Source organism: Haliotis rubra, unplaced genomic scaffold, assembly GCF_003918875.1.
Source record: "Haliotis rubra isolate DU_JTF1 unplaced genomic scaffold, ASM391887v1 Scf118, whole genome shotgun sequence".
In the NCBI taxonomy this organism is placed as follows: domain Eukaryota; kingdom Metazoa; phylum Mollusca; class Gastropoda; order Lepetellida; family Haliotidae; genus Haliotis; species Haliotis rubra.
In genome coordinates this window covers 1,574,932-1,719,110 of record NW_025765092.1, presented here as the reverse complement: position 1 = coordinate 1,719,110, position 144,179 = coordinate 1,574,932, and the positions used below count along the sequence as shown (strand labels likewise).

Genomic DNA, 144,179 nt, shown 5'->3' with positions numbered 1-144,179 from the left:
TTCAACAAAACATATAGTTATATTAAGCCATATATATCAACAAAACAAGGAAATTCAACAAAACATATAGTTATATTAAGCCATATATAAGGAAATTCAACAAAACATATAGTTATATTAAGCCATATATAAGGAAATTCAACAAAACATATAGTTATATTAAGCCATATATAAGGAAATTCAACAAAACATATAGTTATATTAAGCCATATATAAGGAAATTCAACAAAACATATAGTTATATTAAGCCATATATAAGGAAATTCAACAAAACATAAAACTATGAAATCAATTACTTCAAGGCTCAGCATTGCACAAAGCAATTTGTAGAATGTTTCAAATCAGCTATACGAACAAAGTAAGAGTGTTTATGTTTAAGTCCAAGACGAAACTGTATCTCAACTTTGTTGATCAATGTAAGGGTACGCCCTTTATGCTGGCATATCATCCGGGCAAACCGAAACATGAGTCTCATTAACCAGTTCAGACAATGACCTACTGTTCAGGCGATCCGAATTTTTTCGTGTGAAAGTGAAAAGAGACACTACCATCAACTATAGTTACACTAAATTCCAATTCCTTGTTTCATAAGAAAATGGTATTTACAAATTAATTTTAAGTTTAAAGTTTAAAAAAAATCGTATTTCTATAGCTTATGTCGAGGTTTAACTAAGATGTCACGGACTGCCCCTGTTTGAAGAGGTCGTATACTGATTCACAATTCATCTGGCTCACTGGTTGCACCTATTTTGTGTTCTTTGCGCTTATTAAGTGTATTTTTGTAACGTACAATGTGATTGATATAATATCAAGTCCGCACCAGACCGCCAAACTTTTCTAGCGGCCGAGCCTCGTTTTGAGATTGCCACGATTTCCAGATTTCCGTTTGTCAGAGCACGCTGTACGACAGAGCACGCTGCACGACGTGTTTGCAAGGATTAGAAGGAGCATAGTGTTGCAATATACAAGTGATTATATGTATCAAATAATACTGATTAAAATTTACATATCCAGTTGAATGAGTTGGTCTCAAAATTCTGGACTGGTTATTGTACTAAGTTGCGCAATAGGACGGAACCCAGTCAGCAGGAAACGAGACTGTTGTGTGATCAATGTTTTGACTTGAGTGGTGGGAGAAAACCAATAACAAAAGCAACAAAAGCAGGGGAATTACTCTAGATCCGCGTGCCTTTAAATGGCCGTAGGAATTTCAAGAAAGAAAATAACCATGACTTTCTTTTGCTTGTCTTGAGAATAAAAAACTCGAAAAATACATTGAATGAACTAGTTGATCATGTGTTATGCTTCCAAGATAGTATGCGTGGAATACTTCACCTTTTCACGTTAAATATACGTTTCTGTGTCAAACGAAATGTTATGTAATTTCCTGTGATTTCAGATGAAATTTCTGCAGGCTCTTTGTGGATAGGCGCCACGGACATCGTGAATGAGAACCAATGGGTTTGGATGACGAGCGGTAGGCGGGTTGGCTACCGGAACTGGAAGAGGGAAGAACCGGAAGCCATGATGAAAGTTCATGGTCATTGCCTCGCTGTCACTCCCAAGCCGAAGTTCATCTGGGATGAGATACCATGCAAACAGGAACTGCACTTTATTTGTGAAATGAAGTAGGTTTAATTTATATATTAATTATTCCATTTTTAGATATAACCAAATGTATTAAATCAATTAAATATTAATTAAACGAACCCGTCAAGATGCGTGTTGTACGAGGCGACCAGTGGCAGGCTCGCTGACTTGGTTGACATGTCATCGTATCCCAATGACAATCGCGTAGATCTGATGATCTGATGGTCAATCACCGGATAGACTGGTCCAAACTCGATAATTTGTAGACCCCTTCATAATCCAGGAATATTATGCAACGTTAACAAGGAACAAACTAAAATTAAACATAACTTGTAATTGTACTTTAATTAGCCATTAATTAAATCCATACTGTTCGTTTCATAAAATTTTCCACTGACACAGACGTGAACATATTCAGTATATTCAAGTCTTGAAGAATAATTCCAAATAAGGAATGCTTTTTTCGTTATAATTTCCAAAAAAAACCACTTAAAGTAAGCAAAATAAGAATCATCTGGTATGAGAATTGAACTGAATCCTTGCATGATGTCCAATGCTATTTTTGTTTCAGTATGGACTAAGATACGAGCATGGTCACACACATCTTCTTGGCTCAACCATATCAGTTAATATACGGGTCGTACATCTGCTGCGATATTTTATTGGAAGGATTTGCTTATTTTGCGTTCATGTCCAATTATGTTCCGTACATCAACCGAATTACTCTGTACTTGTGGAGATGGAAAGTTTAAAGAATAATAAAATTGTGAGTAAACATGAAATCACCTGTTTCATTTTCGTGTATTTCTTGTCGATGATGTCAGTGAGTTTGTTGGGTTTGTGGTCGCTTTGAACAGCGAGTCGTAGTTCCAGATTTCTGGACAGGTAAGCTTAAACTCTCTCCTTTTCTCTCTCTACTTCAAGTCCGACAGGATGGGTTCTGTTCACAGGAAACCTATCGCAGGGCATACAGCACGTTTTCCGATTTCTGACGTCAGCCACTACGGTGTTGTCATGTCTATCACACTCGGTTACATACTTCAATGTATGGACTGTACGAACGTCATAACATTTAGATGCTTGATTGGCATTTTAGAAAATGCTATTTGATGAACATGGAGATTTTTTCTGGGTTACATCTTCTTTTATTCTTTTATTCTTGAGTTCTGGCCCCATCATCAGGTAAAAACTGAACAGTAACTGTTAACTCTGCCCGTGACGTCACAATGCTTATGACGTCACAATGCTATGACGACGCAATGCATGTGGATGCCAATAGAAACAGTTAACAAATGCATGGTACATAAAACAATAACAATACCCTACCCTTGGCACTGTTCCCATGTATAAACCATGTATAAACCATATTTTCTATGTATGCACTGCTATTACTTTACATTCTATACGGGGCGGTGGGGTAGCCTAGTGGTTAAAGCGTTGGCTCGTCACGCCGAGGATCCGGGTTCGATTCCCCACATGGGCACAATGTGTTAAGCCCATTTCTGGTGTCCCCCCGCCGTGATATTGCTGGAATATTGCTAAAAGCGGCGTAAAACTAAACTCAGTCAGTCAGTTACATTCTATACATTTATAAATAAGTCTCTGTACATTTCTAAATCAATCAACAATTTTGTATAATTAAGTATCGACATTTTATGTATTCATTATAACATGTATTCTATTAGCCATGTTAGCTGTATCTATTGACATCCACGTGTATTGCGTCGTCATAGCATTGTGACGTCACGGGCAGAGTTAACAGTTACTGTTCAGTTTTACCTGATGATGGGTCCAGAACAAGCCCTGAAATAGATGCTCGATTGGCATTTTAGAAGATGATATTTGATGAACATAGAGATTTTTTCTGGGTTACATCTTCTTTTTATTCTTTTATTTTAAAACTTTGCTACATGCAAATGGTAAGGGGGTGCAATCACGCTATCTCCAACCCTAAAGGCTGTGTGTATAAATTGAAATGTGACTGTGGTGACATCTACATTGGTGAGACAGGCAGACCAGTAGCTACACGTGTGAAAGAACACAAAACTTCAGTGGACAAATCAGATCTGAAATCTACAGTTTCCGAACACATTATGAATAATCCCGATCATGAAATTGACTGGGAAACTGAAGTCCTCGCAAAAAACATCAGTGACTGGCGGAAACGCAAGTTGATTGAAGCTATCTTCATCAAACGCACAAAACCAGCAATAAACATGGGATCAAGGGTGTCTACCTCCCAAATGCATGGTACATAAAACAATAAGACAATACCCTACCCTCGTCACTGTTCCCATGTATAAAGCATAATTTCTATGTATACACTGCTACTACTTTACATTCTATACATTTATAAATACGTCTCTGTACATTTCTAAATCAATCAACAATTTTGTATAAGTATCTGAACAGTTCTAAATTGATCCATTAATTTTGCAGTAAACGACATCTTATATATTCATAATAACATGTATTCGATTAGCCATGTCATCTGTATCTATTGACCACCACATGTATTGCGTCGTCATAGCATTGTGACGTCATAAGCATTGTGACGTCACGGCCAGAGTTAACAGTTACTGTTCAGTTTTACCTGATGATGGGGCCAGAACAAGCCCTGAAACGTTGTACTCGAGAATAAAAAGATGTAACCCAGAAAAAATCTCTATGTTAAGCCCTGAAATGTTGTACTCAAGAATAAAAGAAGATGTAACCCAGAAAAAATCTCTATATTCGTCATAACATTTGAAACTTGCGTCACATATGTGCTCGATTTAACAACTAGGCTACCCCACCGCCCCTCGGCGGCATGAGGGTTCAACATAGGGCGACAGGTAACATATGTTTGTAGTGTCCCTTTCACTATACATGAACCTTGCATGCCCCATGGTCCTTGTTGAATCCTGTCATTCACGCGGCCATCATCAGACTATCAGGTTGCCATGCTACACACGTCGCATGCCCTCTCCCCATAGAAGCTTTACAGAGGAATAGCGAGTGGGTTTAGTTTTACGCCGCTTTTAGCAATATTCAAGCAATATCAAAGCGAGGTACACCAGAAATGGGCTTATCACAATGCACCCATGTGAGGAAACGAACCCGGGTCTTCGGCGTGACGAGTGAACGCTTTAACCACGAGTCTACCCCCACCGCACTGCTGTGGAAGGACAGCCTGAAGTGATACAGGTATTTGGGGGGTTACACTGAAGGTCCGGGTTCAGCTCCCACCCTCACTCACTCACTCACTCACCGGACTCACTCCCTTATGGGGTTGTTACCGTGGTGAAACAGCACTGATATCCGAAACATTCGAACCCTTGATACTAATTTTAATACACTGGTCAATGGTCATTTGTCCTTGATGGCTCCTAAATGCCACGGTCAGCAATATTCAAACTATTAGATGCTGCAGATAACCGAGTTTGAGCAAGGGAGCCACTGCTTTTGTGAGCAAAGCGCCACATTTTTGGGCACGATTACACATATAAACTCTTATCACTTTGCCTACACTAGGTACCTTATTTTAGGTACCTGACAGAATCTCTTACATTAAATTGTTACACCTGCTGAGTTTCCTGTCATTCTAAACGAACACTCCTCGGCGAGGCGACTTGCAGCGCCATGGGTGACTGTGCCACCTACTCCAGACAAAAGCAGGAAAGTGTAGACCTATTTGAATGTGTTAAGATTTAATATAAATACATCCACATTTCCACACCTGAACCATCTACAAGTGGAATAGCTCACAACCTTGTTTTTGTCCTTATCACAACCACACTTTTAACGTTCAAAGTAATTTAGGGCAGTGTTTTGCTCACAGAACATATTTGCGCTACAGCTTTTTCCAATGTTTCGTAGTGCATTTCACTAGAATTCAAATGTATATTCTTTCTGAACTGCGTCAAAAACACCTCAAATAGATTACGGTTTAGAATGTTTCTTTTGGTTACTTTTTCAAACATCGGTTCCAGATTGTAACTTTTGAAAAGAAAAACATATTTTCGTAACTCAAAAAAGGCCTTTTCTCATTCAAATAAAAGCACATCTTGTGTTCTTGCGGCAAGTGGTGTCAGACAGGATCCTAAGCTATTTCCAAAATCTAAGATACCTACTTCTGACTTTCAAATCTTATTTATTTCTTTGGCTCTCTCTGGGTTTGTACAACGTCATTATAGTCAACGATCAAAACAAACTTACGGGTCCTTGGTATATGCTTAAACGTTGTTTCATAAAACACCCTTCCAAAGCTTTACGGGGACAGGGTTGTGTGAATTCTGATTCAGAGCATCAACTCCAAGAGAGAAAAAACCTTGAGATGTCGGGATCCAAGGGCAGCAGTTCCACTCGGGTCCTGAAACCAACGCACAGTTGCAAATTCCCTTCTCAGAAAAGTCACTGAAAACGCTCTGTTCAGACTTATTTGTGTGATTTGTAACGTATATTTATTTTGATTTTCATATGAACCCAGTTTTTATTAGTTTTGTCGTGAGAGCGTGACACGGGTAATGAAAGCGTGAGTCTCAAGCCAATGCCGTGAGATTTGGCAGGTATGCTGGTTTAATGTTTCCGAATATTCCAGGTTTGCCTGAACAGTGATGACAGCTGGAGTTTCAGCGAAGCTCTATGAGTGATGGAATGATATGAGAGGTACACAAATGAAGCATTAGTTCGCCAAGGACTCAGTCACGCAAGGCTTCTGTTGTGATATGAGCATTAACCAGTTCATTAAACGACTTCTTCAGAAATAAGACACTATTTTGGGACAAGGTCGTTCATAATTCCGAGTCGCTGAGGACAAGGGAACGGTATTAACATGCATGTGTTGACAAGCATGTACACCGTTACATTTCACTGCTATATATGTGATCAAATCTAGAATTATCTGGTTCACGAGAAGCAAGCTGGTTACTGAAAAAGCGCAGTTGTGACTATAATCAATAAAGAGGTTTGGTTATTCCACTTTTAGAGGGGGTGGGTGGGTTTGGACGGGGTGTGGGGTGTCAATAAACCTGGTTAACCATAGCTGTACAAGGGTAGCATTCTTAAAGACGTCTAAGTGAGTGAGTGAGTGGGTTTAGTTTTCACCACACTCAGCAATATTCTAGCTATATGGCGGCTGTATGTAAATATTGGAGTCAGCGATCCTGACCACCGATCCCATTAGTCGCCTCTTCCGACAAACATGGGTTGCTGAAAACCAATTCTTAACGGGAATTGGGTCTTTTACATGGACCCTTTTCTTTTCAGGGGTCTTTTACATGCAACCTTTAAATATGATTCTAATGTTGATTTTTACACTGGTTAAAAAGTAACACTTTTTTATGTGAAAATGTCCATAAGGTGAATCAAATTTATAAGCTAACATATGACATTGTTATCGACAGGATGCCTCATCAGCTACTGACGCAGGTCGTCACGATATGGCTGAGATATAGCCGATGTGACGTTAAATATTAACTCACTCACTCATTCACTGACGCAGGTGTTAAGTGTCAATCACTTCATACTTCATTCCTCTGCATGCTGTCGTCTCCTGCTATCATCAAATGGTATTGTTTCCATAAAAGATATTCATTCAGTTTCTTTTCTAGAAATTCTTGCATTTTGAAGGTTCATAAGTTTGTTAAACGCTGCTGTTAAACGCAGGTAGAATGGAAAAACCTCAAACTTGAGGTTTTACAACTTTGAGGTCTTACCTTTTGAACCACAAACTCAGGGGAATGTTTTAACAATAACATCCTAACATCCCTTAGATAGTATGGGATAAAGGATCAATGACAAACAATTCACCATATCATCTGTCAAGCTAAAACAAAACACAATAAAAGTGCTGGTTCTTAAAATTTTATTGAAATATAAAAATAAAATTAACTATAAGGGTTTTGATGAAATGACATGAAAGTATATGGTAAAATCATCAGTTTTGTATCCTGTGAAAATCAACCATCACTGTGAGTATGGTTGACTAAGAACTAACATGATGACCATGTTCCACAGCATATGTTCAACAAACCCATGCTTCAGTCTGCAAGTAGGTTTAACATGTAGCAAATACAATTTATATTATACAGTGAGTGAGTTAGTGAGTTTACTTTTACGCTCTTGTTAGCAATATTACAGCAATATCATAGAAGTGGACACCAGAAATGGGCTTCACACATAGTGTAGCAGATACCAAAGGTTATCTGTCCTAAAAACAATCAAGACAATCTACCGGGACTGGAAGGAAGCATTCTGAAGTTTCACTATGTAGAGTTTCTGGAATATTTATGTGTTTATATCATTTAAGATCAGTGGATACACCATAAGTGAACAACAGTATCAGTTGGGTGAGATGAACCTGCCAGAAACATGATATCAATCTGAGGAGTGAGTGAGTGAGCTCAGTTTTACGCCGCTTGTAACAATATTCCAGCAATATCACAGCAGGGGACACCAGAAATGGGCTTCACACATTGTACCCATGTGGGGAACCGAACCCGGGTCTTCGGTGTGATGAGCGAACGCTTTAACCACTAGGCTACCCCTCCGCCCCTCAATCTGAGGATGTTGTCAAGGTCAGTGATCACAGTAGTTATTGTCATCTAAAAGTCATGGTATCCAATTGACGGTGGTGTGTTACTTTATACAAGAAAAACAATTGTAAAATCAATCAAGTGACACAAATTTCATAAAATCAAATGATACATAAGGATCTAAATTTCTAAACTCTGAAATATTTCCTTGAGACCTGGTTCTTATGTAGAGATAGGAAAGGCAGGTACTCTGACACTCATCCCCCCCTACAACACACATAAGCATACTTATTACATGTCTAAGGGACAATTTGGTAGCAATGATAGCTGTGATGATTGTTGTTCCCATGGTTACTGCAGTCAGAGTTCTATGATTTGTGAAACTTTGTGTAGCTGATAACAGTACGTCTTTCTAAATAGTGTTAAGAGTGAGTGAGTGAGTTTAGTTTTACGCCGCACTCAGCTATATGGCAGCGGTCTGTAAATAATCAAGTCTGGACCAGACAATCCAGTGATCAAATAGTGTTAAGAAATGCAGTGTAGTCCCTGATTCAAGACTTAAAATTTGAGAAGGCTATGAAAACTTTCTGCACACCTTGTTATACAACAACCATCACAATACATGGGGAAAGGATGAACTGATTTTCATATTTTATGATCCTTTCTAAAAGACATGTTCCATCACCATGATGACTGCAATCAGTTTATACAGGACGCAGCAAAGAGATACGGGTTACAACTTTGTGAAATACCAGCACATCCTGAAAGTAGGTAAGGGACACAACTGTCTACACAGTTTCTGTCCACTTAGTCCCTGGGGCCACCCTTAGCCTAAAAGCAAATTTTGTTATCATAAGTACACACTGGCAGATAGATAAAAAACACCCACCCACCATACATGATCACTATCAACCCACATAATGAAAAAGAAGGTATCAAACTAACAACCAGGGGATCCAGGTAGAGGCAAAGGGAGACAATTTTACTTGTTCCATTCTCTCAGTCTATGAGAGCACCCCAAAGAGAATAAAGGATTGGTGATGAAGTTCACAAGACATTCATCTGGTTAAAAATAATTGTGTTGCATAACTTTTTACCATCAGTATAGTCTATAGAGCACCCCAAAGAGATAAAGGATTGGTGAGAAGCATTCATCCATAACACCATCAGTATAATAGGCACCACAGAGCACCCCACACCATATCAGCACATATGATAAAAAAGGTCACAAGTCGTGGCTCCTTGATTGTAAAATGAACAAATAAAAACAAACATATAAAATATCACTTCACCCAAGGACATATACATCCTGGCTTTTTATAGGTGGGTATTTTCTGAGTACCAGATTCTTCATAGAATAAACATCACAGACATACTGCTGCTAATCATTCGGGAACCATGGTTGTTGAAGAATTTGTCATGCAGCCAAAAAAGCCCTTTTGGGCTCAATTTATTCATTTGTCATTTGTTTAGGGAGGGAAATAGCCCCAGAGGGACCAAAATTAATTCTGGGACACAGCCAAAACTGGGTGAGGTTAAAAATGGGTATAAGCCCAACTGACCGACTCTACAGACTGACAATACTGTGTTCTCAAGATTGTGCCCAGACAACATTGGCTCCACAAATGGCGCCACAAAGCCATCTTAGCACCATGAGTTTTGTTAACAGAGCTGTTTTATAATGATCTTAGTGCTAATGTTATCATTATGCCCATACCCTAAAACAATATAGATATAGCTGTAGCTGTGCAATTACTTGTGGATGGGGCCCTGGACAGTACCACAATTGATTTTGACGCTAAGATTATCGTAAGTCCCATACTTTAACAAACAACTGCAATAGTTGTAGCACTAACATGACCTGGTGGAATGGGGGCCGGTGCTGTACTACGACTGATTTTACCATTAAAGTTATCATTAAATCCATACTTTAACATACAATAGCAATAATAATTACTATGATCTCATTGTGGAACTGTTCCTAAAAGTTGTTAAAACAGGGACGTTTCCGTCCTTATTAGTGGAGTAGCTCCCGACTGGTGTTCAACAAGACACCTGAGATTTACAGTTATAGTCCCATGGCCGTTCTGTTAAATATTTTCATCTTTGCACTCAGCAAAGACTCAGGCAACATGGTAACAGCAGTAATTTTGTCCCAACAGCAGCAGTTGAAAATGCCCAATAAATTATCAAACAATTCAAAACCAATCACAATCAAATCCTGCCCTGAAATATCTTGATTTCTATCCCATGTTAGGAAGTGCTGGAGAGGTTGAGGTTGGTTTGGTTGGTCACGTCCAGAGCTGGTTTGAGCCGGGGATAGACAGCCAGTGTCCGCTTGAAGTTGGACACATTGTCCACAACAATAGGCTGGATTAAGAAAAGCATTGGAAAAGTCAACAAATTAATGTAGTTTACATAATATTGATTAACTGACAACTATATGTTAGAACTATTTCAAACATTTCATATATGAATGTTGTTTTTACTAAGATAATAAACATTTTATTATGCACTGAATGTTTGCAAATGTTAAAACTTTCAAAATTCTCTGATTAAAAATTTGTTTTTTAACATTATTAACATTTATTATAATATATATTAGGAAAATAGCATCAGGTCAAAGTGTACCCATCCTTATGTTATATTTTGCAGCATCTTGACATATTGACCAAGAATATTCAATAAATGAAAACAATTTGGCCTGCATAGCTTGACTCGTTCCTGTAATTCCCTTTTACAATGAACACAACTTGTTTGTTTGCATGACAAGAGAGGGAGAAATGTTGAGTGAATGGGCTGTGAGATCAGAACTTGCAGTTAACTATTGTACACTGGCATATCACAGCATAGCTATATTGTGTACCAAATATGGTTCATGGTAAAGAAACCAGTGGTTGCACAATAAAATGGCCGCCATCATGATCAACATACATGGTAACATTAGACTAACAACTACAGTTAGAATCAGGGTGACCTTTTAACATGTAAATTAGCATTGCACTACTGATAGTCTGAAGACCTGATATGTTTTCAAGAATGATATTTTGTACAAAAACTACGGAGTGAGAGAATGTTGTTTAATGGCACTATTCCAGCTACTTCACACAGTACTGTAAGTACTGTAGTGAGTGAGTGAGTACGGTTTTATGCCGCTTTTAGCAATATTCCAGCAATATCACGTTGGGGGACACCAGAAATGGGCTTCACACATTGTACCCAAGTTAAATTGAACCAGGGTGTCCCACGTGACGAGCGAACGCTTTAACCACTAGGCTACCCCACTGCCCCCTATAAGTTCTGTAGTGGGACCAGGAAAATATATGGTTTGTAATCATTCAGCCCACTTTTCTTCTGCTCTCACGAGAACCACAGTATCTAGGGACGTAACCTAGCCGAGAATACCACAAGGTAATAGATTACAGGACACAGATTGCAAGAATGCAGTACACTTGTTTACCTGGTGGCTCGGAGAGTTGCTCTCTACCTCCATGTCCTGGACACAGTCTGTGGAGTCCTGCTCTGCTGTGGATATCACGTGTACGGACAACTTCCTCCTGTGTGGGGCAGCGTGGGCTATATGTTCCTGTAACACCAGTGTGTAACTCAGGGTGAGGACGATATAGCAATGTAAGCACTTCAAGATACAAACATAATCACACATGTTAGTCAGCCAGTATGTGAATGAGTGAGTGATTGGGGTTTGAAGCCACTTTGAGGTGAGGTGAGGTGAAATTGGGTTTAACGTCGTGCTTGAGAATATATTTCGCTCATATGACGTTGTGCATGCATGTGTGTGTGTATGTGTGGCTGTTTGTACTAGCCCAGACTGAAGCTGGTTTTATAGTGCTAGCCCACTGAGATACCATGCCGCAGTGAAGCATGAATACCCCACTCAGACACATTATACTGACTCCGAGCCGACCAATCCTTGTTGTACCCACTAATACCGAGCGCCAGGCAGGGACCAACAAGTACCATATTTTAACGCTCTTTTGGTATGACGCGGTCTGGGGGATCGAACCAAAGCCACTTTGACTGACTGACTGAGTGAGTTGAGTTTTCAAAGCGCTTTTAGCAATATTCCAGCAATATGAATAAGGGGGACACCAGAAATAGGCTTCACACATTGTGCCCATGTGGGGAATCGAAAATGGTCTTCAGCGTGAGAGCCAACGCTTTAACCTCTAGGCTACCCAGGTCCAGCCCAAAGCCACTTTGAACCAGTGATAAGGTTGTACTCACCTGCTCTTGAGTGAGTGAGTGTGAGTGATTGAGTGAATAAGGCTTTAAGCCACTTTTAGCAATATTGCAGCTATGTCACAGCGGGGAACATCAGAAATGGGCTTCACATTGTACAAACACTTTAACAGAAATATCCTTGTCTTAGGATAAAGCCAGAAATGAAAATGTGTACAAGTATTAAGTATTAATTATAGGAGATTACATGTTTAAGACAGTGCAAGTTGAAAATTTCATTATACTGACTGACTGACTTTTATTTTATTCCAGCAAATCAGCAGGGGCAAGTAGAAAAAACATTTACCCATGTGATTCGAAGATGGTAGAGGTTCATTAGGCTACCCCCACGCCCAGCAGATGGTAGACGTTCTGGTATGAGACATTTCATGTTGTTCGAGTTTGATTTGCTTGTAACTCCTGTGCCAAATGACCCAACTCACCTTGAAGAATGCATGAAGGTCACTCCTTGTGAGGGTTTTCAGATGAGTCACCTCAATATTATCTGAAACCATGCACAGAAAATTAAAATATCTCTGGAACAAAAAGATATGAATGAAGACTGGGCAAAGTGACAGATGTTTGATTCCATCAGAACTTGGTTGAAGGATCAGTAAAGTCAAAAGAAAACACCTTTATCTTAGTAGACTGCAGATAATCAAATTTCTACCTGGCAAACCAGTGGTCGAGAGCATGAACAACAATACATATCATCAGGGCACAGAGTTATCTCTCATAACAAGTGTGGCTGGCTGATTGGTTGGCTGGTTTGTTGTTTAACTCCGCACTCAGCAATATTCCAGCTATATGGCGGCGGTCTGTAAATAATCAAGTCTGGACCAAACAATCCAGTGATCAACATCATCAGCATCGATCTACGTAGTTGGGATACGATGACATGTGTCAACCCAGTCAGTGAGCCTGACCACCCAATTCCGTTAGTCGCCTCTTACGACAGGCATGGGTTACTGAAGACCAATTCTAACCCGGATCTTCACGGGTCATAACAAGAGTGGCACCATCACAGGGAAACAAGCAGTATCAACATGGGGAGAAAGACAGGGGTACTTGGGATTCACTCTGCCCAGAATCACTATGGAAATTAAGTATGTTTTTTTTTCAGGGAACTTATTTTGTTTTACAAACCCCAGAGGATATATTTATTGAAACAATCACCTCCATTCCAATTCCATCCTCATCTCCATCAGTCATACTTATCAAATTGTCAGCTCTTGATATAAACAGACTTGAGAGTTCCCTTATAGAATTATGTTACCTTAAACATTCACACAAACATAATAATAATAATAATAATAATAATAATAAGTCACATGACTATATCCCACTGGGTACCCATTTTTTCTGCTGGATGAACAGAGGCACTTTTGAACAAACCCACTTGCCTAAGGTGAGATGTATCACATGTGCTTCTTTGTGTGATACATGTGGTCTCACCTTAGGTACTTTACAAGCATGTGTCTAACACATTAACTGACTCATTTTGGCTGCCTAGCAACAGATTCACCTTCAGAATGTATTTCAAGGCGAAAAGAAAATATGTGAAAACATGTTTATCTTCGTGAAAAAATATGTTTTTCATTTTCATATTTCATTGTTTTTCATAAACTGCCTGCCATCTCCCACAGTGTCGGCCCAGGATGCAGAAAACCTGCGTATTTGATGCACAAATTATCTCAAATACTCAGTGAATTTAGAAGGTTGCATCATTGTTGACGAAATGCTATTGGACCCTTAGTTAAGTTTGAGTACATATTGTAATTTGCTGTTGTTTAAAACTACTTAGTTAATTGTTTGCCAGTTAACTTCTCAGTGCAGATTAAATACCTGACCTGTCTGACCTTGTTTTTTGTCGCTATTAAACAATCACAGTTAATTTCTTGATGAAAGTTCCAAACTGAAGTTGACTCCCTAAAACATGTCCATGACTCCCTCTCATGGTGACTCCTAAATATTTAGGCCAAGGGCAAACACTGCACCCACCCTTTTCTTTACTATCAAACACCTTTACTTTTTGCACATGCCCTTCACAGGGTGTTACATTCTTTGGGGAATCCAAACATGATAACCATTGCCTCGTTCAGCCTCTTCGTACAGCATTGGATTACATTTATAGCAAAGGTACAGGAGAACATCAACCATTGCATTAACTGGGCTCTGATTAATGCTCTTGATTCTTGTGCTGTCGGATAATGAATAGTTTCATCCAAACAGCTCTAATTTGCAACAATGTACAATGGGATGATGCATAAATAAGTTGGCTCAAAAATATTTTGCTAAAACTCTTCTCTTTTTCTGTTTCAGTTATCTTTTGGTACTGATTGGTTAATAAATTAATAAACAATAAAATGTCTGAAAGGGAATTATTTACATTGGGAAAGACCTATTTTATTTCTTGTTTTACTGATTTTTGTCCCCAAAAAACCTAAAGGCAGGAGGAATTTTTTTTTTAATAATCACCAGTGAAATACTCCTGATTTCGAGAGTACTTCACTTATATCACATTTACATTAGGATTTTATTTTTAGAGAGGGGAAATTTAATTTTTATTTTTTTCCTTATTCTTGAAAAAATACGAACGGCGGAGCCATAAAACAAGAAATACAATTGGTCTGGCCTTATTGATGTGTACAAAAATATCAAAATATTTGTACAGAATCCTAAAACATGTGAATTTCTTTGTGATGTGGCAGTGTTATTCATTTGCAACAGTGTTCAAAAAGTATAACACTGTACAGTGGGGGTTTTGTTTGGAGTGCAGTTGTGCCTTATATTTAGACTCACTCTATATTTACAGTTCTGGAAGCTGTGTGTAAACTTGTAGCATATGACTTCAGCTACAGTATAGATGGTTTGACAGTATGTTGAATTGTGAAGAAGTTTTGATACACAATGTTACTTCATGAACTAATCTATAATATTTGCAGCAGGTTTTCTGCATTCAAACATTAAATATAACTTGATGTATATCATCAAAATAAATACTTATATCAACAAACATTAGTATATGCAATGTAAATGCAATGATTTGATGGTGGATACAAACATTCTCTCTGTGTGAGACATCCTAATGCTACCATCCATGGACTTTTTACACTTAAAGATATCTCTGTTGGCATAACTGTACCCGTGAAGATCCGGGTTAGAATTGATCTTCAGATGCTTGTCGTAAAGAGGTGACTAAGCGGGATTGTTTGGTTACTTGACACATGTCACAACTCGTTGATCGATGCTGATTTTGACATTTGTCTTCACACATAGTATTTTGACATTTGTTTTTGAAAAGCAAGACACACATAGTATTTTGACATTTGTTTTCACACAAAGTTATATTTTGACATTTGTCTTCACACATGGTATTTTGACATTTTGTGAGATTAGGTCCAAAGATCATGTCTAACCTCTGTCAAAGCTGTATACTTGATCTTCAATCTCACTGAGGTAGTCAGAGTTTTGAGATCTCATCCTTTTCGGTTTCTCCAGCCTCCGGGTTGAAAGAGCTGTTACATGATTCTTGAAGTCCTCCTCACTCATGTCTTGAATGTAACTCTGAAACAATGAGAGATCTCATAAATCATGCACTAAATATTTCACTTTCTCCTGTGTCCGTGTGTGTGTGTGTGTGTGTGTGTGTGTGTGTGTGTGTGTGTGTGTGTGTGTGTGTGTGTGTGTGTGCGTGTGTGTGTGTGTCCGTCCGTCGCGTGTGCGTCGCATCAGCGTCGCGTCGCATCGTGTCGCGTCGCGTAAAAGTGCGTCGCGTCGCGTGTGCGTCGCACGTCGCGTCGCGTCGCGTGCGTGCGCGTCGCGTAGGCGTCGCGTCTATGCGCGTTGTATAATCTTACTCTCAGCAATATTCCAGCTATATGACAGTGGGCCTTTATATTTCAGTCTGAATTAGACAATCCAGTGATTTATGATATTAGGAGGTTACAGATTGTATAGTTACAATACCAGATATTCAAGGTCTTACAGATTGTATGATTACAACACCAGGGATAAAGGTCTTTTAGAATTTCCATTTAAGATTCATTCACTACTTCACACATGTTTTTATTTGTAATTGCAGAATAGATTTTACTTTCTTTTATCCTGGGAATGAAGGATGGATCTTAATAGCATATCTTACATGGATGAGATGATTAAAGGATCTTAATAGCATATCTTACATGGATGAGATGATTAAAGGATCTTTATATCATATCTTACATGGATGAGATGACTAAAGGATCTTAATAGCATATCTTACATGGATGAGATGATTAAAGGATCTTTATAGCATATCTTACATGGATGAGATGGTTAAAGGATCTTTAGAGCATATCTTACATGGATGAGATGATTAAAGGATCTTTATAGCATATCTTACATGAATGATATCTTACAATAGGATCTTTATGAGATGAGATGATTAAAGGATCTTTATAGCATATCTTACATGGATGAGATGATTAAAGGATCTTAATAGCATATCTTACATGGATGAGATGATTAAAGGATCTTACATGGATGAGATGATTAGCATATCTTACATGGATGAGATGATTAAAGGATCTTAATAGCATATCTTACATGGATGAGATGATTAAAGGATCTTTATAGCATATCTTACATGGATGAGATGGTTAAAGGATCTTTATAGCATATCTTACATGGATGAGATGATTAAAGGATCTTTATCTTAGCATATCTTTAGCATATCTTACATGGATGAGATGAGAAAGGATCTTTATAGCATATCTTACATGGAAAAGGATGAGATGATTTATAGCATATCTTACATGGATGAGATGATTAAAGGATCTTAATAGCATATCTTACATGGATGAGATGATTAAAGGATCTTTATAGCATATCTTACATGGATGAGATGATTAAAGGATCTTTATAGCATATCTTACATGGATGATGGATGAGATGATTAAAGGATCTTTATAGCATATCTTACATGGATGAGATGATTAAAGGATCTTTATAGCATATCTTACATGGATGAGATGATTAAAGGATCTTTATAGCATATCTTACATGGATGAGATGATTAAAGGATCTTTATAGCATATCTTACATGGATGAGATGGTTAAAGGATCTTTATAGCATATCTTACATGGATGAGATGGTTAAAGGATCTTAAGAGCATATCTTACATCCATGGAATGAAGGAAGGCTTCGATCCTACTTTCAACAAACTGGGTGGACTTGTCAGACTGTACAAGAACCCTCAGCCCCTGAGCTCCATAGCAACGCCGGACCCGAGTCCACACTATGTACCCTGCAAAGTGAGTGAGTGAATCATCAGCAGTACTTAAGAAATAACAGAAATCTGAACTGAAAAAAAAGAATTAAATATTGTTTCTATATACCATGAGGAGATATTAAGGTGTCTTAACCAGACTCTGTTGTTATCAGTGAGTGAGTGAGTGAGTTGAGTTTACGCCGTTTTAAGCAATATTCAGCAATATCACGGTGGGGACACCAGAATGGGCTTCACACATTGTACCCATGTGGGGAATTGAACCTGGGCCTTCGGCGTGACAAGTGAATGCTTTAACCACTAGGCCACACCCGCCCCTCTGTTGTTACGAAGGTATATGACATGCTGTTGAGACATTCTGTCACAATGATAAAATATGTTCACTAACTGAATGAAGAACAGCTTTACCACATTACATATCAAATAAAGGTCACTTAGTGGGTCATCAATAGTGAACAAAAAGGTTAAGAGTCAGTTATCTATATAGTCTGCCGTGATCAGTCATGGTGGATAAGCTCTACCTAACTGTTCCTTGGTACGGAGTGTGTCAAATGCTGGTTCTCCGATGATTTGTTTCAGTAGTTCCAGCAGGATGTTAGACCGTGTGTCCTGCATCCCTATCTGGTAGTACACACACACACAGCAGCTCTTGTGGACAGAGTTGGTCATCTGGTACAGGTGGTACGAGTCTGAAGTAAACATGGCAAATAGGGCTTCAACGATTCGGTTTGATTCATCGAAAATCGAATCTGACACGTTAGGTTCAATTTTCGATAACCATTATCAGTATTTTGATTCGATATTTGAACACCTATTTAAATTATTTCCACACAGCCAGAACATAATTTTGACTCCAACTTGAGCAGTTTCGAGCGCTGAAATAAGGCGAAACTAGATTGGTTGACACCGGGGTAATTATCCAGTGAAAATTATTGTTAGTAGACATCGCCAAGTTGACGATTAAATTCAGGCTAAAAAAGTCCCCTCAGAGAGTTAAATGAAATCGGATGTTTTTACTTGTATGTAGAATCGAATCGAAAATGATCAAATCGAGGGTTCAATATCAAAAATCGAATCTAATCGAGGTCTGGGTGAATCGTTGCAACCCTAGTGGCAAATAGATTGAAATTGCAGGTATGAGTGGGATAGTGTTGTTCATGGCTTCATACAACATTAATACATCTCACTGTTGAAACCATTTGTAGAATCAAGTCCAGTGTCAGAGTGAAATATTCGCAGAGTATCAGTCACAGAGCAAAAGAGGCAAAGAGCCACTGAGTCACAGCCACTAAAGTACAAAGAGTCAAATAGTCACAGACAAGGAGTCACAGGGCAAAACATTCAAGGGTCACTGGGTCACAGAGCCACAGAGTCACCGACCTTCAATCAAAGAGTCAAAGCTTAACAGTTACAAAGTCACAAGCAAAGGGTCGCAGGTCCAAAGAGTCAAGTGTCAAGAGGTCAAGTCAAAGAGTAGTTGGAGCCATAGAGCCAAGTGTCAAGAGGTCAAGTCAAAGAGTAGTTGGAGCCATAGAGCCAAAGAGTCACGAATTACAGAGTCACAGACACAGAGTGACAGAGTTAATAATAATAATAATAATAATTGATTTATAGAGCGCATATTACCAAAAAATATTGCTCAATGGCGCTATAAAGAGAAAAGATTGTAGACAATGTCTATGGAAAAGAGAGTTTGTAAAGATGAGTTTTGAGGGCAGTTTTGAAAGCGTCAGCAGATTCTATTTCTTTTAGGGCGAGTGGTAGAATGTTCCAGAGATAGGGGGCTGCAGCAGAGAACGCTCTTGATCCCATGGCTGTTTTGACGTGAGGCTGTGTAAGCAGTAGGGAGGTTGACAAGCGGAGCAATCGGCTTGGAACATGGAGATGAATGAGGCTTTTAAGATATTGAGAAAACATGTTTTCATAGATGCAGCTGTGTGTAAGAAGAAGTTTGTATTGAATTCTGCTTGATACAGGAAGCCAGTGAAGAGTTTGGAGGATAAGTTACAATCAAAGAGTTACATAGTCCTAGTCACAAAGCTCCAATCAAACAATCAGACAACCAAAGAACCACAGAGTCACAGAATTACAAAGAGTCAGAGTCACAGACAAAGGGTCACAGTTCCCAAAAATTCACACTCTTTGCACTCAATTGCAGAGTTACCGAGTTACAAAGCTACAGTCCCAGAATCACAGAGTTAGAGCGTCTGCTACACACATACTGACCTGAGGGCAGCTGCATCTCCCTGAAGTGTACATGTTGACTCAGCAACAGAGGCTGTGTGTCTGCCTTCTCCTTCAGCAGCCTCTCCACCACCGCCACCGTCTCCAGGGCTCCCTACATGCACAAGCCTTTAACTATATTGTATGTCAGGACTGACTTCACTTTTGGAAGTTGGTATGCTAATGTTTGATGACTTCAGTTCTAGCCAGTTGCACTTGTCCAGTTTTGTACAAAACAATCTTTATTATCAATCAATTCCTGACTGTTTTTCCTAGATTAAATACACACCTGTTTAGTGACATTTCCATAGATTAGACCCTCTATATACAGGCGGGATAGCAACTGACGGATGTAGGCCTCCAACCTCACTGTGGTCACATCTGAAAGAGATCCATGTTGGAAAAGATCTTCAGCAACCCATGCTTGTCGTAAGAGGCAACTAATGTTATCGGGAGGTCAGATTCACTAAAGCGGTTGGCCTCTAAGACTTGACCACTTGACCTGTGAAGATGCAGGTTAGAATTGGTCTTCAACAACCCATGCTTGTCGTAAGAGGCGACTAACATGATCGTGTGGTCAGGCTCGCTGACTTGGTTGACCAACATGTCATTGTATCCCAATTGCATAGATCGACAGCTCATGCTGTGGATCACTGGATTTTCTGGTCCAGACTTAATTATTTACAAACAACAAACAAACACATCTCACTCACTCTCACAAACTCATCTCCAGCATCACAAGTGGCATCAACACTCTCACTCACTCACTCACTCACTCACACTCACTCACTCACTCACTCACTCACTCACACACTCACTCACTCATTCACTCACCTTGCAAGAACAGGAGTGACTCCTCCTTCGTCCAGAACACACTGGCCAATAGCTGCGACACGGTGTAGGTGGCATGCTGGTTGGGCTGGTCCGCCATGAAGTTCCGGTACGACCTCTCTAGCTGAAAACAGTTCAGTTCTGGAGTGGAGTGAATAATTCCACCTGACAGTGTTCTACTGTGTTAGTGAGGGGCCCTACAAATACCTTTCTACCAGTCATACTAGAAATGTACCCCTGGGGGTGGGGGTTTAGCCCCGTGGTTAAAGCCTTCTCACAAACCAGAGGTACAATGCATGAAGCCCATTCTAGTGTCACAACTGTATTGCAAAAAGTGGTGTAAAACCATATTCACTCGCCCACTTTGACTAATCTGCAAGCTGGCTTTGCTTCAGTAATCAGCTGAGTGAACTACATATGGTGACAATACTTTCTGGGTATGAATACACTTTGTATCCAGGGCCTAGATTTTCAAAGCTCTCTTAGTGCTAAGATAGTCGTAAGTGCCATTCATTAACATTAACTTACAACTATCTTAGCGCTAAGAGAGCTTCGGAAATCTAGGCTCAAGACTCTACAATACATTGGGTCAGTGTGCAGTGTAGTAGTGATATGTATCTATTTTCCCAGGAAACATGCAAAATATACAAATCTGTGAAGTAGTATTGCTGCCAGTATGCCAATGGCAGCATAAATAAAAATAAATGGTAAGAAATGATTTCCCCCCTCACAAATGCTGGACATTAGGAACTTCATCAACAGACACAGAAAACCCAGACCGTCTGCTCCTTTTCAAGTTTTCAAGGCAGGTTTTCAATGTATGATTTCTCTCCCATCAGTCAGTGAGTATCTACAAGTATCAACATCGACAAGGACAAGGCAGACTTTTGACCTACTTTTTCCTTCTTGATGTTGAACCTGACAGGGTCGACAGTAAAGCTGGTCATCTTCTCTACGATCTTCTCCAGGAGGATGTCCTGCTTGTCACTGTAGCCACTGATGGAGATCTGGAGGAGAGAGGGGAGGTGTAAGAGATATACAGAAGGCACTCATGAGGGGCAGAGATTAAGTGTGTCAGACTTTCAAGTTGGTTGTTCTTTATATTTCTAAGTATCATTTGAAGAAAAAGCTGGAAAAAGTCAACCGTGCAGAAAGTCTTTCCTAAATAAGGTGTTACAATGTTATCATAAACAACAGATGACATCACACTGATATTGTCTCATCAATGAAGTAACACAAAGTGATATTTGATATTCAGATGTGAGAATTGCTGAAGAGCACATGTGCAATTATGAGAAAAATTCTATCCTCAAACATTGAAAGCCTGGCCAGGTGCAACTGTATATAAACTATAGTTACTATGGCTACAGTACTTACATCAAAGCCATCCCTGGAGCTTCTGAAGGAGTATGCGAGTCCTGCTAGCTCAGTGAAGAAGGTGTACTACACTCACAGTTACCACGGTTACAGTACTTACATCAAAGCCATCCCTGGAGCTACTGAAGGAGTATGAGAGTCCTGCCGGCTCAGTGGAGTAGGTGTACTACAGTTACCATGGTTACAGTACTTACATCAAAGCCATCCCTGGAGCTACTGAAGGAGTATGAGAGTCCTGCCAGCTCAGTGGAGTAGGTATACTACAGTTACCATGGTTACAGTACTTACATCAAAGCCATCCCTGGAGCTACTGAAGGAATATGAGAGTCCTGTCGGCTCAGTGGAGTAGGTATACTACAGTTACCATGGTTACAGTACTTACATCAAAGCCATCCCTGGAGCTACTGAAGGAGTATGAGAGTCCTGCCAGCTCAGCGGAGTAGGTGTACTACAGTTACCATGGTTACAGTACTTACATCAAAGCCATCCCTGGAGCTACTGAAGGAGTATGAGAGTCCTGCCAGCTCAGCGGAGTAGGTATACTACAGTTACCATGGTTACAGTACTTACATCAAAGCCATCCCTGGAGCTACTGAAGGAGTAGGAGAGTCCTGCCAGCTCAGTGGAGTAGGTACTACAGGTACCATACTACAGTTACCATGGTTACAGTACTTACATCAAAGCCATCCCTGGAGCTACTGAAGGAGTAGGAGAGTCCTGCCAGCTCAGTGGAGTAGGTGTACTACAGTTACCATGGTTACAGTACTTACATCAAAGCCATCCCTGGAGCTACTGAAGGAGTAGGAGAGTCCTGCCAGCTCAGCGGAGTAGGTGTACTACAGTTACCATGGTTACAGTACTTACATCAAAGCCATCCCTGGAGCTACTGAAGGAGTAGGAGAGTCCTGCCAGCTCAGTGGAGTAGGTGTACTACAGTTACCATGGTTACAGTACTTACATCAAAGCCATCCCTGGAGCTACTGAAGGAGTATGAGAGTCCTGCCAGCTCAGCGGAGTAGGTGTACTACAGTTACCATGGTTACAGTACTTACATCCCTGGAGCTAAGAGTATGAGGAGAGTCCTCCCTGGAGCTACAGTGACCATGGTTAGCAGTACTTACATCAAAGCCATCCCTGCTACTGAAGGAGTGAGGAGAGTCCTGCCAGCTCAGCGGAGTAGGTGTACTACAGTTACCATGGTTACAGTACTTACATCAAAGCCATCCCTGGAGCTACTGAAGGAGTAGGAGAGTCCTGCCAGCTCAGCGGAGTAGGTGTACTACAGTTACCATGGTTACAGTACTTACATCAAAGCCATCCCTGGAGCTACTGAAGGAGTAGGAGAGTCCTGCCAGCTCAGCGGAGTAGGTGTACTACAGTTACCATGGTTACAGTACTTACATCAAAGCCATCCCTGGAGCTACTGAAGGAGTAGGAGAGTCCTGCCAGCTCAGCGGAGTAGGTGTACTACAGTTACCATGGTTACAGTACTTACATCAAAGCCATCCCTGGAGCTACTGAAGGAGTATGAGAGTCCTGCCAGCTCAGCGGAGTAGGTGTACTACAGTTACCATGGTTACAGTACTTACATCAAAGCCATCCCTGGAGCTACTGAAGGAGTAGGAGAGTCCTGCCAGCTCAGCGGAGTAGGTGTACTACAGTTACCATGGTTACAGTACTTACATCAAAGCCATCCCTGGAGCTACTGAAGGAGTAGGAGAGTCCTGCCAGCTCAGCGGAGTAGGTGTACTCGGTCAGGGCATCGTTCATCAGGGACACGAACAGTGACAGCATACACACACATCCAGGATCAGAGTAGGCCGCTGGACTGGGACAAAAACATGACAGCTGAAGGCAATGTCACAGAGGTCTTCATTGAGGGTGGGGGAGGTGGGGTAGTCTAGTGGTTAAAGCGTTCGCTCGTCACACCAAAGACCCAGGTTCGATTCCCCACATGGGTACAATGTGTGAAGCCCATTTCTGGTGTCCCTCACCATGATATTGCTGGAATATTGCTAAAAGGGCATTAAAATATACTCACTCACTCACTCGCTGAGGGTCACTGTAAAGCTTCCTGTCTTAAAGTATCAAATGACAGGAACATGAGACATGGAAGTTTTTGCACATAATTCATTACTACCATTAGAGAGAGGATTTGGGTTTAATGTTGGTTTGAACATAATTTCTGTAACATAATATAGGAGGAATATCCAATGAGCATTGGTCTACACAATCAACATATCATGACATGCATGGACCAGGTCAGTGGGAATGATCACCCAATTCTGTTTCCCGCCTCATTCCTGTAGACCAATTCTAGCCTGGACCTACCTATAAAACTGCAGAGAAATGTAGGACTTTGGAAGCAGAAACTTGTTGTCTTGTTTAAACCACAATCTTGTCAGGCTGTCATTCTGAAAATGGCAAAACATATTCCACATATCCCCTGGAAATTACCAGACTGCATGTAGACATACATACATACATACTAACATTTGTATAGCGTCAATATCCAGCTCAGCTGCTCAAAAGAACTTTGTTTTTTCCCTCGATCACTGGATGTCAATCTCAACGGCATGTCGTATTATCAATCTCAACTCCCTGGGAAGCATACAACCTTCCTTAACTGAAGAAATTTATTGTAAACATGTGTTTGTCACTTGTCAGTTTCTATCCTAAACATCACTGTACAATTAACTTAATTTTTGTACATTTGCTAGAAAAGAAACTAAGTCACTGTTTTTCAAACACCATTTTTAACCCTAGATAAACCCTATTTTGAGGACCAAAAAATAGCAGTCTGAAGAAAGGGGTCGGCTTATCTATGGAATACACTTTTGTCCAACTTTTTCAGGGGTAAGAAAAAACATTGTATCGCTTTGTGTGAACAAACAAGAGAAGGTACTTTTGGCCACAACCAATTTACTGTTTGTTCACTGGGGCCTCAGTATATTGTTTGAATTAATACAATTGGGGGGGGAGTATAAATTTTCATTCAAGAACAGATTGTAAAACCTTCTTGAACTAATCTGGAAGACAAAGCCCAAAGCTTTTTATCATATTGTCTGAGTAGAAGGAATCACAGTGTCAGCAGTGAACAAATCATGTTTCTTTAACTGTTACATCCAAATTTAATTTTTCATTTCCAATCACATATTAAAATTTCAGTTTACAAGGAAAATGCATGCTACTTACCTTTATCATAACAGGAAACTGAGTCACCTGTAGCAATGAAACAATAATAATAATAATCATAACAATCGTAACAAGACTAACAAAGCTAAGTGGTAATCCAGTAGGGATGGCATTAATTGTGAGTGTTATTTTATGCCGCACACAGCAATATCCCAGCTGCATCACAATGCTAGGTAAACCTTGACTTAATGAACCAGTGATTGATATTGAGAGCAACAATTAATGCCATTGCACATGTGGTACCTGGACTTCCTATCAAACAAATCACAAATGACCATCTGATCCATTTGGCTGCCTTCTAGCATAGGTTTCTAGGGAACCTGTTCAAACCTGGAATCCCCAGAGGCGGATACAGCTTTTTGAGAAAGGGGGAATGCTCACTATTGAGAAAAGGGGGTGCACACTTCATTTTCACCCAAGTTTCAATGGTCATTTAATAAACTTTCAGGACAAAAGGGGGGTCCGCACCTCTGCACCCCCTCCTGGATCCGCCTATGAATCCCCACTTTTATTCAGACACCGTCCATGTCAATCTGTGTGTATTTCATTTCCGTTAATGTGGAAACCCTGAGTCCTCAGTGACATGCTAGTTTTGCTCCCTATTTTTCAAAATCCTGGACCCCCCACCCTGATGCTCATAATTATCATACTCACACGACATTCATAATCAGAAAATAAACATGTTCAACATTAAGTTCAAAGTACATGATAAATATAGCTTCTTTAATTCAGAAAATAAGTCAAACAGACCTCCTGCCTTGGAACCAAGTCAAGATTTTCTGGAATGAACTCATTAACGTCTGGTAAATGCAGGTTGTCATGGAGACCAGAGTCATTCCAGTGCTGAAATAAAAAAACAATTTTGTCAGCAGCTTCATATTATTGCTGAATATTCAAAACAGCATCCTCAAGTCACTAAATGAAGTTGATTGATTGATATATGGCGGCGAGTCTGGATCAGACAATCCAGTGATCAACAGCATGAGCATATATCTACACAAATTGGATATGATGACATGTGTCAAACAAGTCAGCGAGCCTGACCACCCGATCCCGTTAGTCACCTCTTACAAAAAGCATGGTTTACTGAAGACCAATTCTAACCCGGATCTTCATGGGTCAAGTGGCCAAGTGTTAGAGGCTTACCGCTTTAGCAAAATCTACACGAATACATATAGTGCTTGCCAAATCAGTGAGTGAAATTGACATACACAAGTCTTAGACTAATAAAATACTGGAAGGCCTAGTGACATTTAATTGTGGGTTACACATTTAATATTCATAGATCGCAACACTGAATCACAATATTATGGCAGATAAAAGCTAAAACCACATTTACCTGATGCTGATAAGCAAACAATTCTGGAATTATTAACAATTTTCAGCATAAATAAATAACTTGGACAGTTCCCGATCATGACATTTACCTTCAGCTGGGTTTGAGAGTAGGGCTCCACCTTGTACGGGTTCCATACCACCTCTCTGACAAATTCGTGTCTCCCTCGTGACTTCTTGGCCACTACCATCACACTGAAGCCAAATCGAGGGAGTGAAATAGTGAAACATTGTAGAACACTGTACAATGATAGTCGACATATTGGGAAAATCCCTGCAGAAAATGAACATTTATAGTGGACCATTTTGGTTACCATTTCACAAGAAATTTTTCTGCATCAGTGAATGACCAAGTGAGTATGGAATTACACTATTTTAGCAATATCCCAGCAATATCATGGCAACAAAGACCAGAAATGTGTTTCACACATTGTACCTGTATGGGGAACCAAACTTAGAACTTTCAAGAGAGACATTTCAAGATGGACAACAGATTATGTTATATTTGGGCATACCCTCAGAGTCAGGCACCTAATCGCCATCCCTGATGGGACTCAACCCAACAAAAGTGACTTGTAAAGATGAACTTTGACTGAAAATGTAATGACTGAATTTACATTTTAACTTCTGTCCATCTTGAAACGCCTTTAACAATATTCCAGCAGTTTCAAAATATTAAGGACAGGGGACACCAGAAATGGGCTTTGAATCACACATTGTACCGGCCCATGTCAATCTGTGTGTAATTGAACCGGATGGTCTTCTAGAATCTGTACTTGACAAAGAAAGGGAGCCAATGCTTTAACCACTAGGCTACCCAGAAGTTAACTGCCCCAGTCAAAGCGAAGACTTAAACTCAGATTCACATATGGAAATACTGGACGTGCCGGAAGCACATGATATATAATTCTGATGCGGCTGGAAGAAAAAACACTGTTGCAGTTATACCCCTACTATGATGTGGCTGGGGTGAATGGAGTGTTGCAGCTATGACATGCTGTGAGCTGGGAAAGCCCAAAGTGATGGATGTTGGACTTTGGTGGAACCTCTACCTCATGTTCTCTGGGGTCAGTTTGTTCAGGAGCATCTGGATGAGATCAGGCCGAACTCTGACAGGAGGTAAGGTCCAGACAAGGCCTCTTCGATTGTATATATCTGTAGAGGTTGTTAATGTAGATTCATCACACCTGACCATTAACAGCATCAGTATGATCATTATCGACACTTCAGAGATTTGTACATACACCATGTTTCTCCATTCCTTCTGAATCCAGCCAGCCAGCCAGCCTCTATCCATCCATCGATCCATCCACCCACCCATCTATCCATCATCCATCCATCCACAGGCGCGTAGCAAGCCAATTTGTTTGTGTAAGCCCGATATGTTGCAAGCTTTATATTTAGATAGTATTGAGGGCTTGTCCAACCTCTTTAGCAAAAAATCATGTGTAAGCCCGAGCTTATAATGGTAGTTACGCCCCTGATCCATCAATCCATCCATTACACCCACCCACCCATCCATCCATCCATCCATCCATCCATCCATCTGACCATCCACCATCCATCCATCCATCTGACCATCCATCCATCCACCATCCATCCATCCATCCATCCATCTGACCATCCATCATCCATCCATCCAAACCCACACACAGACTCACACATAACAGCTGTATATACTCCCAAGTGAAGGAGGAAAGTGGTGCATACAAGACTGTGAAGTATTAAACATGTAGCTGGTGAGAATGACAATTAACCTAACTTTAGACTGACAAAAATACAGCTACTCCATGGCAGTGGGAAGTGTCATCAGGCGTAGAGGAGACAATATTTGTTTTACCAGGTACAAGTATCCAGTAATTACCAGATTTGAACGGAAAAGGTATCTGCAAAACACATGGCACCAGTTTTTTCATCAGGGTGCAATAGTTTTCTGTCAGCAATGAAAAAAGACGAAAAAACCTAGTGACTTTGAAAACATATCACTGATAAGAAACATTTCTGTCCATGTTCTACGATTAACACCTACAACTTACATGGTTGTCCCGAGCTAGAGATGTCGCATAACTGTTTGGAGTCTCCTTGTCCTTGAACTGGAATCGTAGGCTCTTCAGTTTCTGTAACCATGGTAACACAGGAGAAAACATCATATGTAAAGAGTTCGAGTATGTATGAAACTAATGTACATAATGTCAATCAACAAATCACGGAGTACATTGCTCTCCTGATAAAGTTTGATATTATTATAGAATATCCTGCTTGGAAAAAACAGGGTTTGTTTCATCTATTAACATTCATATATACTGAGGGAAACAAATAAGGGAACACCACTGCATCACAATGTTTCTTAATGTATTTTCCAATTTTAACCCAAAGTGCACTACCAGGTTTGTGAAGAAACCTGGAAACTTAAAAAGGAACCCTCGTAGACTCATGTGTTACCTTATAGTGAGTGAGTGAGTATGGTTTTACGCCGCTTTTAGCAATATTCCAGCAATATCACGGCAGGGGACACCAGAAATGGGCTTCACACATTGTACCCATGTGGGGAATCGAACCTGGGCCTTCAGCGTGAGGAGCGGACACTTTAACAATTAGGCTACCCCACCACCCCTGTGTTACCGTATAGGTGAGTATATTTTAGTCCTAACATAAAAGCATGAACAAAAGAGTGTTTGTGTCATCTATTAACATTCACCACAACACTTCAACACTTCAAATTATTTTCAGATATTCACACACAGTGCAAAACAAAGCATGGGGAGAAACCTGGAAAAGAACAGAGGAACACTTGTATGTTTATTTTGCTCAGAATATTTTAGCCAAAACAGCTGACATGGCAGACAACCATTCAATGTGTAAAATTGTTTTCATGTGGGGAATCAAACCCAAACCTGCTACGTAACAAGCCAGTGAACTACTTCAAGTCTTAAAGCACAAGGGGTGGTGGGGTAGCCTAGTTGTAACAGCGTTCGCTTGTCACGCTGAGGACCCAGGTTCGATTCTCCACAAGGTACAATGTCTGAAGCCCATTTCTGGTATCCCCTGCCATGATATTGCTGGAATGTTGCTATAAGTGGCGTAAAACCATATTCACTCACTTACTCACTTAAAGCACAACAGCTTACGGAAAGCAGAACAACTTGAATGGATGAAGTGTGTAAAGATGAAAGCTGGCGTATGATCCAACACTATCAGTGAGTTCACAATTCCATGTACTGTTCATACTACTCCCAGTGTCTCAAGACTAGTTCCAGATCTCTGGACCTATTGTTGGTACTCCCTACGCTCCCGACTGACCTTGCACTCATCGTGTATCCACGGGTGTACTCCCTCCTTCTGCAGCAGGTGTATGTACTGATACACAAGGGTCACTATGTCCTCCGTGTGCTCTGTGGAGATACACGTCATATCTCAAGATCACATTAGTCTCACCTTCCCCTTTATCACTTACTTCATCCCTAAATCTCCTTATTGTCTTCAGTCATTCTTCATTCCATCCCTTTACTCCTCACTACCTCCCTGACCACCTCCGTGGTGTAGTGGTTAGAGCGTCCGCCCGAAGAGCGGAAGGTCGCGGGTTCGTTTCCTGACCGTGTCATACCAAAAGACATTAAAATATGGTACTTGTTGGTCCCTGCCTGGCGCTCGGCATTAATGGGTACAACAAGGACTGGTTGGCTCGGAGTCAGTATAATGTGTCTGAGTGGGGTATTCATGCTTCACTGCGGCATGGTATCTCAGTGGGCTAGCACTATAAAACCAGCTTAAGTCTGGGCTAGTACAAGCAGCTGCACATACACATACACACGCATGCACGTCGTCATATGAGCAAAATATTCTCAAGCACGACGTTAAACCCAATTTCACCTCACCTCACCACTTCCCATTTTCCTTCCCTGGCTACCTCTCTCCTCCCTTCATCCTTCCCTCTCATGTCCTTCATTCCTTTCTTCATCACCTACTCTTTTCCCTTCATCTCTCACTTCCTTCATCCATCCTTGCCCCCTTTGAGGTCATTCCTCTCTTCACACATCACCCTTCATCACTGTCTCACCCCCTCCTCTTCATTGCCTCTGTCTCATGTCCATCTCCCTACTGACTTCTATTCATACTTCAGTCCCCCTTAATCCTGAAATCTTTCTTTCATTCCTTAATTTATTCTTTATTTCTTTACTATCACTCCTCCCTTCTTCTTCTTCTTCCCCATGGACCTCTCTTCCTCTCTTAATTCATTCTTCACTCAAAATGCACACACAAGATATACACACAGTAAGCGTACCTAGGCCATCTTCTGTGAGATCCACTTTGACGTAGAAGAATGCAAATCCTTTGGCGCCATTCTTCCTGCCAGCTGTCAGGGAATTACTCCAACCTAGAAAACAATCCCAAACACTGTCATTTCAATGCCTTTAATAACTTACGTAATTTCCTGTGTGTAATATTTCAGAAGTTGCTGATCAACAACAAGCCAAAACATAAAGATGTAAAGTAACAAAAAAGTTCATTGTTCAAAGGATAGGTCAAGATCACAGTGACATGTGCTTTAAACTTGCAGCCATGTTGGGTAACACAATTGTCATAGATGGTCACTTGATTTTCATGTTGTGTCATAGGACTTCTCATGTCAGATGATTATTATGTTGTCATATAATTTTTATGCTGTGTCACAGGACTATCATGGTATATCACAAGCCTGACTGATAGACAATAAAACCACAGACAAACTGTCCCAGTTACATCCATGGCCAATGAATTATTTCTTAGGAATGTTCTAACCTTCCAACTTGAGCTGAGACAGGAGACTGCCTGGCCCCTCATGTCCAAGCAGGTGGCTCAGGTAACTGGCAGGCTGAAAATGATTCATTACCAGAGTTTCATAACAGTGAGTGCATGTTGGTTACTACCAAAGAGAATAGAATAAACAAGTCTGACCCAAACAAATTAGTGGTTAATATAATGAGTCCACACCATTAGGGTTCAAGGACAAGCAAAGGGTAATGGAGGTGAGGTGAGGTGAAATTGGGTTAACGATGTGCTTGAGAATATTTCGCTCATATGACGACGTGCATGCGTGTGTATGTGTAGGTGCAGCTGCTTGTACTAGCCCAGACTTAAGCTGGTTTTATAGTGCTAGCCCACTGAGATACCATACCGCAGTGAAGCACGAATACCCCACTCAGACACATTATACTGACTCCGAGCCGACCAGTCCTTGTTGTACCCATTAATGCCGAGCGCCAGGCAGGGACCAACAAGTACCATATTTTAACGTCTTTTGGTATGACGCGGTCGGGGATCGAACCTGCGACCTTCCGCACTCCGGGCGGACGCTCTAACCACTACACCACAGAGGCAGTCTCCACACCATTAGGGTTCAAGGGCAAGCAAAGGGTAATCGAAAGGTTATGTACTGGTCAGTAATACTCTAGTGTATTTGAATAATAATTAGCATAGTGACAGTATCAACAAAATACTACTAGCAGAGACAAGGTTACTGATGGCAAGTACAAGACTTACAAGACTTCTGAACATTATGTTCAGCTGGATATTTGCACTGTATATTCGAAACAATCCTGTATTTCTATGGCATAAAATCTCTTCATATTGAACCCCACATAACAAAACCTGTGAATTTACCTTGGAGTGGTAGTACTGGGTGACGTCCGGTATCGGCCAGGTGACGGTCAGGGAGCGGACATCCTTCACTGGCACCACACAGATCTTCTTCTGTACACAACAGAAGATGACATGGGCATAAATATCTCAGGGTAGAGTGACTGAGTGAGTATGGTTTTATGCCGCTTTTAGCAATATTCCAGCAATATCACAGCGGGACACAAGAAATGGGCTTCACACATTGTACCAATGTGGAGAATCAAACCAGATTATACCAGATTATACCCGGTCTTCAGCCCAGTTTAACCCGGGTATAGTCTCTGGGACAGGGGTATACTCTGTTACCGGGCTACCCTATCGCACCTCACAGGGTAGAAGTTTACTGTACAACACAGGGCTGTGTTTTATTCGTGTTTCTGTTTGCTAAAGCACAATTCCAAGTTTCTTTGAGTGGCATTTTTGAAGTTGGGAAGTACAAAATTGACACACTTTATGGATAACAACTTCGTAATTTCATGAGTGTGATGTATTGACACAGAGTCTTGAACCGTTGTCAAGAAGTATCATAAAGAAATGGCACTAGTTTGTCTTGCAGATTATATGGTACAACTATTTGGCCACACCTTCTGTTAATGTTAAAGGTGTTGCCTTATTGAAACCATAGGTGACTGCACATGTTACTGTGTCCATCATCAGCTTTAGACTCATGGTCATGGACTTTCTAGTGACTTGCATCAATCAGGTCAGGCTGTTTAATGTTGCCCTCAGCAGTATTCCAGCTACTGTATATGAACGAGGTCTGTAAATCTCTCAATCTACGCTAAAAAATCCAGTGATTGACATCATGAGCATCGATCTATGCAACTGGGATACTGTGACATGCATTAACCAAGTCTGGCCCTGATTTCATGACTAAAACAAACTTAAGATTTTTTACTCAAATGGAGTGGGTATTAAACTGAGTTTGACAATTTGAAACAGCTGAATTCTTAACTCAACTGCATTTTATAAATAAAAAAGCCCAAACAACTTAAGTAATCTATCCACCAAACTCAATTGTTTACTATGTTTGAGCTTAATATCAATTTCAGATCATTCTCTAAGCAGCTTATCTACTCTGACATGCATCAAAATGCATTTTCTCAAATTTGAGTAAAAACTTTAACTTAAGTCAAAACTCAGACTTGTTTGTTTCGAGAAATCGGGGCCAGGACCCTGACCAGCAGATCCTATGACTAACCTCTTGCATCAAGCATGGGTTGCGGAAGACTAGTTCTACCTATTAAACTGCAGAGAAATGCGGGATTTCTGTCATAAATAAGTAGGTACTGTTTAAAGAATGTGAATCACATGCATAGGATCTCAGTGTGATTTTAGCCTCCCATCTGACAGTCTAATGGGTTGCAAACACATGTCCTTAATGTGAAAGCTTGGTGGTTTTCTGACTCACAGCAAATTGCATATTCATAAATTTACTTGACGCAGAAGTTCACCTGATACAGATTTTCCAGTCATTTTAAGATATGGATGGTTTTGTCTTCCTCACCAGAGAACAGCCTGACACTATCTACATGCAGACGCAGGAAATGTTACACCTGAAGTTGTTCTGCCTGATACGGGTGTTACATCTATTCTGGGATTTGGATGTTCTTGTTCTCCACACCCGAGAACATCCTGACACTATCTACATACAGATGCAGGAAATGTTATACCTGAAGTTGTTCTGCCTGATAATGCAGGGAGGTGTTACAGTTGTTCCCTATTCTGGGATTTGGATGTTCTTGTTCTCCACACCACCCGAGAACATCCTGACACTATCTACATGCAGATGCAGGAAATGTTATACCTGAAGTTGTTCTGCCTGATACGGGTGTTCCATCTATTCTGGGATTTGGATGTTCTTGTTCTCCACACCCGAGAACATCCTGACACTATCTACATACAGGAGATGTTATACCTGAAGTTGTTCTGCCTGATACGGATGTTCCATCTATTCTGGGATTTGGATGTTCTTGTTCTCCACACCCGAGAACATCCTGACACTATCTACATGCAGATGCAGGAAATGTTATACCTGAAGTTGTTCTGCCTGATACGGGTGTTCCATCTATTCTGGGATTTGGATGTTCTTGTTCTCCACACCCGAGAACATCCTGACACTATCTACATACAGGAGATGTTATACCTGAAGTTGTTCTGCCTGATACGGTGTTCCATCTATTCTGGGATTTGGATGTTCTTGTTCTCCACACCCCGAGAACATCCTGACACTATCTACATACAGGAGATGTTATACCTGAAGTTGTTCTGCCTGATAATGGTGTTCCATCTATTCTGGGATTTGGATGTTCTTGTTCTCCACACCCGAGAACATCCTGACACTATCTACATACAGGAGATGTTATACCTGAAGTTGTTCTGCCTGATACGGATGTTCCATCTATTCTGGGATTTGGATGTTCTTGTTCTCCACACCCGAGAACATCCTGACACTATCTACATGCAGGAGATGTTATACCTGAAGTTGTTCTGCCTGATATGGATGTTCCATCTATTCTGGGATTTGGATGTTCTTGTTCTCCACACCCGAGAACATCCTGACACTATCTACATGCAGATGCAGGAGATGTTATACCTGAAGTTGTTCTGCCTGATATGGGTGTTCCATCTATTCTGGGATTTGGATGTTCTTGTTCTCCACACCCGAGAACATCCTGACACTATCTACATACAGGAGATGTTATACCTGAAGTTGTTCTGCCTGATATGGATGTTCCATCTATTCTGGGATTTGGATGTTCTTGTTCTCCACACCCGAGAACATCCTGACACTATCTACATACAGGAGATGTTATACCTGAAGTTGTTCTGCCTGATACGGATGTTCCAGCCACTCTGGGATTTGGATGTTCTTGTTCTCTCACACCTGAGAACATCCTGACACTATCTACATACAGGAGATGTTATACCTGAAGTTGTTCTGCCTGATAATGGATGTTCCAGCCACTCTGGGATTTGGATGTTCTTGTTCTCCACACCGAGAACATCCTGACACTATCTACATACAGGAGATGTTATACCTGAAGTTGTTCTGCCTGATACGGATGTTCCATCTATTCTGGGATTTGGATGTTCTTGTTCTCCACACCCGAGAACATCCTGACACTATCTACATACAGGAGATGTTATACCTGAAGTTGTTCTGCCTGATACGGGTGTTCCATCTATTCTGGGATTTGGATGTTGTTGTTCTCCACACCGAGAACATCCTGACACTATCTACATACAGGAGATGTTATACCTGAAGTTGTTCTGCCTGATATGGGTGTTCCATCTATTCTGGGATTTGGATGTTCTTGTTCTCCACACCCGAGAACATCCTGACACTATCTACATACAGGAGATGTTATACCTGAAGTTGTTCTGCCTGATATGGGTGTTCCAGCTATTCTGGGATTTGGATGTTCTTGCTCTCCACACCCGAGAACATCCTGACACTATCTACATACAGGAGATGTTATACCTGAAGTTGTTCTGCCTGATACGGGTGTTCCAGCTATTCTGGGATTTGGATGTTCTTGTTCTCCACACCCGAGAACATCCTGACACTATCTACATACAGGAGATGTTATACCTGAAGTTGTTCTGCCTGATACGGATGTTCCATCTATTCTGGGATTTGGATGTTCTTGTTCTCCACACCCGAGAACATCCTGACACTATCTACATGCAGGAGATGTTATACCTGAAGTTGTTCTGCCTGATACGGATGTTCCATCTATTCTGGGATTTGGATGTTCTTGTTCTCCACACCCGAGAACATCCTGACACTATCTACATACACATGCAGGAGATGTTATACCTGAAGTTGTTCTGCCTGATACGGGTGTTCCATCTATTCTGGGATTTGGATGTTCTTGTTCTCCACACCCGAGAACATCCTGACACTATCTACATACAGGAGATGTTATACCTGAAGTTGTTCTGCCTGATATGGGTGTTCCATCTATTCTGGGATTTGGATGTTCTTGTTCTCCACACCCGAGAACATCCTGACACTATCTACATACAGGAGATGTTATACCTGAAGTTGTTCTGCCTGATACGGGTGTTCCATCTATTCTGGGATTTGGATGTTCTTGTTCTCCACACCCGAGAACATCCTGACACTATCTACATACAGGAGATGTTATACCTGAAGTTGTTCTGCCTGATATGGGTGTTCCATCTATTCTGGGATTTGGATGTTCTTGTTCTCCACACCGAGAACATCCTGACACTATCTACATACAGGAGATGTTATACCTGAAGTTGTTCTGCCTGATATGGGTGTTCCAGCTATTCTGGGATTTGGATGTTCTTGCTCTCCACACCCGAGAACATCCTGACACTATCTACATACAGGAGATGTTATACCTGAAGTTGTTCTGCCTGATAATGGTGTTCCAGCTATTCTGGGATTTGGATGTTCTTGTCTCTCCACACCCCAGAACATCCTGACACTATCTACATACAGGAGATGTTATACCTGAAGTTGTTCTGCCTGATACCGGATGTTCCATCTATTCTGGGATTTGGATGTTCTTGTTCTCCACACCTATAGAACATCCTGACACTATCTACATGCAGGAGATGTTATACCTGAAGTTGTTCTGCCTGATACGGATGTTCCATCTATTCTGGGATTTGGATGTTCTTGTTCTCCACACCCGAGAACATCCTGACACTATCTACATACAGGAGATGTTATACCTGAAGTTGTTCTGCCTGATATGGATGTTCCAGCCACTGGGGATTTAGATGTTCTTGTTCTCCACACCGAGAGAACATCCTGACACTATCTACATACAGGAGATGTTATACCTGAAGTTGTTCTGCCTGATATGGATGTTCCAGCCACTCTGGGACTTGGATGTTCTTGTTCTCACACCCCAGAACATCCTGACACTATCTACATACAGGAGATGTTATACCTGAAGTTGTTCTGCCTGATATGGATGTTCCAGCCACTCTGGGATTTGGATGTTCTTGTTCTCCACACCCGAGAACATCCTGACACTATCTACATACAGGAGATGTTATACCTGAAGTTGTTCTGCCTGATATGGATGTTCCAGCCACTCTGGGATTTAGATGTTCTTGTTCTCCACACCAGAGAACATCCTGACACTATCTACATACAGGAGATGTTATACCTGAAGTTGTTCTGCCTGATATGGATGTTCCAGCCACTCTGGGACTTGGATGTTCTTGTTCTCCACACCCGAGAACATCCTGACACTATCTACATGCAGGAGATGTTATACCTGAAGTTGTTCTGCCTGATATGGATGTTCCAGCCACTCTGGGATTTGATGTTCTTGTTCTCCACACCCGAGAACATCCTGACACTATCTACATACAGGAGATGTTATACCTGAAGTTGTTCTGCCTGATACGGGTGTTCCAGCTATTCTGGGATTTGGATGTTCTTGCTCTCCACACCCGAGAACATCCTGACACTATCTACATACAGGAGATGTTATACCTGAAGTTGTTCTGCCTGATATGGATGTTCCAGCCATTCTGGGATTTGGATGTTCTTGTTCTCCACACCGAGAACATCCTGACACTATCTACATGCAGGAGATGTTATACCTGAAGTTGTTCTGCCTGATATGGATGTTCCAGCTATTCTGGGATTTGGATGTTCTTGTTCTCCACACCGAGAACATCCTGACACTATCTACATGCAGGAGATGTTATACCTGAAGTTGTTCTGCCTGATATGGATGTTCCAGCTACTCTGGGACTTGGATGTTCTTGTTCTCCACACCCGAGAACATCCTGACACTATCTACATGCAGGAGATGTTATACCTGAAGTTGTTCTGCCTGATACGGATGTTCCATCTATTCTGGGATTTGGATGTTCTTGTTCTCCACACCCGAGAACATCCTGACACTATCTACATGCAGGAGATGTTATACCTGAAGTTGTTCTGCCTGATATGGATGTTCCAGCCACTCTGGGATTTGGATGTTCTTGTTCTCCACACCAGAAAACAGTCTGACAGTCATCTCTCTCAATTCATCTAAGGACTCTGTCAGAACAACACACATTATCCTCAATGAAGATGACAACATAATAAATCACTCCACTCTGTGTTTTCATTGTTTTAGCAACACAGCATAAAAAAATAAAAAAATAAAATGTATTTTCAATGCGAACAATCAATTTCTCACAACCACACGACAACCAGACAACCATACCCCACAACCAGACAACCCTACCCCACAACCAGACAACCATACCCAACAACTAGACAACCCTACCCCACAGCCAGACAACCCTATCCCACAACCAGACAACCCTACCCCACAACCAGACAACCCTACTCCACAACTCAACCCTACTCCACAACCAAATAACCCTACCCCACAACCAAACAACCCTACACTACAACACAACCCTACCCAACAATCACCCAACCCTACCCCATACACCAGACAACCCTACCCTAACAACAGACAACCCTACCCCACAACCAGACAACTCTACCCCACAAATAGTCAACCCAATTCCACAACCCTACTCAAAAAACACACAACCCTACCCCACAACCCTACCCCACAACCAGACAACCCTACCCCATAGCCAAAAAACCCTACCCCACAACCAGACAACCTACTCCGCAACCCTACCCCACAACCAGACAACCCTACTCCACAGCCAGACAACCCTACCCCACAGAGAGACAACCTTACCCCACAACCAGACAACCCTACACCCCAACACAACCCTACCCAACAACCAGACAACCCTACCCAACAACCAGACAACCCTACCCCAGAACACAACCCTACCCCACAGCCAGACAACCGTACCCTACAACCACACAACCCTACCCTACAGCAAGAGAACCCTACCCTACAACCACACAATCCTACTCCACAACCAGACAACCCTACCCCACAACCAGACAACCTACTCCACAACCCTACCCCACAACCAGACAACCCTACCCCATAGCCAAACAACCCTACCCCACAACCAGACAACCTACTCCACAACCAGACAACCCTACCCCACAGCCAGACAACCATACCCCACAACCAGACAACCCTACCCCATAGCCAAACAACCCTACCCCACAACCAGACAACCTACTCCACAACCAGACAACCCTACCCCACAACCAGACAACCATACCCCACAACCAGACAACCTTACCCCACAACCAGACAACCTTACCCCACAACCAGACAACCATACCCAACAACTAGACAACCCTACCCCACAGCCAGACAACCCTACCCCACAACCAGACAACCCTACCCCACAACCAGACAACCCTATCCCACAACCAGACAACCCTACTCCACAACCAGACAACCCTACCCACAACCACCCAACCCTACCCCACAACCAGACAACCTTACCCCACAACCACCCAACCCTACCCCACAACCAGACAACCTTACCCCAAACCACCCAACCCTTCCCCACAACCACCCAACCCTACCCAACAACCAACAATGCTACTCCACAACCAGCCAATAGCCAAGGGATTTAACTTGGTCGCTTGCTAAAAACTAACATATGTACCAAAATGTCTCATTGAAAGAAGCAAGAAGGTAAAACCCATCGGAACTGTTAGGATTCGTAAATATTATCCATGAAACTGCATACAGTAAGGAAGTGCCACTTGCCCTTCCTGAACCTTACTCATCTCAGCAGACAGGAATATGGAAACATTGGTAAGTCAACCCTGTCTTCTGTGATATAAGAGCTTCTACACTGAGGCAACAGCACCAGTGTATATGACAATCTATCCTCCTCCCTGCGGGACCCGTGAAGATCCGGGTTACAATATTGATCTTCAGTAACCCATGCTTGTCGTAAGAGGCGACTAACAGGATCGGGTGGTCAGGCTCGCTGACTTGGTTGACACACGTCATCGGTTCCCAATTCCGCAGATCGATGCTCATGCTGTTGATCACTGGATTGTCTAGTCCAGACTCGATTATTTACAGACCGCCGCCATATGGCTGGAATATTGCTGAGTGCGGCGTAAAACTGAACTCACTCACTCACTCACTCCTCCCTGCGGAAAACAGAAGCAGTCACCTTGCCCCACCACACACAGCTGCATTATGTTGGCAGAGTAGAACCTTGCGTGGAACTTGAGCAGCTCTGCCCGGACATCAACACCATTCTGCTTGGGGATCACGTCCAGGGTGTCTTTGTTACCTGCACAGAAAATCATACATCTCAACACGTGACAGTTGTCGGTGGGGAATCAGAAAACCACTGGCTAAATGGTATTTGACATAATAAAAAACAGATAAAGCTGACATTTTCGATGTTCTGTCAACACTCAAATGTTTCTTTCCCCAAATTCCAAAACCCACTTTGTTTGCTTAGCAACCTGACTGCTTTCTAAACACATGATAATGAATAACTTTTGCAGAAAAACTTCATATTGGAGCTCATCAAAATGCCCATCTCCCCACCTGTGCCAAACCTTCCAAAGGGGTGTTGTGGGTCTGACAACATCCTCCCCAGCTGGTACAGTCTCCGAGCATCATTCTTCACGTTCTTGTCATTCTCGGAGTTGACAGCATTCACCTCTCTCTCTGTTGCCGACTCCGTGAATAGCGGACACAGAAAGAACTGAGCAAATCTGAATCAATTAAAACGTAATTTTTTAAGTAAAATTGATATTATTATACTTATCCTGACTCATGATCTTTTGCGATCTTCTTTTCCCTTTCGAATGGTAGTGGAACACTTGAATACCTTGAAGTTCCCGAAGCAGACATATAAATACACTCACCCACGAGTTACCTCCCTTTGCCCTTTCCCGCGCAAACCAGACGAAAAATATATGTGCTGTTGTTGTTTAACTCCACATTCCAATATTTCAGCGAGGTTTCTGGAGGCCTAATCTTACCTGCTATCATTATTAGCTAAGGCCATGTGATTGATACATACATAAGTGATAAGCATTGAATTACTGCAGTTAAAGGGACAGTCAGGTAGCCAAAAGGATAGCACAAAGCATTCTCTTGTCACATCGAAGACCATAGGCATACATAAAGCCCATTAATGGTGTCCCCTGCCCCGATATTGATAGAATATTGCTACAGCAGCATAAAACGATACTCACTCACTCCAGTTAAAAATATAATGTAACATGTCACCTGTCCAGTGCTCCAGAAAGATGTTCTGGTCCGACATTAAAGTGATATGTGGTGTGTTCTGTGGAGGTGCTGGCATTGCTGCCACCCCCATGTTCGTTCAGGAACTTAAAAAAACAACATATATTTATTAATAATGGTACTCAAAATTTAATTAAAGCCATATACAAATGAAATACTGTTTGAATGATTTTGTATGATAATAAATATCTCTGTGTTATGGATTTTCCCATGCTTAAGAACATTCATTGTTTTGTCAGTTATCTCATGTCTAAATTTAGTGTTTATTTATGTTTAAGGGGTTGTTTGTAGCATTGGTATTTTTTTTAAATCTGTGTAATACACCAATGAATATGACATAGTAACAGTCACTGCTGATGTTAAATGTTGTAATACTTACTTTCCCATACTCATTTTCATTTGGGAACTGGAAAACAACAAAAACATACTTTGACTATGAAAGACAAAATCTTGTTGAATGTTATTGAAATTACAATGTTTTATCTCACAACAAAACCGTTATTCAGTAAGTGTGGAAACAACCAACTCAGGCAGGCAGGTATAAACCTTATTCAGCCTACAGATGTCACTGTACACCAGCAGTAGACAAAGTTTATTAAAAATCATGATCAGCTAGAAGGAAGATCAACTGTAAAGTTATCATTATAACTGCTCATGTGTTTTAGATCTTAGTGCATATATTTTGTATCATCATCATCATCATCATCATCATCATCATCAGCATCAGCATCATCATCAGCATCATCATCAGCATCAGCATCAGCATCTTCAGCATTATCATTGATTAAACATCAAATACAATCTTCTCTTACATCCAGTCTAAGTAAACTTAGACTCAGTATTATTCATTACACTGCTATACTGAGTCTAACAAACCCTAGTAGAAGGTCGCATCAGCTAACCTTTGAGTGAACTATGACCGTCCAATCAAATGCGAGACGGACGAATGCATTTAACCAATCAGACAACGACTACTTGTCAGGGTTGGGCGGGACTTACAAAGCGGTTTTGGGATTTTCTCTTCCCTGGTCGCTAACACTGATCTATCACCAAACAAAAATCTGCATAATACATTGATATTTGACCTGCAGTATATACGCTTAGGGGTTTCTGATGATATAGTTACTATTAACTTATATTTCCGCAAGATGACATCGTGGAATATTGACAAATACACTTTTTTCAGCAACTGTTTACTCACTGCATCCTTCATGTGTATCACTCGGAAGCGACTGTGCGGAAAATAGCATTCGGAATCATTCAAGGTTTTTTTAGGCAAAGGTTCAAACGGTATGTTCGAATGTTAACATTCGCGATTTGGTAAGCTGTGTTCTGATTGGTCAGTCCAAAAGGTTAGCTGATGCGACCTTCTACTAGGGTTTGTTAGACTCAGTATAGCAGTGAAACGAATATTGAGCCTAAGTTTACTTAGACTGCTCTTACATCTGAAGTTGTTTCATGAAATAGTTATCAATGGTGTCAATAGGCATGCTGTGATGTGCAAGTCTATGATGTGTGAGTCTATGACTGTACCTTTTCTGTTCCCAGGAACAACATGTGTTCACAGAAGTGAGCCAGGCCGGGCAGCTCTTCAGGGTCACTCATATTGCCTAGCAACAACAAACAACAATATTAGTCACAGGCAAAACCTTATATCCCACATGCTACCCAGATTTCGAACTGAATGTACTTATATATTTACATGATCTTCTAAAAAAAATACACAAGAAAATCAAATGAAGTCTTTGTATATACAGACAACAAAATAGGTATAGCACATTTTGGAAGAGACTGCTAATTGCATTATTGGGGTATTATTTTCATTTTTCAGTTGTATCCTGCCAGTGAGGGAACAGGTCAAAATGGCCACACGACAAAATGGCCACACTGACCCTAGTCAAAATGGCCACACAAAAAGTCAAAATGGCCACAAATCCCAGTCAAAATGGCCATACCAAAAAGTCAAAATGGCCAAAGAAAAAGTTAAAATGGCCATACATTATTTTTTTTCATATCAATGAGTATTGTTAGTGAAATGCTTTCTTACATGATACTTTGAGATTGTTACTTATTTAATTTTGAGATGTTTTTTTTTGTCCTGTACTTTGAGCTGTTTTCTTATGTAATACATTGAGCTGTTTAACAGTGCACATAGGTGGTGTTTCCACATCCCCACAATGAAAGTGGGATCAGCCCAGTTGTTGAAGAGTACCCAAAGGAGTTATTGATGAGTAGATTAATGAAATAGATTATCCAAGATTCTATTTACACAGAAGAAATAGACTATTATGAAGTTTGAAAGTCATTTTGGTTTAAACATATTTTATTATTATTTATGAAAATGAATTGGGATTGGTGAGCAAGCATTACTGCTTATGTTAACACCGCTCCCATGCAACATAAAATACAAAATGAAATGGAGGATGTGACATCATCGATATTGACTATTGCATAAATATATTTTTAAGTATACATCAAATACAACTATTCTCTAAGTAGTCATAATTAGAGAGTTACAGTTGTGTGTGTCTAACAAGCTATTGTAGGAATATTAATCAATCATGAGAAGGTTGTTGAGTTAATTTAAGTATTTTCCTGAGAAAATTTGAAGCCTTGTGTCTTGATGATATAATCGTGGACAGATTCAACTATTTTCTGGTTTACACAAGGAGTAAATTCTTTGTTTCCGTTCAAAATGGTATCCAGGTTATAACGGGTAGTGCCCGGGTAAAAAAGATTTGGCATAAGAGGCAGTTTGACTGTAAACTTGTATTTCAGAGTTATTTCTTAAACTATATCTTGTAGTTTTGGAGACGGATGTAAATCTGAGTAGGTAAATTAATTTCTCTTTCAATGATCACGAAGTTACCTACACAAAGTGTATGTTAATCAATTTATCTTTTAAAGTTTCATTAAGACTTCCACAAGATTCAGTTACATAGCAAATCAGTGGTCTACTCCTATTTGTGAGAACTCCCAGTTGTGAGACTCCCAGTTATGAGACAGTGGAGTAGGTAATTAACAACGAAAACACACCATACTCCCCTGTTTGATAGCATGGATTCACCCTAGCTAATTACTGATTTGCTATGTAGCTGAATCTTGTGGAGGTAACCTAATGAAACTTTATAAGATAAATTGATTAACATACTCAGGTAAATGTCTTTAATAATTAAACACTTTGTGTAGGTAACTTCGTGATCAAAGAGAAATCAATTTACCTACTCAGATTTACTCCGTCTCTGTCTCTATAGTTTAAGAAATAACTCTGAAATAACTCTGAAATTTACAGTCGAAATGCCCCTTATGCCAAACCCTTTCTACCCGACACAATAAATTTATGGAATGCCCTACCAAATTCCAAAGAGTCATGCAGTCTCAAAGAATTTTAAAACCTAATTACAAAAACTGAAAACAAGATTTATATTGATCTTAATTATGGCTCTTGTTTTTGTCAAATCGTTCACTGCTGCCTCAGGCTCGGATATAGCGACCCAAACGCCGATAAGTATAACAGACGTTTAATAGACAGTGCATGTTGCTCTTGTGGGTAACAACTACCCGTTATAACCTGGATAATTTTTTGAACGGAAACAAAGAATTCACTCCTTGTGTACACCAGAAAAAAGTTGAATCCGTCCATGATCATGTCATCAAGACACAACCTTCAAATTTTCACAGGGAAATACTGAAATTAACTCAACAACCTTCTGGTGATTGATTTATATTCCTACAATAGCTTGTTAGACACACACAACTGCAAGTCTCTAATTATGACTACTTAGCAAATAGTTGTATTTGATGTAATCTGTATATATATATATATGTACTTAAAATTATATTTCATTTTATATTTTATGTTGCATGGGAGCGGTGTTAACATAAGCATTAATACTTCACCAATCCCAATTCATTTTCATAAAAAATAATAAAATATGCTTAAACCAAAATGACTTTCAAACTTCATAACAGTCAATAAAAATGCGTTATCATAATTACATGTTCTTCTGAATAAATAAAATATTCAATGAATTATTTCTTCTGTTTAATTATAATCTTTGATAATCTATTTCATCCTGGGCTGATCCCACTTTCATTGTAGGGATGTGGAAACACCACCTATGTGCACTGAACCATTAATTAATGTGTCTCACAACTGGGAGTTCTCACAAATGGGAGGACACCAAATCAGTAATTAGCTAGGGTTAATCCATTCTATCAGACAGGGGAGTATGGTGTGTTTTCTTTGTTAATTACCTACTCCACTTTCTCATAACTGGGAGTCTCACAATTGGGAGTTCTCACAAATGGGAGTAGACCTTAATTACCTACTCCACTGTCTCATAACTGGGAGTCTCACAATTGGGAGTTCTCACAAATGGGAGTAGACCAAATACTCTCGCAATGTTTACTTAATTAATACTTTCAGATGTTATTTCAAAGCCCTGTATCATTGGGTAGTGTTTTGATAACATGTTCAAGCGGGTTGACATGTGAACCAGCGGGTTAGTGAGTGAGTTTAGTTCACTCAATTCATTTGTAGTGAGTTATTCAATTGCTTACATAAACTTGCATGCTTTAATAATGTTGGAACTGACAGTTTTCATCATCATTTCCACAACTTCAGTTATGGCAAATGCACAATAAATTTCTTCCTACTTCTCATAGTGGAAGATACATACATGTAAATGGTTATATGTTTATTGTGAACAAAAAGAAAAGGGGAGAATGGACCTAACCTCCCATCCCATAGAGTCTGGTAAACTTCAGGAGTCACAAGTGAAGATGAAGGTAAGATGCATAGGTATTAAAAAAATGACCACTTATCCTTTAACTGGCTCGTTAACTACTAATCAACATGTGATTACATACATTGTGTAACCTTAATTAAGCTGTGAATCCAGAAGTGCCTCGTTAACTAATTAAGCCATAATTGATCAATTAATTGTTAATCTCTGTGTTTATTCTAATTGTTCTTATACTTTTCAGGTCATCTTCATGTGAGGTCTGGGTTTTGAAAATACTTCTTGCTTTGGAGAAGTATTATTATATTAACAAATATAAATATACCAAATACAAAAAGTGCATGTACATGAAGAAAAATCCTACATTTATCAGTCTTTTTATTTGTTGAAAATATGATTTGTTGATGTGTAATAAACATCAAGTTTTGTCTGATATAACTTCTTTTGTCATTTCTACACCTTGATATCAAATAATACAACATGGGAAAATGTTATGAGTATTAACAAAATATAAAAAATAATGTGTGGCCATTTTGATGTTTTTATGGCCATTTTGACTTTTTGGTGTGGCCATTTTGACTAGGGGTTTGGGGCCATTTTGACTAGGGGTTTGGGTCCATTTTGACTTTTTTGTGGCCATTTTGACTTGGATGTTTTGTGACCATTTTCACTAGGACCCGCAAGTGACAGTTTAATGTAAAGACTAGAAGGCTCACAAGTATCCAGCTCCGAAGAAGCTATTGTTACTGCATATATGGATCAGTATGTTGTCACTGTTTGTACTTGCCAACATGGACATCAAGTGCAGCAGCTGACCGGTCAGTGTTGGGGTCACTGACCAAGAATACTGTCATCCCATTAGTCAGTTCCAAACATCGATAATTGCGGTCATCTGCTGGTGACCTAGTGATGTCAGAATTCTCATAAATCCTCTTCACAAATTCATGGTAGCCTGTCATTATTCCTCAACACTGTACACTACCTGAAATAGATGAAAAAAATGTTTATTGATCCTTTGGCTTTTTCTCTCAGATTTACGCATTGTCAATACTGCAAGTGTGGTGATGACATTGTTGCTCACATGGTCCCTTACGCTTTGCTGTACAGAATGTGGGATCATGGATGATTTGTAATTCTATCCTTATGATAGCCAAGTCTAGATGAGCACCAGACTTCTATAGTCTATCATAGGGACATCTTGTTCTTGTTATCATAATTTTCCTCCCTGCAGGGCCACAATGATTTATACTCGCCTCGATACAGCGAGTGTAAACACTAACATCCGAAAATATAACGACGTCCGAAAACATATAAGCAGACGATAGGTCAGTCGTTTTATGAGCCGATGTGTTTGTAAACGGTTCAACCTCGCTGCTCCCTTTACGATCCTTAGGGTTAGGGTTTAGTGTAAGGGTATGCCAACCTTTACGATCCTTAGGGTTAGGGTTTAGGTTAAGGGTATGCCACCCTTTACGATCCTTAGGGTTAGGGTTAGGCACCCTTTACGATCCTTAGGGTTAGGGTTAGGGAAGCCCAGCAGCGGTAATTAATCTGAAAAAGTGCGCCCGGTAAAATGCAGTACTCCCCATTCACTATATGCTTAAGATTACGCACACAGCTGATCACAGAGCGAAACCGCGTTTCGTAACTCCCCTGGTTTGACAAGTCCATAGGCGCCCGACTCTGATATATTTATAAGTATGACCTATATGTATAAGAATAGAGTCGGGCGCCTATTATGGACAAGTCTTTGTTGTTTTTTCAGCTATGTCGTGCTCAATGGTTGAGTTAATTGTGCATTCCAATCAAAATAACAGTTACCGTAAGCTAACTCTGGCACGTTAACAAGAGTTTTGGTCTGCACTCCAGTGACTTTTAGTGTATATTCACACGGAATGTCAGCTGTCAGTTTGTTGCCTTTTCATAACCCATGGGCGCTGACATTTTCCAAGGGGTGTAACTCTAAATCGTCGCTTCGTAAGGTAGCCGCTAAAAATACGGTTAGCTGTTTACTTTCGGGGATATCTGGACTCAGTCCGCCATCATGGTCCTTCGAAGAAAAGGAATATCATGTCGTTGATAACTAATTTCGAGTACAAGGAATACGTAGTTATGTGATAAATAACAAATTTAATTCATGGCGACTTACTCCACTTGAGTAAAAGAATCATATTCACCAAAAATACAAGGCAGTAATGAACGAATGAAAACGTTTTACGTCACTGTTAGCAATATTCCAGCACTTTCACAGCGGAGGACACCAGAAATGGGCTTTCATACATGGTAACCATGGGAAGAAATTAACCTGGGTCTTTGGCGTGACGAACAAACGCATTAACCACTAGGCTACCCAACGGCCCTCTTAGTTGATATGAAAGCCTTCCACTGTACGTGAAGAATCGATCCTTTAAACAAAACTAACGAACGCTAACGAATTTACAATACCAGCAATATCCACGTTACACAAATAACAAATTTTTTTAAGACGCATGTCCCCCCGGATGAGTGAGAGTGAGTATGATTTTACGCCGCTTTTAGCAATATTCCAGCAATATCACGACGCGGGACACAAGAAATGGGCTTTACACATTGTAATCATATGGGGAGTGAAGTAGAGTATAAAATCGATTCTCTTTGTACTAATCCAGATATAAATAGGTTATTAGAGGTAGAGGGCGCTACTATATGGAGGAATAAAAAGAGTTTGTAAAACCGGGTATTGACCCGTGTGTGAATTACGCATCATATCGGAAAGCGCAAGTGAAATCTCCAAAACGCCATCATCATCAAGTAGTTCAATCTGCCCTGTTTTGTCGCCGACAGAGCTCAGTCTGTATTTTCTTTTCTTTATTTTTAATATCAATATACATTATACTTTGTACATTACGACCATGATCTGATGCCATGGGTGTCAGTCTTGCTGCAAGACGGAATGTTGTCACAGTGATGGGTCCGGTTCTCAACCGCTAATATGTATGGTTTGAGGTACCTGCAACTTTGATGTTTTGTTCCGTGGTTCTGAAATCACGATGTTGATGTTTTAGACATAAGTGACGCGACTGAGTACGTAAATCCCTCGGCGAGTACCACAGGGGAAGACACCAAGTGTGTGTGTGTTTTATATCTGGATAGCCAGGGCTTGTTAGAGAAATCCTCTTGTCTGATCAGATCCTAGCGCAGTCGTTGGGGTGGCCCTTTGAGCGATTGACATACATGCACAGTTCAGATTCTTGAGAGGCATTTAGAAGTTGATGAATATATAAGACGAGTATATAGACGACAAGTTCTTCTTTATTGTATATATAACACGACGTTTCTGGGCTACTTCTTGTCCCTTCTTCAGGTGACCTGAAGAAACCCAGAAACGTCGTGTTATACAATAAAGAAGAAGTTGTCATCCATATACTCGTCTTATATGCACAGTTCAGTTTGCAATGTTATAAATATTCAGCTTATACATCTGAACAAAATATGAACGGTTATGTCACACGAGGCTAATTTTCGGATAAAATATTTCTACATATAAAACGTGGACAGCAGGCTGTCCTTTCTTTTGCCAAATGCAGCGGGAGTGTAAGGAGACGCCTGATGGAACAGGTGACACCTACAGGCAATAACTCGGCCAGAACATCAACTGTTGGTCGGTTGGTGTTTAACGCCGCACTCAGCAATATTCCAGCTTTATGCCGTCTGTCTGTAAATAATCGAGTTTGGATCAGACAATCCTGTGATCAACAGCATGAGCATCGATCTACGGCATTGGGATACAATGACGTGTCAACCAAGTCAGCGAGCCCGAGCCAGTTAGTCGCCTCTAACGAGAAGCATGGGTTACTGAAGATCAAGTCAGACCCGGATCTTCATGAGTCTCAAGACTTGATATGGAGCAATATTCTAAATTCTTCTGTCTTAGGTGTTTACATTTCACAATTTCTGAGACACAATCGAGCTTACATTTTTTTCTACGAAGATTTCAGAGAGAACCATTTGACTTGTCCAAAACATTGTCTGACATGTGTTTGTAATAAAGCTTTGTGAATGTTTCAAAACGTTTTATGGTAGACAAGCGGAATACATTTCTAAATGTATATCAGTGCCAAATAAGAAGACCGACGCGATTCCGTATTTTGACGTTTACCATACGATCCTGTTTGTTCCAATGGACAAATAACTTGCCTTTTTATGTGTTTACATAGGCGGATCCAGAGGGATGGGGTTTCAGGGTGTGCACCCCCCAACCCCCTTTCTCAAAAAGCTGTATCCGCCCCTGGTTTATGATGCGCTCTTACGGTGCCTCAATGTTTGGCGAACATTCTTCGATTGTAATTCATAAACACATGGTTATGAAATGGTCTGAATCGTACAGCTGACTGCCTACAACACATATTTCGTATGGTTATGGAGTGTTTTATTTAGGTGCAACTGCCACCAGTTTGTAGTGACCCCACTTTTGTTCCGTTTTGGTTGTTGCCTGTTCACATCAAACAGCACCGAACATTATGACAGTTGACTGTCCAACAGTTTGTGGTTTCCTTTAGTTAGTTGCGTTCTGTATGTTTTTGTGTTTGTTTGTTTTTTTGTAATTTCCTTCACATTTAGATAGTTTATGATGCGTGTACTAAAATAAATTTTATAATATAATTTGGTACATCTTATATTAATTATATACCTCTCTGTTTGCATGGTACTCAGAACCATCTGAAACATCCTTTTATTGTATACTATTATTTTCTATTGGTTTGTAGTTATGCCGCTCTCAGCCTCTCAGTAGTTTTGGAGCTATATGGCGGCGGTCTGTAAATAATCAATACTGGACCAGTTTGGTTTTATGTCATACAATTTAATATACATTAGGAATCAATCTACTGCTCAGTCTTTGATTGTAGGAAACGGGAAGAAGATGTCTCTTGGAGGTATTGAATATGGGAATGTTTTGTCAAAGAGACGCCGGAAATGTCATGGCATAAATTGACAACATCCCTGTTACAGAGCATAAATTACGAATGATAAAATATACTTAGGATTTTTCAAAATGCATGCAAAAGTTCATGTTATTGTGTCACAGTTGATCTACTAAAACGCAAACGTAACCTGTAAAGAAATGGAAGTTTTCTTCTTAAATCACATCAGTCAGTGACTTTGGTTTTACCCTGCTTTTAGCAATATTCCAGCAATATCAGGGCGGGGACACCAGAAATGGGTCTCACACATTGTACCCATGTGGGGAATCGAACTCTTCAGCACAGGGCTACCCCACCCACTAGGCTAAATCTCATGAGATCCACACACGATGCACATTTGATACACATGATATACACACGAGATGCACAATGAATCCAAGCCAAGAACAAAATATGATTCATTACCTCATTTATTAGTGAATTTGTACAATTGACTCATTTGCTGTATTTTAGTTCCACAGTCAAATACAATCATATCACATTTGGGTGATCTCTACATACAGCATACTCAAGTTACACAATCAAGTATGATCATATCACATTTTTGGGTGATCTCTACATACAGCATACTCAAGTTACACAATCAAGTATGATCATATCACATTTGGGTGATCTCTACATACAGCATACTTTGATTACCTGGCTATTGGAGGTTTGTCTATATCACTGTACACATAACATAGACAACAGGCATTGGTAAATCAACACTTTCACAAAATATATACATTCTCAGGCAAAATAGACTAATTTCACCAAACATATATACATATGGTATTCTATAAAATAGCATTATGCACATTATTCATAAACAGAAAAAAAATAATGAAAGAAAAAGACTTTCCTTTTCAACTACCAGACATAATAATACATTCCAATGTCATGAGTCTTGAAGAATATCGATCACAGAAAAGGTAGATTTATTAGATGTTAATAACCCCATTGTAAAGTTGAGTTTACCTTAACCTTACTGCTCTTCTGCAAATACTAATGAATTTATACAGCACAGATTGTTCCACTGAGTGCAAAAGATATTGCAAAGGTTGTGACACTAGTACAACAATATTGCAAAAGTTGTATAACTAGTGCAATAACAGTGCAAATATTGTAGAGCTAGTGCAAACATATGGCAAGTGAAGTGACATAAATGCAATGATTTGCATTTACTAATAATAGTTTGCTAAGTAACTACTGATACCTTCATGTAACATAAATGGCACTTATAAATGCTAAACCTTTTTATATAGAATGAATGAATAATTAGTGCTTTGCCCCGCATCAGCAATATTACAGCTATTCATGACGAGCTTTCTAAATTAAATAGACCGTGTTCTGGATTCTAACAAAGGCAAAAAGACCTTGTTACAAAATAACATTGATTACTCTGGCTACTGATTTCTAGGGCTGGCTATTGATAATAGAAATCGATAATCGTTAACTAAATATCGATAGCTAAATATTGGAGAGGCAACTTTTGAGCAAAAATGAAAGAAATGAATATATTTCATATCACTGGTGAGTGGTGCTATGTATTTGCATGGATTGTTAATAAAAGCAGCATCCTGAACATAGTTTAGAAGCAGACCATGAATAAAGTCCTTAAATTGCATATTGTGTGAGAAAATTAAAACTTTTCTCTATCACAAAAGTTTATGTATGACATTATCCATAACACAATTGTTATAAAGACATTCATTAATCATTTTTACTATCAACAATATTCCCGATTAGTGATCATTTTAGCCATCCCTACTGATTTTTGTACCAGAATATCAATAACAGTAACATCCTGAAAGGGTATTTTAACCAATGAGTTTATTAAATGACTAATACAGCATGGATACAATTAACAACTAAGAATAATCTATTTGGAAGGTTTTAAATGATATTCATATAAGCGGTCTTTGTCTCATAAACAGACTAATTGATAATATCAGTATTGGAAAATAGTTAAAATGGCAACAATAAAATGAGTATCACCATAGAAAGAAAACAAGGAAAAACAGAATGTATAACAAATAAGGCAATGATAAATTGGCTTTTTGAAGTAAAAACAAGAAACATTTAAGTCACAGTTGGTATTGTTTCATTAAGTCAGTTGGTTGTAACAACTTCAGTATTTAAAAAGTATATACAACAAATAAATATTTCTGAAAAACAAAATGGAATTAATATCACAGAAAAGTGGCAAACAAATGTAAAACTTTCTAATAAAATGCTCATCAACTAAGATTGACCAAGACCTGGCCACTAACAACATCCTCACTAAATGTTTACGGTCATAAATTCAACAACCGTGGTCATGGTGGTTGTGGGTGGGGCAGTGTTGATGGGGACGATGTATGATAGAGCAGACATAGTTATTATTATTATTGTTCCATTGAAAAATAGTTGATAAGGCCACACCAATTTTATTTCTTGTTTTGTGGATCCACTGGTTGTATTTTTTCAAGAATAAGAAAAAATGTCCCCCCTCAAAAAATAAACTCCTAATGTTAATGTGATATAAGTAGAATACTCTTGAAATCAGTGTGAAACCTAAACTAACTCAACTTATTTTTAGTTGATAATCATGTGGGTTTTTGCTTTGACTGGTGATATATATTTTTTCCCCTCCTGCCTTAGGTTTTCTGACGACAAAAATCCGTAAAACAAGAAATATAATTGGTCTGGCCTAAAGGTCCATTAAACAGGGTCTCCAGATTATAACAATTACAACACATCAATTTCAGGATCATCCCTGCTATGACAGCTGTGTCATGGTTGGATTCATATGAGCTATGCATGGACGGACATGGACATGTATAAACACTGACAAAACGAAACCACTTGGAGGGAAAGATGTCTCTGATATGTATAGGCTGACAAAAATACTCATCAACACTGATAAGAAAATAGAGGAATGTTGCATCTTCACTTGGATGGAATCATTTCTGAGGCATGTATAGATTAAAAACAATTAATCGTAAAAACTTAAAACAGATTGCGCTTTTCTTTCCAATCTCTACCATAAGTATTTATATAGCAAAATTAATAAAATATGGACAAAATCGTCAGATAGCAACAGTGATGCAAAAAGTTAGCTGTCACTTCGGTAAATCAAACACAATATATACAGAGATACATATACATCAACATAATGGGATAAACATCATAAATAAACACATGACCAAAACCAGCCAGTGTCTAGCTATAGGCATTACCCTCACTACACAAACATTGTGAGAACATGTTACATATTATGCAGGTAATTGTAAATATCACTGATACATGATCACAAGACCAATCGGTCTGCTTCGAGGGTTTCTCACACTATACATGATCACAAGACCAATCGGTCTGCTTCAAGGGTTTCTCACACTATACATGATCACAAGACCAATCGGTCTGCTTCAAGGGTTTCTCACACTATACATGATCACAAGACCAATCGGTCTGCTTCAAGGGTTTCTCACACTATACATGATCACAAGACCAATCGGTCTGCTTCAAGGGTTTCTCACACTATACATGATCACAAGACCAATCGGTCTGCTTCAAGGGTTTCTCACACTGAGACTGACTAAGTAAGGGTGGCCTAGTGGTTAAATTGTTGGACACCTTGATGACCCGAGTTTGATTCCCTATAGGGGTACAATGTGTGAAGCCCATTCTTATGTCTTGTTTTGTGATACTGGTTGAGTAATGGTAAGAGAAGTATAAATCCTACACACATTATATTCACATTATTTTCGAAAATATGGCACAAAACGTAACAGCTTGCACGTTTCTGTCCATCCACAAAGAGTAAACAGTTCTTTTTAAACTTGTTCTGCTCCTCTTTACATGTTCGCAGTTTACAAAGACACTCTTGGTAGAATAATGTTTGACCTCTGAAAACATAAAATTTTAAAAGAAATGAGCAACTCCATTTAAAATGAAAAGGAGCCTAGGTGAGGTGATTCAGAGGACAATTTAGACTTCGTTTAGAAATTTTGCATTACAGCAAGGGTTGAGTGAAAGGGAAAACAATATGGTTAAGGGACTGTGATGACCTCTGTGAGCAATATTCCACCAAGGGTACCCTTTATACATTGTACCCATGTAGAGATTAAAACCGGAGTCTTCAGTGTTTCTGGCAAACCCTTAACCACAAGGCTACCCTAATTCTGATGGCTGAACAGAGGTTACCATGGTTCCTGAGAATGTTTGTGTTGGACAATACTCAAAGTAATGCTTCTCTGATGGTTACATGTCATTCCCCAACTGCCAAGTCTTGTCTAGTGATGTTTAAAATGAACATTTGACATCTTGACGGACAAAAGTCATTTTCTCAAATGAGTTTAATCAAAGTGTAACCCTCACGTAAGCAGACCCCTTTCTACAGACTGCTTTTTGGTCCAAAATTCTGCCTATCTGCGGTCAATATACGGTAATTCTTAACCCATGTGTGACCCAGGTGGCCTCGTGATACAGTGAGCGAGTGAGTTAGTTTGTTTTACACCACTTTTAGCAATATTCCAGCAACATCAAGGCAGGGAACACCAGACATGGGCTTCACACATTGTACCCATGTGGGGAATCAAACCCGCATCTTCGGCGTGACAAGTGAACGCTTTAACCAGTAGGCTACCCTACTGCCCCTCGTGATACAGACATAGCTACAACATCTGTTGACATAAACAAAGAAGGCCTTACACTGGTATGCTGTCAAACATAAAGGCAACAGTTGTCAATCCGGAAATGGTGTACCGGTACTCAATCGTAGGCATTCTATGTGAATCACAAAATATTTCATGAAATTTCAAAACATTAAAATATCAGCAGTTTGGACAAGTCATACTTTCTCATGCCATTCCAATTTCTACATATATACAAGTCGCACCCGACTCAACTGACACAACCCCTTGTAGATATATATACACATATACATACATTGTATATTCTACCAATACAGACATGGACCTTGCTAACAAGGTCACTACATTCTTAGAACCCACACCATTAACTCCTAGAAGTGCTTTTGATCAGTGATCACTGGATACCAGGGCCTAGATTTTCGAAGCTCTCTTAGCGCTTAGATAGTCGTAAGTGCCATTCATTAACATTAACTTACGACTATCTTAGCGCTAAGAGAGCTTCGAAAATCTAGGCCCAGCGCTATATAAATCCAAAGTTATCATTATCATTATTCAAACAAAATTTTATTCAAACAATGTTATCAAGAATTATCAGTTTGGATAACAAATACTTTTAACGTTCAAGGCCAGATTTTATTTAACTTTACTTAGTATTCACATTTGCAAGAAGGATTTTGTATTCTCATAGCAACATGTTTGGTTTATATATTGTATTTGTATTGATAAAACTTGTATGATTGTCAAGTTATTGTAGCAGAGTAAACAGATATTCATAATAATAAACACAACTGTAGTTCTTATACTGATGTAGTAATGCATAATTTTACAACACTTAATATCACCGCCATATATGGTATATAGCACTAAAATATCTTCAGATTTATTGCTAATATCAATATGTATTATTGATAATATCAATATGATATAAACATGTGATAATATCAGTATATGAACATGTGATAATATCTGTATGACATAAATATGTGATAATATCCATGATATAAACATGTGATAATATCCATATAATATAAACATGTGATAATATCCATATAATATAAACATGTGATAATATCTGTATGATGTATACACAGCACAACAGCGCAACAGTGCAACAGAGCTGCAGCATCCGGAGATGAAGTCCGCAGTTACTATGCAAACACAGTCACTGGAAAGAGTTAACAATCACAAGTGAAAGTGACTTCAACTGATTTTGTTTGTAAATACTGGACGGATGTAAATCTTGATCAAAATATTCTAAAATAGGAACCACCTTTCCTGTAAACAGGTGACTTGTGTAAATCTGGGTTGTAGGAATATCTGTGGCAGGAATGTCAGGAATATGAACATCTGCTGGACGGATTCATCTGCATCTCATGGCTAAATAATACCATACAGCAAAAATATGCTTATAATAAACAAACTAATGCATATAATGAACTGTTTGGTTTGTTGAACTGTGTTATAATAAACTAAACTTAGGGACCATTCCCCGACACTTGCTGTATATTTTAGTCAAAATGCACAACTAATTTTGTACATAATTTTTTTTGGGGGTCATTCACATTGTACATGCTTCTTGTAACAAATTAAACTTAGTGGTCCCAATGAGTTCATCATAACCATCACTTACTATATATGTTGACATATTTCCAGAATAATTCAACACATGACAATATGCTTAATATCATAATGGTACTTGAAATTAACAGTTTGAAATGGATTTTCATCATGGATGAGCATATTGACAAACTTCATGCAATAATCATTCATCAAACCTGATGCTGCAATTATAAATATATTACATTTTAGGGCTGGGACAAGTCGAAAACATCCTACCTGGGTACCTTATCTTTTATTACTCTACCCTGGTACCCAATCTTATGTTACCCTACCCAGGTACCTGATGTCATATTACCCTACCTCATATTACAGTACATGGGTACCTGATGCCATATTACCCTACCCAGGTACCTGATGTCATATTACCCTAACCAGGTACCCAACCTCATATTACATTACATGGATACCTGATGTCATATTACCCTACCAGGTACCTGATGTCATATTACCTTACATGGGTACCTGATTTCATATTACCCTACCCGGGTTACCCTCTGTAGATCCAAAGAATTGCTACAAAATGGAAATTCCACGGAGTCCTGGCAAAAACAATATAGATACATGTACAAAAATGACCTGATCATGCAATTACTCAAACTTACTGAAGCTGTATCTCTACTGAAACATAACAAAGTCAGATGTTCAGGTAGTCCTGTGGGTACACAAGTCTCACTGAGGATACCCAACCTGAGTTCCAAAGCTACCTGACCCAGCCCTGTAGACATCTGTACATACAGACTGTTCCCGGAACTCAATTTCCCAAGCTGTACAGATGCAACAGAAAGGAGGGCCATGGTATCCAACAAGGATGAGATACATAGGCGCCAATATCAGAAGATAACAAGCAGGTCACTGTCAACTGTTCAAGATGACATAGAAGTACATTATTTCAGATGCATATCAGCATAATTAAGCGACAATTTGCATTAGGATAAAATTCAATCTACAGTCTAATCTACAAGTTATCCGTTTTCAGGCAGAAAGTTAATTATGTGTGTTTCTGTTTCAGACAATCAAATACAGGGGAGGTAATTCTGTTTTGTTGGGTTGTTCTGAGCCGTTTTCTTTGACTGACTGAGTTTGGTTTTACGCCGCTTTTAGCAATATTCCAGCAACATCACGGCGGGGAACACCAGAAATGGGCTTCACACATTGTACCCATGTGGGGATTCGAACCCGGGTCTTCGGCGTGACGAGCCAACGCTTTAACCATTAGGATACCCCGACCCCCCTGTTTTCTTTGAAATATCAGTACTTTGCAATCTGGTAGCAAAACCTGCTTTCAAAGGACAATCAAGTGTCCAATATGACAATGACAATGACAATGACTGGTGTGTCTATCATGAAACAAATACAAGAGTAGAATAAAATACAGGAATGTTACTGTGAAATAAGAAAAAAATGGCATACGGTTGAAGTTGCTAGATTTATGTCAGTCATGAAGCCAGAAACACACATATTTGTTAGTTTTGGCTTAAGGGATAAACATCTTTTGGAAATCACTTTGAAGAATATTACTTCAAGTAATGGTGTCAGTGGGTTGGGAATTTGTCTGCTTGGGTTTGTCAATTTTATCTCCTTTTTGTAAAAGTAGTTTCAGCATGAACTGTTGTGCTAATGGATCACACATCATTGAAAATAGTTGTAAATAAAATTTCACAAACCATGGGTCGTGTTTATGCATATTGAATTGTTTGCTGTGACAATGTGACTTCTAACCTTCTCTCACACCACTGAAAAATCTTATTCATCTTATGTTGTTCATCATTTTTTTTTTTTTATCACAGCTTCATATCTACCGATACTTATTCCTCACATAGCTGTGGTCTTGGGATGCACTAGATCTCTCCAGCTCCATCAACCGTTCCTCCAGATCTGAAATACGTTTTCTCTCCTGTCTCCTTGCACGTCTGTTCACCAATAATCGAGAACTATGAGCCGACTTCGAAACATTCTCATCATCAGAAAAATCAGGTGACTGCAGTTCTCGAGGAATTTCCTTAGTCTGAATGTTCAGAGGATTCAGATTTCTTGACGTCTGCTTCTCATATAAATCTTCCTCTGATTCGCTCCAAGGTAGTGCCTCTGACCTGGATTTCAAGAAACTTTGTCTTGGGGACAACGGGATTAATCCTCGGGGCATCTGAGGAAGTGGATGACCCCTGGTCGGGGAGCTGTCACTGTTCATATGCTTGTACAAATACTCCGGCTTAGGCTCATAATCCGCAAGGTTGATGTTCAGCTCCTTGTCTTCATCTTCTTCAAATCTGTCTTTCTTCCTCTTCTTCTTCTCCTTCTTCGACTCCCTCTTTGGATCCTTCTTTGCCTTCTTCTTCTTGTGTTTCTTCTTCACTTCATCCATTACAACATCCTAGAAAAAGAAGAAGAAATATCAACACAATGCATCTTTTCTTACAAAATCTTTTGATCTGTGCCCAGAACTAGAAAGTTGTTGTTGCATGTAAAATTTTAAGCAGATCCCAACAACTGTTTAGTGATGCCCTGAAAATTGACAATTGAAATTGAAAATTGAAAATCAGATCTGACACCATTTGACTTTACCAAATCAGGCAACAGAAGAAAACACCAATATCTAGCTACCGGCATATACAAATACACAAAGGTCAAATGTAACTTATGTTTTATTTGGGATTACACTTTCTCAGTAACATTTGTTACATTTGACCACTTAAGGCATTCTTTATTCATAGTTTCGTCCATTGGAGCTGTGACACTTTACACTTGTCAGAGGGGTACACAAAACACATGATTTATACTACCACTTATCAGACTTCCTGGCTGAGTGGGTTAGATTGCAGATTTTGTGTGCTGGCGATTAGGTGCCTCACTCGGAGACTGTTGGTTCAAATCCTGAGTGGGACTCAACCCCCAAAAGTACAAGAATCTGTACTTTACTGAGAAAGTGTAATCCAAAATATAAGATTTGTTTTATTGGTATTTACATCTTTAATACTTTATGTATTACTTTAAACAGAATGTGATCACTGGATTGTCTGGTCCAGACTGGATTACTTACAGACCACTGTCATATAGCTGGAATATTGCCAAGTATGGCGTAAAACTAAACTCACTCACACACCGTTTAAACAGAATGTGATCACTGGATTGTCTGGTCCAGACTGGATTACTTACAGCCATATTGCTGGTATATTGCCTTAAAATGTCACACACCCTTTAAACAGAATGTGCCATGTCTCTGCCTACCTTAATGTCACTGAGATTATTGATCAATGCTGTTGGGGTATGATGTAAACAAACTCAGCAAGACAATAGCTGAGAGCTAGTTTACCTAGTGACCATTCAATACACAGCAACTTCTGCTCAAGCCATTCCAGTCTGATATCTAAAATCACACCTTAACATAGCATGCTGGGAGCAAAGCCCAAGATAATGCAGCATCTCTACCTCAATGGTGAAACTCATGAGGGTGGTGCTGACAAACCAGTGATGACAATGAAGGTGAATCTAGGTTCAAACTCATTATCATAGGATCCTGTCACTCCGATGTGACACAACTCTATAAAGGAACAGGGCCACCTGTTCCAAACATCCCAACCCCCACCCCATCCCCCCTACTTCCCACAAACCATAGTTGATAATGAAGGTGAATCTGAGTTCAAACTCATTATCATAGGATCCTGTCACTCCTAAGTGACACAACTCTATAAAGGAACAGAGTCACCTGTTCCAAACATCCCCACCCACGCCTACTTCCAACAAACCATAGATGATAATGAAGGTTAATCTGAGTTCAAACTCATTATCATAGGATCCTGTCACACCCCACCCCTACTCCTAAGTGACACAATCATAGGATCCTGTCTAACAGAACTCTTTAAAGGAACAGAGTCACCTGTTCCAAACATCCCCACACTCTCACCCCCACCCCCTACTCCCACAAACCATAGTTGATAATGAAGGTTAATCTGAGTTCAAACTCATTATCATAGGATCCTGTCACTCTAAGTGACAGAACTCTTTAAAGGAACAAAGTCACCTGTTCCAAACATAACCCCCACCCCCCCCTACTTCCAACAAACCATAGATGATAATGAAGGTTAATCTGAGTTCAAACCCATTATCATAGGATCCTGTCACTCCTAAGTGACACAACCAGAGTCAATGCTCCACAAATCCCCAAACTCTAAACACACACAAAAACCAAGAAAAGTAACATTCCTGTTATGTTTTAGTAGCTTTGCAACAGTCTCACAAACATGGACACAACAACAAGCTGGGACACAGACAAAAACTTTTAGTGTGAGCAAACACACCTCCCACTGTGCTACTCCCCACAGAAACATAAGTAAGAGTGGAAACTCAATGCTTCCATGGAATGTTTGAGCATCACATGCAAAGTGACCTGTGAACATCCGGGTTAGATTTGCTTATGAGGTTAATCACTGGACTGTCTGATCCAGACCCGATTATTTACATACAGCGTTCTTATAGCAATGTGAGGATTTACTTAACACACAAACAAACAGCATGCACCGAACCTATCGGTGGTAAACTGGTTAGAAAGTCTCATTGTCTCACTCCAAGTATTTTCAAATTTACAAAAACATTAATGATGTAACAACATTTTTATCATGTGTACTAATTTCATTACAAGTGATCTGTAACTTTTAAAAACCAAAAACAAGATAAAATATTTAAATGAAAAATTGGAAACAATCTAAACAGTTACAAAATTATTAGATAATATTACAAGACAGAAGATACCATGTCTTTTTCTTCTTTCTTGATAATATATTAGTTTTAAGCAAAGATGTATTATGAATTCTGGTGATATTTCACATGACAAAGGAATGGAATATATATAAAAGTCCACTATGGATAAGGTTATAAAAGATGATCATGTTAGTGGCTAAGTACAAGGAGGGAGAATGAGAACAAACTAACAACAGTTAGTATTACAATTCTGTGTCTACATGCATCATACAAATCTTCATTTACAATACTTTCATGGAGTGTCATGAATGTTTCAGAGTTTCATAATTTTGTACTTTCATTTTGAGAATGGACATTTGCTACAGTGGAGGGGGCTTCTGAGATTAAAGGGGGTGGGGTGTGGGGGTCGCCAGGCTTTCATGAAAAAAATTACACAGCGACAAAATGTATTGCAGCCAAGGTAGGCACATCTGTGGTAGGGGAGTAGGAATAAGCTCATTAATTTCACACTATAAAAATGGTGTGGGGCTTTGGGGGACATTGCTAAATATCACCACATGCTACCAAAACTGGGAGGGGGGCAAGGTCTTGTATAATAAATGGCCAGTCCCTAATCAGATATAATTCTAAAATACAATGAATATATTATTAACATGCTCAACTTGTATCTGTGATGGTGTCACGTGGCATAAAAGATTATCAGACAAACAAAAATGTGATGATCACCTTGTTTCTTGACATTTCACCCTGAAATTAATATCACAATGATTGGAGAACATGGAATACAATTTTAGAATGGTCTTTCATTATCAGATTCATGAGGATTTGAAAAGTAATAATGTTATAAAGCAACACAAAAACTCAATGTGTCTGTATGTCTGTGTCCAACCATCTGTCCAACTGTCTGTCTGTCTGAAGGGGTAAGGAGGGGGGAGGTGTTTCTTATTAGATTGCAATATTGTACCTGACTAACAAATGTAAGTTCATGTGGCAAAGAGTAAGTCAGTTGTAAACTTTTTCCCAGTTCACTATCATCAAGCCCCCAAGAGGGGCGGTGGGGTAGCCTAATGGTTAAAGCGTTGGCTCGTCACGCCAAAGACCCGGGTTCGAATCCCCACATGGGCACAATGTGTGAAGCCCATTTCTGGTGTCCCCCACTGTGATGTTGCTGGAATATTGCTTAAAGCAGCGTAAAACCAAACTCAGTCAGTCAGTCAAGCCCCCAAGAGCAAACACCGAAAATGTATCACTTCATTTAGGGGTTTGTGTGAAAATTTTCAAGATTCTTTTACTGGCAGCTTACAGCGCTCAATTGGATTACTTTGTGAAATGGACCCTGATTTACTGTCATCTCTTCCTACAAGGTTGAATTACTAGGGAACTCTTCTTCCCCTGATTCCATCACAGGGTTCATCATTAGTTAAGTCAAGCAACCACACCAACTCAAATGTTGTCAAATCACTATTAAATCAACAGACTCTTGAAGATCTGGGTTAGAATTGGTATAAGGGTAATGCTATTTTTCAGGGCATTATCATTTGCAGAAGCCCGAGGTCATCCATTAACTGCCTGACGAAGGAGGGCAGTTGAAAATGACCGGGGGCTTCTGCAAATGATAATGCCCTCGAAAATAGCATTACCGTTATTATTGCTAAAATACATGGAATTTGTGTTGAAAAGAAAAAGGAAACAATGAAGGAATTTGACTATAAGTTTACTCAAAACCAACTTCTGACGGGGTTGACTGCCCGGATGCAATTATGTCATCGAACAATTCAAGTGACGTCACAACAGAAAGTGACGATATTCGACCTTGGCCTTTGACAAGACCATAGCCTGCAACATGTCAAACTATGTCAGTGTTCGGTTTTGGTCCAACAACAACGTTAATAGTGCAATTGTTAAGGTTAGCACCAGCAAGAAAGCCAATATTACCGGTATTTAAAGCGGGAATTCGGGTTGCTTTGACTTGTTTGACCCAGAATATCTGCCAGTCCAAAGCCAATGTCGAATGAACCGTAAGCCCACACACCCACTTTGACATCACTTGACAACAGAATTGATAGTGGCCCGTCGTTAAGGTTAAGCAGTCCAATATCATTTGCAGCAGCCCAAAAATTTCTGATAATTGGAGGGCCATTTCATGATAATTCCATGTATTTTAGCTATAATCTTTAGCAACCCATGCTTATCATAAGAGGTGACTTACAGGATCGGGCAGTCTGGCTCGCTGACTTGGTTGACACATGTCATTGTATCCCAGTTGTATAGATTGAGGCTCATGCTGTTGATCACTGGATTGTCTGGTCCAGACTCCATTATTTACGGACCGCAGCCATACAGCTGGAATATTGCTGAGTGCGGCGTTGAACAACAAACAACCAACCATTATATCTACAACACTCACCTCTAACTTATTTTTGTTGTAAAGGTCTTCGGGGGCCTCAGCGAAAAGGTTATCAATGTTGAGCCCATCCTGTAACCTCTGTTCTTCATCCCGCAGCTTTAGGACCCTCTTAACTGACGGCCATCTTGATACTTTCTTTTCTTGTTCTTGTTCCTTCACAGGCAGAGGCAGGGTCTGTGTTTGCCCGAGTGTTGTAGCATCTATGCCGAAACCATGTTGTTCCGCTATGAGTTCATCCTCAATCAACTTGGTCAATTCATCAACTCTGAAATGAGAATTATTTATAAACTTTAAACACAGATTATTCAGATTTATTGGTCATTCTGACATTAACCTGAGTTCCTGGCCACTTGCACAAAGTCCTGAGCTCCTGGCCACTTGCACAAAGTCCTATGACTATTTTGATTAGTTAAGGAAACATTTATCAGTTTAGAAACAAAGATCTTTGTTGGTTTTTGTAGAAAACACCTTGTCTATCAGTTTTCAAAAATCAAGATGTCAGTGAGTGGCTTAGAGTGAGTGAGCTTTAGTTTTAGCAATATTCCAGCAATATCACAGCAGGGGACACCAGAAATGGGCTTCACACATTGTACCCATGTGGGGTATCGAACCTGGGACTTTGGTGTGACGAAAAATGCTTTAAGCACAAGGCTACCACAACATCCAGTGACTTAGAGAGTGGGATATCAGAGTGCTTCAAACAGTTTTTCAGTTATCCCTGTGTCAAGTGAGATCAGTAGGAATGTGCTTTAACACTTTGATCATTGCACTTAAATTAAAAAGTGTGTATGTGTGCTAGTGTCCATGGCTGCTTCTTCCGGGGCAGACTAATGCCAGTTAGGGACCATTCATAATTTATGGCGTGCGTACATGCGTGTGTGTGTGAGGATTTAAGAAGGGGGTTACCCACTTTCTTCTGGGAAGCTGGTGTGGGTCAGCAATGTTTTTACACACGTACTTGGGGTGGGTGGGGTGTCACCAGTTTTGTACATAAAGATATGGGTCATTGATGGGTCATACAGGGGGGTCACTTTTTTGTACATAAATTTAGGGGGTGGGGTTGATTCACATTGTACATGCTTTTCCATAAAAATCATCATCACCCCCCCCCTAGCCATAAATTATGAACGGTCCCTTATTTAGTGTTAACCTCCTGAGATATCGCACTCATGTTTAACATGGTTACCTCTCAGACACAGTATGCTGTCTCCAAGCTGACAGGTCCTTGTTTTATGCCCTTAAAACTAGCACCAGGCAGGGTAACATCAAGTACCATCTTTTTGTACAATATGGCTAGGGATCAAACCACTAGACAGTCTATCCACTAAACCATGGGCGAATGCCCTGTGTCATGCATGCAAAAAGCCTTTACCACAATGTGACACTCCTGGGAAAACTCATGCTCTGTAATAAGTCAGTTGCATACTTTATTATAATTCAGTGAGGACCAGGAAACCAATCCCTGGAAGCATGACCATTCAAGCGACACCCAACAGTAAAGCTATGATTGCTTAACACTACAGTAATTAACCATCTACACTACACATTCAGGATAACAGACAGTTCACAGTCCCTCCAATCCCATTCTAGTTTTAGAGTGAGTGAGTGAGTGAGTGAGTGAGTGAGTGAGTGAGTGAGTGAGTGAGTGAGTGAGTGAGGTTTTACACCAATTTAGCAATATTCCAGCAATATCACGGCGGGGAACACCAGGAATGGGCTTCAATTATTGTACCCATATGGGGAATCGAACACAGGTCTTCAGTGAACGTTTTAACCACTAGGCTATCCCACCACCCCTGTCTCTTATAATAAGCAGGAGGTACTTGGGGGTCAACCTGATCTTGGTCACTGAAGACACTACTCACCTCTTCTGTAGGTTCTTCACCTTGGTTTCCAGAGTGTTGGACTGACTGGCCTTCTCATGGCGGAGGTGGTTGGCCATCATCTCCTTCTCAAACAGCTGCAGATATGTCAGATGCCGCTGAAGGTATTGCTGGGCTGAATAGTGTTATAGATAAAGTGTTAGACAAATAATCATTCTGCTAACCTCACAGTCAAGATGTCAGTATATAAGTCATTGTAGACCATGTCAATGAGTGAGTGAGTGAGTGAGTGAGTGAGTCGGTCGGTCAGTGAGTTTAGTTTTACGCTGCTTTCAGCAATATTCCATCAATATTACAGCAGGGGACACCAGAAATGGGCTTCACACATTGTACCATGTGTGCGAAATAGTTTCCAAATTTTGCTGGCCAGTTAGCCTGAAAGTTACTAGCCCACAAAATAATTCACAAGCCCAAAATTTGAATGTAGAAACTAAGCAAAAGCAAAACTACTTAAATATGAAAAAATATATTGTCGGCATGACACAGGTTTCATCATTAAGCTGCTAATATGATGAACATTTCAGCCCATAATTTTGCATGATTTAAAAGTGTATTATAACTTATTATTAATTTACAAAATGACCCCATGAAAATTCATTAGATAGTCGGGCCAGTGACTGTGGAGATTTACTGGCCCAAGTGAATTTTTACCAGCCACAGGCTAGCAGGCCAGTGGTTATTTCACACACTGACTGCACCAATGTGGGGAATCAAACTCAGGTCTTCAGCGAGACAGGCAAACGCTTTAACAACAACACTACCCCACTGCCTGCAATGTATCATCTAAGTATTGACATGTCCATTGAAGAACTGGTAGGTCCATAAAACAGTTGCCATGGCCATTAAGGATCAGCAAGGTGTAGTAAAAATCTTTTTGGTCACACTGTCCATTTGAGAGTTGTCAAATAAATGAAAAAGTGTCAATTGAAGCAGCATTTGAGTGGCCAATAAAAACAGGACCACATTTATTCATGTGTGGCAATGTCAAGAAAACGTAAACACATCATGCCCACCTATTGTTATGGTTATACCTATATAAAGGCCCAAAATATTGAAGTCTACTCTTGATGGAATAATAAGTGACAAAACAAAAGACTCCAACAGAGCATCTTTTGAAAATCACACCACAGACAACTTTGAACAAGCATTGTCACTAAGGTGACATAATCCCCCACTGCAAATTATCAAATCAAACTTATAAAGTAATGAAAGTTTAAGTTAAATGTCAACAAAAACATGACCAGTCAACCTCTCTTGATGTCTTGCTCTTTAGGTGTTCAAACACACACATATTTTCAAGACTGACTTTGACATGAATGTCATAGTGTATGAAATATGCAAAAATAGTACTAAAGAAATTGCTTTTTGAAAAACATTTAAGGGAAGTCATGAAAGTCTTTGAAGAAGATCCAGTGAACTGTTTTTGAAATATCTTGCTGACAATTCAGGTTAACATGCTCAAATCTTCAAAGTGTCTCTGTGACCTTGACAAAATCACCAAAGGTCACCAAAATCGGCCGAGCCCTGCGCCTTCCCTAGATAAAGCTTTGTATTGAATATGAAGAAAATCCAGTGAACAGTTCTTGAGATAGCTTAACATGCAGGTAAAATGTTAAAGTCCCCTTGTGACCTTGAAATTAAGGTCAAGGTCACCAAACCTGACTTGGACCTTTCTTATACTGTGATGAACCTATAGGTACCAATTATGAAAAGAATCTAGTAAACGGTTCTTAAGATATTCCAATTCGTACGTATGTACGGACGGACGGACGGAGCCTAATACTATATCCCCCGCTTCGCGCTAAACTCGCGCCGGGGATAATAAGTCAGTGATCGTGAAGCACAACACGTTCCTATCACATACTTTCTGTTGTCTTTTTGCAGCATGTCTTCCTGAATATCCACTTCATGAGGTAGTATGCGTGCTTGACGATGTTAAACGGCGGGATGATGCTGGTCTTAATGTCATACTCCATCACTAGGTAGTACATCTGGAACTTCCAGATCTCGATCGAGTTCTCCTCCACTGTGTCAAACACATGACTGAAACACATGAGAGTTACTAATTAGAGTGAGTGAGTGAGTTTAGTTTTACGCAGCACTCAGCAATATTCCAGCTATTTGGCGGCAGTCTGTAAATAATCAAGTCTGGACCAGACAATCCAGTGACCAACAGCATGAGCATCGATCTATGTAATTGGGATACAATTACATGTGTCAACCAAGTCAGTGAGCCTGACCACCCGGTCCCGTTAGTCACCTCTTACAACAAGCATGGGTTACAGAAGATCAATTCTAACCCGGATCGTCACAGGTCTTAGAAACAAGAAGCACATGATAGACAAGTGTCTGCCTCCAAATGTTCCACAATGTAATATCAATATTTCTTTTTTTGTCAATCAAGCAACTGTACTGTGAAATGTTGCCAAATTTCTTACGATAGTTTTCGGTACTAAACAGCAAAAGAACCAAATATGTAATTCTGTAAAATAGAGTTTAATTATCATTTGAATTTTGTGTCATTTGGCCTTTTCTTCAAATAAACATCTTGTAACTTGTATCTTTACCAGGAATGGGTATTGGTTAAAACCATATTTCACTATGTTCTCATATATTATGATAGGGAACTAGTTGACATACTTAAGTTTATTCCATACATAATACTGCAACATGTTTGCCATTGAAATAAGGTATACGTAATTGTGTCAGGGTCAAGTCTTGGGAACGAAGTGCACACTTGCCCATTCCATTTGTGTCCATCAACAACTAACAGATATGACATAAGAGTTTGTTTGTTTCTTGCTATTCCATATTCCAGCCATATTGCTGGGCCAGAAACTCTAGTGATCAACAGCATGAGCATCGATTTATGCAGTTGGGATACAGTGACACATGCCAACCAAGTCAGCGAGCCTGATGACCTGATCTTGTTAGTTGCCTCTTACAACAAGCATGGGTTACTGAAGACATTACGTAAGAGACATCAGTCAGACAGTCACTGCTGTCCTTTTCACAAGTTTGCTATGTATTGTGAGTGAGTGAGTTTGTTTTACGCCTCTTTGAGCAATATTCCAGCAATATCAATGCAGGGGACACCCGACATGGGCTTCACACATTGTACCAATGTGGGGAATCGAACCCGGTCTTCAGCGTGATGAGTGACACTTTTACCACTAGGCTACCCCACCACCCTGCTAATGTATAAGTTACCTGAAGATGGCAATGAGCAGGTTGAGGAGGAGGATGTTGCCCACAGACAGATATATCCCCAGTAGCGACGAGTGACACTTTTACCACTAGGCTACCCCACCACCCTGCTAATGTATAAGTTACCTGAAGATGGCAATGAGCAGGTTGAGGAGGAGGATGTTGCCCACAGACAGATATATCCCCAGTAGCGACGAGTGACACTTTTACCACTAGGCTACCCCACCACCCTGCTAATGTATAAGTTACCTGAAGATGGCAATGAGCAGGTTGAGGAGGAGGATGTTGCCCACAGACAGATATATCCCCAGTAGCTTAACGAGTGACACTTTTACCACTAGGCTACCCCACCACCCTGCTAATGTATAAGTTACCTGAAGATGGCAATGAGCAGGTTGAGGAGGAGGATGTTGCCCACAGACAGATATATCCCCAGTAGCGAGCTTAATTTGAAGTGACACTTTTACCACTAGGCTACCCCACCACCCTGCTAATGTATAAGTTACCTGAAGATGGCAATGAGCAGGTTGAGGAGGAGGATGTTGCCCACAGACAGATATATCCCCAGTAGCGGCATTTAGTGACACTTTTACCACTAGGCTACCCCACCACCCTGCTAATGTATAAGTTACCTGAAGATGGCAATGAGCAGGTTGAGAGGAGGAGGATGTTGCCCACAGACAGATATATCCCCAGTAGCTTACGAGAGTGACACTTTTACCACTAGGCTACCCCACCACCCTGCTAATGTATAAGTTACCTGAAGATGGCAATGAGCAGGTTGAGGAGGAGGATGTTGCCCACAGACAGATATATCCCCAGTAGCGACGAGTGACACTTTTACCACTAGGCTACCCCACCACCCTGCTAATGTATAAGTTACCTGAAGATGGCAATGAGCAGGTTGAGGAGGAGGATGTTGCCCACAGACAGATATATCCCCAGTAGAATGGGCACCATCCAGTTGGAGGTCCGACACGTGTTGTTGAAGGGTGTCACTGTCGTCACGTTCTGCAGAGCAGCCATACAAGTCTGATCAGCTGTAAAAGTAATTACACAAACCACATATTTCACACCTTCCTCATTTTCAGACTATGGCAGTTCAGGGAACAAGGTAATGGTTAGAAGACATGCCTGAGCCAAAGTTTTTTGGGTTTTAGTAGACATTCATATCCTAGTGAATATTGCACAAGGTATATTTAGGATTACGCTTTCACCATTATAGTCTGTTTGCAGTGAAAACGTACCGCTGAATTTCACTTTCAACAAAAATGTAAATCAAATAAAGGGATTTAAAACTATGATCATTTGTTAAACAACTTTTATCCTGAGATGAATGAAATTCTCAGATTTAAATGTTCAAATGGCAAGGTAAAATTATGAGGATTCACAATCTTAATTTCACTTTATTTGATTTACACTTTTGTTTAAAGTGAAATTCATCGGTACGTTTTCACTGCAAACAGACTATAAGTACAGATTAAAGTACTATTGTTGGGTTGAGTCCCATCCAGGATTAGAACCCACACTTTCCTTGAGTAGTGAGTAAATGTGGCTTTAAGCCATATCAGCAGTATTGCAGCTATTCGTGGCTACACACCCTCAGAGTCAGGCACCTAATCCCCTGCACGCAAAGTCACCCATCTAAACCACTCAGCCACCGCGGTGTCCATGTATTCCTCATGAATGTTGTTCTACAGTCAGGAAGTAATAGCCTGTAGTGCTGGTATACTTCTGAATTTGAATCAACATTAACTGGAGTGAGTGAGTGAGTGAGCCCCACATTAACTGGAACATGGATCTGAACTAGAACAGCTTGGACCACCTGGGTGAGTGAATGAGTTTAATTTTTAGCAATATTCCAGCAATATCACGGCGGGGGACACCAGAAATGGGCTTCACACATTGTATCCACGTGTGGAATTGAACCCAGGTCTTCGGCGTGACGAGCAAACACTTTAACCACTAGGCTAACACACACATATGTTGTACAAGGTGAGAGGACGGTGAAGCTATGTGACCTGGTTGTTAGAGTGTCAACAATGTGGATTGTTGCTCTTGATATCAATCCCCTGTTTGCCTGGTCCACACTTGATAAATTTACAGGCTTCTGTTGTTTTTTCCTGTTGTTTAACATCACTCACAATACATACTCCATCTATTCCTGCGGCCTGTAAATCTATCAAGTCGAGGACAGACAAACCAGTGATTGATATCATGAGCCACAATACACATTGTAAACCAAAAGTCACTGTGTTCTTTAATCTGATTGGTTGAAAAACATGATCGAATGGTATTCAATTCCTAGAAATTGCAAGACCAGTCGCTGCGTATTAATACATACAAACATCGCACACACCATTGTATTGTTACGTTGTCAGCAGTGGCAAATAGCAGTTCCAGATGCTACCATGTGAGACCGCCGAAACAGCCAGCTGATTATATTTCACTGCTGTACCCGTACTCGATGTCAATGAGTGCTGACACAAAAACATGTGTGGACCTTTTGGTTTACTTTTACAATGTCGATAAACATCATATGTTGGCCATTTTCCGGGTATTATTGAGTATTTGAAGTACGAGAATATTTCATTTGAAACCTCTGGCTAATGTCATCGGCTCCATATTAATTCCCGTGCTTCAAATACTCAATAAAATCCAGAAATTGGCCAACACATGATGTTTATCTCCTAATTGTGCATGTTGAAGGCATGAGCAAGTATCCTCTCAGTTAGTGACCGACTCATGTTAGGTGCTTGTTGAGACTGCCAGCAAATGAATGCCTACAGTATGAAGACTTAGGTGCATTAAAGCTGAGTCAACTCACTCTCAATTTCATCCAGGAAGATCTCTCCATACAGCTGCCAGTAAGGGTAGAAGACAATGTCTTTCAGGATGACGGCGTCACCTTTACGTTGCGGATAGAGAAGACCCTGGCTGGCCACACCATACGCCAACAAAAACACCACCAGGATCATGACGAACAACACCAGCTCCTCAAGCTGTAACACAAACAATACATTTACAGGTACATGATTGCCCCTGAATCACACAATACACTTACAGGTACATGATTGCCCCTGAATCACACAATACACTTACAGGTACATGATTGCCCCCCTGAATACACTTTACAATACACTTACAGGTACATGATTGCCCCTGAATCACACAATACACTTACAGGTACATGATTGCCCCTGAATCACACAATACACTTACAGGTACATGATTGCCCCTGAATCACACAATACACTTACAGGTACATGATTGCCCCTGAATCACACAATACATTTACAGGTACATGATTGCCCCTGAATCACACAATACACTTACAGGTACATGATTGCCCCTGAATGACACAATACACTTACAGGTACATGATTGCCCCTGAATCACACAATACACTTACAGGTACATGATTGCCCCTGAATCACACAATACACTTACAGGTACATGACTGCCCCTGAATCACACAATACACTTACAGGTACATGACTGCCCCTGAATCACACAATACACTTACAGGTACATGATTGCCCCTGAATCACACAATACACTTACAGGTACATGATTGCCCCTGAATCACACAATACACTTACAGGTACATGATTGCCCCTGAATCACACAATACACTTACAGGTACATGACTGCCCCTGAATGACACAATACACTTACACAGGTACATGATTGCCCCTGAATGACACACAATACACTTACAGGTACATGATTGCCCCTGAATGACACACAATACACTTACAGGTACATGATTGCCCCTGAATGACACAATACACTTACAGGTACATGATTGATTGCCCCCTGAATTGACACACAATACACTTACAGGTACATGATTGCCCCTGAATCACATTAATACACTTACAGGTACATGATTGCCCCTGAATCACACAATACACTTACAGGTACATGACTGCCCCTGAATGACACACTTACAGGTAATACACTTACAGGTACATGATTGCCCCTGAATCACACAATACACTTACAGGTACAGGTACATGATTGCCCCTGAATCACACAATACACTTACAGGTACATGATTGCCCCTGAATCACACAATACACTTACAGGTACATGACTGCCCCTGAATGACACAATACACTTACAGGTACATGACTGCCCCTGAATCACACAATACACTTACAGGTACATGATTGCCCCCCTGAATGACACACAATACACTTACAGGTACATGACTGCCCCTGAATGACACAATACACTTTACAGGTACATGATTGCCCCTGAAATGACATTAATACACTTTAAGGTACACTTACAGGTACATGATTGCCCCTGAATGACACAATACACTTACAGGTACATGATTGCCCCTGAATCACACAATACACTTACAGGTACATGATTGCCCCTGAATCACACAATACACTTACAGGTACATGACTGCCCCTGAATCACACAATACACTTACAGGTACATGATTGCCCCTGCCCCTACAGGAATGCCCTGAATCACATAATACACTTACAGGTACATGACTGCCCCCCACACACAATACACTTACAGGTACATGACTGCCCCTGAATCACACAATACACTTACAGGTACATGACTGCCCCTGAATGACACAATACACTTACAGGTACATGATTGCCCCTGAATCACACAATACACTTACAGGTACATGACTGCCCCTGAATGACACAATACACTTACAGGTACATGATTGCCCCTGAATGACACAATACACTTACAGGTACATGATTGCCCCTGAATCACACATCACATTTACAGGTACATGATTGCCCCTGAATCACACAATACACTTACAGGTACATGACTGCCCCTGAATGACACAATACACTTACAGGTACATGACTGCCCCTGAATCACACAATACACTTACAGGTACATGATTGCCCCTGAATGACACAATACACTTACAGGTACATGATTGCCCCTGAATGACACAATACACTTACAGGTACATGATTGCCCCTGAATCACACAATAAGTAGGGCTGCAACGATTCAGTTCGATTCATCGAAAATCGAATTTGACACCTTAGTTTCAACTTTCGATAACCATTATCACTATTTCGATTTGGTATTTGAATACCTTTATAAATTATTTCAACACAGCCAGAATGTAATTTTAACTCCAGCAGTTTCGGGCAGTGAAATAAGGCGATTGGTTGACGCCGGCCTAATTATCCGATGAGAATTGTTGTTAGTAGACATTGCCAAGTTGCCGATGGATTTCACACTAAAAACGCTGACTCTTGAGAGTTAAATGAAATCTGATGGTTTTACTTGAAAGAAGAATCAAATTGAAAATGATCAAATCGAGGGTCCAATATTGAAAATTGAATCAAATCAAGGTCTGGGTGAATTGTTGCAGCCCAAACAATTAGACTATAGAATGATACTATGCAATAGTTAGAATGAGTCTCAGACTGAAACAAGTAAGTTCCAAATGACAAAACATGGCCAGACATTGACATGATTGGGTCTGGAAGATGCAATGTAGTTTACGATGTTAAGAATGACTAAGATAAATCACAGGATGGCACCTCACAGAGTTTCAGAATGACACTGTCTAGTTAAAGAATGATACTTCCTTGTCACAAAACATGGCCACTGAATGATCCAGCCTATTCACAGAACGACACAATCTAGCTCTAGAACGACACAATATAGCCATAGTTACACACAGTCAATTCAACTAACTGTGGAATAACACTATCAATTCACAGAATGCCACAATGTAGTTACATGTAGTCAAATCTAGAGCACAGTCTAGCAACAAAATGACAGCTGTTGACAAAATATATCTGTTGCTGTTTCACATTTTACTAAGTCCTAAAGAAGTTACTTATTGAATGGTCTGGCTGACTATCAACTTCACTTTAAGCCCTGAACAATTCCAATGTGACATGACATTTTAAAGTACTCCACATATTTTGGTCAATAAGGTTCCCCATGGTAGTGGAGTGAGTGAGTGAGTGAGGTGGGTGGGTGGGAGTGGAGGGAGTGGAGCGAGCAAATTTACATTAAGTAACATTGCCAATATTTCAGCCATATTGTGACGAAAACAAGTTAAAACTTCATGATGAATACCGAGTTGAAAAATCTGTCAATGAAGGACAGTAACAATCGTTCTGAAGAAAACTGAGACAGGTTAAAACATTATCATAATATTTCATTAGTACAGGTGACAGAATAAGCTTCACCATTCTCATGATCATGAACAACTTTGGTCCAAGTTGGCTGTGGGCTGTGTACATCTTCAGGATGCGTAGGTAGAAGATAATCACATTGAAACAGTAGATCATCTTGGCACTGAAGAACAAATCATGGTTCCAGCGTATACTAAACCCGATGAAGACCAAGAGGAGGTTACAGATGTCCATCTTGTCCAGGAGGCTGAACCAGTCTCTCAACTTGCCTTTGAATGTTGGGATCGGGAACATCAGGAACTGCAAAGTCAGGGTCACATGTTAAGGCATAAACATACGTAATACCGACTTAGTGATAACAGGAACCAGTTTATCAACTTGACCTTCCACAATGATATCTGAAATCAGAAACTGCAAGGTCAAGGTCACTTACATAATGAAACAACTGATGAATGGCAGCAACTAGTTTTGAAACTGACCCTTCCACAAGGGCAAGGTCGTATCGTGGGATCATGGACACAAGTATTTGAAATAACAACCAAATCTAATCAGTCTTTTGTATTCTAAATGTACAGTGAATATCCTGAAGTTACTGCTAGTGTCTACTCACAGCGTGTGTTTCCCCAGTGAGGAAGGACAGCGTCCAGAGAATGCAGATCCACTCCACAATGCTGGGGGTAGCTTTGAAGTCCACCAAAACCAGGAAAGAGAACAGACCCAGGAATGCCAGGTAGGACAACTGTTGATTGATTACAAGCATACATTAGACATTGCCATTTCGATATTGCCAGGAATGCCTAGTAGGACATCTGGTCAGTGATTACAAGCATACATTTAGACATTGCCAGATAGCACAACTGGTCAGTGATTACAAGCATACATTTAAGTATTGCCAGATAGGACAACTGGTCAGTGATTACAAGCATACATTTAGATATTGCCAGATACACCAGGTAGGACAACTGGTCGGTGATTACAAGCATACATTTAGATATTGCCAGATACACCAGGTAGGACAACTGGTCAGTGATTACAAGCATACATTTAGACATTGCCAGATAGCACAACTGGTCAGTGATTACAAGCATACATTTAGGTATTGCCAGATAGGACAACTGGTCAGTGATACAAGCAACATTTAGATATTGCCAGATACACCAGGTAGGACAACTGGTCAGTGATTACAAGCATACATTTAGATATTGCCAGATACACCAGGTAGGACAACTGGTCAGTGATTACAAGCATACATTTAGATATTGCCAGATACACCAGGTAGGACAACTGGTGATTACAAGCATACATTTAGATATTGCCAGATACACCACGTAGGACAACTGGTCGGGTGATTACAAGGACAACAGGTAGGACAACTGGTTCAGTGATTACAAGACAACTGGTCAGTGATTACAAGCATACATTTAGGTATTGCCAGATACACCAGGTAGGACAACTGGTCAGTGATTACAAGCATACATTTAGATATTGCCAGATACACCAGGTAGGACAACTGGTCAGTGATTACAAGCATACATTTAGGTATTGCCAGGAAGACCAGGTAGGTCAGCGATTACAAGCATACATTTAGACATTGCCAGGAGTGCCAGATAGGACAACTGTTCAGTGATTACAAGCATACATTTAAGTATTGCCAAGTACGCCAGGTAGGACAACTGGTCAGTGACTACAAGCATACATTTAGGTATTGCCAAGTACGCCAGGTAGGACAACTGGTCGGTAATTACAAGCATACATTTAGGTATTGCCAGGAATGCTTGATAACAAATCTGTATAATGATTTACAAGCAAGCATATTTATCCGATGAGAATTGTTGTTAGTAGACATCGCCAAGTTGCCGATGGATTTCACACTAAAAACGCCGACTCTTGAGCGTTAAATGAAATCTAATGGTTTTACTTGAATGAAGAATCAAATTGAAAATGATCAAATCGAGGGTCCAATATTGAAAATTGAATCAAATCGAGGTCTGCGTGAATTGTTGCAGCCCAAACAATCAGACTATAGAATGATACTTTGCAATAGTTAGAATGAGTCTCAGACTGAAACAAGTAAGTTCCAAATGACAAAACATGGCCAGACATTGACATGATTGGGTCTGGAAGATGCAATGTAGTTTACGCATGTTAAGAATGACTAAGATAAATCACAGGATGGCACCACAGAGTTTCAGAATGACACTGTCTAGTTAAAGAATGATACTTCCTTGTCACAAAACATGGCCACTGAATGATCCAGCCTATTCACAGAACGACACAATCTAGCTCTAGAACGACACAATATAGCCATAGTTACACACAGTCAATTCAACTAACTGTGGAATAACACTATCAATTCACAGAATGCCACAATGTAGTTACATGTAGTCAAATCTAGAGCACAGTCTAGCAACAAAATGACAGCTGTTGACAAAATATATCTGTTGCTGTTTCACATTTTACTAAGTCCCTAAAGAAGTTACTTATTGAATGGTCTGGCTGACTATCAACTTCACTTTAAGCCCTGAACAATTCCAATGTGACATGACATTTTAAAGTACTCCACATATTTTGGTCAATAAGGTTCCCCCTATGGTAGTGAGTGAGTGAGTGAGTGAGGTGGGGTGGGGTGGGGTGGAGTGGAGTGGAGCGAGCAAATTTACATTAAGTAACATTGCCAATATTTCAGCCATATTGTGACTAAAACAAGTTCAAACTTCATGATGAATACAGAGTTGAAAAATCTGTCAATGAAGGACAGTAACAATCGTTCTGAAGAAAACTGAGACAGGTTAAAACATTATCATAATATTTCATTAGTACAGGTGACAGAATAAGCTTCACCATTCTCATGATCATGAACAACTTTGGTCCAAGTTGGCTGTGGGCTGTGTACATCTTCAGGATGCGTAGGTAGAAGATAATCACATTGAAACAGTAGATCATCTTGGCACTGAAGAACAAATCATGGTTCCAGCGTATACTAAACCCGATGAAGACCAAGAGGAGGTTACAGATGTCCATCTTGTCCAGGAGGCTGAACCAGTCTCTCAACTTGCCTTTGAATGTTGGGATCGGGAACATCAGGAACTGCAAAGTCAGGGTCACATGTTAAGGCATAAACATACGTAATACCGACTTAGTGATAACAGGAACCAGTTTATCAACTTGACCTTCCACAATGATATCTGAAATCAGAAACTGCAAGGTCAAGGTCACTTACATAATGAAACAACTGATGAATGGCAGCAACTAGTTTTGAAACTGACCCTTCCACAAGGGCAAGGTCGTATCGTGGGATCATGGACACAAGTATTTGAAATAACAACCAAATCTAATCAGTCTTTTGTATTCTAAATGTACAGTGAATATCCTGAAGTTACTGCTAGTGTCTACTCACAGCGTGTGTTTCCCCAGTGAGGAAGGACAGCGTCCAGAGAATGCAGATCCACTCCACAATGCTGGGGGTAGCTTTGAAGTCCACCAAAACCAGGAAAGAGAACAGACCCAGGAATGCCAGGTAGGACAACTGTTGATTGATTACAAGCATACATTAGACATTGCCAGGAATGCCTCGAGGACATTGCCAGGAATGCCTAGTAGGACATCTGGTCAGTGATTACAAGCATACATTTAGACATTGCCAGATAGCACAACTGGTCAGTGATTACAAGCATACATTTAAGTATTGCCAGATACACCAGGTGGGACAACTGGTCAGTGATTACAAGCATACATTTAGATATTGCCAGATACACCAGGTAGGACAACTGGTCAGTGATTACAAGCATACATTTAGATATTGCCAGGAAGACCAGGTAGGTCAGTGACTACAAGCATACATTTAGGTGACTACAAGCATACATTTAGGTATTGCCAAGTACGCCAGGTAGGACAACTGGTCGGTAATTACAAGCATACATTTAGGTATTGCCAGGAATGCTTGATAACAAATCTGTATAATGATTTACAAGCAAGCATATTTATGGTGAAGTGTTTCATGGGGTGTTTCACGCTTCTATCTCTTACCAAGATGACACACTCACATCAACAAAACTGAAACAAAATTCCTTCCACTAAGAATGTGTATCACATAAGTCAATACTCAAAACAAAGGGATTTCTACCAAAGGACAACAAATACACAATGACATTTCTACCAGAGGACACCCCACCAAAGATATACTAACTGGCATGGAACAAAAGGTATGATTCAATAGCCTTACCGTATAACACCCAAACTTGGTCATCGGTGCTGTGTAGAAGGTGAGAAGCTTCTGGGCAACAGTGAATCGAGTCTCCCCCATCTTGGCCACCTCCACGAAGAAGATGAAGGGTGGGAACAAAATACCATAAAACACCTAAAAATAACAAAAAATTGAATGAACTTGGGATTCATTTAGAATTAAAATCTGAAATCTCTTGAACATTTTTTAGGGATGTTACGACACAAACAAATTATGAATTTAAAAATGTCACCTATCCTTCACAGTTACACAGAGCAGTTTGTCGAACACATTTTAAGACAGCAATATAGCTTAAGTGTTCACAACAGGTTATATGGTTTGAACAGTCTTTATATTATATCACAATGTTTCAGCTTGATGTGTGGTGATGTGTGTGGTCTTGTGCATAGAGCCCAGGTCACAAATCAGTTGAAGTTAATCAATGCTTGTCATGGAACCGTGTTTGGCAGCTTGACATCTGAGAGTTTCTATGACTTCTGTCCTGTCCCACAACGAAGCACATTTGACACATGTGGTCTCACCTTCATTCAAGTGAGTTTGGTCAAAACTTAACCAAACCTGAAGAGGTTTTCAATTCTTCGAAGAGAGTCATCCTTGGGGTACATATTATGCATTTTCCACGCTGAAAATGTCCTGTGACAGTTGTATCAATGTTTTTTGAATAAAAAGATTGTACAATAAATAAATGTTTTATTTATTATACGGCCCCCACCTCGTGGAGTTACCTCCTGTTGCGCATGCGCACCAACTGGGTAATCACCTAGGCCCATATCATCATTCCTTCTGCTGAATAAATCAGTGAACAGAATTGCGGGGAGGCGGGAGGCCCTACCCCAAGGACGACTCTCTTCGAAGAATTGAAAACCTCTTCAGGTTTGGTTAATTCTTCTTCATAGAGATCGTCCTTGGGGTACATATTATGCATAAACACAGACTCCCAAAGACCGGAGGCCAGGGAGGAGGGAATTCTGTCCAAGCACATACAAATAGCTATCGTTAATAACACGCCATAACACTCACCTGTCACATGTCCCAGTTCGCGAGAGGCTTATGGGAGGGGAACTGACAGGGAGAGGATTGTAACAAAGACCAATGAACCATAGACTCACTTTCGGTCAGGGTGGCAGGCAACTTTGTGTCCACTGGAGAGAACAGAACGCTCACACCGACCTAAAGCTCGTAGAGGATCGATTTACAGAAGCGGAATGCAGTATTCAGCAGCTGATAATGTCAATAAACGTCCACTGGAGAGAACTAGCCAAAGCTCGGCTCCAAATAGCGGCAGAGCAGATCTCTTCAGCGGCAGAGCAGATCTCTTCAATGGGCGAAGTGCCGATGCAAAAGCTTTTGATGCGGCTACTGCCCTGACCGAGTGAGCCTTCAACCCCTCAGGGGGAGGCTTGCCCTTAGCCTGATAAGCAGCACAAATACACGAAACTAGCCAGCGAGACAAAGTCTGCTTGCTCGCCGGCACACCAGCCTTCCCGCCACCGTAACAACAGAACAGCTGGGTACCCGTACGGATTCCCTGCGTTTGTTTGATATAGACCTTGAGTGTCTTACGGACATCCAACGGGTGAGTGCTCGTTGCAGAGGTCCCCGATGTGGAAGGCTGGGTAAGAGTGGGACTGACTGACTGAGTATGGTTTTACGCCGCTTTTAGCAATATTCCAGCAACATCACGGCGGGGGACACCAGAAATGGGCTTCACACATTGTGGATTCGAACCCGCGTCTTCGGCGTGACGAGCCAACGCTTTAACCATTAGGCTACCCCACCGCCCCGGTAAGAGTGGGAAGTTCGATAGGAGCTGTCACATGGAAAGCGTGATCGACCTTCGGGCGGTACGTATCCGGGAGGCAAATACTGACACGATCAGTGTGAAACACAGTCAGCGCCGGGTCGGACGACATAGCATGTAAATCGCCGACCCTATGCCCAGATGTTACCGCCACAAGAAAAACAGCCTTCCAAGTTAACGAATGAATGGAAATAGCCGATAGGTGTGAGAAAGTTGGACCGGACAGCCAATCGAGCACAATTGACAAATCCCAAGGTTGGCTGGTTCGCCTGACAGCAGGTCGAACCCGATCCGCGCCAGCTAAAAAGCGCTGTACGAGAGGGTGCTGCCCCAGAAGAGCACCATCGACAGGGGTGTGAAAGGTGGAAATAGCGGTGGAGTAGCCACGAATGGTCGAAGCCGCCAGGCCTTCTTCCAAACGGGCTTGCAAAAACTCCAATACTCGGACTAAATCCGCAGAAAAGGGATCTGCAATCCCCCTATCTGAACACCAGCGCCCATAGCTGGGGGGAGTAGCACGACATCTACGCGGAGATATCGTCTCCAGCGTGTCCCTCCGCCTCCAAGATCGAGGAGAGGTAGGCCTCATGGACCACGACCGCACCTGCTGCATAGCTCCGGTAGACCTCCTGGTGCCGTAGGTCCCGTGACGCGATGCCGTCCTGGGTGGGTACCAGGTCGAGGGCGCCGAACCGCCGAGGGCAAACGGTGGTGTTAAATGCCCTCATGCCCGAGCAGCCGGAGCTGCTCCGGAGGAAGCCGAGCCTCCCTCCAAGGCGACCGAGGTAAACACGCACTCATCCACCACTGGTACAGCGAACAGGGAATCCTCCCCCAGCTGGTACCTCCGGACAAGCTCAGGCAAGTCGAAACGGAGGCGAGACCCAGAAGGGAGGGGATCGACCACGTCGTGCACCAACGACGGCAGAATACGGAGCAGCGTCTGCGTAGGCTGCCGAGGGGCAAACGCCTCGCCTGGCAGGCGGACCTCAGACGAGTCCGAGCGGCTGGCAGGCACCGCGGCCTGGGGTAGGAACTCGGCAATGTGTTGCGGACCTCCCGCAAAGCCGAATTTTAAAACGGAAGCCACCCTCCTGCTCCTCAACCCCCCAGTATCCATGGACTCGGCGCTCGAGCCCGAAGTCCGAGGCTGGGTCTCCTCGCGAAGAGGACCCGAACCCCGACCCGGTGGGCGGCCTAGCACCAGGCACAGAAGAGAGGGAGGAGCAGACAGAGCGCCCCGCGTCAGCACCTGCCATCACGCATGGACCCGGTCCCGAGACGCTGGAGGCAGACCAGGCAGAACTGGTGCCTCCGCTCTCATGGGGCGGGACGGCGCAGGGACCGGAACCCCAGGAATCATCAACGGACCCTGCGCCAACTCCGAGAGGGGGACTGGGAGCGAAGCCTCCCCCTCCGGGGCAGCCGAGGCGTCCGGACCCTAAGCCAGAGGCAACGGATCTACAGACGCCTCAAGGCCAAGGGATCGAGCCGGGCTCGGCGATCCCACCCCCAGACTCTCCGCCCCCTGCTCAGAGTGGGCGAGGAACTCCTGCCGGAGCCCTCCAACCGACTCATGAACAAGGGACTTCACTGAGTCCATGTGCTGCTGGAACAACTGAGTAATGATAGACATATCAAAACCGCTACTAGGAGTGGGAGAAGGCGACTGGCTTCGCGACTTTTTGCCTTTACTGCGAGGCTTTTTCGCTTTGGACGGAGGGACCTGGGTCAATTCCCCTCCCGCCTCACGCATCTCTCTATAGAAGAGAAAATCCGCAGCCCTTCTCTTCTGGGCCCGGGGGGAGAAACCCATACAAATCTCACAGGTTTCCGAGATATGGTCAGTTTTCTCCAAGCACACGATACATTTATCATGGCGGTCGGCCCTGGGGATGCTTTGCCCACAGACCGAACAGGAGGAAAACGCCTGAAAGCAAACACGCAAGCATGTAGCTAACAGCGGACCAGCAGCTAATATACACGTAGAAAACATTGAAAAATACGTGAAGGCTACCACGGGAAGAAATAGTTGGTTCAATACGCAATATTACAACCACGTGGCACGCTAAAGTTCCCGCCATGGCAGAGCAACATGTGCGTAAACCACGGGAAAGTGAGCGTAAAATAATTAATACAAAGTCACAATAATGAAACAACCGACCGCGAAGCTTTACTGTTCCTTTGCAAGGACAAAATAAAGACCATACATACAGGTGGTGTTGTCTCAGACATAATTCTCTTGAGTTCTCTATTTGAAGAGTACAGCGCTGCTCTACACATTTACGTCTACACACGTGAGTGACAGCAGAAGGAATGATGATACGGGCCTAGGTGATTACCCAGTTGGTGCGCATGCGTAACGGGAGGTAACTCCACGAGGTGGGGGCCGTATAATAAATAAAAAGTTTATTTATTGTACAATCTTTTTATTCAAAAAACATTGATACAACTGTCACAGGACATTTTCAGCGTGGAAAATGCATGATATGTACCCCAAGGACGATCTCTATGAAGAAGAATGCCTCTGTTCACCCAGCAGAAAATGGGTACCCGGTAGGATAAATCAAATGTCTGTTAATATTCTAGCGCAGCTTGGGTTATCTGGGTAATAATGTCCATTAAGTTGTATGCGTTTGGAGCATGCCCGTGCGACAGGGAGTTCAAATGTATATAAGTGGCCTTATCATTATTATTATTATTATTATTATTATGTGGGCCTTAAGTTATCAAATCCCTGGACATAGGTATGGTACACACAAACCTAGAAACATAACAAGGGATGAAACAGGGTTCAAACCCACTAAAACACGTTTTTCACATATCTAAGGGAGATAACTCATCAGAGTCATGGCACTTAAGATTACTAGATCAACGAATGACTAAAGATTAAGAAACAAGATGATGGACTGTAACTTCACAATAGTCTTCCTGTGTAGATCAAGGTACAAGGCAGGGAAGACTTACGTATTTCCAGTTGGATAGGATGCCATGTTTCCATGTCGTGTTGATAGAGTCTTGGCAGGCCACGGAGGACAGGAAAGCCTGGAACATTTACAGTGATAGTTGAAGAAAGATATACCATCAGCAATTGTTCTTGTTTGTTCTGGGGCAGTGGGGTAGCCTAATGGTTAAAGCATTGGCTCGTCACGCCGAAGACCCGGGTTCGAATCCCCACAGGGTTACGATGTGTGAAGCCCATTACTGGTGTTCCCAGCTGTGATATTGCTGGAATAGGGCTAAAAATGGTGTTAAACCTAATTCACCCACTCACTCACGTTTGTTCTTTAAGGCTTCCTACAAAATTATTCTGCTACCATGGTACAATGACACACTCAACAAGTCAACAGACTTGATACATTTACTAGACTCTTACGACCAACAGGGTGGTGGGGTAGCCTTGTGGTTAAAGTGTTTACTCGTCACGTCGAAGACCTGGGTACAATGTGTGAAGCCCATGTCAGGTTTCCCCCGACATGAGATGTTAAACCATACTCAGTCCCTCACTCACTCACTGTGATAAGTCTATGTTACAGTATAGGAGCTACGACACTTGTAACGCTATGATAGCTTTGTGAAACGGAGGCCACGCTGAAATAATGGACCCATAATTCCCCTGAGGTTGGTTAAAGAGCGGAGTGAGTGGGTATGGTTTTACGCCGCTTTTAGCAATATTCCAACAATATCACGGCGGGGGACACATTGCACCCATGTGGGGAAGCGAACCCAGGGCCTTTTGCATGACGAGCGAAGGCTTTTACCACGAGGCTACCTCATCGCCCTGGTTGGTTGAAGCAGAGACCATATAACATATCATATGGTCTCTGGTTAAAGAGTATTGCTCAGTGACGTTGTTTCATCCACAGCAAGTACGAGTAGAGGTATCATGGTTACATATCATAACAACTTGTACAGACATTATCAAACAATGATATGCAGTCAAGCATTGTTACCACCTATTTCTGTTCATGTCACCTTTCACACATTTCAAATGAAATTGAACCATTTATACAGAACAAAATGTCTCAAATGTATATTTATTGCTAATAAGTAAATTTCCTTCCAAAATCTTCACTTCTTTCAGCTCCCCACAGCATTACAAAGCCCAAACTCGCCAAATCCCAAGATGGTTAGAAAGTCATTACTTTAGAATCCCAACAAGACAATATTATACGTGTGAGCCTCCACTCATTAAGACACTGTCCCACCTGATCATTGGCTGAGGCGGCCATTTGCAGACAGGACATCTTGCTCCAGATGAGGGACTTCCTCTCCACCAGCATCATGGCCTTGCTGGGGTCCACCAGATGGCACTCATCCAGCACCCACATTGCCAGCCTCTCGAACTTGCTGCAGAAAGTTGTGACACCATACAGAATATCATCAAATTGTCCTGGCCCCATTTCACAAAGTTCGCTACGACTGTCGTAACTCCTATACTGTAACATAGACTTACGACAGTCACAGCGCTACAATAGCTTTGTGAAACAGGGCCCTGGACAGTGGCTATCATCACACCCAGAATTTGCCCCTTGTAGAGGGTTTTTCAAGTTGTAAGAACTTGTCCCTATTCCTTTTCACTTTGAGAATAAAATATGTTTAAACTAATGCCATGTATAGTGACTGTCATCACACCCAGTTATATTACAGTTCATCAGCTTGATGGGGGGAAGATAGAGATACTGGACTTGGACAGTCCCAAATTTGGGGAAAACATGGGCACAGGAATGGTCACAGGATTTAAACCCTGATCATGTTTCTCGCATCCCCAAGGGAAGCAACTCAGCAGCTTCATGTCCAAACAAGGTTCATGATAACTTCTTTAAGTGGCCATTAGAAATTGGTTTGATGAAGAGGAACAATTTTTATAAACAGACAACTTCTCTAATGCAATAGATGCAAAGTTTCAGTGTAGATGCTAACACCATTATCAAGCAAGCATTTACACCGAAATGTCGCATCTATTTCAATAAAGAAGTTGTCTGTCCTCTAGGTCCAAGATTGCTAGACAATGCATTGCCTACAAGGTGTACAGCTGAATATATACAACAAACTAACATAATATAACTGTCACCTACACTTTCATCTTCAAAAAGTCTTCTCGGACCTTAGTTTGGTACTTGGGGATCTTCTTGAACATTCCTTGACAGATCCTGGTGATGGCAATGGCACTCGATATGGGTTCCTCGCCCATCTCCCAGAAGAACATGGCAAGGTCCACCCTGGAAGGAACACACAGTTTACACCATTATACCTCCACACTTCTAACTGCCACACACTGATCCTGGTGGTGGTGGGGTAGCCTAGTGGGTAAAGCGATTACTTAGCACGCCAAAGGCCTGGGTTTGATTCCCCACATGGGTGCAATGTGTGAAGCCCATTTCTGGTGTCCCCTGCCGTGATATTGCTGGAATATTGATGAAAGTGGCGTAACACCATACTCACTCACTCACTCACTCCTTGGAGTAGGCTAATAATGTCCTTACTGAAAGGGTACTTGGGTAGCCTACTGATTACAGCATTCTGTTCCCCATATGGGGTGTGTGTGTGTGTGTGTGTGTGTTTTGCCTAATGGTTAAAGCATCTGTTCGTCACACTGAAGACCTGGGTTCAATTCCCCACATGGGTACAATGTGTGAAGCCCATTTCTGGTGCCCCCGCCGTGATATTGCTGTAATATTGACAAAAGTGGCACAAAACCAGCAAAACCATACTCACTAACTCACTCTCTATTCCCCATATGGGTGCTATGTGTGAATCCCATATGGGGTGTTTTTCCACCATAATGTTACAGGAATATAGCTAAAAGCGGTCAGGGTGCCCAGCAGTTAAAGTGTTCGCTCATTACGTCCAAAGGCCTGGGTTCGATTCTCCATATGGGTACAATGTGTGAAGCCCATTTCTGGTGCTCCCCGCCGTGATATTGCTGGAATATTGCTAAAAGCAGCGTAAAACCCAACTCAAACACTATAAATATTACCTGGCTCTAAGAGGGCAACACCATGATTTGATACATCAGACTGGTCAATCAGAATCCAGCGATTTCTACATTGATCATAGATACATTACCAACCCTCAGTGTTACTAATGAATGTAACCAAAGAATAAACAACCTACCTGTTCATGAGAATAGCCCATATAAGCAACTGTTTGAATGGCCGCTTGAACTGGTCTTTTTCCTCAGTATCATCCGTGTCCGTTGACTCAAACGTCATCTTGGGTTTTCTGAGACTAGATGATTGGCTGATGACGGGCACATTCTGACCTTCAGCTTCCTGGAACTTCTCATCATCGTACTTGTCAAGAAGCTTCGTCAGGAAAGCACCAATGTCACTCAAGTTGAAATCTGGCTTCTTTGAAAACCGTGTCAACAGAGGACGGAGGTAGCCATGCTTGGGAATCTGTAAGTGCATAATGATATTGATATGATTTTGACTTCTCAAGTTTAGAAACAAAAAATCATGTTCCCTCTCTCCCTCCTTCTCCAGTCTACATCCAAGCATTCACCTTATTATAGAGACTCTCCAGTCTATATCCAGGTACTCACCTTGTTATAGAGACTCTCCAGTCTACATCCAGGTACTCACCTTGTTATAGATGTTCTCCAGTCTACATCCAGGTACTCACCTTGTTACAGAGACTCTCCAGACTACATCCAGGTACTCACCTTGTTATAGATGTTCTCGAGACTACATCCAGGTACTCACCTTGTTATAGATGTTCTCCAGACTACATCCAGGTACTCACCTTGTTACAGAGACTCTCCAGTCTATATCCCTGTACTCACCTTGTTACAGAGACTCTCCAGTCTATATCCCTGTACTCACCTTGTTACAGAGACTCTCCAGTCTATATCCCTGTACTCACCTTGTTACAGAGACTCTCCAGTCTATATCCCTGTACTCACCTTGTTACAGAGACTCTCCAGTCTATATCCCTGTACTCACCTTGTTACAGAGACTCTCCAGTCTATATCAAGGTACTCACCTTGTTATAGAGGCTCTCCAGTTTCTGTACAGTGAGGTACTCTCGCATGATGATGCCCTGATTGAGGATAAGTTTCACAAAGTCCACCTTATCCTCTTCTAGGGCCATGGTCATTGCTTCTATCAAATGTTCTGCAGTAGAATGAAAGAAAATACAATTACCACAATTCAGGGAATGATTTTCTCTTTCCAAATTTAAAAAAAATAAATTATGACAAACAGAGAATGTCATGAGAATGTCTTGAAATTTAGAATAAAATTACCAATATATCATCATGTTTCCACTTTGTTTGATTCATTTACAGTAATAAGTCTTGGGTGTAAAGAGTACAGCTAACCAGCTTCAGTATCAGAAAGATGATGTCATATTATGTCTGGCTGTATCTTCATGAGCATATAGGATCTCAAGCAACAGCCACAGCGACCTACATCGGACTGATGTCTGACATATTATGTCAGGCTGTAACTTCATGAGCATATTGGCCCTCAAACAACAGCCACAGCGACCTACATCGGACTGATGTCTGACATATTATGTCAGGCTGTAACTTCATGAGCATATTGGACCTCAAACAACAGCCACAGCGACCTACATCGGACTGATGTCTGACATATTATGTCAGGCTGTATCTTCATGAGCATATAGGACCTCAAACAACAGCCACAGCGACCTACATCGGACTGATGTCTGACATTATTATGTCAGGCTGTATCTTCATGAGCATATAGGATCTCAAACAGCAGCAACAGAGACCTACATCGGACTGATGTCTGACACATTATGTCAGGCTGTAACTTCATGAGCATATAGGATCTCAAACAACAGCAACAGAGACCTACATCGGACTGATGTCTGACATATTATGTCAGGCTGTATCTTCATGAGCATATAGGATCTCAAACAACAGCAACAGAGACCTACATCGGACTGATGTCTGACACATTATGTCAGGCTGTAACTTCATGAGCATATAGGATCTCAGACAACAGCAACAGAGACCTACATCGGACTGATGTCTGACGACACATTATGTCAGGCTGTATCTTCATGAGCATATAGGATCTCAAACAACAGCAACAGCGACGACCTACATCGGACTGATGTCTGACACATTATGTCAGGCTGTAACTTCATGAGCATATAGGATCTCAAACAACAGCCACAGAGACCTACATCGGACTGATGTCTGACACATTATGTCAGGCTGTATCTTCATGAGCATATAGGATCTCAAACAACAGCCACAGAGACCTACATCGGACTGATGTCTGACACATTATGTCAGGCTGTAACTTCATGAGCATATAGGATCTCAAACAACAGCAACACAGAGACCTACATCGGACTGATGTCTGACATATTATGTCAGGCTGTATCTTCATGAGCATATAGGATCTCAAACAACAGCCACAGCGACCTACATCGGACTGATGTCTGACACATTATGTCAGGCTGTAACTTCATGAGCATATAGGATCTCAGACAACAGCAACAGAGACCTACATCGGACTGATGTCTGACACATTATGTCAGGCTGTATCTTCATGAGCATATAGGATCTCAAACAACAGCCACAGCGACCTACATCGGACTGATGTCTGACATATTATGTCAGGCTGTAACTTCATGAGCATATAGGACCTCAAACAACAGCCACAGCGACCTACATCGGACTGATGTCTGACACATTATGTCAGGCTGTATCTTCATGAGCATGTAGGATCTCAAACAACAGCCACAGCGACCTACATCGGACTGATGTCTGACATATTATGTCAGGCTGTATCTTCATGAGCATATAGGATCTCAAACAACAGCCACAGCGACCTACATCGGACTGATGTCTGACATATTATGTCAGGCTGTAACTTCATGAGCATATTGGCCCTCAAACAACAGCCACAGCAACCTACATCAGACTGATGTCTGACACATTATGTTGAGCTGTATCTTCATGACTATATAGGACTTCAAACAACAGCCACAGCGACCTACATCGGACTGATGTCCACATACCTTGGTTCCAGTTGACGTCCTCCCGGAAGATCTCCTCCTGAGCTATGTCTGCCCTGTTCCAAGTCAAGGCCAGTTTCAGCTGGTTCAACCGGTCAAGCTTGTTGTCCCCTGCCTTAACTCCACCACCAGCTGCAAACACATGTCAGTGAGTGAGTGAGTGAGTACTGTAAATCACGAAACTTTTGAGAGCATGATATTTTCTGCGAAATTGCGAATGACTTGAGCTTGCAAAAATATCATGACGCAATTTGCTGGTCAAACTCAATAAACAATCAACAAATAACGTGTCTCGTTATCTTCATATAATCAACAGAGGTGGATCCAGGAATTTTGAAAGGGGTGGAGTTCAGCTCCTCAGCTCCGACAATGCAAAGATTAACTTCAATGTGATCTTAAGTCATTTTCAAAAGGGGGTGTTTGAACCCCTGAACCCCTCTAGATCCGCCAATGATCAACAACAGATCTAGACAATACATACAATGAAGCAATGACACAACTGTGGGAACACTAATTACCAGCATTACTGGTACTCACATGTCACATGTCAAACAAGGGATACTCGAACAAAAGATACTCAAACAGTACGTCTGATAGTCCAGACAGGCGCCAACCACACAACACAGATTCTTTGTCTTTAGAGACTGTTTGGTAGGCCGACACCATCCAATGGGCGAGGATAGGTTTCATCACACTTATCAGGAGGTTAACAGCTTTGGTGACAATTGTCATTGTCAACAATTTAATAGAGGCATTGCAATTAATATAATCCCTTTGAACTGTTTTCAGCTTATCTGACCTGTGTAGCGTGTGTTGTTTTAAGGAAAACATCACTGACAGCATACACACGAAAGTACTCTGCTGAGCTCAGTTCAATACTAGTGGCAACCTTTAATACATGTATGTGATTGCATTTACAGTAGGTAGAACTTTCAGTTGCAATCTATTTTTGAGAATTAGGCAAGTCGCAGAAAGATCATGATGCAAAAAAGTCTGTTGGTCACCACTCGCAAAAATATTGTGATGCAAAAAATTTGTGATTACAGTATATAGCCTATTATTGCATATATAGCAGCTAGGTGTTCGCTGCCTTACCTCCACCTGCAAACACAAGTGAGTGATGTTTGAGTGAGTGAGTGAGTGAGTGAGTGAGTGAGTGAGTGATATGATTGAGTGAGTGAGTGAGTGAGTGTGAGTGAGTGAGTGAGTGAGTGAGTGAGTGAGTGAGTGAGTGAGTGAGTGTGAGTGAGTGAGCCTATATAGCATTTTGATCAACAATATATCAGTTTGATGTTTGTAGTTCTGTTACTTTCTGTTACACCACAATAATTTTGTACTTTAGATATGTTAATGCTGATTGATTATTCTCAACTGAGTAGTCTGTGTTTGTGGGCACATGTAAGACAGTCAAGAGGGAATGAAATATTCAGTTATGTTACCTTTCAGAAGGACGGACAAAATGGCAAGATCAAGATCTTCATGCTTGTTGATAGGGAAGATTATGATCTGAAATGATACAATAATGATGATCATTGAACTACATAAACTAAATATAAGACATATCAAAATGCTCTAATTACAAGTATCACATGACTCTTAATCCATGCATATTTGACACAATAATTGCCTGAACAACCCACAAAGTTGGTCACAACTGAAGCTATAAATTCTCTTCAAAGGCAAAATGGCAGTTTTCAATAATGTGATATTTTACAATCGTATTCAAAACTTTAAAATAATTCAGAGTCAAGGGCTATTCCTCAGAAAATCTCCAGGCAATTCTTCAGAACATCCCTAGGACCCGGAAATTCTGTAGAAAATCCCTGGGATTTCTTGGAGAATGCCCATGAAACTGCCTGTAGAGGTTAACTGGGTCAAAGAAGAACCTTGCGAGACGATAGTGTGATGTCACTTGAGGTTTAACATAAATGATCAAAGTGGTTAACCCTGACATGATAAGTTTGTCATCTGTGGGACTACTTCAGATGCGCGATATATTATGGCATTGGAACATAAGAATATTTGAATTGCACAGATATCCCACAACCTACCCTCTCCTCGTACTGACAACATTCCATGACGATCTCCATGTATTTGACACTCTCAGTCTCAGCCTTCTTGCCCCATGACTTCCCAAACGCTTTGAACAGTTTGTGCTCCAGGACTCGCAAGTGTTTCTCTCTCATGTAACGTTCACCGCTGCTGAATAGAAGACAGATGGAACATGAGTAATGTATTGTGTTGTTGAAAATAATCATACTCATGAAGATCTAGGTTAGAATTGATCTTCAGCAACCCATACTTGCCGTACGAGGCGACTAATGGGATCAGGTAGTCGGGTTCACTGACTTGGTTGACACATGTCACGTATCCCAGTTGCGTAGATCGATGCTAGTGCTGTTGATTACTGGATTGTCTGGTCCAGTGTTGATTATTTACAGATCGTCACCATATAGCTGGAATATTGCTAAGTGCAACGTTGAACAACAAACAAAACAAAACAATAAGTAATCATGAGTGCCTTAAACATAGAGTAAATTCATATTGACTCACATGGGCACACTTATATATGGGTGCACAGCAACTCACCTGGTTGCCTTAAATGAGCAGATAAATGCAAAGAAATTCACATGGGTGCCTTAAATGTACAGGTAAATGGATAGAGATTCACATGGGTGCCTTAAATGAGCAGATAAATGCAAAGAAATTCACATGGGTGCCTTAAATGTACAGGTAAATGGATAGAGATTCACATGGGTGCCTTAAATGTACAGGTAAATGGATAGAGATTCACATGGGTGCCTTAAATGTACAGGTAAATGGATAGAGATTCACATGGGTGCCTTAAATGAGCAGATAAATGCAAAGAAATTCACATGGGTGCCTTAAATGTACAGGTAAATGCATAATGATTCACATGGGTGCCTTAAACGTACAGGTAAATGGATAGAGATTCACATGGGTGCCTTAAACGTACAGGTAAATGCATAATGATTCACATGGGTGCCTTAAATGAGCAGATAAATGCAAAGAAATTCACATGGGTGCCTTAAGCGTACAGGTAAATGCATAAATGGATAGAGATTCACATGGGTGCCTTAAAGCAGGTATATGGTACAAATGCATAAATGGATAGAGATTCACATGGGTGCCTTAAGCATAAGTGCCTTTACAGGTAAATGGATAGAGATTCACATGGGTGCCTTAAGCGTACAGGTAAATGCATAGAGATTCACATGGGTGCCTTAAATGATACAGGTAAATGCAAATGATTCACATGGGTGCCTTAAACGTACAGGTAAATGCAAAGAAATTCACATGGGTGCCTTAAACGTACAGGTAAATGCATAATGATTCACATGGGTGCCTTAAACGTACAGGTAAATGCATAGAGATTCACATGGGTGCCTTAAACGTACAGGTAAATGGATAGAGATTCACATGGGTGCCTTAAACGTACAGGTAAATGGATAGAGATTCACATGGGTGCCAGGTAAATAAGCGATTCCATGGGTGCCTTACGATATTGGTAAATGCATTAATGATTGTACAGGTACATAATGATTCACATGGGTGCCTTAAACGTACAGGTAAATGGATAGAGATTCACATGGGTGCCATGGATGCCTTAAATGTACAGGTAGATGCATAATGATTCACATGGGCCTTGCGTACAGGTAAATTAGAGATTCACATGGGTGCCTTAAATGAGCAGATTAATGCAAAGAATTCACATGGGTGCCTTAAATGAGCAGATAATGCAAAGAAATTCACATGGGTGCCTTAAACATAAGGTAAATGAAGCGATTCATGGGTGCCATACAGGTAAATGCATAGTGCCTTAAATGTACAGGTAAATACTCAGCTGGGGGCCTTAGACTCACCTTAAATATACTTCGGAACACAGAGCTACTTGCCTTAGATATATTGGCAAACACATAGCAACTCACATTGGTGTGTTGAGGGCATACAGCACCTTACTTTAAGTGTACCATATATTACCGTCTATAAGCCAAATTTTGAGGACCAAAAAAACCAGTCAAAAGAAGGGGGTCGTCTTATCCATGGGGTCGTCTTACAGACGGTAATATATGGTACAAGTACATGCATTGCAACCTACCTGGGTGATTTAACTGTGTGGGTAAAAGCATAGGCGAGAATATCCGCTGCTCTCCCGGTTCCAGCACACACCACCACAGGGATGCCCTGCTTCAAGGACGTGGCGGCATCCATGAGGGCATCCTGGCCACCCTCCACCACCACCAGCACCACAGGGATGCCCCTTGCTGGAAACAGATGCAAAACCATACAGGCAGTGAACAATGCAGAGGAATACTGATTCCATGACTCCATTAACCTTAGCAGAGTGAGTTGAGTATAGCTTTACACCGCTTTTAGCAATATTCCAGCAATATCACCGTGGGAAACACCAGAAATGGGCTTCACACATTGTACCCATGTAAGAATTGAACCCAGGTCTTCGGTGTGATGAGCGAATGCTTTAACCACTTGACCACCCCACTGTCCCTAAACCTTGCAGAGTAAGAACACATTGGTAGCACCAACTTCCCCTTTCAATCATAATCATCATATACAGTACACTACAGCTATAACTCACTCACTGACTGAGTTTAGATTTTACGCCGCTTTTAGCAATATTCCAGCAATATCACGACGGGGGACACCAGAAATGGGCTTCACACATTGTGCCCACTGTGGGGAATTGAACCTGGGTCTTCGGCATGACGAGCCAACGCTTTAACCACTAGGCTACCCACCGCCCCTCAAAGGGACCACTATTTTAGTTAGTTATAATCATAGTTGATCATAATCATTACATCTAAAATATACAAGTGTCTGGAAACAAAAAAATGGGTTCATCATCTGAGGCAACCAGTCCTTGATGAGAACCAGGCAGGGTTTAAAAAAAGTCACATATTTTTTTTGTCACTGAGGCATAAGTCCAACAATCCTGGACCAACAGAAAACTGCCACACACTCACAGGTTAATTGTTAATACAATAATTTTCAAAGAGATGAAAAAAACCCATTTAACCTCACCTTGCAACATACACCTTTAAAAGCAAATCTTTTTCCATCATGGGTTTAATCCAATATTTAGAGCACACTTCAGATTATATGGAAGAATCAAGAAACTCACACGACATGATGTTCTCCTCGAACTTGGCCCGAAAGTCTGCTACTCCTCCATACCTGTTCCTCATTCCATCATCCACAAATATAAAGTGGGTGTGGTCAGCATTGAGATGGACTGGCTGACCGTGGAGGATAGTGTTGCTTGTCCGGTAGTTGGCATTGAACTTACCCTGGTATAACACATAGACAGTTCTCAAACACTGTATGCTTATATCAGCCATATAGACAGCATAGATGACAAATTTGAAAATAATAATAATAATAATAATGCCAATTTTTGAGCCTAGAACCCAACACGATGCTGCTCTCTGGCATTACATTATTACCCTGACGGAATGATACTTTCAAAGCTGCTACTAAGCGCGACCGAATAGGTCCGTACATCCGCTTCTCAGGTACCCATTTAGAACAGCTGGGTGGACTGAGTGCAATGTGGATGAAGTGCTTTGCCCAAGGACAGAACACAGAATGAGACCTAGATCACAAATTTTGGTGTCTCCACCGGGATTCGAATGCATCCAGCATGCTAACCACTACATCACCGTGCTCCACACGGTTAAAGTTGACAAAAGACCGATACATTCCATAATCTGGGATACAATCAGCTGTTAATCAAACAAAGAGCAGTAACCTCAAATAGATTTGACACGGACAAGCAGCATAATATCTCAGTCTGGAGTGAGTGAGTTTGGTTTTACGCTGCTTTTAGCATTGTTCCAGCAATATCACAGCGGGGGACACCAGAAATGGGCTTCACATATTGTTCCCATGTGGGGAATCGAACCCAGGTCATCGGCATGACGGACGAACGCTTAAATGACTAGGATACCCCACCACCGAGTCTTGAAGTGTTATATCACTGATTGACTGGATGGACCATTCAATTGTTCAAGTCAGTTCTTAAGTAATTCTTGGGAATCAAGGAATCACACACTGACAAACCAATCATAAAAGTCAGCTCTTGAGATTTAGTCACCAATTCTGCTCCGTTATCCACAAAATTTGTTCACATTATTTTGTTTTCAATTGTGAAATATATCATTACCCTTCCATCAGAGCTTTCCAGGAAGTGTCTGCCCTTCACATAGCCCCACGGGGGCGATACCTATACAGCGCAGTACATGTGTCATCCTGTCGTTGTCCCACTGGAAGGTTTGCCCTTCGTGGACGGCCTGGCCCACAGCCTTCATCACACCCATGTTGAAGCCCGACGTGATCAGCCACGCAGACGTCGTCTTGGCAGCCTATAACAACAACAAAAACCTGACTTGCAAAGACATCATACCACACAAAGTAAGTTTACAAGTTTCCCTTACAAATCGAAATGAAGTTATTTTTATAGGTATAAACATGTCATATGTCATGGCCATAAAATGTATATTGAATTAATAGACACTGCTGTTATTTTTATTCACTTCATATCACGAGGGCTCCATGTCAAATGAAGACCTTATTGACACAGCAGGCAAGTTTTAAGAGTTGTCTGCCCTGTGATCTGGCTGTAAGTGCAGTGAGTATGGTTTTACGCCGCTGCCAACAATATCATGGCAGGGGACACCAGAAATGGGCTTCACACATTGTACCCATGTGAGGAATCAAACCTATGTTGTAGGTGTTATGAGCAAACCACTTTAACCACTAGGCTACCCCACTGCCAAATCCGACTGAAGCGCTGGAGGAATATCATACAATGATACTGTTCATATATTTCTGGATCTAAATGTGAAGGCTATATTGAAATTTATCGTGTCCTTCAACAGTTACGTTGTTGAATATTCCTAAAAGTAATTGTACTAAAAAAAATCACTGCAGCTTGACAACAAGGAAAGCTTGTTTACCTTGATAAGACCACTGTTAAAGGTGTCCCTCATTCTACCATCCAGTTTGAAGTTCTTGGCCCCACCTATGACGGAGATGACAAGTTTGGGAGGAACTGGTTCCAGTATTCTCCAGTACTTCAGCATCATCTCCATGACATGTATCTCAGAATCTGTGGAAGCCACTCGGATGTACTATAACAGAAAAAGGTTTACCATGAACATCAATCGTTAACAGTACTTGGTAATGTGTTGGAAAGAGTGAGCGATGTTAATAGCTGCACTTTGTACCTTGAATATTCAGACTATTTGGTTTCACAGACTAATTTATCAGAATAAAACAATAATGAATGCTCTAGGAAGTATTAAGCAGTATCAAGATATGCATACTGAAGTAGAAGAGTGACCCATATTGACTTTCACTCGACACCAGCAGATATTATCTAGTCTGGAAGTAGTTTTCAAGGAAATCTCATTTCAACAACTGTTGTAAATTGGTAAGTTTATTTTTTAATAGAAATTATCCACAAAATATGTTTCTGTATCATAGTATATCATAAAAGGATATATACAAAGAGGACACCCATGACTGTAATAATCTCTGAGAGAACACCCTAAAATTTAGCTAAACCTGTAGAGGTTTCCAATTCTTTGAAGAGAGTTGTCCTTGGGGTACATATATGCATTTTCTGCGGCTGAAAATGTCATGTGACAGTTGTATCAATGTTTTAATAAAATACTGTACAATAAATAAAAATCTTTTGTATCTATTATACGGCCCCTATCACGTGGAGTTACCTCCCTGCTACGCATGCACAGCCAACCAGGTAAGCACCTAGGCCCGTATCATCATTCCTTCTGCTTAATAAATCAGTGAACAGAATTGCGGGGGGGGTGCGAAAGTAAAAAAACCCGCCCACATCATGATCTATTAGAGAGCACCGTAAGGGGTAAAAACCAAATCAAAACAGACCATAATCTCCGGAGAGAATCGAAAGGAGTTGGATATGATACCAGCGGATATATCAATAATACGCAATTGAAAGCAGCGTCAACTAACCAGATAACCAAGACTCACTCGGTCAGGGTGGCAGGACACTGTCCACTGGAGAGAACAGAACTGCCAAACGCGCACGATCACGTGAATGTGTATCGAGCTGCTAGTGCCTGATAAAAGTGCTAGGCCTGCTCCAAATAGTGGCAGAGCATATCTCGTCAATGGGTAGTGCCGATCCAAAAGCCTTTGACGTGGCCACTGCCCTGACCAAGATAGGGTCTGTTTGCTAGCCGGCATCCCAGCCTTCCAGCCACCGTAACAGCAGAACAAATGGGTACCCGTACGGATCCTTTGTGTTCATGTGATATAGACCTTGAGAGTCTTACGGACAGCCAACGGGTGAGTGCTCGTTGCAGAGGTCCCCGAGCCAGAAACCTGAGAATTACCGGAAACCAGCTCTGTGACGGCCTTAGCGGTACCAGTAGCACAAGTAGGCGAGCTGGCTGGGTGGACAGCTGGGAGAGGACCTGGGGAATGAGTGGTAGTGGCGGGAACGCCCAGAGCACCTTGCCCGTCCAATCCAGCAGGAAGGCGTCGGAAGCCAACGCCCTCTGCTCCGGTATTCGAGAGCAGAACACGGGTATCTGATTCGTCCCGCCAGACGCAAACAGATCCACCTGGAACGATCCGTACAACTGGGAGATAACTCAAAATATCTGCCGGTTGAGCATCCACTCGTGCGGGGCCAGGATCCAGCGAGAGAGAGCGTCTGCTCGCACGTTCTCCAGCCCAGGGAGAGAAAGAGGAAGCACCTGACAGTCGCACTGGTCGCACCCGAGGAGAAATTCCCACGTCTCCCGAAGGAGCGCTAGGGACACCGTGCCGCCTTGCTTCAGGATGTATGTCATGGCCATACGGTTGTCCAACTGAAGACGAACCACCTGGCCCTGAACATGCTCCCCGAAGCGCTTGAAAACCAACCGCACAGCTCTCAGTTCCAAGACGTTGATATGAAGGCGGGCTACGGCTTCGGACCAGAGTCCGGACACCGACAGACTGCCCAGAACACCCCCCCAGCCCGTGAGGGACGCATCGGTTTGAACTGTAAGAGCTGGCGTCGGGATTTCCAAAGGGATCCCCTTGGAGAAATTCCCGACATTGGTCCACCAATGAAGGTGAGGAGACCACCCAGGGACTGTGAGACACTGCTCCAGATCCTCCGAGTGAGCCCACAGGACTCGCCAAAGCTTGCTGTATAGTGCGCATCCTCAACCGCGCCCGCCACACTACAGAGATAGTCGCCGCCATATGACCCAGTAGACGGAGCCAAGTCCGCGCTGGTGCCTGGGGCTGAGAGGAATGAAGACACCATCTCCCGTACTCTGGTGACCCGGTCGGGCGACAAAGAGACAAGACCCTTGTGAGTTGTGAACCGCGCCCTGAGAAAAACCAAGTCCTGGGTGGTTCCAGGTCGGATGTCTTGAGGTTTATGATCCATCCCAGTCGAACTAGAATGTCTATCACCGTGTGGGTAGAATCTAGGCACGCTGGCTGAGTGAGAGCGCTGAGCAACCAGTCGTATAGGTAAGGGTAACAACGCCTTCCTTGTGACCTTGCGAGGGTAGCTGGCACTAACATGAGCTTGGTGAACACCCTGGGGGCAGTTGATATGCCGAAGGGGAGCACCGTCTAGCATGCAAGGTTGAGAATGGGACGGAACCCGCCGTCCTTCTCCGGAACGAGGAAGTACGTGTAGAAAAAAAATCCCGCCTGTTCCTCGCCCGGTGGTATGCGCTCTATTGCGGACTTGTCCAGCAAAGCCTGAACTTCGTCTCGCAGGATACCCGCCTTGACCGGACATGACGGCACCAGAGTGCGACGTATGCCGGTGAACTCTGGCGGGCCTCGCTTCCACAGTGGTAGATGGCCGACACTGACGGTGGATAGCACCCAAGTGTTGCTGGTAGCCTTCTCCCACGCCGGCAGGAATAGAGAGAGGCGGCCCCCCACTGGGACGTGTGGTAAGAGGGCGTGGGTGGCCCCTTGCAGACGAACTGACTGGGACGGACCCACGGTGACAGCCTGCAGGTTTAACAGGAGGTCGGGACAGACACCCTGCGACCGCAAAAAGGCTGCTGGGAGCCAGACAAAGAGGCCTGCTCCTTGCCCTTACCTTTGGCGGGACGGCTCCTCCTCCAACCTCTGCCCAGTGGCCGAAGCCAGCCGGCAGACTCAGGCGTAGGCTGCGCCCCGGAGGAAGAACCCGCTACAGAACCCGAGAAGCCTACAGTTGCTCAAACAAGGCCTTAGAGTCCTTGAAGGAGGTAGCTGCTGCAGCAGCCTCCCGAATGACCTGCTGTGCCCCCATAAACAATGTCGCTCCCAGCCGGAGCGGAAGGGCCAGCAAGGTCTGCTATGTCGCTGCCGAGTAATGGAACGTAGACAGCCACAGCTTGCGCATCCCCATGACTGCGCACAGCACCGTAGACGCGGCAGACCGCAAAGAGTCTCTAGCCAGGTGGGCCTGCACTCCGGACAATTAGCGAAGATGAACAACATGCAGGGAAACGTCCCCAGTGCCCCCTTCCGCCTCCAGAGCCGACCTTTGAATAGAGGAAAGGTAGGCCTCATGGACCACTACCCACACCTGCTGCATGGCATTCCGGTAGACTTCCTCATAAGTCCGGTATGCCTGTTGCAGGGGGGCGCCCGCGAGGGCAAACGGTGGAACTAAACGCCCTTGCTTGGCAGCCGGGGCTGCACCTGAGGAAGCCGAGCCTCCCCTGAGGGCGACCGAAGTGAACACGCACTCGTCAACCACCGGCACAAAGAACAGAGAATATTCCCACAGCTGGTACCTCTTAACGAGTTTGGGTAAATCGAACCGAAGGCGTGTCCCAACCAGGAGGGATCCATCACGTCCGGCACCAGGGATGGCAAGCTACGGAGCAGTGTCTGCGAGGGTTGCCTAGGGGCAAACGCCTCGCCCGGCAGGCGGAACACAGCTGAGTCCGAGTGACATGTGGGTACCGCGGCTTGGGGCATATACTCGGCAATACGTTGCCTAACCTCCCGGAGAGCCGACGAGAAACGGAATGTGCCCTCCGGCTCCTCGACCTCCCTAACGTCCATAGACTCGGCTAGGGCTTCAACGAGTCCATTTTCTTGGACTCGAGTACTCGAGGGGTGAGACTCGACTCGGACCCGAGTACTCGAAATTCATACCTTTCAAACAAACGACATGACATGTGTTGCGACCACACAAGTGCACGCTTCTTTCCGACTTCATATCGTCGTGTGACTAACATTTCCTATTGGTCAGAATCAGTATTTGGATGTTTACTTGCCAAATGTTGTTTTTTCATCGTACTGGTTGTACTGCCTGCATAACGCAGTGATATACCGCATAGGCGGCATTTGGTTATTTTCTCTTTTCACTATCCAGATCAAGATCGCCCATACATTTGATTTTTATCGTTCTCCATGTCTGTTAAGATAGTTACCTAATTATTTTAGGAAGTGAAATCTCAAACGCTGTATAATAATTACTCTCATCTGCAGACTTTAACAACTAATACCATACAGCCACACCTTATGAGGAGTGAACTACTTAATCTAGGCGTTAATAAAATCATTATCAGATGGGTTAAAGAATTCAGGGTACAGAGAACTCAGTATGGCAGGGTCAATGGCTATCAATCTTCTTTCCTCTCAACCTCTACTGGAGCTCCACAGGACCGTGTTCTTTCATCCGTACTCTTCGTTTTGTATACCAATGACTGTTACTTGTCATTAAATGACTTGTTTACTGTGAAATTCTCAGATGACGCCACTGTTACTGGCCAAATTTCTGATTCTGAACCTTATTATCGTCAAGGCATTGACAAAACCGTAATGACAGTTTTCATCAAACCTTTATTCAAAGTGTTGACCTACAATTTTCTATGTTGGTATGGGGGTCCGTCTGATCGCAACAAAAACAAACTTTTCAAAATTGTTAATACTGCCAACAGAATTTCGAGTATATTCCCTTTATCTATGAGCCAGATTGTCAAAAAGGCAACTAAAATTAGATTTGATAGTTAACATATTTTACCTCACCATTTTGAAGTACTTCTTTCTGGACGCTGCTGTCGATTACCTTCCCTCAAAACAAACAGACCTCACAGTCTTTCATACCACCAAGTATTCGTGAATGCAACAAATATTTTGAATTATCACCATGTGATAACAACTAGAATTATGCAGCCTCTTTACCTATGTGGTTAATTGAATTATATCATGTCAGTTTTATTGTGTAAATAGCTTTCGTTTTATGCATGTAATTATGTATTGTGTATATTGTTGTGAATTGTGTACATATTCATTTTGAGACAGTTTGGATGTATGAGAATTTCCTCCGGGATAATAAAGTTATATCTTATCTTAATATTAGACGTTAACGGCCGCTCATGCTCAGCACATGGCAGACAGTCTGTCAATGTAACCCAATAATTTGAGTTATCTCCCCTTTTCGAGTCCTCGAGTCCTAGAAAATGGACTCGAGTCCAGCTAAACCCGACTCATCCTCGAGTACTCGAGTACCCGTGGAAGCCCTAGACTCGGCACCCGAGCCCGAGTCAGAATTCGGGTCTCCTCATGAAGAGGATCCGAACCCCGACCCGGTGGGAGGCCGAGCCCCAGACACCGAGGGAAGGGAATAGCCGATGGAGCTCCCCGGCCCGGCAACCGACACACTACTCAAACCCCAGTCCCAAGACACGGGAGGAAGACCGGGCAGAACCAACTCCTCCGCTCTCATGGGGCGGGGTGGCGCAGGGACAGGAACCCCAGGAATCCTCAACGGACCCTGCGCCAGCACCGAGAGGGGGACTGGGAGAGAACCCTCCCCCTCCAGGGTAGCCGAGGTGTCTGGACCCGAAGCCAAAGGCAAAGGATCGACAGTCGCCTCCAGGCTAAGGGATCGAGCCGGGCTCGGCGATCCCACCCCCTAACTCTCGGTCCCCTGTTCAGAGTGGGCAAGGAACTCCTGGTGGAGACCTCCAACGGACTGATGAACAAGGGACTTCACGGAGTCCATGTGCTGCTGAAACAATTGAGTGATTATTGACATATCAAAACCACTACATTGGGAATGCGACTTATGCGAAGACCTAGGTTTAGCTGGTTTGGCTGTTTTGGCTTTGGACGGGGGGACCACCTGGGTAAGTTCCCCTCCCGCCTCTCGCAATTCCTTATAGAAAAGGAAATCCGCCGCCCTTCTCTTCTGGGCCCAGGGGGAAAAGGCCATACAGATTTTGCAGACATCAGGGTTATGTCCCGCCTTCTCTAAGCAGCACAAGCATTTATCATGCTTGTCGGCTCTAGGGATAGTCTGCCCGCAGACAGAACACCCAGTAAACGCCTGAAAGCAAACACGCAAGCATGTAGCTAACACCGGAACCAGCAGCATAAATATACTTACAAAACATTGAAAATTACGTGAATGCGACCACGGGACATGAAATACTTGGTTAATAACGCAATATGACAACCACTTGGCACGCTAAACTTCCCGCCATGGAATAGCAACACGTGCGTAAACCACGGGAAAGCTAGCGTAAAAGTTTAATACAAAGTCAAATAAATGAGAAATAACAGACTGCAAAGTCAATTAAACTGTTCTTTTTCATTTCCAAGAACGAAATAAAGACCATACATACAGTTGTGTTGAAGTCTCAGACATTCTTCTACAAGAAGTAAATCAGCTTGTTACTCAGGTTGTAAATACGTGTGAACGCTTGAGTGACAGCAGAAGGAATGATGATATGGGCCTAGGTGCTTACCTGGTTGGCTGTGCATGCATAGCAGGGAGGTAACTCCACGTGGTGGGGGTCGTATAATAGATAAAAAAAGATTTTTATTTATTGTACAGTATTTTATTAAAACATTGATACAACTGTCACATGACATTTTCAGCCACAGAAAATGCATATATGTACTTCAAGGACAATCTCTATGAAAAAGAATTGATAGTCGTATATAAACTGAAACGTGGTGAGGTCATTTATACTCCAAGGTAAATGCAACTTTTTGTGTGCTTAATAGGCACTTTAAACGATATGTTGGAACATGCAGTGAAGCAACTTATTCAATATCCGTTGAGTTTGAGTGAAATGAAACATTGTTAAAAACAGCGAAAAAAAAATGATGCTGAAACACACCAGCACCATGTTTGATTCAAACGCCCAAACACAACAGCCTAGTGCATGTGGAAGACAGACTTCCCATGCAGCTTGTGGCAACTGGGCACAGGCAGTTGTGAATCAGTTCTGAAGGGCTTGGATCATAACATATCGGTCATCTGCCCTTGATGCTTTTCTGGAAAGTCTGTCTTCCGCAGTGAAGTACATCGATGGCCTAAACCAACTGAGACCATTTGTTATTCAGCAAGTAGATATTACATCCATGCACAGAGCTTTGGAAAAGTAGTTCCTGCTTGGATTCATCTGCATATTTATCATATCATTAAAACAAGTTTATCAGATAGGTTTATTGCATTGACAACACTATACACAACATCACTGGTAAAGACATAGGCGGATTCAGAGGGGGGATGCAGGGGTGCACACCCTACTTTTGTCCTGATGTTTATTAAATGACCATCGAAACTCTCGTGAAAATGGGTGAAATTGAAGTGTGCATCCCCCACTTCTCAAGAGTGTGCCCACCCCCTCTCCCTTTCTAGCTGTATCTGCCCCTTTAAAGATATTTCAATCAATCAGAAAGGTATTCAGCCAAATCTTGCAACTTATTTACGCCACCTAATACATTAACAATGAATTAATTGTGAGAACAAAATGTTAAAAAGGTTTTATTCAAGATGCATATATTATCACAATTTACCTTAGCTGGCTTCATGCCCCCAATCTGCTCTATGTCGAATGAAATCTTGCCAAAAGCATTTGTTGTAAATGTCTGAATGGCTTGGTCCGCAGACCATGACACTTTTGGCATCTCTTCCGGCGGCTTGGCTCGTTCATTCTTCACCATATCCACATACTCTGAAAACATAGGAAAAACATTTAATGCCTCCAAACATCAACTATGTCTTTGTGACTTTACTTTTACGTAAACAATGAGCCCAGGAATACTCTAATAAAGAGACTTGATTAACACTAAGAATGAGCCAAGCATAACACTAAGAATTATCAAAGCTTCCATAACACAAAGAATGAGTAAGGCATAACACTAAAAATGATCGAGGCTTCCATAACACTAAAAATGAGGCTTTTACATAACACAAAGAATGATCGAGGCTTCTATAACACTAAGAATGAGGCTAGCAAAACACTAAGAATGATCAAGGCTTCCATAACACTAAGAATGAGGCTAGCATAACACTAAGAATGATTGAGGCTTCCATAACACTAAGAATGAGGCTAACATAACACTAAGAATGATCGAGGCTTCCATAACACTAAGAATGAGGCTAACGTAACACTAAGAATGATCGAGGCTTCCATAACACTAAGAATGATCGAGGCTTCCATAACACTAAGAATGATCGAGGCTTCCATAACACTAAGAATTATCGAGGCTTTCATAACACTAAGAATGAGCCCAACACAATATAACATAGTAGTGACATCATTACCTGATGAAGAAGTAAGAATATACTTCGAAACGTCGTGACCCTTCACAATAAAGAAGTTGACATCCATAAAATTCTTGAAGTTATGTGTTTTCACATCTAAATGCCCTTCAAAGACTAAATAGAAATGTACATCACAACAGTGACAACTTACCTGCAGGTACAAGAAAGGAATGGGCAAACTCCAGGTCATTGGTCACCATGTTCTTGGGTCTGGTTGTTTTCCTCAAGCCAGCATGGTTGTACAAGATTTCCCCACAGTGACATCTGCACAGTGCAGACAATATCTTTACCGACATACTCATTGAAAGGTTTACTGCGCAGAATGTCAACTCCAAATAGAGGCAATTATGAAGATCTGGGAAAACTGAGCAATTATCATGGTCAGAACAAAAAGTAAAGTAAATTATAGTCTAACTTTCAGCTTTCATTAATAAAAAAAATAGCATTAGAATTTAGCACCAAAGTCCTAAGGTCTGTAAATATGGTAAACCTCCCATCTAAAACAAAGGGAGGAAAGGGAAACATGGCTTTAACATCATGTTCCAGATTATTGCGTATCTATAGCAACATGTATGAAAGTGTGTTTGTGTGGCTGCTTGTTAAGATTAATGCTGGGTTTACAGTGATACCACTGAGATAACATGCTTCATAATGACACATGGCTACCCCATTCAGAGTACACTGACACTTAGCCAGCCAGCCAGCCAGCCCTTGTTTGATCCCCTTAATGCTGAGAGTGAGTGAGTATGGTTTTACGCCGCTTTTAGCAATATTCCAGTAACATCACGGCAGGGGACACCATAAATGGGCTTCACACATTGTACCCATGTGGGGAATGGATCCCGGGTCTACGAGTTATCTCGTAGCTATATCAGTGGTATTTTAAAACAAGTTTCACATGCTGGCAAAATAGGCACAAGAAGCATTTGTCTCCGTGCAGTTACAAAGAATGCCAGGAGACGTTTGTTTCTTGTGCCTATTTTGCCAACATGTGAAACCTTCACGAGACCTTCTGTTGTTTAGTACTTCCGGTGACAAACATACCGGCTTTTTCAAATGGTCTTATGGTTGTCAATTGACAGTATTGAACCGATAATCCTTGCAGGAATGATAAATTTCTCATCTAACCATCCCCAAATTAGACAACTATTACAACTGTCAACAGCTGTGACAGCCAAGCATGGTTGTACACTTGGTCCGGTTTAGTAAGTCATATTTGGCAGTCACGCAATTTGGAACCAGAACTGGTTCTTGAATACACACTTGTCACCCGGAAATCTGGTACCGGAAGTAAGTTGGGCCCCGTCTCGCATATCGCAAGTTGTTCCGCGCAAGGGGAACCAGGAATTAACCAGCTTAGTACAGGAAGTAGCGCCTCGCGAGACTTACAGGCCCTACTGTGAGTAAATTCTGAGTTTTTAGTCAGCATGAGGGCTGTGTAGCATACAATCTGTGCCTGTTAGTCTACAAGCTCAAAGCTGGCTTTCAGTATCACTATTAGGAAAATCATTCTTATCATATGCACTGAGTTCCCAAGCATGGACAGAATGTTCAAAGGGTTGCATTGGTCAAGACTGAACATAGACATTTGCCCGTATACCATATGCAACCTATATACTAGGATATATAGCCAACAGACTGAAACTTTAGCAACTAGTCCAAAGCTAGAGCCAAGTAGTATTCTGTTTGGTCTAGTCAGCTCAGATGATCAAAGTTAATATGTTAACAATAATAATATATACTAGAAAAGATGCTGAGGGCCAAGTTAAAATCTTTTTGGCACAGACCGCGATAAACACATAATAGCTAATGATATTCTCACAATTAATTTATTATTTCCTCAAACAAAGGCATTCTTCTTCTTATGGTGTGAGACCCGTGAAGGTCCGGGTTAGAATATTGATCTTCAGTAACCCATGCTTGTCATAAGAGGTGACTAATGGGATCGGGTGGTCAGACTCTCTGACTTAGTTGACACATGTCACCGGTTCCCAACTGCGCAGATCGATGCTCATGCTGTTGATCATTGGATTGTCTGGTCCAGACTCGATTATTTACAGACCACAGCCATATAGCTGGAATATTCCTGAGTGCGGCATAAAACTAAACTCACTCACTCTTATGGTGTGACAGATCTCAATGATTTAGTAATTATTATCAACAGTATTACAAATTTCATGTTAAGCTGAGATTCATTTCCTAATTTACCAAAATTGAATAAACAATATAAAAAAACATTTGTAAAATGCATCTGTTTACAATTAGCATTTTACAATTTCTTCCAGTATCATCAACTGTTGAACATTAACTGATGCCAACACCAAATTCACTGTTCAGAAGTGTTTGTCCAAGAAACTGTTGTTTTAGCATTAAGTATATATGAAACAAGACATGCTGTATTAAGTGTGTTTTATAAAAATTCAACGACAGATATCTCAAGTCTCATTGGATATGATTACTGTAAATCATGAAAAATTAATGCAAGCATTTTATTAATGCGAAAAATGTGTCTGTACTCTTCTTGCATTATTATAATGATGCATTTCAGTGTGACCATGTCTACTTTTGAGAACTTAATAAAAGACAGAAAACGTAAATCTGTTGACACTACACATTACACCAATACAGGTCACTTCCTCATTACAGGTATCTCAAACCACATGAAATTATCACTGGTTACAATCACTGGTCATTGCTTAAAGTCACTCAAGCACATCAGCCAGACCAGACATTCTCCAGCCACGTGTTTGTTGTACCTTGGTAAGATGACTTGTGTCTTTCAAGTCGGATTACGTTTATAAATGTTGTCATAAGACAAGTAGTAGCAAGCAATCACGTGATCAAACATGGCAGTTTAATCAAAACATCGTCAGCTCATTTCCATTCGTTGCTTAATAAGCTGAATTTAGGTTATTTGGTAAACAAGTGTGAAAAGAAAATGAACAACATCAAAGATTCAGGGTGTCACATTTTATCATCAGATTCCCGAGCTCGCATTAATTTTGTGATGCATTTTAGACTAGACCCCGCACACTCGCATTAAAATGGTGACGTATTAATTTAATGATTTACAGTAAGCTATCTTCACAGCTACAGTCTACCGATTGTGTTGTTTCCACTTACTTCAGATCTTTCACAATTTTCACCTTCTGGTCTGGTTTTGGCACAAACTTCTTGCACTCTTTCATGTGGAAATGTCTCCTGATGAAATCTGTCTGTTCTTCCAACACCTGGAATAAAACTCATTCTGTCATCATGGTTACCACAATAGGACCCCTCTGCAAATATTTAAAGACTACTCAAACTCAAGTCAGGAAAAAAAACTATGTTTCTTAAAATCTCTCTATGCGACTCAGATAATAAAATATTCTTGGGGGAACTTGGTTTGGCACTATAGTTTCAGAATATACCAAAATAAATCATTTGGTCTCCAGTTAAACCAAACACTTGACACTGTGGTTAAAATAGTCTGGATCCTATCCCCAAAATAACTATGTCTGGAGAAAGGAGTGAAAGGAGAAATATTGTTTCTTGAAAACAGTACGTACTTGCTCATAACCATCTTGAAGAGTTGATGTTCGTGTCGGAAGCCTTGGAAGTCCAATCCGTTTACGAATGTCTGAGTATCTAGCGTCTTCAAGAGTCACATATGGTGCCAAAGGTTCTGGTGGTATATCGGACATACGAGACTGGAGCCCCCCTCCATAACCGTGGCCGCTGTGCTGTCATGTCCTCAGAGGGGTAGATTCGACGTCCTGTTGACGCCATCTTGTTTTGGTCAGATATCTGCCCTTAGTCCATCATTCTGTTTTTTTGTTTCAGTGGTATGACGGGTTATCTGTTGCACAGGAAACAAGTATCATGTCATATAGAGATTTTGCTGAATCAAATCATCTTTGAATATCCTATTTTCAATGTAAAAGTATAAATACTTGGGACTCATTCACTACCATTGCTTGTTCAAAGCCCAAGCTAAGTGAGTGAGTGAGTTTAGTTTTATGCTGCTTTGAGCAATATTCCAGCAATATCATGGTTGGGGACACCAGAAATGGGCTCCACACATTGTACCCATGTGGGGAATTGAACCCGGGTCTTTGGCATCGAAGTTAAGTGAAGCCTACAAGGTTGGACACCTTGTCCACATGACCAAAGAAGTTAACCGTATCAGAAGGCTGACAAGGTAAGGATGTCATCTGTGGGATGACTCCAGGATGTCATCTGTTGGATGACTCCATGGCCTGCTACAGAGGCATATCCAACTAACAAACTTTCTCTCTTAATATTCTGTGATAAGTTACAAAAATGGATCAGTACAGGTGATTCTGTCACTTCATAAATGGAGCTAGTTAAATGAATAGGTCTATAGTATCGAGACAATATTATTGAAGATTGTATCAAAAGCTTGTACAAAGGTGGCACATTACATTGAAATGTGACATTACATTTCCACAAAAACAATGAAAGTGAAAGAACTGAAACAAATCAGGATTTCTTTTTCAAATGAACTGTGGATAATGGAATAGATTTTTTTTAAATGAAACAGGCTGCATTCAAGTATTTTTGGACATGTAATCAAGTGTGCATTGATATATGCATTATCCGTTATATTAATTATAAATAAATATGTGCAGCTGTTCGCACGTATTATCATGATTATAACCCATTTGAAACATTAAAGAAGTGTCTCTACAGGCATGAATTTTGCTTGCGTTAACAAAACATTTTGGATGAAAATCATACATAGTTTCACATGTTGCATAATGATTACTCCCTAAGAGTCTGTACACAACGACTGGTCCATGGGCAGCGTGCGTCTGTGTAGGCCAAGGCAAAACCAACATGGAATAAAGTGTTCGTCTCCCACCACAGTTTCATGTTATCTGAGTCTTCCTAGGACATCTCCAGACATGACATATAACTTAACATGGTGTCAGAAGTGAGTACGTCTGACAAACTTTACAAATTATTGTGCATTACTGACTGAATATCTTTTGATTGAAAGAGCCGAGACGCACGTGGTTCAGTGTCACCTAATTTCGATAGTGGAGAGCATGCGGTGTTTTGTGTGACAATATTGAATCTGTGACTAACGGAGTTTCTGTGAATCGGATTATATTGCTAGTCGGAGTAATATATGGACAAGCTTAAACTACTGCTACTACTACTCAATCATGGCTGATGAAAGTGGAAATATTCCTTCACCACAAGTGATACACGCATTCTATGAACATTCCTTTGCCTCCTAAGCTTGATCTGAAGGGCGATTTGACGAGAAATTTCATAAAGTTCAAAACCTAATGTGGGGAAACTATGAGCTTGCTTTCTAACAAAGACAGATTCTGATGAATGCAGATCAGCTACGCTGTTAACTTGTATTGGTTCTGAGACTCTAGACATATTGGATGGGTTGCAGTTCGACAGTGAAAATGATAGGAGGAAAGTCGAGAAAATATTGGACAAACTAGAAGCTTACTGCATTGGATGCAGACCAATGAAACATGGGAACGGTTCAATTTCAACAAACGGAATCAAGAACACTTTGAATCTGTTGATACTTATGTAGCAACACTTAGGACTCTAGCTAAAACATGCAATTATGGAACGCTTGAAGATAGTCTCATCAGGGATCGAATGGTGATGGGCATTTGTGATAACTCCACTCGCGCAAGAGACTGCTGCAGTCTTCGAACCTATCACTGAAAGATTGTATTGACATCTGTAGGTCCCATGAGAGAGCAGCTGCTAGACTAAAATCTCTATCAAACACTGAGGATGTGCAAGCTATCAGTAAAACTAGAGGTTACAAAACCCAAAGGAAAGGAAACTAAACCTGATTGACTACCAGAAGTGATCAGTCTCTACAGTGCAAATTTTGTGTGGACGAGTCATGTGTTCGGCAGGAAGGAATGTCCAGCATGGGGAAGAATTTGCAACAAATGTAAACTCCACCAAATCATTTTGCTTATGTGTGCCAGTCGAGTCAAGCCAATGTTCAACTACTGAGTGATGAGGATACTGAGGATGAATATATTTTATCAGTGGATGTTGAAAATGTGAACAGTGTTCAATTACATGGTGAAAGTCAACAGTATTTACGGAAGATTTTTGCTGTCCTCCTCATCAAGGAAACTGAGGTCAAATTTCAGCTAGATTGTGGATCTACTGTCAATGTGTTGCCAGAGACTATCTACGCTAATGTGTTTCAGGATCCCCACCTGGAAAAGTTGGAAACACAGGTCAATACTACTCTTCGAATGTACAATGGAGTGAAATCTCAAACTGTTGGCAAGTGTGAAGTGACTGTCAAAAATCCCAGGAATCAGGGTGAATACACCATTGAATTCTTGATAACGAGGGACAGAGGCTCACCACCAATACTTGGTGCAATAGCTGTTCAACAAATGCAGCTAATCACTGTGAACTTTGAGAACATTTTCCAGATCTCAGGTAGTGGGGATGTTTCTACAGAGTTAGCAAGATTGGACCTTACGGACATAATCCATCGCTACAAGGATGTATTTGAGGGAGAGGGCACACTTGATGGCTTGTTGCGCTTTGAAGTAGATGAGACTGTGACACCAGTCCAGCTACCATGTCGTAAGGTTCCACTTGCCTTACAACAGAAACTCAAGGCTGAACTTGAAAGACTGGCTGATCTGAAGATCATCACCCCTGTGAATGTTCCTACTGACTGGATCTCTGCCCTTGTTGTGGTCAAGAAACAGGGTACTGACAAGATAAGGATTTGCATAGATCCTAAACCACTGAATCAAGCTCTCAAGAGGAATCATTATCCAATAAAGACAATTGATGACATTCTGCGGAATTATCAAACGCTAAGTGCTTTAATTTTAGCAGATGCTAAAATGGATTTTGGCATATCCAGCTTGAGGAGGAAAGCAGTTTCTTGACAACATTTGAAACACCTTGGGGCCAAGTTATCGCTGGCTCTTAATGCCATTCGGTTGTCACCAGCACCCTGAGGAGTTTCAGCGCCGTTTGAATGAGGCAATATGTGGTTTGGATGGAGTACGTGCTGTACATGATGATGTTCTGATCTATGGTGTTGGAGACACTTATGAAGTGGCTGAAGCTGATCATGATGAGAAGTTGTCCAAGTTCCTTGATCGATGCAGGAACAGAAATATCAAACTGAACAGATCCAAACTGAAACTGAAACTGACCGAGGTGCCTTATCTGGGACATGTCGTAACCTCGGATGGATTAAAGATTGATCACATGAAAGTTGAAGCAATCACAAACATGCCCACACCAACGGATAAGCAGGGTATTCAGCGATTTTAGGGATGGTGAACTTTGTTCAGAAATTTGTACCCAACTTGTCTGAAGTGACTGCACCTCTGAGGGATCTGTTGAAAAGTGATGTGAACTTCAGGTGGGATGAGCAAGTTCATGGCAAGTGTTTGGAAAAATCAAACATATTCTGTCGGAACCACCTGTACTGAAGTACTTTGACAATGACGCCGCAGACAAGCCTTCAGTGTGATGCATCACAAAATGGACTGGGCGTTTGTCTGATCCAAAATGGTCAGCCTGTAGCATATGCATCTCGATCTTTGACCAACACTGAGAAACAATATGCTCAGATAGAGAAAGAAATGTTGGCGATTGTCTTTGGCATGGAACGATTTGAACAGTATGTCTCACGGACGGAAGGTCGCCGGAATCGACCACAAGCCATTGGAGTCAATACCGCGCAAAAGTCTGTTGTGTGCTCGCCGCCTCCAACGCATGATGTTACGACTTCAGAAGTACGATTTTGAGGTCATCTACAAGAGGGGATCTCAAATGTTCTTTGCTGACACTCTGAGTAGAGCATATCTTCCACATGTGAAACATACTGAGACTGATGACGGAGATGTGTTTGCTGTTGATGTGCTGATGTCAGACAGCTTGACGTTGAATCCATCAACATGGTTGAGTATGTGCCAATATCTGAGGAACGCAATTGACCAGTTACAAAAAGCAACTGTGGAAGACAAATCAATGACGATACTGAAGGATCTGATTCAGGACGGCTGGCCAACGTCGTCAGATGATGTGCCATGGTGTGCCAGGGTCTTTTTCCCCTTTCGCGATGAGCTCTCTGTTCAAAACGGCATAGTGTTCAAGGGTGAACGTGTTGTTGTGCCAGTCAGTATCCGCCCTGGCATCATGGAAAGAATTCACTACAGTCACTTGGGGATACAAGGTTGTATCAGAAGAGCCAGAGAGTCTCGTGTATTGGCCCAATATGGCCGCTGACCTCACAGATTTCATCAGCAAGTGTGATACTTGCAACACGCTGCAACAGGATCAAAGACGAGCCATTGGTCAGTCATGAAATACCTAGTCGCCCATGGGAGAAACTAGGGTGTGATCTTTTGAGTTTGATCAAAAAGATTTTTTGATCACTGTTGACTACTACCGGACTATTTTGAGGTTGACAGACTGCATGATAAAAGGGCACCTGAAATCATTTAAAAGTTGAAATCCCATTTGGCGAGGCATGGACTTCCCAATCAGATTGTGTCAGACAATGGACCTCCCTTTAATTCTGAAGCTTTCCATACATTTGCAACAGAGTACGAAGTTTGATCATATCACTTCATCACCCAGGTACCCACAGTCGAATGGGAAAGTGGAGAGTGCTGTGAAGATCGCCAAGAGACTCATGAGTAAGTCTCAGCATGCACAGTCAGACCCCTTTCTGGCCCTATTGGACTTAAGAAATGTGCCGACTGACGGTGTAGGCAGCTTCGCCAGTTCAAAGGTTGTTTGGGCGCAGAACGAGAACGAAGCTACCAACGCCAAGTCGATTGCTGCAGCCGAAAACTATTGAAAACGCCCCTGCCGCACTTTCAAGCAAGAGGTCCAAACAAGCTTACTACTACAATCGCGGTGCAGCTGAACTTTCAGAACTGAGAGATGGAGATGTAGTTCGGTGAAGCCATTCAGTCGTGACAAAAGAAATGGAAGAAAGCTGTTGTAGAACAGCAAGTGGATGTCTGATCGTGATGACATAATGCATTACAGAAGATGGAAGATCTCTTCGAGAAATAGACGCCATCTAAGAAAATCTCAAGAGGCTGCCCCTGAGACTAAAGATGTCGAACTGGATTTGGAAGAGCAGAGAATGGATGAAAGGTCAATGAAAGAGTTTCAGTCAACTGTGAACTCCCCCTGGTAACACCTCCTGTGAAAACCCTGTGAAAACTCCTGTGAAATTTTTTGAAAACTCCTGTAGACTTTGATGTGAACACTCCTGTGAACACTCCTAGGATCATGGACAGTTCTGTTCATGGCACAGCACCTGGTCATGAGATCAGAGCGAGGAGAGGCAGGGTGGTCAGACCACCACCCGATACAGGGACTTTGTGCCTTAAAAAGAAAAAAAGGGAGGAAGATATGACGTGTGGTCCTGCTTATTAGCAAAGACTTTTAATTTCTCAAGAAAGAGATATAGACTTTAATTTGTTCATTTTAACTTGTTTAGCATTTGTTTAAACTGTTTGCTGGGATAGTGTGTTAATTGCTATCTTTACTTTTCTAAAGAAAGGGAGATGTTGCATAATGATTACTCCCTAAGAGTCTGTACACAACGACTGGTCCATGGGCAGCGTGCGTCTGTGTAGGCCAAGGCAAAACCAACATGGAATAAAGTGTTCGTCTCCACCACAGTTTCATCACAATTTCACTTCGAATGCAAGTTGGGACTAAATTTTCTTCAACAGTCAAGTAAAGGTAAAATTAATAACGTGGGGAATTAGAATATACTGAAAGCGTGGGTGGCTGTTCTTAGAACTGTGTTTCTTAACCAGTTCACGGCAGTTGGTAATTTAGCCTAAATTTAACCGGCCCAGTAAACCAGAAGACAGTTTACTTTGGCGTGTAGCTTTCTCTTTAACCAAATTGAAACACACATATATTTACAATAAAAGTCAGGCCACCTATATAGCATATACTGTCACCTTCAAATATGGACTACAGGTATGATGATCTTCCTCACAGGGGGGCTCCGAGGGTCGAAGCGGAAGTTTACAATGCTGCCATGGCAAAGGCATGCGCATTCCCAATGAGCACCGAAAGGAAGAATGTCACGTCCCAAAATTCAATAATTCATAATCATTGAGCGACAACTACATACGCAAAATAAATGTTGTGATAAATATTCATACAAGTGACACATTAGGCGCTTTTCATGAAGTGCAATAAAAACGATATTCGAAAGCGAAAAATCTATATTCGTTCGTACCTCAAAATAGCGCACCTGTTCGGAGACACTTCCGGTACATCCGGTTTCGGTTAAGATGTTGGCGGGACTTAGAGCAATTTCTTACGGTTAAATTGCATGTGTTTTTGTTGATAACATCGTGCATTTGTAATGATAAGTTCTTAAATAGCTGCAGACAATGTTAGAATTAAAAAGGAAACGTTCATTTACAGATGGCATATGCCGAGAAGTACAACCGGTGAGATCATTACGTTGAATATTTCATTATTTGCCCCACTTAGTCCTAAATCTAGTCATCAGCTTGTCACAAAGAGAAACCGTAACACTTTGCAACATTAGCTAAAATTAAATCTCTGTTTTGAGATGTTTGTGATAACGTTATGTCGCACACATTATGAATTACGCTCGCTATCTGTTCTAATTGTAATACAGGCGCTATAGAGGATGAGTTCCATGTCATGTTTGTATGCACCCAGTATCTAAGTTTGCGAAAAAAGTATATGCCATTTCTTTCACACACTGTTATAGATAAACATTCACTGTCAAATTTGTTAAATTCTAAGAATATTATGACCATTAAGTCTGTAGCAATGTATCTCAAACATGTTTTTACTGTGCGTAGCCATAAATGTAACCATGTATGAAACCATATGTTCACGTGACTTGCATAGTATTCTGTAGCAACAATTATTGTAATGTAGGCCTTAAGTCCAGAATTACTGAATAAACTGAATCTTGAATCTTGAATCTACGCTCGCTACAGTCGGTGTTCCTATTTTTTGCCAGCTGGTAACTAAACCTAACCATGCTAACCACCTGCCACTATTAATATAGGTTATGTTATCTTTTCTTTTCTATTTGTAACGTAGACACGTGTAAACTGCTAAAGATTAAGGATTGGCTAATAGACATAAGGAGTGAAAATACAGAGGCATCATTACCAAAGATAATATTCTTAGGATAGCAAACGTATTAAATTTATAATAATATACTCTTTTTCAGTTTTATATATTGACTTGAAATTCAAGTGTTTTCAGTGACAATATACAGTATAACCATAGACTCTATGACATATCAAAATTATAGAAATAAATTATGCCTGTAATTTTGATAGCTTTGAACAAGCCTAAGCAAGAATGAAATAGGGTAATGATATATTTGAGTGAGTGATTAATGTTTAGTCACATCAGCAATATTTCAGCCATATCGTGACGATATATGTGAACATGTTTGTATGATGGGATCACCTTTATCACAACTTTCCCTTTTTAGCTTTATTCAAGATTTAGTGTAATGAAAAATCCAAAAATCATTACAAATTCCCAACATAGAATTTTTAAGTTTGAAGAATTATGTTAATGTAGATGACAAGAAACTGTTTGATCATGTCGATCTCTGCTCTGTCCAAACTCAGGTACTCGCCATCATGCCTAATTCATATTGTATTTTTAGGAGAAGAAACTGTGTTATGGAATCTCAAATGAAATATCCACACTCTCACCAAACATCTCTGCTCATGAGAATCAGATTACAGCCTTAGATTTGTCCACAAGACCACGTGAAAGTGTCTGCGACACACGGCTGCACATTCATGAAAATTCAGCAGACATTCAGGTATGCATTGAAATTCTTAGACCATTTCTTCTGCTTCCTCTTAGAATTTGCTGTTCTTCTTGGTATAATTTTGTTGCAATTAATAATTACTGGAATGCACCTTGGCAGGAGATATACATTCTTGTGTCATTATTTTCTCAAATTAATAGTCATTGTGCCAAATTTCACGCAAATAATGTTGAGTTGGCATACTTTGTTGACGTAGTGCGAGATATAGTTTTAACAAAACTAACAATATGAACGAGTCTTTACAAATTACCATTCAAGTCATACACTGTAACTTGAATCTTGAACAGTAATCAGCACTAAACGTAATATCCCGATGTATCTATTGTCAAACTCAATGTTCAGGTTGCTTTTTTGTTAATTCATGAGTGAGCATAATCACATGACGACCTTTTCTAGGAGTGCTCAAATTGTGAGTTCATAAATTTGTTAAATATCATAAAACATGCTGTCCTTAGTTCAGAAAGGTGATGGCCCACTTTTTTAAATCGGTGGGCCAGTTGTTCCAGTTTGGGGAACCTGACCCTGCACAGCGTAACACCGGGTGTTCCCTGCACCCTCATTCTTGTTTTTAGGCGGTGGTTTAGCCTAGTGGTTAAAGTGTTCACTCATCATGCTAGGACCTGAGTTCAATTCCCCACATGGGTACAATGTGTGAAGCCCATTTCTGGTGTCCCTTGGTGATATTGCTGGAATATTGCCAAAAGTGTCGTAAATAAAACTAAACTCACTCACTCACTCACCATTCTCATTTTTGAAAGTACAGGGTGACCTGAGGCGATTTTTGTGCCAGTCAGTATGGAGAATATTTACATTTTCAGGTGAAACGGACCTGCAATGGCTGGACAACAATGGATGTTGACGGAATGCCATCAAGTGTTCCAACAGAGTCTAGTATGTTGTCCCGATGTGCTAAATGTGCAGCTGGACAAGGGGTAGGTACAAGGCACAGTTTCTTTAGAAATTCCAAACCTTGACACATAACAATCATATAATTAATGTGTCAATCAATGGCCAAGATTGCCATCCCCCTACCTTTGAATTTAGAATCTTGGTAATTCCTTCTTGCAGCAATGTGTTACCATGGTTACTGGCAGAACTCAAAAGCAAAGAGCCTTCAGAACCAATATTAATGTTTTAGCAAAATAATGAATTGATGCTAAAGATAGATAAGCACTACAGATAAAAAAGTTAACTTGTGCAAAAACATAATATGGGTCATTTATGTGTATGACACGTTTCCACTTACCTGACTTGACTAAGAACAATGTGATTTTAATATTCAATGTTGGTATTCGACTCGCATAATAAGAGTCATTTATGTGTATGACACATTTCCACTTATCTGATTTGACTAGAAACAATGTGATTTTAATATTCAATGCTGGTACTCGGCTTGTGCTAGTTCTGTTAATAGTCCTCTAAAAAACAACCCACATATTCCAACACTGCCTAGATAATATCTTTATCTAATTTCACATACTCCAGTCAAGTAATTTTGTTTCGCATAAATTCCAGGGCCACATTTCACATTTGTTGAGCTGAGCCATGGATCTTCAGCAACAGACTTGATTCACCAAGGGGGGACAACTCCTCATATAATGCTGTTGTGAGATGCAGCACTTGTGGAGCTACTGTCGTCATGGGGATAGAAGATCTCATGGCCTTGATAATTTTTATTATTAATAATGGATATTTATATAGCGCACATATCCACACACCAGTGCATGCTCAAGGCCCTGGTATTTTTCCCTCGATCATTGGATGTCAATCTCAACGGCACATCGTATTATCAATCTCTGCTCTCTGGGGATCATACAACTCTTGCTGCCACAAGGCGCACTGAGTTATTGCGGCTTTCCCATCCTTACGAGGTACCCATTCACAGCTGGGTGGACTGGGACACATTGTCACAGTACTTTGTCCAAGTTTACTGCACGTTGCTGTACCCGCAACTAGGTGTTTGCACGTATTCATGTGGCCACCATCTGGTCATATACCAACGGATTCGTGTTTTAGAGGTTGGTAAGTAACAGTGAAAGCCTTGACAGTGGTAAATATCTTCTTTATTTTGGATCTAAAACAAATAAAGAAGTTGTAATCTGCAAAAGTCACCCAACCTGATGACACAATCTGTAAGAAAATCTAAAGGGAGGAGTTCAAATTCAAACGGATGTAGCAGAACACATGTTTACTGATTTAGACAACAGCTAGCTGGTGTTTATGTTCCTGTATGTTTGTCAGGAAGTGATGTTTGTGTCATCCTCCATATCTCTGGATCCAGTGCTTCACACAATCTGTCAGCTCAAACCAAATAGAGCTCTGCATAACCAGCCTCTGATGCCTCCTCAAATTAATGTATCTCACTTTAATACAAATTTCACTAATCGAGCATTTGGTTGATACAAACTATGGCTAATCTGGACTAAGTTTTATCAAAACTCTAACCCTAGTCAGCCAAATCCCACTCTGGCTATGTGAGAGACCTCTTTTCACATCATCTGGCTAAGTGACAGGACACTGTTTGCAGTCCCCAATTATGGAACTCTACAACTTCTGAATATAGAAACACTAAATCTGAAGATAATTTCAAATTTTTCCTTTGTTCTGCTCAGCATTTCACTACTTCAGGATTGTTTGTATACACACGAGCATTGACTTGGTTTTAACTTTGACGTAGGGCAAGAAATTAGGCACTTAAGAAATCAATTATTATTAGTCCACTTTTAGCCTTGGTGATGTTGAGGATTTGTGTGCACTGAAGTAATGATGGGTGAAGTTAAAAAGAAGAGGAAACAGAACTCATCTCTTCTAGTTGTATTTCCACAACAGTGTTTCTGTGATCTCTCAGTTAAATCTGTAGCTGTTTTATAGAAGGTCACAGTATCATTTGGCTGTGGTTTTGTCAAACCGTTGTTTTACAATGATATATTGGTACAGTTTATGTACTTAAGTAACGATAGTTTTATGTATAAAAGTCAGTGTTTTTTTATACACAAGAATCTGTTAATGGTGCTATTAAAGCTAGTTTACCTTTTAGCATTCCATGTATTTAATATTTCAGTGAGTGTATTTTTCCTCTCTGCAAAAAGAAAGTTGCTCCTTTTTTTATGTAGCTTGTTACAAGTTTATCATTTCAACATCCAAATGTTTGTCATATTTTCCAACTGAAAGTAACCATTTTCGAGAATCGGGGCCTTTTGCATGTTTGAGTGTGTTGATATTTATACAGAAACACTTTGAAAACACGTACTAGAACATTTATAATATTTGACAAAATGACCTAAAATGATGGTGTGGTATTCAAACAAAACACATATTGGAAATCTTTGAATTTAATTTAGAAGTGATATTGATAAAGGCTTAATGAAGGAGTAAGAATATACTCTGAAACATTATGTTCCTCAAAATAAAGAAGTTGACAACCATAAATTCTTGCCTTCACATATTCGAATGTTTGTAATCGTTGACAGAATCAAATAAAACGATACGATTTTGTCACAACAGTCCATGTCATGCAGGTTATTTATTTACAGCTCAAGTCATTTTCTTGTCTTTTGAGCTACAAATTATCATGCATTTCCATACTTTCATGATGCATATACATTGAATATTTCAGTTTCTTTATCAATGTTTAAAAGGTCTAGATGTCAATAGTATTATGTGCTACATTAGGCCAAATAAAAAAATTGTGGTTCGGTTTACACCACTTTAAAATTTAGGGTAGGTAGGTAGGAAGTAATTATTTTTTTAAAATTTGTTTTAGAAGTAAAGTACAAACGTATAACACATTTATCAATGAGTAATTGTTTATCCAATCAAGCTTGTGGCCATCATGTCGACTTTCTCTATCAGAATGCCCGATGTCAGTTGGTGCAGGGGAAAAACAATGATATCTGAAAACTTATTTTCTTCATACCTCGTAAAAAAACAACTAGGGTCGGCACCAGAATTCAAGGGTCAGTCGGGTAATCGGAACCATAACTTTTTTATTTTTTCAGACCTCAGCATGGTGAAGAAATGTTTTATCATTCTGAAGTTGTAGGTTTTGGATTTTATGCTTCAACACTTAGGTGGATTAGGAAAATGTGAGGAAAGGAAAGCCAACATCAGTGTGCAAATGAGTGAATAGTAGCTATGGGGTTGCACATAAAATTATTTTTCGTCTTAACTGTAATTATTGTGTAAGCATTGTTCCAGGTATAAGACAGCGGTCTCAGTAATGGAGACACTCCACACTTCTGTATTGAATGAGAAACATGGCTTTGTTGAAAGGTTCTGTTGTGGGTTTTGAAGATTTGTCTTGCAAGATGTCTGGCATTTGAATCATGTGAACAGTTTCCATCTAACCTGTTTAAATGGATATAATAGTTGTTTTGTGTTCAAGGAAGTGTTTACATCAAATGTCAGTATCATGTATGTGCCATAGTCATTGTTCCTGTCCAGGTAGGTAGAGGTAATAAATGTTGTCCAGGGCCCCGTTCCTCAAAGTGATCGTAACCCTAAGTGATCGTAACTCCCATACTTTAACATAGACTTACGACAGGCATAACACTATGATCGCTTTGAGGAATGGGGCCTAGACTTCCAGTTTGCTTCTCGAAGGTTCATTCAATATTCATATCATGTTTATATTTGTTTTTGTTAATAAAATTTGAAAAATCAAATGCTTCTGTTTTGTCTGATACACTGAAATGTGCCTGAAATCGACACTCTGGCTGACATGCAGGGTGAAAGACACCTATGTAAAACTTAGGGCTGGGACGGATACTGGAACGGGAGGGTAATGAGTTGGACCAGGTACCCGTCTCTATACCCATTATGGTCATGTGTATAATAGATTAAACAATGTAATAGGTTATTCTTTCATTATTAAAAGGTTGTATTGTCTCAGAAGATTTAGAACATAACTGTGCAGTCACCCGTTTTGAATATAATACATGGTTCAGATATTGAATAAACTCGAAATTGTGGCATGGGAGCTTAGGAATATACTGCCATTTATTGAATTTGATGTCAGGAATTAACATCATGGGGTAGGGTAGGGTAATAGGGGGTGGGGTATCTGGGTAGAAAATTTGGACCGGACCCAGCCATAGTAAAACTGTCAGAGTATACTACAGGGACATTAATAAGTCTAATCTGGCAGTAGGTGATATGATTGACACGTGAGATGTGTACACTGACACTGACATGTTGGTGTACCTGATGTTAGACTAGCAATTAGTCTTTGAAAACATTTCTTTAGAGGAATTTCAATGTAATTTTTAAGTAAAATTGATATTTTTATACTTATCCTGACTCATGATCTTTTGCTTATCTCCCTTTCCTTTCGAATGGTACTGGAACAAGTGAATCCCTGGAAGTTCCCGATGCGGGCGTAAAAATACACTCACCCACGAGTTACCTCCCTTTTGCCCTTTTCCCGCGCAAACAGTCATGGCCAGCCTTACTTGTCACTCTCTCCTGATTTTCTGCCCATGCACTTGGATCTGCTGTGAAATCCAAAGTGTCTCCAGCGGGGAGGTTGGGAGGGCTTCTCGTCATGAGTCAGGATAAGTATTAAAATATCAATTTTACTTGAAAAATTACATATTTTTTCTTATCCTGACTCATGATCTTTTGCTTTTAGAATCCGACGGATTGGTGGTGGGTCAAGCCACTACGTGGATTCATCAGCTGTCCTTAGATACGTCCTGTACCCCCCTGTGTCTGACTTCCAAAAGCAGCCCTCGATAATTGCTGGTATACAGCAATTTCCGTGCAGAGCCAGTGTTGACGCCAGTGCTCTGACTTCGTGTGGGTTGGAAGCTCTGGGAGGTTTAGTCCTGCTGCTTTATAGGCTCTCAATATGAGGGCTCTCATTCAGAACGATATGGTCGTTCTTGAGACTTCTGTTGATAATGGGATGAACAGGCGCTTGAATTTTTGTCTTCTTGTCTCAGTCTTTTGAAGATATATCTTCAGGGCTCTGACCGGACACAAGGATAGGTCTTCTATATCCTCTGGTCCGAGGATTGTAGATAGCGCTGGTAAGTTGAACTGTCTATCTGGCTGACCAGGTAGTTGGTTCTTGGCAATGAAGTCCCATCTAAGTCCTAGATGAACTGCCGCATGTTGCCCCCTGTCGAATCTGGACCAAAGTCCAGCACAGGTATCTCTGATATTCAAGCTGCCGTGGCTAGCGCAAGCAGGAACAGAGTCTTCTGTGTCAGCAGCTCGAGGGTAGTCTGGTCTAGAGATTCGTAGGCATCACTCGTAAGATGACGTAGAATTACATTCAGATCCCAGGCTGGAGTTCTGAACTTCTTTTGCTGGTCCTCCAGTTTAAAAGATCTCAGCAGAGCAAGTAATTCTGGTACTGTCATCAACTTGATGCCTGTTTCATGGTAATCACTGTACTGATGGCGGTGAGGTATGTAGATATTGTCGAACCTTTCAGATGTCTGGTCTGTCTAAGGTGACACAGATATTCCGCCACTTGAGTATGAGTAGCTTTCATCGCAGTGAAGCCTTTCCGCCTTGCATAAGTCTCAAACTTCAGCCATTTGTCATCATACAGGTTACGCCCTGGCGGAATATCCTCTCTTCTTCAAACATGTTTTGATACGGTCCACACATGTAGCTGGAACACTGTCGGGTTTCCGTGGACTTGCTTGGTGTGCGGATGTATGAGTAGGTTTGGCCAATCTGGTAACTTGATTGCTGGACTTCCGAGATCTTCTATTAGGTCTAGGAACCATACTCTCGCTGTCAGTATGGTGCGACCAAAGTCAGTTGTAGCACCTGTGTACTTCCGGAAGTAATATCGGGGGTGGAAACGGGTAAGCGTTTAGTACTTCCCAAGATATGCTCAGTGCATCTGTTGCCCAGGCTTGAGGATCTGGAACTGGTGAGACAAACGTCTGTAGTTGTTTGTTGAACCTCGTGGCAAACAGGTCTATGCAAGGGGATCCTATTTCCCTTATGATGAGCCGGAACGCTTCTGGATGGAGCATCCATTCCGTAGGTGACGGGTGCAGTGGTCGGGAGAGAGCGTCTGCAAGTACGTTCTTGGCTCCGGGTATGTGACTCGCCTTTATCCAGATGTTTGCTTCCTTTGTGATCTGGAACAACTGGAATGTGAGCTGTAGGAGGCTTGGAGACCTTGTGGATCCTTGCCGATTTATGGAGAATGCCACTGTAGAGTTGTCCGTGTGGACCATCAGCATTCTGTTGTTCAGCGAGCTCGGCCATAGTTGCAGGCGTTGATCACGGCTTTCATCTCCAGCAGATTGATGTGAAGATGCTGCTCTATTTTGGACCACCTTCCTGATGCAACTTGATTGTTGAGATGCGCACCCCAGCCCTGCATCGAAGCGTCTACGTAGAGATGTGTGTCGAAGGCCGGCTCTTGTAAATAGGTCCCTCCGCAAACATTCGACCTGTGCGTCCACCACCTTAGATACCTCTTGAGGTTGTCTGGCAGCAAGATAGGGTCGACGCTGTCTAGATGTTTTGTCAGGAACTGTTGCAGCGGTCTTAGTTGTAACCTTCCTGTGCGTGTCTAGTCCTGCGCCGAGGTTAGTAGACCGAGTAGAACTTGCCATGATCGAGTGTTAATGGAGAGATGACTGCTGGTGGAATCATGGCTTGTATCTTGACCCAACGATCTTCTGTGACGACAATACGATTCTGTGTTGTGATAAACCTTAGCCCCAGAAATTGCAGATCTTGTTTTGGTTCCAACTCATAAGGTTCACCAGCCATCCTAGTTGAGTGAGCAACTTGATCGTGAAGTTCAGCTGTAGTCTGAGTTGACTGGCATCTTGGTGAACCTGAATTCCGTCGTCCAAGTAGAAGGAATTGCATAGACCTCAATGATGTAGATATGCTACTATAGGCTTGGTTACTCGTGTGAATAGCCACGGAGCCGAAGATATTTCAAACGGTAGGACGTTCCATTGGAAGTGCTGCCCTCTGAATAGGAATCGTAGATACTTTCTTGATTCCCGGATGTATGGGGATGTGTAGATACGCATCCTGCAGGTCTATGCTGGCCATGTAATCTGCTGGACGGACGAGTAGTCTGAGTTCAGGTAGGTGGATCATTCTGAACCTCTCTGGTTTTAGTAGATAGTCTTTGTTGAATTTGCGCATGTTGTAAATCAGTCTGAACTTCTCCTTGGAGTTCTTCTTGGGAAATAGAAAAATTGGGGAATAGAAGCCTGGAGTGAGATGATGTTGATCTATTATCTCTACCGCCTCCTTCATAAGTAGTGAGTCGATGGCTTCTTGTAGTTTGTCTGCCTGTTCCTCTGCAGAGTCAAAGACCATCGGGCTGAGGGTTAGCGGAGGTGTGGCCTTGAGTTGTACTCTGTATCCTTAGTAGTCGTCCTCTAGTATTCTCCAATTTTTCCAGTACCTTTGTAGACGCCATCCCCCTGTCGACAGTTTTACATGATCGGCTGGGGATGGAAAACGTCTACTTCATGTGGAGGTAATATCTCTTCGTTGAAGGATTTTTGCTGCGTTGACTTACTAGCACGCGTAGATTTACCCTCCGATCTGGCAACAGATGCTTTCTTCTGCGATATAGAAGAAGATGACGTCTTTTTCTTAGCCTGAGACGGAGTCAACTGCATTGTAGTCAATCTCTTCTTGGCCCCCTTACCAGCAGACTGCCCCTGCAACGCACTAAACATAGCACCAGTATTATGAACTTCAGCAGTAGCACTGGGGGTGAGGATCAGCCACGGATAACCTGTGCCTGCAAACACTGCAAGATTTCATGAAATGTAAACAAAGTTACATAACGATGAAATAAAGACACAAATACAAATAATTTTTACAATTTTTTTACATATAATAATACATAGTAGTTATTGCCAAATCCATATACAGCGTAATTTTGAAGAATAGGCCCTAAATTAAAAGGATATAATGCCGTATAAGGGACTCCAGTGCTCGCCCAACCATCCGCTTGGACGAAAAGGGAGAGAGTGACAAGTAAGGCTGGTCACATGACTGTTTGCGCGGGGAAAGGGAGGTAACTCGTGGGTGAGTGTATTTTACGTCCGCTTCGGGAACTTCAAGGGATTCACTTGTTCCACTACCATTCGAAAAGGAAAGGGAGATAAGCAAAAGATGAGTCAGGATAAGAAAACGAATCTTTCCGCCTCTGCTGTTTTCATATGTTGAATCAAGAACACGACATGGTTGTGTTTCATCTAGATTTGCTTTGGCTTTGACTCGGGGTCACTCTGTCAAGCGGTGCTGCCATTTTCATCTGACTGACAGGCTTCAGGATGTCCCGTGTATAAGGATAGGGCAATTACTATTATATCATCATAATGGACCATGTATTAGTTATTAGCATCACGCTGTTTCTAAATGGTCGCGAATGTTATCTGCCGGACAAGTCAGTCTAGTTGCGGCCGCCAGGAAGATGTTTGGACAGGTGGTCAGTTGAGTGTGTGAGTTAAGATTTACACCGCTTTTAGTAATATCTCAGCAATATCACGGCGGGGGACACAAGAAATGGGCTTCAAACATTGAACCCATGTGGGGAATCGAACTTCGTCGTGACAAGCGAACGCTATAACTACTAGACTACCCCACGGTTCGTTATATAATAAAGTTTAAAAATGGGAGTTAAATCGTGTTTAACTTGAGATACAGCGTAGTAGGCCAAGGCCTTGACCTTTTTTTGCTTTCATATTTTACTTTTCTTTTGTTTCGGTATAAATATGTGACTGTCTATTTTTTTATCTAGAATCCGGTCGATGGGTCTAAAGTCTACATTGTATCTTCATGGGTATCTGTGTTATTCGGTCAATGTGGCTTTGTGGACCAAAGATCGTACTTGGTCTGATATCTGAGGGGGGAAAAACTCAAGTTGTCAAAGTTCACCGCAATTGCTGATATTGCTAAAAGCGGCCGGGGGCCATTCACACTCAACACCACACTCGCCATTCACTCACAAACTTCACTCACCCTTTCACCTACCCACCAACCGTCTTGACACCAAACCCCCATCCCAAACCCGACCCCCACCCAAAAACAACAACAACAAACAAACACCCAAAACAAACAATCAGTCAAAAGAAGTTTAAATGGACAAATTACAGAAAGGAAAGTTTTCTGTCGGGTTTTAGTTAGACACTGCTGCAATATTCCAGCTATATGACGGAAATATCGACTCTTCACTAGACAAGCCAGTGATGGATATTATGAGCGAAAATCCAAACCGTACCTAACATGACATCGTAATCAACAAATACCCAAGCCTGATCCGAACCAGCCATGGTCCCCTCTTTGGAGAAGCATGGCTTGACCATCCGTAACTCGTGATCTCCAAGGGAAAAGACACTGCTGCACATCCAAAATTATGATGAGTGACCAGCGAAGTTACAGAGAATATCACACCTGTTTCAGGTTTAGGAACCGTTCATAATTTATGGCTTTGTAAACGAATGTTTAAAATTATGCTTAGAATTTTTTAATTTTTTTTATTAATTATTTATTTTTATTTATTTTTTTTATTTTTTTTATTATTTATTTATTTTATTTATTTATTTATTTAATTTTTTTTTTTATTTATTTTTTATTTTTTTTTTTTTTTTTTTTTTTTTATTTTTTTTATTTTTTTTTTGGGGCAATTGATTTTGTACATGGCATGGGGGTCACTAATTTTGTACATAAATATGGGGAGGGTCATTCACATTGTACATGCTTCTCCATAAAAATCATCATGTGTACGGATATGGTGCTCTTTGGACCATCCCCACATGGGCACATTGTGTGAAGCCCATTTCTGGTGTCCCTGCCGTGATATTGCTGGAATATTGCTAAAAGCGGCGTAAAACCATACTCACTCACTCTTTGGACCAAGTTTCATAATCATGGCTACAATGGGTTCAGATATTGCGAATGAAGCATACCGTGCTCCCACCCATCGTATGTTACCGTGAGCATACGGGAGTCCTCGTCTGTTTCCGTGAACTCACCCGTGAAGATTCGGGTTAGAATTGGTCTTCAGCAAACCATGTTTATGGTAAGAGGCGATTAACACGATCGGGTGGTCAGGCTCGTCATCGTATCCCAGTTGTGTAGATCGATGCTGATTATGCCAATCACTGGATCAATTATTTACAGACCCCGTCAATTGGTTGGAATATTGCTGAGTGCGGCCTTAAACAACAAACAAACAAATTCTGTGAGCTCAACCCACCACTTCAAATCACTGCATGGTTTCCATAACGGTGAGGAGAGGTGAAATTGGGTTTTACGTCGTGCTTGAGAATATTTCGCTCATATGACGACGTGCATGCGCGTGTTTGTGTATGTGCGGTGCTTGTACTAGCCCAGACTAATGCTGGTTTAATAGTGCTAGCCCACTGAGATACCATGCCGCAGTGAAGCATGAATACCCCACTCAGACACATTATACTGACTCCGAGCCGACCAGTCCTTGTTGTACCCATTAATGCCGAGCGCCAGGCAGGGACCAACAAGTACCATATTTTAACGTCTTTTGGTATGACGCGGTCGGGGATCGAACCTGCGACCTTCCGCTCTCCGGGCGGACGCTCTAACCACTACACCACGGTAGTACCATATTTTGTTTCCATAACGACACGTCTAACTTTCTGACAAGGGTAGCACATGTACATATTTACTTGTAAATGGAATGTACAATTGATCAACAGATATTTCCATAACTAATACTCAAACAACTGCAAATCACTGCATGGTTTCCATAACGACACGTCTAACTTTCTAGCAAGGGTAGCACGTGTACATATTTACTTGTAAATGGAATGTACAACTGAGTAACATATTTTCCATAACCAAAACTCAAACAACGACCAACTTCTAAAGCTTGATATAAAATCGAGTTTGGCAAACCTCCCCTTCCAATAACTGCAGCGCGTGCACATGATGAGATTTCAGTGTGTTTGTAATACGCCCAAGAGTTGAAAATAGCAGTTAAATTTGTTTCCATATTGACTTTCATTTGTTGCTATGGCAATGCGCGGCTACATGTGATTCTCGCACTAATCAGAGGACTGAAACTATCCCTGCTGACTTGAACCTGTGCTGCAAATATTCCTAATATTGATTGCTTTTCCATACAATACAAAGGCCGTCCTGGAATGGCGGTATCGGGTGGTCGGGCTTGCTGACTTCTTGGGGCGGCGGGGTAGCTTAGTGGTTAAAGTGTTCGCTCGTCACGCTGAAGACCCTGGTTCGATTCCCCACATGGGTACAATGTGTGAAGCCCATTTCAGGTGTGCCCCGCTGTGATATTGCTGGAATATTGCTAAAAGCGGCATAAAACTAAACTCACTCACTGCTGACTTGTTGATGTACGCCATAGTATCCCAGTTACGAATATAGATGCTCATTATGTTAATCACTGGATTGTCTGTTCCAGACCAAATTATTTACAAACTGCCGCAGTATAGCCGGAATACTGCTGATTGGTTAAACTCAGGAAGAATATATATTTTTACTAAAGTGGGCATGCTTAATGCTACATGCAATCTTTCTGTAGTGAGTGAGTGAGGTTTTCTTACGCCGCTTTCAGCAATATCACACATTGTACCCATGTTGGGAATCGCACCCGGGTCTTCGGCGTGACGGACGAACGCTTTAACCACTAGGCTACCCCACCGCCCCTTTCTATAGTGAAACCTGGTTAATCTGGAATGAGGCTTAGGGGAATCCGGGGTAGAACTGGTCTTCAGTAACTCTTGCTTGTCGCGAGAGTGGAGGAAAATGGGTGAATGGTCGGGCTCTGCGACTGATTGCATCTCATGGGAACAATGATTAGATCGCTCAAGTCATTTGTTTTCCTTGTCTAGCGGCATCAAACAACATTCACTCAAGCACTAATACACTGTCATCATACATGAAGTTCTCGTCCACAACACGGGGCCTACTGATGAATAGGGTCACGTATATCAGGCGCGGGCGTTGGGGTAGATGAGGTGGATGGGAGGACGAGGGGGAGATGAGAAGGTTTTGTTGGTAACCTCCCAAAACTTAGCCACCTATATCTTAGACGCTTTAAAACAACCTTTATTTGTTTGTTTAACGCCGCACTCAGCAATATGGCGGCAGTCTGTAAATAATCGAGTCTGAACCAGACGATCCAGTGATCAATATCATAAGCATCCATCTTTGCAACTGGGATACGATGACATGTGTCAACCAAGTCAGCGAGCCGCACCACCCGATCCCGTTAGGCGTCTCTTACGACAAGCATGAATTGCTGAAGAGGTAATTCTAGCTCGGATCTTCACGGGTCAAGATGGCAGAGGTGGGTGAAGGGGGTATGATTGAGGTGGATGATAGCATTGATTGAAACCATGTTGTCCTACGACCGTCGTTATAATGTTAGAAACGATTGCGTGACTGTCAATCTGTGAGGACACCGTGAACAACGCCCATGGCAAGAATATTCCCCAACAGCGGGGTGATGCCATGTTAATCGTACGGCAAGCACCAACCGGAACGGTGTAGATCGATACACGGGCTGTTAGACACAGACAGGCACCGGAACAGATCTGACTTGCAGGCTGCCCCGATATAAAGCCAAGATATGAATGCCTCTTTGAGAGCATTTCCTTCCCTCTAACAACATTTCAACCCTTGTAAACTGCATTTCCCATGTAGTGATTGCTTATGCTAAAATTTCACGTGCCATACACAACTTTTCTGCCATGTGTGTTATTCTGGTATTGTCCTAGCAAAAAGGCAATTTTTGAGCCCATACAATTTCTCTCAGCAAGGTGCAAGAGTTGCTATACTATAAATATTTTATCGACATATGCCCTTATGTGCATTTATTCCCAAGGACCATGGAACCGCTCTTTCCGTTTAACAAGCACTCACGTGCTACTGGGTTTCATCAAACCAGTAAACTCCGCGGAGCATCATTTCGGGTTTTCATCCCACATCAAGTTGATACACAGCTAGTTAACCAATATGATGTTCAAAGCTCACTCACTCACTAACTCTGAAATCACTCACTCACTCTGAAATCACACTCTTCATTGACAAAGTGTGGGTTTCACCAAGCAGTGAAAGTTCAAGTGACCCGGGTTTGATTCCCCACATGAATACAATGTGTGAAGCCCATTTCTGGAGTCCCGTGATATTGCTGGAATACTGAAAACCCACTCTCTCCCTCACTCACTCAAGCCTAGCGTCACTCAGTGCTCGCTCACTCACCCTGAAATCACTCACTCACTCTGAAATCACACTCTTCATTGACCAAGTGTGGGTTTCACCAAGCAGTAAAAGTTCAAGTGACCCGGGTTCGATTCCCCACATGAGTACAATGTGTGAAGCCCATTTCTGGTGTCCCGTGATATTGCTGGAATACACTCACTCACTCACTCACTCACGCACTCACTCACTCACTCACTCTCACTCACTCACTCACTCACTCACTCACTCACTCACTCACTCACTCTTTGGACCAAGTTTCATAATCATGGCTACAATGGGTTCAGATATTGCGAATGAAGCATACCGTGCTCCCACCCGTCGTATGTTACCGTGAGCATACGGGAGTCCTCGTCTGTTTCCGTGAACTCACCCGTGAAGATTCGGGTTAGAATTGGTCTTCAGCAAACCATGTTTATGGTAAGAGGCGATTATGACGATCGGGTGGTCAGGCTCGTCATCGTATCCCAATTGTGTAGATCGATGCTGATTATGCCAATCACTGGATCAATTATTTACAGACCCCGTCAATTGGTTGGAATATTGCTGAGTGCGGCCTTGAACAACAAACAAACAAATTCTGTGAGCTCAACCCACCACTTCAAATCACTGCATGGTTTCCATAACGGTGAGGTGAGGTGAAACTGGGTTTTACGTCGTGCTTGAGAATATTTCGCTCATATGACGACGTGCATGCGCGTGTTTGTGTATGTGCGGTGCTTGTACTAGCCCAGACTAATGCTGGTTTTATAGTGCTAGCCCACTGAGATACCATGCCGCAGTGAAGCATGAATACCCCACTCAGACACATTATACTGACTCCGAGCCGACCAGTCCTTGTTGTACCCATTAATGCCGAGCGCCAGGCAGGGACCAGCAAGTACCATATTTTGTTTCCATAACGACACGTCTAACTTTCTGACAAGGGTAGCACATGTACATATTTACTTGTAAATGGAATGTACAATTGATCAACAGATATTTCCATAACTAATACTCAAACAACTGCAAATCACTGCATGGTTTCCATAACGACACGTCTAACTTTCTAACAAGGGTAGCACGTGTACATATTTACTTGTAAATGGAATATACAACTGAGTAACATATTTCCATAACCAAAACTCAAACAACGACCAACTTCTAAAGCTTGATATAAAATCGAGCTTGGCAAACCTCCCCTTCCAATAACTGCAGCGCGTGCACATGATGAGATTTCAGTGTGTTTGTGATACGCCCAAGAGTTGAAAATAGCAGTTAAATTTGTTTCCATATTGACTTTCATTTGTTGCTATGGCAATGCGCGGCTACATGTGATTCTCGCACTAATCAGAGGACTGAAACTATCCCTGCTGACTTGAACCTGTGCTGCAAATATTCCTAATATTGATTGCTTTTCCATACAATACAAAGGCCGTCCTGGAATTGCGGTATCGGGTGGTCGGGCTTGCTGACTTCTTGGGGCGGTGGGGTAGCCTAGTGGTAAAAGTGTTCGCTCGTCACGCTGAAAACCCTGGTTCGATTCCCCACATGGGTGCAATGTGTGAAGCCCATTTCAGGTGTGCCCCGCTGTGATATTGCTGGAATATTGCTAAAAGCGGCATAAAACTAAACTCACTCACTGCTGACTTGTTGATGTATGCCATAGTATCCCAGTTACGAATATAGATGCTCATTATGTTAATCACTGGATTGTCTGTTCCAGACCAAATTATTTACACACTGCCGCAGTATAGCCGGAATACTGCTGATTGGTTAAAGGAAGAATATATATTTTTACTAAAGTGGGCATGCTTAATGCTACATGCAATCTTTCTGTAGTGAGTGAGTGAGGTTTTCTTACGCCGCTTTTAGCAATATCACACATTGTACCCATGTTGGGAATCAAACCCGGGTCTTCGGCGTGACGAGCGAACGCTTTAACCACTAGGCTACCCCACCGCTCCTTTCTATAGTGAAACCTGGTTAATCTTGAATGAGTCTTAGGGGAATCCGGGGTAGAACTGGTCTTCAGTACCTCTTGCTGAAAATGGGTGGGTGGTTGGGCTCTGCGACTGAGGGTATCTCATGGGAACAATGATTAGATGCACAAGTCATTTGTTTTCCTTGTCTAGCGGCATCAAACAACATTCACACAAGTACTAATACACTGTCATCATACATAAAGTTCCCGGCCACAACACGGGGCCTACTGATGAATAGGGTCACGTGTATCAGGCGCGGGCATTGGGGTAGATGACTGACTGACTGACTGAGTTTGGTTTTACGCCGCTTTTAGTAATATTCCAGCAACATCACGGCGGGGGACACCAGAAATGGGCTTTACACATTGTACCCATGTGGGGATTCGAACCCGGGTCTTCGGCGTGACGAGCCAACGCTTTAACCATTAGGCTACCCCACCGACCCTTGGGGTAGATGAGGTGGATGGGAGGACGAGGGGGAGATGAAAAGGTTTTGTTGGTAACCTCCCAAAACTTAACCACCTATATCTTAGACGCTTTAAAACAACCTTTATTTGTTTATTTAACGCCGCACTCAGCAATATGGCGGCAGTCTGTAAATAATCGAGTCTGAACCAGACGATCCAGTGATCAATATCATAAGCATCCATCTTTGCAACTGGGATACGATGACATGTGTCAACCAAGTCAGCGAGCCGCACCACCCGATCCCGTTAGGCGTCTCTTACGACAAGCACGAATTGCTGAAGAGGTAATTCTAGCTCGGATCTTCACGGGTCAAGATGGCAGGGGTGGGTGAAGGGGATATGATTAAGGTGGATGATAGCATTGATGTCACATTATGTAGCTTTTGTTATGCTGGTTATTGTCGATGAGTCTGTGTGTCAAACGGAAACCATGTTGTCCTACGACCGTCGTTGTAATGTTAGAAACGATTGCGTGACTGTCAATCTGTGAGGACACCGTGAACAACGCCCATGGCAAGAATATTCCCCCACAGCGGGGTGATGCCATGTTAATCGTACGGCAAGCACCAACCGGAACGGTGTAGATCGATACACGGGCTGTTAGACACAGACAGGCACCGGAACAGATCTGACTTGCAGGCTGCCCCGATATAAAGCCAAGATATGAATGCCGCTTTGAGAGCATTTCCTTCCCTCTAACAACATTTCAACCCTTTTAAACTGCATTTCCCATGTAGTGATTGCTTATGCTAAAATTTCACGTGCCATACACAACTTTACTGCCATGTGTGTTATTCTGGTATTGTCCAAGCAAAAAGGCAATGTTTGAGCCCATACAATTTCTCTCAGCAAGGTGCAAGAGTTGCTATACTATAAATATTTTATCGACATATTCCCTTATGTGCATTTATTCCCAAGGACCATGGAACCGCTCTTTCCGTTTAACAAGCACTCACGTGCTACTGGGTTTCATCAAACCAGTAAACTCCGCGGAGCATCATTTCGGGTTTTCATCCCACATCAAGTTGATACACAGCTAGTTAACCAATATGATGTTCAAAGCTCACTCACTCACTAACTCTGAAATCACTCACTCACTCTGAAATCACACTCTCCATTGACAAAGTGTGGGTTTCACTAAGCAGTGAAAGTTCCAGTGACCCGGGTTTGATTCCCCACATGAATACAATGTGTGAAGCCCATTTCTGAAGTCCCGTGATATTGCTGGAATACTAAAACCCACTCACTCATGAACTACACATGAGTACAATGTGTGAAGCCCATTTCTGGTGTCCCGTGATATTGCTGGAATACTAAAACTCACTCACTCACGCACGCACGCACGCACGCACTCACTCACTCACTCACTCACTCTGGACTGGCGTGACTTCGGGCTTTCTTCCCACATGATGACCAACATGGCGTTACACTCAAAGCTCGCTCACTCACCCTGAAATCACTCACTCATTCTGAAATCACACTCTTCATTGACCAAGTGTGGGTTTCACCAAGCAATGAAAGTTCAAGTGACCCGGGTTCGATTCCCCACATGAGTACAATGTGTGAAGCCCATTTCTGAAGTCCCGTGATATTGCTGGAATACTAAAACCCACCCACTCCGCACGCACGCACGCACACTTTTGCACTCACGTCACTCACTCACATGAGAATACTGAAAACTGGTGTCCCGTGATATCCACCCACTCACGCACGCACGCACGCACGCACGCACTCACTCACTCTGGACTGGCGTGACTTCGGGCTTTCTTCCCACATGATGACCAACATGGCGTTACACTCAACACAGAGAGACTCTACAACATACAGACATGCCGTGTAATTTGTCAATCAACCATTTTCCCAGTGCCTGTAATCAGCCATCTTGCCGCGTGGTTACAAATATTAGTATCAAATTGAAAATAACAGCACTCGACCCTTAAAGCAGTAAACTATCGATCAACTCAAACAATTTGAATAATAATGTTCCTCAAAGAACGAAAGGCCTTCTTCAGTCCACAATCAATATATATTTCAAGCAGTAACCAGGGTGTTGAGCATGAATATCGCATTGACCTATGTATTGACCAAAGAACTTCAGTCGTTAAAGGAATACAGTCTAATCACAGGCAGACACTGGCTGGCCGGCAGTGTCGAGATACCCAGATAAGTGGGTTATCAACCCACGAGAATTTATCTCGGTGCAGACACGACATTGTCCGTCATCATGATTTATATGCTAGTGGCGAAATCGTACCACAATCCGACAAGCCACAAGCACGGCAATTATTTTTCACTCGATCTATTTAAAGTTTCCAAGCGTGATCATTAAATAAATGTGGCTGCTGTGGCGGCCATATTGAAAAGCACATACGAACAATTTGAGAAAGTGGGGTTTCAGCACAGACATTAACAAGCATGTGAAGTTTCATCTTTATTTGTTTACTGGGTCAAATATGCATTTTAAAGGAATTAAATTGCAAATAGAGACGCAAAGGTCAAAACAAGGACAATCTCTGTTGATTCCAACATCCATGTTGAGTCCCACAACTAAGAAAAGCCAAATTTCGGTACTTGCTGAGTAATAAGAAAGTTGTTACATATAGTAATCGTGACGGGCCTAGTAAAAATAATTCTAACCTTGAACAAATGAGCTGTCATCAGTTCTGAGCACCAGATAATATGTGAAGTTTTATCTGTAATGCTCCAGTAGTTTCGAAGATGTCCAATGCTGGACGGTGGACACCGGTCAATCACTTGATTCCAAAAATTGCATTGTTTTCTCTTCCGCCCAACCATTTCTGCAAATCAAATGCCCTAAAGGAAGCAAGTCTAGATTTCCACAGGTTCTGAATCTCCATGCTCACTGGGGCTCCTTTTCATTTTATATGTCATTTTTGTTATGATCTTATTTTCCAGAGTCTAGGCGTTAGACTACCGCATGCCTTTCTGTCAGGTTGTCAAATTACCATTTTGTAAGGAATGTGGAAATAACAGCGACCATGTATTGAAGGAAAAGTTGTAAATTTAGATTGCGAACACGTTCGCAAGTGACATGCACTATAAAGTGGGTTAATAAAACACTGCATAAATGGCATTAAATTAGAAGCATTTATTGCTAGATAGCATAGTCGTTTCTTTCGTCAACAAAGCGTGTCGTTAATGCCCGTGCATGTTTAGTAGTGTGTATACATTGCTATAGCATCTTGAGACACTGCGTTGTGAAGCCAGACACGATCTAGTTACGTATATTGTGTCAATATTTACTCATGTACTTATCTGATGAATTGTATCCATCGGTTGCCATGTACTCACTGGTACATTTGATCTTACAGCCCTTGTATATATCAGTTTATGAACTGTTCATTCCAGGTCAAGGTACAACCAGCCGAGGGACTGATGTTATCACTGATTTTGACCTCATCATTTGAACCGTCATATTGTCAGACGTAGACTAACGCTTAGTCTCTGAATATATATTATATAATTTTTAAAGGAACAAATAATTCGATTTAATTTGAAAAGGAGCTCCAGTAACGTGAGGAAAACCTAGACTTGCTGGGCTTCTGTATTGTACAAAGGAAATGGTGAAAAGGAAAATGCTATGGCTCTGGGACTGTGAGACACTCTGTGACAGACATTACATTGTACAATATCACTTATAGCTATGGGCCAGGGACTCCTTTCACGAAGCAACCTTTCCTAGGGTTAGACTGAACTCCCATTCTTTAACATTGCACTAAGGTTACCTTAATGACCCTAGTACTTTGTGAAAGGAGGCCTAAGTTGTTTCTACACATGATATACCTTTAGTCCTTTGGCTTAGCATACTTGCAACAGAAACGTAAAATGAAGTCTTAAGTTTGTTTGTTTGTTGTTTAACGCCGCACTCGGCAATATTCAGCTATATGGCGGCGGTCTGTAAATAATTGGACCAGACAATGCAGTGATCAACAGCATGGGCATCGATCTAGTCAGGTAGGTTTGACGTCGAGGTCAAGATAATTGCTCGTACAGCGACTTCTGTAAATTCCACCATCCGGGCGTTTAGTCAGAAATGATTCTTATTGATTGTGGGTGTGAATTTACGCCGCTTATTCCAACACCCCAGCAATATCACGGTGGGATACACCAGAAATTGGCTTCATATAATGTTTCCATGTGGGGAATCGAGCCAAGATCTTCGTCGAGACGAGCAAACACTTTAACCACTTGGTCTTTGATGCATCAGTGACACAAATGATGTCCAATGCAATTCCCAATTCCCGAATTATTTCAGGTGAAAATTGACGAGACTTAGCATATGTTCAGACGGGTGCCACCGGTCGGGCAGGTCGGGACACATGCTGTCATCATATCGCACAAACAAATCCATGCTCATGATATAATCAGAACTGTACAGTGGAGGCTGCTTTTATCAGAGATTTCTTATGGATGTGGAAAGGATTTTGTCGCTTCTAGTCGAATGGCAGGTCGATGGCAAATGTGTTCGTAGTAAGCCATGTGTGTACATGGTAAAAGTGTGTGTGTGTGTTTAGATTTTGTGGACTGTAATTCGCGATTGGAATGGTTCGGATGATGGAACGCCATGCGTTAAGGTTGTAAGTCACATGTGTGGACTGTAATTCGCGATTTGAATAGTTAGGCACATGGTACATCATGTGTTCAGTTGTAAATCACGTGTGTTGGACTGTAATTAGCGAGTTTGGATGGTAAACCGTGCCTATAAATGGCAAGTCGTGAGGGACGATGGTACGTCATGTGTTTAGATGGTGAGTCGAGAGTGTACATGGTAGTTCCTGTTGATGTTACGTGAATATGTGTAGATGAGACACCTTCTGTGAAGTGATGCAATTTGTGAACACTTGAGTTTAGAATGATGCCCAGCGTCAATCTGATGGGAGAAAAACACATCCTGATAACGAGAAGAAACTTAAAACAGTCTTTATGACGCACAAAATCTTTAATTTTGGTAAGCATCAGTTATAAAAAAAAATACTTCAGTAGAAAATCTAAATACAACCAACTTAAAATGAACAGCAATACAAGAAATAAGACATCATTTGTAGACAGGGTTAGTCGTGATATATCATAAAATATCATCCATTTAATATCATCCTCATTCCTTGTACTGTTGTGTTAATCTCTTTCATGGGATGTCTGTCGTCTTCAAGAATACATGCATTGCTTACTTCTGGTTCTATCCCAGTTACAAACCTATTGGATTGATTGGTGAGGGAGTGATTTTGGTATAACACTGTTTTGATAATTATTTCAGTCATATCACCAGTTGTCGACTTCGTTTGGGAAACAACGCACTGTAGAGCAGGTCAGAGGTACAACCACTTTGATGAATCCGAACAATAGTGGTGATGTACTTAAATACAACATGGTAACTGGGGCAAACCTGGGATTCGAACTCGGTACAACGGCGACAACGGTACATTTGGTTTGTTTCAATTCTTAAAAAGATCATTTCTAAATATTTGCTTAGAATAATTGTTTACATGCTTTATTATTTTCTATTTTACAAACTGCATGGACTGGAATGTATCCGGGGAAAATATAAATAACAAAAGATTATCGGGCACGGTAAAAACATAATGCACTGCGGAAATATAGTACACATAATGCTCACTATAATACTACACAATTAAAAATTTACATAACAAAATATAAGTGCTTGCATTGCTGTTGCATTATCACAGTTCTTATACAATATTCAAAACCGTTTTCTCACCGGGTTTCTAAAATGTTGCATGCACACCGCGTTTATGACTGTACAAACATACTCAACTAATACACATACACAACTAGATGTCTGCACTGGCCAGTAACGACCAATAACGACCTATAATGACCAATTAAGGCCAAGCACCCCGTTTTAATTAACGCAAACACGTGATGGCAATGAAAGAGAATTTTCTATCCGACAATGATGATCAAAATATTCGAAAATACATAAAATAGCCATAACATTTAAAAATACCTAAAAAAAGATGTACATGGTCATGAGAGACTAGTTCTCGTTGACAGACATCCAACAAAATTGGGCACATTTAGTTTAGTCATTGCTTGCAGTCATTTCTTTCTGAAAATACGATTTGTAATTTAGCACTTGTTTTCAAAATGCATAACCAAGACATATCACGAAATTCATAATACATACTAGTAATACGTATGACATATGTAGATTCGTGTATTGGAAATAGCGATAACTTCTTGATGGGAAAATTCAGTTTCCATTGCTTTGATTCACTCCTCGGAGTATAACACAAATCGATTTTTCACCTACTGAAACGAATTTTCTCATAGTTTCACAAAAATCAATATAAATGGTACCGCAAACGTTAATAACGCAATATTTACAAAACTAACGTGGGAAAATGACGATAATTGTTCAGTGGTGAGTGTAGATATCAAATAACGTTTTTGACTTCTATGTGCATTACAGGACTAGATCGAATACTGATTTACTGGTGGTGGGAAACGCCGCTCCAGTTTTTTAAGGTCAAACTTATTATCAATATCGAACATAAATTCAATAAAAAATCCTCGCATAACTACATTCTGAAAGATTTGTTCCAACATGGATTCGTGTGTGATTCCGTCAGAAATCCAGTGTGCTATTCAAATATGGCATCCATACAACAACGAGATGACTTAAACTTGGGAGAACAAAAATGCTCACAAAAATGATACTAGCTTCCTACTCTTGGACAATATAACAACAAATACACCAACAATTAATCACCTTTACCCTAATTAAGGAACATAAATTGAATGAGAAAAATAGGATGTCCATAAATGACACCAATCATCAGGTCAGCATATATCACTTAGTTCACTAATCCCCAAAGATGACATTCACAACTAATTTCGACACTTTCAAATGTCTTTCCCGTAAGTTACTGAAGTCCAACAAAGTGAGTGATTGGTGGGGCGTTCACCATCAGTTCCTCATACTTGTCTATGAAGAGACTCAGTCGGCTCGAGTAGGTTTCTTCGTTGTAAGGGAGCCCACTTTCCTTCAGGAATTTGGAAACCAGGGGTTTGATCTTGAAGCACATGTTGTCCGACAGTCTTGGGAAGAGGTGATGTTCTACATGGCAGCTGATGATACCGTGCCCAAAACAATAATCAAGAATCGGGTTCCTGTTCAGATTCAGCACCCCTGTAGCCATCTGGTAAATCCTCTTGGGTCTGTCTTTGTTTGAATACATAGGTAAGCCAATGTGCTGGAAAATGTTGACATGGATGTATGGAATTGAGAGGGTAGCACGGCTGGCAAATGTGCATATTACTGCGCCAAGCAGAGAAAATCCCGAAAATGTCATTAAAAGGTAAAAGTGGAGGGCAAGGCCTAACGAAACGACAATGACAGCTCGAAGCAGCTTCATCCATTGACCAAAAAGGTTTGAAAATCCAACAAACGGTGTTGCTAGGGGAAGCAGAATAGGAGCCACAAACATGTAAATGTACGAGGGGAGCATGGGCATCTTCCATGTGCTTGAGTCACCGAGTCCGATAATGTTTGTGTGAGGATGGTGATACTTGATGTGTATATCGATCGCAGCCTCCGATGAAAACGAACCAACAAACTCGACAAAAAACACAGTCCAGAATTTGTTCCAAGCAGGCGACTGACAAACTGATCCATGCGCAGAGAGGTGGCCTCCCTTTGTTGCGAGAACAGAGTGGCAGCACCCCATTAACAACCCTCCAACAACAAGTGTAAATATCGAGTCAGATTTCAGCAACCATAAACTGAAAGCTATCCCTGCAATACCTGTCAGATGGACCATCCAGTCGATCCCATACAATTCCATCCATGATGTTCTTTTCAGTAAATCATTTACCTTGTCGCTGAGATCCCCGAACTCTGGCAGTTGTTTCAGCTTAACATAGTCGTATACTTCTCCGTGCTCCTTTACCTCACGTTTGGAGATTTTGCCCATCTTTCTGTCGTCTGCTTCCATGACGCTGTCTGGACTTTGTAACCGTCGATAGAAGATATTGGTTCACGAAAATACAGCAACTTAGAACATACAAACGATGAAAGGTGTGTGTGAACTTTGTTCCAGTTTCAAGGACAACACACACTCAATATCGAGTTTCCAGTTATGCTTGCCAAGCACGAGTACTGCAGATTTATAACACTGCACTCGGCGTTCTTCGGACCGAGATAAATTGTATGCGTGAACTTTGACCCGTGGGGACCAGTCATTGTAGGGACATAATTTTGACGACGTCTGTAGAAAATGAAGCATAGCCATTGTTTTTGTCATTTGCAGGCATGTTGATAATGTGCTTACAATAACAAATTGAGGTACTGTGTTATAAAAGCCCTTGGTAATACACAGTTACCCTTGATTCAATATCTTAGTAGTAATGATTCACTAACCGGTCCATGATCTTGACTTGGCAGGTGCTCGTCTTGACAGCACCTGTCAGCATTATGTCACAGAGAAACAGTTGATTGCTGGGAAATCAGAAGATGTTAAATTCACAAAACTTCAGAAAACCGTTTCTCAGCGCTAGGCAGAGAAAATATTCAAGTCTTGCACACATATTTAATAGCATTACGGACACTTGAAATATTTTTCAAATGATAGCGATAGATCGTGTTATCCTTTTAACTGTTCTATATATGCACACTTTACTTTTAGAGATCAGGGAAACACGAAATACAGTTAACGACGTAGTCTGTACAGTCTATTACCGACGCTGAAGGGGTCGTTTGTTACCAGGGAGCACAGGTATCCCTGGTACAGGTATGTACCCCAGGTATGTTTCTGTATACAGACATGTACCCTAAACAAAGACAAACTACAGAAACGTACGGGGTCCGGTTCCCTAAACGACGGACGAGTCCATATTCCGCAACCCAAAACCGAAACCGTATGTAGTTGTTCCCGTTCAGCTGATTGCGAGTGGTGTACGTTGTGCACCGTGAAATATTCGTTACTGTGTATGCTCTATATAACGATATAAAATGCATCTAATACAACAGTATGACAGTTCCGATCAAGAAAACCCCACAGTGCAGAATGGAATCGTCCAAAGATACGTTTCTGTATTCTGATTTTGGCTACGGTACATTACTGTATACAGAAACGTACCTGGGGTGCACATCTGTAGTACCCGTGCCGACAACGACCCCTTCAGCGTTACCGACCGCAACGATCAATTAATATATGGGTTCGAATTCCAGCTTTGCTCTCTGAAACCAAAGAGGTTGTACATGCAATTAGTTCAAGTAAACCGTTGTCAAAACTAAAGTCAACGGATATACAACCTACACTGACGATTGTATGTTTGTATTGTATGTGATGCAATGT

General features: G+C 41.4%; 5 protein-coding genes across 5 annotated transcripts in view; 2 read left to right on the top strand and 3 right to left on the bottom strand.

The window, feature by feature from the left end:
- Window positions 1-2,171, top strand: part of LOC124259508 (perlucin-like) — a 6,170-nt gene extending 3,999 nt beyond the window's left edge. The window contains exons 4-5 of the mRNA XM_046693640.1: window positions 1,400-1,628; window positions 2,162-2,171. Of these exons, the coding sequence (XP_046549596.1) occupies window positions 1,400-1,628; window positions 2,162-2,171 (239 nt within the window). The remainder of the gene's footprint in view (window positions 1-1,399; window positions 1,629-2,161) is intronic.
- A 7,096-nt stretch (window positions 2,172-9,267) lies between these two features.
- Window positions 9,268-48,085, bottom strand: LOC124259345 (insulin-degrading enzyme-like). Its single transcript, XM_046693471.1, is given in 32 exon segments — window positions 9,268-10,475; window positions 11,566-11,691; window positions 12,788-12,849; window positions 15,764-15,911; window positions 17,508-17,632; window positions 18,136-18,303; window positions 19,841-19,952; window positions 20,127-20,218; window positions 20,672-20,792; window positions 21,565-21,675; window positions 23,729-23,873; window positions 24,377-24,459; window positions 25,241-25,267; window positions 25,991-26,083; window positions 26,668-26,705; window positions 26,708-26,747; window positions 26,749-26,770; window positions 27,628-27,679; window positions 27,682-27,730; window positions 28,612-28,692; window positions 29,876-29,967; window positions 30,858-30,950; window positions 31,355-31,427; window positions 32,216-32,305; window positions 38,164-38,276; window positions 40,304-40,426; window positions 40,690-40,859; window positions 41,380-41,483; window positions 41,777-41,803; window positions 42,931-43,007; window positions 46,930-47,124; window positions 47,964-48,085. Coding segments are annotated over 31 exon segments (2,946 nt in total). The 5' UTR covers window positions 47,102-47,124; window positions 47,964-48,085; the 3' UTR covers window positions 9,268-10,358.
- Window positions 48,086-59,134: 11,049 nt separating this feature from the next.
- On the bottom strand, window positions 59,135-116,388 carry LOC124259337 (transient receptor potential cation channel subfamily M member 3-like). The gene is given in 28 exon segments (XM_046693463.1): window positions 59,135-59,710; window positions 62,761-62,781; window positions 64,442-64,706; window positions 66,307-66,439; window positions 68,189-68,367; window positions 70,415-70,571; window positions 72,359-72,533; window positions 78,530-78,775; window positions 79,086-79,214; window positions 79,911-80,045; window positions 84,700-84,777; window positions 85,941-86,082; window positions 86,811-86,954; window positions 87,850-88,133; window positions 88,720-88,850; window positions 90,736-90,864; window positions 92,172-92,238; window positions 92,784-92,931; window positions 94,853-95,018; window positions 95,894-96,059; window positions 96,935-96,985; window positions 96,987-97,133; window positions 97,728-97,901; window positions 105,589-105,746; window positions 106,491-106,603; window positions 109,463-109,569; window positions 109,888-110,177; window positions 116,311-116,388. Coding segments are annotated over 27 exon segments (4,356 nt in total). The 5' UTR covers window positions 110,023-110,177; window positions 116,311-116,388.
- Window positions 116,389-116,631: 243 nt separating this feature from the next.
- LOC124259327 lies at window positions 116,632-119,996 on the top strand. Its single transcript, XM_046693452.1, has 4 exons — window positions 116,632-116,811; window positions 118,026-118,187; window positions 119,015-119,128; window positions 119,712-119,996. Exons 1-4 carry the CDS (start codon window positions 116,752-116,754, stop codon window positions 119,736-119,738), a joined length of 363 nt encoding a protein of 120 aa, XP_046549408.1. The 5' UTR covers window positions 116,632-116,751; the 3' UTR covers window positions 119,739-119,996.
- Window positions 119,997-139,766: 19,770 nt separating this feature from the next.
- LOC124259320 (fatty acid desaturase 6-like) lies at window positions 139,767-143,028 on the bottom strand. Its single transcript, XM_046693440.1, has one exon. The coding sequence runs from the start codon at window positions 142,815-142,817 to the stop codon at window positions 141,747-141,749; it is 1,071 nt and encodes a 356-aa protein (XP_046549396.1). The 5' UTR covers window positions 142,818-143,028; the 3' UTR covers window positions 139,767-141,746.
- Between the last annotated feature and the right edge of the window lie 1,151 nt (window positions 143,029-144,179).

Excerpts from the sequence above, each read along its gene's own strand:
- LOC124259320 (XM_046693440.1), bottom strand. The coding sequence starts at position 142,817 with ATGGAAGCAGACGACAGAAAGATGGGCAAAATCTCCAAACGTGAGGTA.
- LOC124259327 (XM_046693452.1), top strand. The coding sequence starts at position 116,752 with ATGTTAGAATTAAAAAGGAAACGTTCATTTACAGATGGCATATGCCGA. Across the intron at positions 118,188-119,014 it reads AAAATTCAGCAGACATTCAG|GTGAAACGGACCTGCAATGG; the intron begins GTATGCATTGAA and ends TTACATTTTCAG. Across the intron at positions 119,129-119,711 it reads AATGTGCAGCTGGACAAGGG|GGCCACATTTCACATTTGTT; the intron begins GTAGGTACAAGG and ends CATAAATTCCAG.